Source organism: Equus przewalskii, chromosome 21, assembly GCF_037783145.1.
Source record: "Equus przewalskii isolate Varuska chromosome 21, EquPr2, whole genome shotgun sequence".
Lineage (NCBI taxonomy): Eukaryota > Metazoa > Chordata > Mammalia > Perissodactyla > Equidae > Equus > Equus przewalskii.
Window position 1 is genome coordinate 33,455,632 of NC_091851.1, and position 141,311 is coordinate 33,596,942.

At 48.6% G+C, this 141,311-nt stretch overlaps 4 protein-coding genes and 1 long non-coding RNA gene across 27 annotated transcripts in view; 3 read left to right on the forward strand and 2 right to left on the reverse strand.

Moving 5' to 3' along the window:
* The first annotated feature begins 11,428 nt into the window (after window positions 1-11,428).
* R3HDML (R3H domain containing like) lies at window positions 11,429-19,363 on the forward strand. Its single transcript, XM_008515708.2, has 5 exons — window positions 11,429-11,686; window positions 14,296-14,414; window positions 14,541-14,673; window positions 15,907-16,022; window positions 19,231-19,363. Exons 1-5 carry the CDS (start codon window positions 11,429-11,431, stop codon window positions 19,361-19,363), a joined length of 759 nt encoding a protein of 252 aa, XP_008513930.1.
* Window positions 19,364-27,175: 7,812 nt separating this feature from the next.
* Window positions 27,176-89,349, forward strand: HNF4A (hepatocyte nuclear factor 4 alpha). 7 transcript variants are annotated; one of them, XM_070589292.1, is made up of 10 exons: window positions 27,176-27,309; window positions 66,803-66,977; window positions 68,118-68,212; window positions 73,310-73,416; window positions 74,133-74,288; window positions 77,655-77,742; window positions 78,671-78,826; window positions 81,298-81,564; window positions 84,899-85,051; window positions 86,125-89,349. In XM_070589292.1, the coding sequence occupies exons 1-10, from the start codon at window positions 27,261-27,263 to the stop codon at window positions 86,265-86,267; spliced, it is 1,389 nt and encodes a 462-aa protein (XP_070445393.1). In that variant the 5' UTR covers window positions 27,176-27,260; the 3' UTR covers window positions 86,268-89,349. The 7 variants fall into 7 exon arrangements, with proteins under 7 accessions (XP_070445393.1, XP_008513918.1, XP_070445394.1 ...); XM_008515696.2 differs by having other exon boundaries at window positions 81,298-81,534; XM_070589293.1 differs by having other exon boundaries at window positions 81,298-81,534; window positions 84,899-85,021.
* On the reverse strand, window positions 35,412-58,723 carry LOC103548088 (uncharacterized). 2 transcript variants are annotated; one of them, XR_544171.2, is made up of 3 exons: window positions 58,497-58,710; window positions 48,600-48,810; window positions 35,412-39,568 (listed from the first exon to the last, which is right to left on the reverse strand). It is a non-coding gene; the product is annotated as an uncharacterized lncRNA (long non-coding RNA). The 2 variants fall into 2 exon arrangements; XR_011531120.1 differs by lacking the exon at window positions 35,412-39,568 and adding an exon at window positions 41,476-41,985 and having other exon boundaries at window positions 58,497-58,723.
* Window positions 89,350-99,180: 9,831 nt separating the features above from the next.
* Window positions 99,181-135,839, forward strand: TTPAL (alpha tocopherol transfer protein like). Of its 15 annotated transcripts, none has more exons than XR_011530824.1 (6): window positions 99,181-99,439; window positions 124,257-124,716; window positions 127,352-127,545; window positions 129,020-129,130; window positions 131,284-133,724; window positions 135,351-135,839. XR_011530824.1 is itself a non-coding variant. In XM_008515621.2 (5 exons), exons 2-5 carry the CDS (start codon window positions 124,272-124,274, stop codon window positions 131,560-131,562), a joined length of 1,029 nt encoding a protein of 342 aa, XP_008513843.1. In that variant the 5' UTR covers window positions 99,181-99,439; window positions 124,257-124,271; the 3' UTR covers window positions 131,563-135,839. The 15 variants fall into 15 exon arrangements, 8 of the variants coding, with proteins under 8 accessions (XP_008513843.1, XP_070444485.1, XP_008513835.1 ...); XR_011530828.1 differs by having other exon boundaries at window positions 127,352-127,443; XR_544160.2 differs by lacking the exon at window positions 99,181-99,439 and adding an exon at window positions 120,251-120,380.
* Window positions 135,840-138,383: 2,544 nt separating this feature from the next.
* The window catches only part of SERINC3 (serine incorporator 3), a 20,098-nt gene continuing 17,170 nt past the window's right edge, over window positions 138,384-141,311 (reverse strand). For both annotated transcript variants that reach the window (XM_008515655.2, XM_070588382.1), the window contains one exon: window positions 138,384-141,074. In XM_008515655.2, the coding sequence (XP_008513877.1) occupies window positions 140,936-141,074 (139 nt within the window). In that variant the 3' untranslated portion in view covers window positions 138,384-140,935. The remainder of the gene's footprint in view (window positions 141,075-141,311) is intronic.

Sequence of the window (141,311 nt, forward strand, 5' to 3'; positions counted from 1 at the left end):
TAAATAAAAACCAAAGTCTCCCACAGGCCGAGATGGGACAGTTTGAGCATAAATAAGAATAATAATTGCAATGGATGGATATGGGTTCATAACGGTACTTTAAAAAGTAATGGGCAGGGGCTGGCCCTGTGGCCGAGTGGTTAAGTTCGCACGCTCAGCTGCAGGCGGCCCAGTGTTTCATTGGTTCGAATCCTGGGCGCGGACATGGCACTGCTCATCAAACCACACTGAGGCAGCGTCCCACATGCCACAACTAGAAGGACCCACAACGAAGAATATACAACCATGTACTGGGGGGCTTTGGGGAGAAAACGGAAAAAAAAATAAAATCTTTACAAAAAAAAAAGGTAATGGGCACCATTGGAGGAATAAACTCATTATAAACAAAGGGAAAGAATCAAGCATTTTTCCTGCCTCTCCTATATGAACTGAACCACCAATAACCAAGGAGTAGATGAGTTTCTTGTTAAAGAAAAATCTCAACTAATAAATGAAGAAGGGAGGACAGAGTTAAAATATCATAAGTAATGTGGAAGTAAAAATGTTGGTTTGAAATATTGGTGAGTCACATTCATTAAAGAAAAGACTCACTTTGCAGATATTCATAAAAAGAAAATTTAATAAAGTAAGGGGCTGGCCCGATGGCGCAGCGGTTAACTGTGCATGTTTTGCTTCTGGCGGCCTGGGGTTCGCTGGTTCAGATCCTGGGTGCGGACATGGCACGCCATGCTATGGTAGGCATCCCACGGATAAAGTAGAGGAAAATGGGCACGGATGTTAGCTCAGCGCCAGTCTTCCTCAGCAAAAAGAGGAGGATTGGCAGCAGTTAGCTCAGGGCTAATCTTCCTAAAAAAATAAATAAATAAATAAAGTAAATATTCAGCAGGATTTCCAATTAAATCTCCAAAAATCCATCTGATAAGGTTTAAAATTTTAAAATCAGGTTATCACAATTTTGACCTTTGCTCAGAATTTTATATTTTAGGTTTCTTAGAGTCAGATTTTACAGAAGCACATGGCTTCATGTTAACTACAGAAATGGAAAACTGTAACCAAAAATATGTCTGCTACAAAAAAGTAACAATTCCTTATTGAATGCTAAATGTATTTTCATAAGCGACCCCATATATATGTGACTTTTGTTGCAGCAGTTTGGAAATTATAGAATTTATCTTGGTCTGAGACTCTCTTGGACAAGTAAGTTTGAGTTTTTTGAAAAATGTAGAAATCACTAAATTCGTGGAATGGTTGCACAGAAATCATCTGAGGTTAATGTTGTGCTTTGCCCGGGTTGGACGTGAATCTATGTCAACTAAAGATTAAAGAAAAGGAAACGTAAGTTGATGCTGCCTTCTCATAAAGAATTTCTCTTCTTTATAACCACATTACATTCTAATGCCACTGATTCATAAGGAGATTCAATTCTGCTGGGGTAGAATCCAGAAAAAATGTGACTATTTCCATTGGAAAAGAGATCTTTATTTTGATAATGATCTTGGTCTGTTTTAAAGTAAATTGGCCTTCAGAATCACTTGATTAAGTGGCAAAAAGTAGGTAGGAGGTCTTAATGGATTAGGAGAATCATCAAAGATTCCTTTTTAAATGTACTTTGTAATTTGTTTATTCATTTGTTTATTTTCTGTCTCCCCTTCTTGGATGTCAGCCCCAGAAGGTAGGGAGTGGGGCCTGTTTTGCTCACTAATGCCTCCTAAGTGTCTAGAACCGTGTCTGGCACCTACGAAACACTTAAAAAAAATTTTGTTGTTGTTAAGTTAAAGGATTGTTATTAATATGCTAATGTAAAGGAGATTATTTTTAAATTTAAATTACTTCTTTATAAATAGAAGAGAAACAACAGAAAATAATAATGATGAAATTATTCATTTTTCAAATGTTAAGAGGTTCCCGAGCTTATAAATCGCTGTGAAAGAGATTTTCCGGCCCCTAAAGTCTGAACGATGGAGGGGCGGAATAATAATGGGTTAAGTAGAGGACGCTTGGAGCCATGAGGAGAGGACCCCACAGGGCCAGGAAAGAGTTCTTGGAAGAGGCGACTTCTGTCTAAGCCGATGTCTGAAGGATGGGCCTGGGGTTGTCCAGAGGAACAGTGGGAATCGGTCATTCCAGGAGAAGCAACCAGCAGGTGCCCTTTTGTTGGCTGGTGTGAGTGAAATAATTCACTCTGGGTTGGGGGGCGGGTGTGCAGCCCAGTAATTCTCCCGGGGGCAGCCCTTTCGTCCACAGCTCCTGGCCAGAGAGTAGTATTCATCCCCAGCACCAAGGCGTTCCTCCAGAGTTCTCCTCTGCCATGCCTCCCCCACTCTTAACCTCCAGCCACCTCTCTCTCTGGCCGGAGGGGATGGCTAGCCACTCCCTGGGGTGAGCAGCTGAGCAAAGCCGGTGTCTACCCGAGGCCAGGCTGCCTGACTGCCTAACTGGGAGGGGGCTGTATCCACTGGCAGTGCCCACCCCCCGACACACACAACCCCAGGCTGCCCATCATCTGGGTGCGTTTGGGGACAGGGTCTGAAGGGCTGGCGCAGCAGGGCAGGAATGCAGCTTTGCTCCTCTGCAGGCCACAGGGCGAGCGGCAGGAGGGGCCGCTCGGGACCCTAAACCACCCCTAGCAGCTGGAGGACACTCCTACTCCCTCCTCCGGCCGCTGTCTCCTGCAGACCCCAGACCCTCCTGTCTCAGGCAGTCACAGGGCTGAGGCCTGGGAGGAGGGGGCTCTTGTTGCCTGAAAGAGTGTTGGGAAAATTGGAAGGAAGAAGGAAAAGCAAGGAACTGAGTTTCCCAGCATCAGAGTCAGGACAGCAGTTCCCTGCAGGATGGAGGAGGGCACTGGGGTCACAGGGTTTTGGTGGTGTAGGCAATGTACCAGGGGTAGCCACACAGATGTTTGCTTAAAAGTATTCATTAAACTAGGGGCCAGCCCAGTGGCGCAGCAGTTAAGTTCACACTTTCGCTTTGGCGGCCCGGGGTTCGCTGTTTCAGATCCTGGGTGCAGACCGCTTGACAAGCCATGCTGTGGCAGGCATCCCACATATAAAGTAGAGGAAGATAGGCGTGGATGTTAGCTCAGAGCCAGTCTTCCTCAGCAAAAAGAGGAGGATTGGTAGCAGATGTTAGCTCAGGGCTAAACTTCCTCAAAAAACCCAAAACAAACAAACAAACAAATTCATTAAACTATATTTCTATATTTTACAAATCTTGCACATTTGTTATATTTCACAATTTATGAAATGCTATATGTATTTATGTACATATATGGAACACCAAACTGGGAACAAAATGCCTGGTTCTAAGAAAACCACTGTTTCCTTGGGCCTTAGCTAAGTGCCAGGCACTGTGCAAGGTGCGTTACTGTACGTGACTCTCATTCTCACAACCCCACAGGTAGGTAGTTACTACTCCATTCTACAAATGGAATCACTGAGGCACAGAGAGGCCAAGAAACTCAGCCAACATCCAGCAGAGCTGGGATTCAAACCAGGCTTGGTATGCCCCACGGGGCAAAGCGCTTACCCAGGAGCCCACACTGCCTCCGGGGTCTGGGGAGGGCCACTCTGACCTCACCAGCCTGCCACCAGTAACACTCACATGGTCACAATGCTCTGCAGAGTTCACCAAGGCATGGTGGACAGGGTTTAGGGCCATGAGCATTTTGGTTCAGAACAGAGACAGACATGGGTTCAAGCCTAGACTCAGGATTTATGATCCGTGTGACCCAGGGCAAGTCACTTATCTCTCTCATTTCCTCACCTGAGAAAAGAGAACAGTGTGCCGGGATAAGCAAGTGAAACCTGATTTTGCTGGATGTCAGGCATGCAGTGGGTGCACAATAAGTGGTCATCTCTAAGATAAAGATGCTCATCTTTGGCTGCTCATCGTAGCTTGTGAGCTAGGCAGGGCAAAGGGTCACCGTCCCCATGGACCAGATGGGGAGTCTGGCTCAGTTCTCACTCCGCCCAGGGAGCCCAGTGGGCCCCAGTCCCCGCCGGGTGACGGCTGCGGGCCGACTCCCACCCAGCGCAGGAATGCGGGGGCGCTGACGCCAGGCCTTTTCCGCTCGGGCTGCGCGGGCCGGCGACACAGCAGATTCCCCGGCCACACCTGGCCGTGCAGCTGTCCGAGCTGGACCGGGTCGCGGATTCCCCAGTCCTCCGGCCCCGGCCCCTGAGGGCACCGCCTTGACCCCAGCGCGCCCCTCGGGGGTCTACGCGCTGGCCAGCCCCACCCTTTAGTTACCCCTCCTTGTTTTGGGAGGGGGCTGGTCCTCTCCCACACCCAGGAAGGGGAGGGGTTCCCTGGCTCAGCCGTGCGAACACCCTGCTCAGAATCCTTCGCGGGCAGAGGAAGACAGGGAGAGACCCCTCAGGGGCAACTCCTTGGTTTCAGAGTTCTGGGGGTCCGCGGAAATTCAGCCCCTAGGAGGTGGGACTGCGATGATGTGCCCCCTCTCCCTGGAGGGCTAAGCCCCATCTGCTCTCCCCACCTCCCTCCCAGCCCCCAGCCCCATGCTCCCATAGGGTGCCAGGATGGGGCACTGGGCAAAGCAGGAGAATCTGGGTCCTCTCCAGCCCTGTGGCTGGGTGATGTTCAGGGCCTCCAGCCTGCAAAAATGGCTTCTGCTCACCTCTGACCCCATCTCTCATCCTGCCTCTTACCCTCTCTGCACCCTCTGCCTCTTCCCCAGCCTGCCTTTTTTCAGTTCTTCAGATGAACCAAATTCCCTCCAGCCTCAGAGCTGTCGCCCATGCTGTTCCCTCTCCTTGTCCTGCTGTACCTCCCCCGCCCCCTCACCCCTATGTCCCAGCTTCACCCTCCACTCCTTTTTCTGTTTGCTGCTTAATCATCACATATTATGAACATTCTGACTAATGGAGTGTCTCGAAAGTTCTTGGGCCCTGGCTCTTCTCCATGACGTTTAGACTCAACTTGCCAACTTCCTCCAGAAAGCTTGCTGGAATTTTTACTGGGATCACGTTGAATCTATAGATTAATCTGGTGACAACTGACAACACACACAAGTTTCCTTTACGACACGTGCAAGTTTAACCAACAGCACCATGACGTGAGTCCCTGAGGATGCCGAGGCAAGTGACACGGCTCTGTCTCTCAAAGAGCTTATTTGCGCTCGGTCTTCCTTTATATTTTGTTTCCTTTCGTGAGAGAAGATCTTATTGGGCCCATTTTACAGAGGCTCAAAGAAACGCCTGACTTGCCCCAGGTCTTATAGTGAGGAAGTGGTGGGGCCAAGACCCTCACCCACATCTGACTCACAAATCTGCCCGTTGAATCAGTTTGGTCTGTGGGTTTGGTCTGTGTGTGTCTGCTTGTGTGTTTGCATGTAGGGTGTGTTTCCAGGCACCCGGAGTGGAAAAGCATCTATACTGAAGACGGATGTGCTGTGGGGTTGAGGGGTGGCGATGTGCCTGCTCTGTTGGACAGAGGCTTCTCTTTGTGCTGCTGTTGGGCCCTTTGGCTGTGTGTGCAGGGTTGGGGGTTTTAGTGGGTGTACTGGGGAGAGTACTTATGTGTACTGGGTAGGAAATATGTCTTGGGGAGATAAGAAGGGAGTATTTCTGTTGGTGTGTGTGTTTTTTCTTATGTAGGATTTTAATTCTATACTTGTTGACAGAACTCAAGCAAAGATTTTTTTTAAACCCTATATTAGTCTAAATTTTTTATTAAGGTTTAACAGTGTTAAATGCTGAAGTCTTAAGTGTACAACTAGATGAATTTTCACGTGTACCCCCACGTAATCACCACCCAGATCAACATATAAGGCAGATGCGCACCCTCAGCAGGAGCTCCCTGGTGCCTTCTCAGTCGGTACCCCCAAAGGAGCCCTGGTTCTGGCTTGCACCACCCTCGTTAGTTTTGCCTGTTCTTGAGCATCTTGTCAGTGGAATCACACAGTGTTTCTGTTTGGGGGGGTTAATAGCTGACGCTGAATAAACCTTGCTTTGCGGGCTAACACTTTCCATATCTCACTGAATGTCTCGTAGTAGCCAGATAAGGTAGCACCTATGGACATCGTTCCCGTTTTACAGATGAGGGAAGTGAGGCTCAGAGAAGACTTGTGACCTGCATCGGGTCCTCCCGAGCTGTCTGACTCCACGGCTCTGGTCCTTGCCTGCTGTTGGACCATCCTGCCTCCCCCTGGATGACCTGCCAGAGAGTGGACGCTGCTCTCTGGGGCCCGAGAGAGCGGGGGTCAGACTGGGGAGCCCACAGGTGCGTCTGGGTGGGCTTTGTTTTCGGAGGAGCTGGTTTCTCTGAATCTGTCCTGAATCTCCCCTTGCTGGATCAGGAACTACCATCGGCAGCTCAGACAGCCCAGCCACCGCTGTGCTGTGGAGACACACCAAGCCACAGGGGGCGAGGCCTGGCTCCCAGACTTATTTGCTGTGTGACTGTCGGCACGCTGGCTTCCTGTTTGAACCTTCGTGTCCTCAACTGTTCAAAGAAGATGAAGATCCTCATGTGTGGTTAAGGCGGTAACAGATGGAAGGTGTCACTGGATAAATCACTACCACTGTTATTTTTTTAATCCTTTTTATTATAAAATAAAGCACAAATACACAGTCACACAAAATAAATGTGGAACCCAATGAGGTGAACCCCTTGTAACCACCGGTCAGATTAAAAAATAGCAGCCCCTCAAATGTCCCACCCCAATCACAGCCTGACTTTAAAGTGTTTCTGGATGTTTCTTTATAGTTTTATCGCCCAAGTGCACATCCTTAAACAGCAGAGTTTAGTCTTGTCCGTAGAAAAAATCTTCCAAGTCTGTTGATTCTCCCTCCATCCCTTTCATTTTCTTACAGTTTGTCTTTTGGAAGAACCTGGAGCATTTGACGGGAAGAGTTTTCAAGAGTCTGGATCACCGCTGTTATTTTTCATATGTGCTCCCTTCCCTCCAGCTCCCTCTTTCCAGCTCCTTCCCTCTTTGTGCTTGGATTTGAAGTGACATAGATTGGGTCGCATAGTGACATAGGACTGTTTTTCCAGTTGCTGTGTGACCTTGGACAAGTCCCTTAACCTCTCTGAACCTGTTTCCTCAACTGGCAAATGAAAGGATGACCTAAAAGATCTCTGAGGGCCTTCCAGCTTTCTCCGTCTCATCTCTCAAGCACCAGGCTCCTGTCTCACAGTCTCTTCTTAAAAGCAACTTTACTGGGCGAAAAGAACACTGGGATGAGAATCAGAGAGACCTGCTGGAATCCAATTTGCACCGGGACTAGCTCTGTGAACTTGGGCAAGTTGCTTAACCTCTCTGAGTTTCTACTTCCTCGTCTGTAGAATGGGGATCCTGATACCTGACCCCTGGATCTGGAGCAAGGCTTAAATGAGATCTTGTCCATAAAGCATTTGGTGTCTGGCACTAAATGGATATGCTAAAGAAATGTTGCCTGTTATTATTATTCTTGTGAGCAATTATTACAGCTAACATTATTGACTGCTTGCCCTGTGCCAGACATTGTAAGTGTCTAACATGTACTAACTCATTTAGTCCTCACAACAATGCCGTGAGGTAGCCCCAGTTTATAGATGAGGAAGCTGAGGCACAGAAAGGTTAATTAACTTGCCCACTGTCACACAGCTAGTAAGCCGTGGAGGTGGCCCCGAACCTAGGCTGTCTGGATCCAGAGCTATAGCCACTGAGCTACACTGACTTGAATATTTCTACTCTCCAGAATAATTTCCCTTTTGCTCACCCAGAGAGAATTCTGGTAGGGATGAGAATAGAGCGACAGCTGAATCCAGAGGGATGAAATTCGGGGGTGAGAAAGTGTCCCTACCCTAAAGTGAGACCCCAGCCCCGGGCACTAATCTGGGCTACTGGGGATTATTTCCTGTCCTCCCAACATTTTTATCCACTTAGGAACCTGCCAAAGGGAACTGGGAACAGGGCTAGTCACGGAGGACAGCAGAGAAACTCCCACTCGGGGGTTGGCCTGGGGCATCGCTGTGTGCTTGTCACCAGTGCAATATCTGGGTTTCTGTGGATGTGTGAACGTGTGGGGTAGGAGGGGGTGATTTTGTCTGCGCGGCTGGACTTGGGGGCTGTGCCTTTCTCCGTGTCTATCTCTTTGTCTCTGTGGAGAGGCAGCATAACTAGCCTGCCCAGGTGCTCATCCCACCTCTGCCACCCACTGGCTGTGTGACCCTAGGCAAATGACTTACCTCTCTCTGCCTCATATATACAAAAATGGATATGATGATAATAATAGGGTTGTTTTGAAGATTAATGAGCTCGTCCGTGTAAAGTGCTTTGAGCAGTGCTGTGCTGAGAACAGATACTTACGTTTATACGTGTTAATATGGTTAGACGTGTGAAGAGTGGGTTTCTGGATATTCACGTAAGGGCACCAGAGGGTGTAAGTAGGAAGGATCTGAGGGGCTGGGGGAACGAGCTGTCTCTGTGATTTGTGGGAGGAAGAAATGCTTGTGTGAATGTAAGTGTGGTGTGTGCACCCAGGATGCGTGTGCATTCTGTATATGTGCGAGGATGTCCACTGCCAGAACCCCAGGTACCACACAAACAAGCTCCATGTCATAGGACAAGTCACTGAGGCTCCTTGTACCTCCAGGTCCCCGTCTGTGCAGTGGCTGGGGTTACTCCCTCAAAGGCGGCTGTGAGGACCAGTGAGTCATGGGTGCGATGCTCTGAACCACGCCAGTGCCGGGTTACATGGGAGAAGTTCGCGTCAAGCATCTGAGAGAGCAGGGCATAATTGTTGACACTCCTGGGTTCCTAAGTGCCACGGTTGTTTGTGTCTGCCTCCCCTGGGCTGCAGAGTTCCCCCAGGTGTGTCGTGGATCCCAGCCCAGCCGTAGGCAGAAGAGTCCTTAGTCCAGTTTCTCTAATGGGGCGTCCAAGGCCCAGAGAAGGATAGGGACTTGCCCCAGGACACCCAGCATACTGGAGGCAGAGATGGGGCTAGATTGGAGCCCCTCCCTATTGTCCCTCTGGTGTAATGGGAAAGCCCTGTAGAGGTTGGGGACGCCAGCCTCCATCCCTTGCTGCCCACCTCCCCCTCCCCCCCCCCCCAGCCCCAGCATCCCGCGGTCAGCCGCCTGGGCTGGGGAAAGCCGCTCCAGCGGGAAGGTGTGTGCTTTGGCAGCAGCACTGTCTGGGCCGCGGAGGCTGAGGCAGGGCGGCCGCCTGGGGCGGGAATTCCATGTGTCTGGGGAGGACCCCACTCCGGTAGCCCAGTTCCAGCCCCCAGCCCTGCATTGCCACTTGGGCCAGGGCTCAGCTTGGCGCCCTGAGACTGGCTGCTGCCTGGGGATGCTTGGAGGTCGCTGGAAGAGGAGGCTGGAGGGTTGCAAACGCTTCAACTTTGGGTTTTTTTTGTAACACCTTTCTTGTAAGTCTGCCTCCTCCCATGAGAAAAGTATTGCTTGTTATTTGCGGAGAATACAAGTAATCAGAGAGGAGGAAATTAAACTCTTTCTTAACCCAGAAGTTCAGCAACTCAGAGACCAACTGGGCTTTGACAGCACACACACACACACAAACATCTGCGTGTTCATGCATGCATCTATACACATACGTGAGGATTGACACACGAACCCTCATATGCACATACATGAACCCATCTGCTTACACACACAATACATATAAACACACACATACTCACTCAAGTACATGTATACAAATAAGCACACACGCACACACAAAGCATACACTGTTCTAAGCGGTCCACAGATGTGAGTTCATCTAATCCTTAAAACAATGCTGTAAGGTGGGTGCCATTATTACTCCCATTTTATAGATGAGGCACGAAATGATTGGGTGACTTGCTCAAGGGCACTCAGTGAGTGAAATAATGGGGATTTGAGCCCAGATTCACAGGTTTAATTACTAATTAGGCTACACGGCGTTGATTGTGGATATCCTCCCGGGCTTTTTTCCTGTGCATCTAGATTGGTTTGGTTACAAAAATGGCATCCTTTTTACATACTCACAGGGCCCTGGGCTCAGACCTGGGTGCGGATCCTGGCTCTATTGCAGACAGGCTGGCTGACTTTGGGCTTATTCCTGCACCTCTTTGGGGCTCGGTCTCTTCACCTATAAAATGGGGACCTATCACATCTGATTCTGAGGGTTGGCTGAGCTTGTGTGTGTGTAAAGCACTCAGCCTGGGCCTGGCACGTAGTAGGCCTCATTAAATGGGGCCATATTAACTGCCTGCTCTGAGGCTGGAGAGCTTTGTAGAGAAAACAGTCAGAAAATAATCTTCAGATGAAAGGTGGCTTTAATATGTTGGGGTCTGGAAGGCAGAGAGAAGCCTCTGGATCTGGGGTCTCCTGACAAGGGGGTGGTGTTTCATCCTGGAGTGCCTGCCATTGCTGCATCCCTACCCTGACCAGCAGCCCAGCCCAACCCTGCGCACTCCAGGTGGACGCAGGAACAGCAGAGGCGCGGTGAGAGGGGGGGAGAGGCGAGCCCACAGACAGGCAGGCGGAGCCTCCGGTCCATGCTGGGCCTGGCTGGAAGGGGAGGGGGCTGTGGGGCCGGGACGTCAGATGCCATCAGCTCCCAAGGGACCGTTAAAATCACCGCACTGCCAGGCAGGCCGGGGTGTCTGCAGAGGTCCCTGCCTCCTCAGCCACCTCCTGCCACCCGTCTGGGCTGCCCGTCCTGGGTACGCAACCCCCGGGAGCCTGCTGCCTGGTCCCCCGCACGCCTCTCTCTGCCTCTTCTCTTCAGCTCTATTTCTCTCTCCGTCTTCTCTGTTCTTTTTTTTTCTTTGTCTTTCTCTCTCTACCGCTGTTTCTGTCTCTCCCATGTGCTTCCTCTTTTTTCCCCCATCATTGTCTCTCAGTCTCTCTTACAGCTTCCTACTGTCTATGTCTTTCATTCCTTCTCTCTGTATCTCTTTTTTTCAGTCAGTTTTTTAGTCTCTCTCATTTTCTTTTTCTCAGTTTCTCGTTTTTCTTTCTCTCTGCCTCTTTTTCTCTGAATCTTTCACTCTCTGCCCTCTGGTTCTTTCCCCCGCTCGATGCCTTGGGGAAGGTCGGCCCTGCCCCGCTGAGAGGGTGGACGGAGCCCGCTTGGAGCAGGATCGGTAAAGAGGGTGTCCAGGCGGGAGAGGCCTGGTGTCTGTCTCCGGGGCTGGCGGGATGGAGTCCTGGCTTTGACCCGATAGCACCGTCTCACTCCAGGGTCTGGTCCGGCTTAGCCACTGTCTGGGCTGCCCAATCCACTCAGTCCACTGAGGTGGGGAGGATGGGGTGTCGGGCACCTGGACCAGAGCTGAGTCAGGAGGTCTGTGCCAAGTTCCCAGGGTTAGCATCCCCTGGGGCGGCAATGCTGGAAAACACTCAGGGTTTGGTGCCCACATGCCCACCCCCTCCAGGCAGCCAGCTCTGACTGCACGAGGTAGACACGTGACCTCTCCAGCCAGCTATGTCCCTGCTGCCCGGCACCGTTGGCCTGGCAGGCCTGCTCTTCTGGGCGGGCCAGACAGTGAATACCTTGGTGCCCGATGCTACCCTGGCACTGGCCCGGACCGAGGGCACAGCTGTGTGGCCCGTGAGCGGGCTGGGGGTGCCCCGCTACCGGCGGAAGCGCCACATCTCTGCCCGGGACATGAGTGCCTTACTGGATTATCACAACCACCTCCGGGCCAGCGTGCACCCACCTGCTGCCAACATGGAGTATATGGTGAGTGCCTGGTGCCTCTTCTGGCATATGCCAGTCAACTCAGTGTGACCTGGAAGGGCTGGACCACCGCCAGCCTGGCCCCACCAGCCAGTATCTGGGTGTCTGTCTGGGCCCTGTGGAAAGGGCAGGAATTTGTCTGCCCATTTTACAGATGAGGAAATGAAGGTGGTTGCGTAGGTCCTCCTGGGAGGCAGGGGCAGAGGACTGCTATTTATGGAGCATCTAGGCGGGTCTCCTCTTTCCTTCAAGGTAGGAATCGTCATCTCCACTTTCCAAATAAAGAAACTGAGATGCAGACAATGAATTTGCCCAAGGTCACCCCATTGAGATTCCAGCCCAGCTCTGCCTGCGGCTAAAGGCTGTGGTCCTAACCAACACAATATGCTGCCCAGCAGTTCTGGCTCCCCACTGGGGACCTGCAGGGGATGAGTGGCTGGAGCTCTCCGTGCCATTGTCTCTTTGCCCCGGGAGTTTGATGGACACATCGGGATGGACAGTCCTCAGCAAGCCTGTGGAGGTAGCGTTTGGAGCGGTGGGGACTGTACCTGGGGGTCTCAGACAGAGGAAAACAGGCAGCTGACTAGCGGAGGAAGCTGGGATGTCTTCCATCAAAGAAACAGGCCGGGGGTTCTCACCCCAGCCCCCCAGAAGCCAGACTGCCAGAGTGGAGGAGGGAAACTTTCTCTTCATCACAGCTCCTCCCTCAGACTATTGTCCCAAACCAGCCTGGAGAGATAGGCTCCCAGCCCACCCACAGATCCCTTTAGGGAAAGAGATTGCCGGCCGGTCCACCCCCTCCAGACAAGAGCGTGCTACTCAACAGTCTGAAAATCCTCTTGCAACAGGTCCATTTGCTTATGGACTAGCTCCTGCTCAGAGCCGGGCGCCACGCTAAGCCTCATGGACACAGCCGAGGACAGGAGGGCCGAGCTCTCCTCCCTCATGGAGCTTATGTTTCAGTGGGGATGACAGAAAACAAACATCAACAACAAAATATAGAGAATAGTGTCAGGTAGTGATAAGGTGTTGTGGGGGAGGGGCGCGGGGGGGAGGAACCGGAATGGAGGCAGTGGACGTGGGGAGGGCCTTTATTCGTCCATTGACTGACTCATTCATTTTTTAACACAGCACCTTGCACAGGGAAGGCCCTGTATTTCTCAAACAATGACACATTTATTAAGCACCAGTTGTGTGTGCAAGGCGCTCATCCCAACAGGTGTTTAATTATTGCATGTAGTATGGAACAGAGAGAGCTAGATGTCTCACCAGGGACCCCAGGGAGGGTCAGTGAGTGTGGGTCTCATGTTAGCATGGCCCTTCCCTCAGTTTTGCCCTCTGGAGCATGAAGGAAACATTCCTTGGATTCCCTAAAAGAGTGTGAGTCAGACGACCCTGGGGAGGTGTTCTGACCTCTCTTTGGGACCCCCGTTTCTTCTTCACTAGCTGGCTTCTGCCCTCGGGGCAGGAATCTGAGCAAACACGCCTTGCTCAAGAAGCCCTTTCTCTCTCATATCCCCAAGAAAGCTCTGGTTCCCTGTTTCACATTCTCACACCCACCAGGATTGTAGTGATTGTTTAAGGTCTCATTTCCCTGTTAGACCATGAGTCCTTGGTGCCTAGAAATGTTGTTCAGCATTTGCTGAATAAACAAATGAAATGAATGAGCAAATAGTATCTCAGAGGGTCCCAGGAAGTCAGAGGAGAAGGGAACTAGTATTTTTTTAAGTGATGATTTTCAGGCTATAAAACTTGGGGCATTCATACATTGGAAAATTATGAAGCCAGTAAGAAGGATGGGGAGGGTATTCTCTGTGTACTGATGTGGAATAATCACTAAGATAACCTGTCTTGTAAGTGAAAAGAGCGGAGGTACAGAATGGAATGTCTGGCATGCTGCCACTTGTCAAAAGAAATTATGTATCTTACGTATAATTATTTGATATTTGTATTTCTATACATCATATATAATTATATATAAAACTACATATGTATACTTGTACAAACTATATATATATGCTTGTCCAAGTATAGAGTATTTCTGGAAGAGGACACAGGAAACTCAGTGATGGCTGCCTCTGGGGGCAGGGTGGCTGGAAGGACAATAGAGGACAGAAATGAGAGGCTTTCCATTTTTCCTCTTTTGAACAGCTTATGTATTAAATTTGTGCATGTTTCACTATTCAAAAAAACCATTTTGAATTAAAATTTTTAATGTTAAAATAAACGCATTTAAAAAATACAACAAATAAAATAAGACGTCAGTCATCTTCCCATCTCCCCAGGACTCAGTCATTTCTAGAGACTGCTGAGAACGCCTGGACAAATACCCTGGGACTCCACTCAGAGCAGAGAGCCCCAGGCTTGAAGTCCAGTGAGGGGGAAAGAGCACCAGACTAGGAGTCAACAAGCTGGGTACCGATCTCGGCTCTGGTGTGGACTTGCTGTTGACCTTGGCCTCTCTGAGCCTCGGTCTTTTAATTTGCAGAAGAGATCTGTGGCAGGGCTCCAAGGAGATGGGGGAGTAATGGCACCATGTGTATGTGCATCTCTACACTGTTGAGACGGTGGTGGTTGTTCCCTGGGGAATTTCATGACCTTTCTTTCCCCAGGTCTGGGATGAACGCCTGGCCAGGTCTGCCGAGGCCTGGGCCACCCAGTGCATCTGGGCTCACGGGCCCTCACAGCTGATGAGATACGTGGGCCAGAACCTCTCCATCCATTCTGGCCGGTGAGCGACCCTCCATCCTCCCTTCACTCCGTCATTCAGTCATTCAACGAGGTCACTGAGCAAATTGGCAGCAGAGTGGCTTTCCCTTCTCCCGCCCAGCATCTTCTGTCTCCTCTGCCTCCCCAGGTACCGCTCGGTGGTAGACCTCGTGAAGTCTTGGTCTGCAGAGAAGCGCCATTACTTGTTTCCGGCCCCGAAAGACTGTACCCCGCGCTGCCCCTGGCGCTGCAGTGGGCCCGTCTGCTCCCACTACACCCAGGTACCCCTTTGTTGGGACTATGGACCGATGGGAGAACAAAGCCTGGTACCTTAGAATAAAAAGAATGTGGTGGAAGACTAATTAGAAATAAAACAAGAGGGGCCGGCCCGGTGGCACAGCGGTTAAGTTCACACGTTCCGCTTTGGCGGCCTGGGGTTCGCAGGTTCAGATCCCGGGTGCAGACATGGCACCGCTTGGCAAGCCATGCTGTGGTAGGCGTCCCACATATAAAGTGGAGGAAGATGGGCACGGATGTTAGCTCAGGGCCAGTCTTCCTCAGCAAAAAGAGGAGGATTGGCAGATGTTAGCTCAGGGCTAATCTTCCTCAAAAAAAGAAAGAAAGAAAGAAAGAAAACAAGAGGCTCCTGTGGACTTCCCTTTACGTAATAAGCATGTTCCCGGAAGGCCGTGTGCCTGTTGAATTGAACTGACCTGGGTCTTGTTTTGAGCGTCGCAGGTGGGCTGACCAGATTGTCTGACCCCAAAATGAAGATGTGCGGTCTGACAAGTTCAAGAGTGCTTTCGAATCCAATAGGTCCAAACGTTTTCTAGTATTTTCTGTTTTCTAAGGCTCCTACCATCTTAAAAAAATAAATGCCAAAATGAGGTTATAAAAAATGTAGTATATTTTGAGTGCTAATATTGAATATGCTAACACTTATACGCAAAAACACCATGCAATATAATGTTGCAAGAAATAGGCAGAAACTTCCAATTGTATGACAGATGTCTTCTTTCAGTCCTGTCGGTGTCTCTGTGATTCATTTGGAGGTAATGTCAAAATCTAAAGTTGAGACCCTCCAGGAAATGTGAGACCTAAACCAAATGTCCTTCCTGACATCCATGAGATATTATTACTTCCATTTTACCAAAGAAGAAACTAAGGCACAGAGTGGTTAAGTGACTTGGTCAAAGTCACACAGCCAGTGACATTGAGACTCTGATCCTAGGCTGTTTAACTCCAAAGTTTGTGTTTTCACTTCCAACACAATGATTTTCAAATGCTGATCACTAAGGAAAAAAAGAGAAAGAAATCTGATAGGATGGTATAGAAAATATTAGCATATATCACTCATGATAAGATGAAATATTAGTTAGCAATATAGACTGCCTCCTCCAGGAAGACCTCAGCTAATGCATCCACCCTGAACCAAGCCCAGGAGCCTCCCAGCCCCGAGGAACCTGGGCCCCACTGAGTTCTTCTCACAGCCTCCCCTGTCGGTCCTTTCTCAGATGGTGTGGGCCTCCTCCAATCGGCTGGGCTGTGCCCTCCACACGTGCGGCAGCATCAAGGTCTGGGGCCGCACTTGGCGCCACGCGGTGTACCTGGTCTGCAACTACGTCATTAAGTAAGTACGGGGCCGAGACAGAGGGGGTGCCGGGGCAGGAGGGTGGACCCTGAGGTGGAGTGGGCAGAATTCAAAGAAAAGGAGGATACACACGACACCCTACTTTCCTCCATTCTAAGTAACCTCAATACCATACAATTTGGTAGTTTTAGAGAGTTGGTTAATAATCCTTTTTCTGAAGTTTCTGATGTTTCAGAATTGATTAGGGAGATAGACAGAGGACCGAGGCAGGAGGATAGGCAGCCTCCCTGATGAAGTCAATAGTACAAAATGCAGCTTAGATCTGCCAGCCAGCAGGGCTTGCAAATATCCCACTGTTGAATCAGACCTGCACACCCACTGACAGGCAGCACTGGACGACCACAGGCCTCTTCCTACAGGTGCGGTGCCAGCCTCTCTAAGCGCAAAACGCACAGCAGCCAAGAGCACATGCTCCCCTCGGGCAGGCAGACCGCACAGGAAAGGCAGGAAGGATGGAGTGAGCCCGCTCAGCTCCTTCTCCCAGACTCTCCAATCAGCTGCGGGAAGAGAGGGCCCGAGGTCTGCATTCACGAGTCTCTTGGAAACACGGAGAAAGGGGAGTGACAGTTCCCAACCGTCGCACAGTATACAAACTTGCAGACACTACAGATTCTTATGCAAAAACAAGAACGAATTCTAAGTAAACATGATATTTAGAAAGTCAAATTTACATAATGATAACCACCTTTTACTCTCCCGTAGCCCTTGACCATTTACAAAATGCTTTCACCTTATTACCTCATTGAAGAGACGAAAGAGAGAGAGAGAAGGAAGGCAAAAGGGAGGGCCACTGGGAAAGTTATTTTCCCTTTTTACAGATTAAGAAATTGAGGATCAGAGACGCTAAGCGATTTACTAAAAGTCGCAAAGTCAACAAGTAGCAGAGCTGTTTGAAACACGTCTTTTGTTGCCAAGTCTCCTGTTCTGTCTCCCACGCCGTCCTAATGTTCCGGAAGTCATTGGAAGACGGAACACAAAACCTCAAGCTAAGACATGTATTTATTAGCTCTTGACCTCTATTAACAAAGTGTCGTGTTGCAGCCCAACTTTATCAGGCACGGAAAAATACAACAAACCAAATTCCATTACAAGCAACGTAAAGGGCTGTTCCAATTTGTTTGCTGATATATCAAATTTCTGCAGCATTGAGTATTAACAGTATAGTTGTTAAGATTTTTAGGCTCTAGCGTCAAGACTGTCAGGGGTTGAATTTGAGATTTAACTTAAGTTCTCCATGCCTGTTTCTTCATCTAGAAAATGGGAATAAAATAGTACCTACTCATGGAGTTGTTGACAGAACTAAGTGAGCTGAGCCAGGTAATGCCCCCAGGCTTGTAGCAATTTCAGGATACATATTGGTTCTTATTGTTACCAGACCTGGGTTTGATTCCCAGCCCTACCATGCGCACACTGAGGACTGTGGATAAGTCATTTTACCTCTATGGGCCTCAGTCTCCTCTTCTAAAATAAGGCGAACACTACCTGGCTCACGGAGGATCATGAGACATAGATGCCCATAGTACATGCTAAGTGAGTGATGGCCATGATTATAACTCGGTTATAAACTTTTTGAAGGTAGGAAATAGATCTTATTCATTTCTTATCCTTCTACTACAGTAATTTCAACACTTTATTTTTTCAGGCAGTAGAATTTTTTTCCAAGTGGTTAAATAAATAATAAAAGAACCAGTTTGATTCCATCACCCCGGGTGTCTCCACCACCCACTCTCCCTGCTCCCAAATTTCCACCTTTTGAAAGTTGTGGACTCACAGCGTCTGGCACAAATCCTGATGTCCCACAGATGCTCTGGAAGTGCTAATGAATGAATGAGTCCATATGAAACCAGAACTATGTACTTTTCTAAGCCCTTTGGCTGACTTCACTCACATTCATTCAACAACCATTTCTGGAGAAAAAATATTCCATTTCTGCCCACAAAGAGTGTTCATTTGAAGTGTGAGAAAATAAGCTTCTGGGACTTGCAAAGATAACTACTGCTACAGGCCAATCATGAGATTATTAGGCAGCCATGAGCAAGAAACAGCTGGAGGAGTAATTTTAGCCCTTGAGAAGAGAAAGAGAGACAAAGAGAAATCTGTGGGCTGGGATGGAGAAGAAAGCTGTGGGAAGATGTGTGTAAGCTGGATCCACGTGCTGCTAGGGCAGTCTGGAATGCCTGACCGAAAACACATAGATGTGATTCTATACGCCAGGGGTTGGCGAACTACGGCCCACGGCCAAAATCTGGCCTGCTGCCTATTTTTATAAATAAAGTTTTATTGAAATACGGCCATGTCATTTGTTTTCATATTACCTATGGCTGCTTTCGTGCAATAGAGACATTTGGCCCTCAAAGCCCAAAATATTTATTATCTGGCCCTTTACATAAAAAACTTACCAATCTCTGCGTAGGCAATGGGAAGCCACTAAAAATTCTTGAGCAGAATGTGATGAAGGTTTTCTTTTTTTTAAAACGGCTTTATTGAGATAGAATTCACACACCATACCATTCACCCATTTGAAGTGTACAATTCAGTGGGTTTTAGTGTATTACAGTATTTAATTTTTAAAAATTGCGGTAAAATGTATGTAACATAAGATTTGCCATTTTAACCATTTTTAAGTGTACAACTCAATGGCACTAATTACATTCACAGTGTTGTGCAAACATCATCACCATCTATTTCCAAAACTTTTTCATCTCCACAACACAACCTCTGTAACCATTCAGCAAGCATTCCCTGCCCCCCATCCCCACAAACAGCCTTGGTCCGTTGAGAGGATTAACTCAAGAGCAGGCAGGATGGATCTGGGATAAGGCCACTGAAGGAGTAAATGTACAGCAGCGGCCACGATATTGCTTCGTGGGCACATCCCCTCACATCTAGCTCTGTTTTGCACAGCACTCTTAAAAGTCACAGTGTTTTCTCACAGACCATTTCACGTATTTTTTTTACAGACACGATTTTTATTTATTTTACTCAGAGGATAAAATCAAGGCTCAGAAATAAAATGGCTTATTCTGTCACCAGCTGGCAGGTGGCAGAATCCAGGATGGGAACTTGGATCTTCCTGACGTGACGCCCAAGGTCACACAGCCAGTCGATGGTGGTGCTGAGATTTGGTTGTTCACGTGTCTCTCCTCTGTCCCCCGACCCTGTCTCCCTGCGCCCTTTTCTCTTCCAGGGGCAACTGGATTGGCGAGGCGCCGTACAAGATGGGGAGCCCGTGTTCTGCGTGTCCCCCCAATTACCAAGGCAGCTGCAACAGCAACATGTGCTTCTCTGGGCTCAAATCCAACAGGCTCCAGTGGTTCTGAATGTTCCCTGGGCTCGGCGGGCCTCGGGCTGGGTCTCACCCTCCAAAAGGTCCCTCCCCAGAGACTGGGTCAAGGAATAATTTGGCTCACTCCTCCAATCTGGATTTTCCCCCATCCTGATTCCAGTTCCTAAATGTCCAGCATGTGCCGGAGGAAAACGACCTCTTGCCTCCTTCTTTCCTCGGTTACATCTTTCTTTTCTCTGGCCTCTGGGGAAGAGCCTGCATCTTTACTCAGTTCTCAGAGAGCCAGGGCTGGACGGAGCGGTGGCTGCGGCAGTTTTGTGACTCCCAGGTCTAATGCCCACAAGTCTTTGTCCATCCCATGAAAAGGATTTATTAAACAGTCTTTTGGCCTGAAACCTCCCTTCATTCATTCAGTAAGAGCCAACCAGCTTCTGGGCCGCCTTTGAGGACCTGAGTTTCCTCCCTGAGTTGAGAACATTTCACGTCAAAACTTTTGAAAAGTAATTGAAATTAGCTTCTGTACACCCCCTCCAATTTGCATGGTACTAGAGCCACCACAGGGTCCAGGTCCCCTTTTACAGATAGGTACACTGAGGCTCAGTGAAGGGGTATGACTTACTGAGAGCTGCACAGCTTACCTGCCACGGCATCTCGGTTTGAGCTCAGGCTCTGACATCCCCTCCAGGCTGTTGAGCACCTCCCTGAGTGCTCAGGACCGAGAGTGGAAAACCAAAGTTGGCCTGAAGGAATTCTGTCTTTCTGGACCTGTTTCTCTTTCTTTCACTCTGTTTCTCTGCCTGGTCTCTCTCTTTCATCTACTTGTCTACTCTCTCTTTCTCGCTGCCTCTCTTTCTCTCTTTCTCCAGTAGAATCTCATTCTCATTCCCATAAGCCATTTCCCCTCTCCCCACCCCACCCCACCCCACCCAGATACCATAACACACAAAAGTCCTTTTGTCTCCGGAGATAGTAAAATCTCTCCCTCAGACCTTGCCCTCCAGCTGGGGCCCCCTCCCTCCCTGGCTGGAGAGAGCTCCATTCAGAGCCCCAGATGGAAAACAGGCTCCTTTCTCCAGGGTGTCTCCGTTGTCCTGGACAGAGTGAGTTTTCTTCCCTCTTGGTCGTTCCCGCCTAGGCATGACCTGTGCGTGTCAACGCTCCCCTCTCCACCTCTAATAAAGTCCTTTGAGATCTGACGTAGTGGCTCTTTCTGGCCCCTTCCTCTCTCAGCTCTAGGAGGGTCAAAAGAGGAGAGAAGGGAATTGAGGAGGGGGAGATTGAGTGAGGGGAAAGCCAGCTCCAGGGGACGACCAGGGTAGCGGCTACCAGCCCCTCAGCCCCTACTTCGTGCCGGGCCCACCGGCACATGTGCATGTGGGTGTATTATTACTCCATTTTACAGATGAGAAAAATGAGGCTTAGGGTGAGTGCCCCTTTCCAAATGGGCTGGAAATGAGTGAAATAAGAGAAACAAGGACACTGTTGTGAGTTCTTTGTTCTCAGATTATATCCTTCCTACTTTTTTAGGGGAGAGGGAGGAATTAAAATGTCCTTTCATTTATAAAATAATGTTGACAAGAAATATTAGATTTTTAAAGAACTATCCATGTTCTTGTATTGGGGAAAAAAAGGGCTTGCCAACCCTATGTCAATTCCCCAAAATGTTCTGGAAATTTAAGTGGCACATGACCCCTGGATTAAATGACATGCATAAGGTCTCATAGCTAGTGAGGAGCAGACACCGGATTGGAATTCAGCTTCATCCGACCCCAAAGCCTGTGTTATTTTGATGCCCCACACTGCCCTGCTGTGTCCAAGTATGAGGATGGTGAGAACAACAACCAGGGGCATTGGTGAACTGCTGAGCACACGCTTGATCTCATTGAATTATCAGAGCTGTCTTAAGTGTTAGGTAACTGTTCGTATCCCTATTTTACAGACGTAAAAACTGAGACTAAAGAAGCTCAGTTTGAATCTGCTCTATATGACTCAAAAGCCTGAGGTCTTAACCTGTTCACTCTCCTGCCTCTCGGCTAATAAGGGAGAAACTCAGGGACTAGACAAAGGTGGAGAGAATTAAGCAAAAGGTGCCGGTGTAGGGTGGGAATTCCAGATGAGCTCCAGGGCTCCGCGCTTCTGAAACTGCCTCCGAGAAGAGTTCGGGCCAAAGGAGAAATGAGCCAGGCAGACAGGCTCCCGCTGGCCCTGCCTGGACACTGAGACCTGGGCCTGAGGGGTCAGGTGGAGGGGGGTGCACGCAGTGTCCTGGCTGCTGTTCCAACTGAAGGGGAACTTTGGCTGCAAGAAATCTGCAACAGCTTTTAAACGTCTGTAGTGTTTTACACTTTCTCAAGATATTCAGACTCTGATCGTGTTTGGTCACTCATTTGCTCATACATTCGACAACCAAGAAGGCGAAGAGCACACACTCTGGAGCCAGACTGCCCGGGTACGAAGAATTTGACTCAGTGGCTGGGTGTGCTTGGGTAAGTTACTGAGCCCTCTCAGTCTCATCTGCGAAGGAGGACACTGACAGGATCTGCTTCAGGAGGTCGTTCAAAACGTTAAATGAATGAATATGTGGAAAGCACTTAGATCAGGTGCTACAAAACTGCCAGCTCTGAGCACTGCCATTAATACACAGATCAGGGTGGACAAACTATCGCCCACAAGCCAAATCTGGCCCACCACCTGTTTTTATAAATAAAGTTTTATTGGAACACAGCTACACTCATTTGTTCACGTATTGTCCCCAGCTGCTTTCATGCTTCCACAGCAGACATGAGTAGTTGCAAAAGACTATATGTCTCACAAACCCTAAAATATTTACTATCTGGCCTTTCACAGAAACAGTTTGCTAACCCCTGAGATCTATAGTGTTTCTGTATTCCTGGAGCTTATAATTCTAGTAGGACAGTCAGGCATTAAACAGAAGATGAATACAAATACTTTGTTATAATGGAAGTAAGCGCCACCTGGAGAAGAATGGGGAGTTACAAGAGCACAATCTAAACTAGAGTGGGTAGTCACCTGGGTCTTCCTGCAGAGGGATGTTTTTCGATGAAGAGAAGCTGGGCAGGCTCTGAGGCAGTGGTGACAATGTGGGTGGAAAGCTGGGGGAGAGAGCACATGGCACTATCAGGGACTAAGAGAAGACGTGCTGGGTGTGGGGAGAAGCGAGTGAGCTGACCCTGGGAAGGAAGGCAGGGGCCAACCACTCTTGGAGCTCAGCTCCAGGCCAATGGGGAGGCACAGCAAGCATCTGACAGTGGAGTGACATGTCAGCTTTGCATCTGAAAAGATAGTTCTGCCTGCATTCAAGGGGAATAGCTTTGACAGGGCCAGAGCAGACGCTGAGATCTGGGAAAAAGGCTATTTCAGTAATCCAGGTGAGAAATGAAGATGGCTTGAACCAAGATGGTGGCACTGGAAACAGAGAGGAGCAGATACACTTTTGAGATGTTTAGGATGCAGACTTCAACGGGACTTTGTAATGGCTGGGTGTGGGTGTGAAGGAAATGGAGTAGATGAGGGTGAATTTTATCAAGATGGGGGGACGGGGGAAGGGGTGTGGATGGAAACCAAGAACAGGACTGCAATTAGGGGCATATTATGTTTGAGATGTCTGTGAAACACATAAGTGGAGGTCTCTGGGAGGCAGTTGGATACATGAATCCGGACTCCAGAGGAGAAATCTAGGTTGGAGATACACAATTGGGAATCACGGGTATGTGGATGGCCATTGAAACAGTGGTAATGAATGAGATTATGGGACGAGAGATAATAGAGTGAAAAAAAAAAAACGTAAGTCTAGAACTAAGCCCCAAGTAACTCTGGTATTTAAGGACAGGTAAAGAAGCATGTAATGCCAAGAGACAGAAAAGAAAAGAACAATTAAAAAGGAAGAAAACTGGAAGACTAATAATATGGATGCTAAGGGAAGAGGTCATTTAAAGGAAGAGGGGACAACTGTCAAATGCTGCTGGGGATCTAGTAAAATGTCCATTGGGCGTTTAGGCATGGAGTCATTCTAACTCGCCAGTGAAGACTCAGTGGTGTGTGGGCATGGGGGACAGAAGGCAGACAGAAGGAGGTAGTGTGATAGGTACGAGATGGGAGAAATAGAGGCAGCTAGTGTAGACAGCAGCTTTAAAAGTTCAGCAGCAAGAGAGGAAGGAGGTAACGTAGTAGCTGAGATGGGGAGGGATGCTATTGAGGGAGTTTTTTTCTTTTTAGTAAAAGAGATATAGTGTACCTAAATATTGATAAAATTTTGCTTCTAGAGATTGGTCCTATAGATAGATATGCTCCCCACATGGGGATCAAGACGTGTACAAAGACATTCACTGTGGTGGCAAAGCCTGGAAACCACCCAACTGTCCAGCAATAGGACACTAGTAAAATCACTTACGGGATATTCACACAACGGCTATGGTGTAGCGACTCCAGAGAATGAGGTAGGGATTCTGGCATGGAGCTGCCCTTAGTCACTAAGGGGAAAAGAGCAAGGGCAGAAGAGCATGTTTAATATGTTCCCAAAAAAATACACATAAATGTTTCCATGTATTTATACGCATTTACATTTGTGTGTATGTATTAGTCAGCTTGGACTGCCATAATAAAATGCTGTAAATTGGGTAGCTTAAACAGAGGAAAATTATTTTTTCACAGTTCTGGAGGCTGGAAGTCTGAGATCAGGGTGCCAGCATAGTCAGACTCTGGTGGGGGCTCTCATCCTGGCTTGCAGACGCTGCCTTCTCACCACGTCCTCATACGGCAAAGAGTGTGTGTGAGCTTTCTCATGTCTCTTCTTATAAGGACACTAATTCTATCAGATCAGGAGCCCACCATTATGACCTCATTTAACCTCAAAGGCCCTATCTTCAAATATAATCACATCGGGGAGTGCAATTCAACTCCCCCATAGGGAGTTGAAGATAAGAATGTTCAGCCTTCAACATATGAATTTTGGGGGGATACAATTCACTTCGTAACAGTGAGTATGTTTGTGTATGTGTATAATTTCTGGAAATAAATGTAAGAATTTGTTTAAAAGTTCAATAGAGTGAGATATGGAAACTAAAGTAGAAGGAAGGCTTATATTTCATTATATACTGTTTGTACAATTGTCATTTTTAACACGTGGAATGCATTACATCTTTGTTTACAAAAGTAGTTTGTGACACAACTAGAAGGACCCACAACTAAAATATATGCAACTATGTACTGGAGGGATTAGCGGAGAAAATGTAGGGGAAAAAAAAGTAGTTTAAAGCAAAAGGAAAGATCACATCACACAAAGTTAAAAAAGACTGACAACAAGTAGTAATGAGGATGTGGGGGAAATAGGAGCTTTCTTACCCTGCTGGCAGGAATGCAAAATGGCGTGACCACGTTGGACAACAGTGTGGGAGATTCTTATGAATTAAACATATACGTACCATATCAACCAGCAATTCCTTTCCTAGAAATTTAACCAAGAGAAATGAAAACATATGGCTACACGAGGACTTAATCCATGAATATACATAACTACTTAATTCATAATAGTCCAAACTAGAGACAACCCAAATGTCCATCACTCGGTGAGCAGGGGAGCACATGGCAGTATATCCATTCAGTGGAATACTACTCAGCAAGAAAAAAGGACATGAACATGGATGAATGTCACAAACATCCTGAGCAAAAGGAACCAGGCACAGAAGAGTAAATGCTGTCTGATTCTGTTTATTTGACATTCTAGAAAAGACAAATCTAATCTAGAGTGACAGAAAGCAGACCAGGAGTGGCCTGGAGTGGGAGGTGCTGGGAGGAGTGACTGCAGAGGAACAAGGGGAACTTTTGGAGGGTAATGGAAATGTTCAGTATCTTGATTAGGGTTATAGTTACATGGGCGTACACATTTGTCAAAACTCATAAAACTGTACACTTTAAAAGGGTCCATTTTATTATATGTAAATTATACCTCAATAAAGTTGATTTTAAAAGTCTAAAGAGGGAGAGGTTGAATATACAGGAGAAATCACGCTTGGTCACGTGGGGCTCCTGAGCCGTGGGAAGAAGTAGAACGCAGACCCAGGTGGATCCGGACGAAAGGAGGGCGGCGAAGTGCAAATGCGGGTGAATTTGTGTGGGGAGTTGAAGCAGGTTCAGGTTTCAGGCTTCTGTTTTCTCTGTGAAGAAGTTAAAGTCCCATCCTGCTGAGGATGAGAATGGAAAAGCTTTGAGGGGAGAAAAGATTTGAAATGGATGTATGGAATACCAAAGCAAAGAGAAGCAGGGTCGAAGTTCTGGGCAGTGTGGAGGGATCCGTCAAAGCTGGTGATGGGGGATCCACGGTGGCCCCCGTCTCTCCCACTAAGTTACTTATTTTCCAGCAGTGATTGGCTGCTGGCATGTGGGCAGGGAGAAAGCAACATACTCAGGTTCATCCAGGCTTGGGTTTTTGTCAGGCGGTTAGAATGAAAGGAACTGAGAGAGAAGCAAGAGAGAAACTAAGATAATCGACTGTGGGCTTTAAACTGGGCAGAAGGAAAAGGAAGACAGGAAGCTTCAACAGGTAGGGAGAAAATAGAGGTAAGAGAGGACTGGAAACAACCCCATTGTCCATCAAGGGGACAGGAGGTCCCCTTGAGGTGGCTGAGCAAGCACAATGGGACAAGGGGACTATGGACAGAGAGGAATGTACCAATTAGCTATTTTAGAAGTGGAGCAAACTGTGAGGTAGGTGCTACTATAGGGAAATGAAATAATTTACCAAAAACCATACAGCAAGAAAATGGTGGAGCTCGGGTTTTCTGATTCTTCTGAGTCTCACGTTTTCCTGCTTCTCATTTGAGCTCTCTCTAACATGATGGAGACCTTGATCTCAGAATCCCAAATCAGGCCATGAGAGCCAACACTGGGACAAAAGAAGTGGGACTGCTCCCCAAAAAGCCAGGTGGTGGGCGTCTAGTATGCAAGACGCTTAAAACTCAGGAGGGCTCTGCATTCAGAGACCAGGATGCAGATTTCAGCAGTAGCTTGCATTCTGAATGGAGACGAGGACCAATGGGCCAGTGGAGGGAGCAGGCAGAGTGCCTTGGGCCCATTCGCCTGGACTCAGAACTGGTGTTTCTCCATCCGTCACAGCACTCACTAGTTTGTAATCATATCTTCGAATGATTATCTGATTAATTCCATCTCCTCCATTAGTCCACAAGTTCCGTGGGTGCAGGGATGATGTCTACTTTGCTCAATTCTATATCACTGGAGTCTAGCACAGGGCATGGTATACAGTAGGCACTCAATAAATATATGTTAGATGAAGGGGAGATTGTGGTTGGTAATTCCAACTCCTCTGTGTACCAGCTGTGACTCTCCATGGAAGCAACTTCCCCCTGTGCGTCAATTTCCTCAGCTCAAGATTGAATTTAAGCATGACAATGCCTGTATGCAACTTCCAGCATCCAGTAGGCACTAAATAAATACAGTCCTCCACCCTCCTCCTTTTCTCCTCTACCACTCCCTGCTGCCTCATGCCACACCCATTCTTTGGAGCCATAAAACCCAACCCTGATTGGACTCTCACCTTCTCATCCCCTCCTGGCCAGTCCCCTCCCTCAAACGGAGAGGGGGGCTGGTGTCCCCGACATCTGGCTCCAGGTGCCCCCAACCCCAGAATGCAGGACTGGGGCCCAAGTGGACCTCGGGTCTGGCCAGGTCGCCATTGCCATGGCAACAGTGACAGTCCCCAGCCGCAGGTTCCCTAAGTGACTGGTTACTCTTTAACATATCCACCCACCTTAGGTGATTAGAAGAATCAATAAGATAACCGGGCGGTGGCAGCTGGCTGCACTCACTGCCTTCCTGGTGGACTGGCTCCCACTGCCACTGTGTGTGGGGCCCCGGCTCCTCCATGCCCCCGGGTCTCCGGCTGGGTGGGCTCAGCCATGGTCAGTATGAATGCACCCCTCAGCGCTCCAGTGGAGAGTCCTTATGGTGAGTGAGGCTAGCCGTCAAGGCTGGGGGAGGACTGACAGGGTGGGAGCACAAAAGTTTGGGAGACCCTTGGACACCCTCGCATGTGATCCAAGGGGACCAAAGACCCTCCAAGGGCTCCTCTAGAAGGGCAGGAAGCCCAGGCAAGGCATGGGATTTGCTTCATTAAGCTCCCAAATGGAGGCCTGGCGGATTTGGTATGGAAAGTGCTGGGAGGGGCTGTGGCAGTCCCAGGGTAGGGGCTGGGCTTATTTTGCCTGCCTGCAGAGCCCACTTTCCTGGAAATGCATCCCAGGGGTCTTTTCAAAATTCCACCAAAGGTGGAGCTGGAAGCATCATCCCCACTTTGCCTCAGGGGGCGGGGGTCGAACTGAAGCCCACAGAGAGCCTTGCTGGGCCTAGGTCTTTGAAATGGCTCATGGTCTATGTGCGATGGGACTCAGGGGAGAGCTGGCCGGCCCCTCTGTTGAGGGCTGTTAGCTCGGATAATGCAGCAGGGGGAAGCCATGTAAAGCAGCGCACCGTGTGGGGCGCTGGAAAATGAGAACGCTCTTGTGCTAGAAGTGTGAAACTTAGATGCAAAGCTAGAGAAGAGGGTGTCACTGACGGCGAAGGGCTCCGGCTCTGCCGCTCGGGGGACTCCAAAACGGGAAGGAACCCAAATGTCCCATAGTACAGGATGGGTAAACAAAGCACGATGAATCTTTAGGATGGAATGCTATCCTGCTGATGAAGGAAGAAAATGCAGATCTGTGCGCAGATAAAGACTTCTAAGTTACATCAAGTGAGAAAAGGAAGCAGAAGAACGGTGTGCAGCATCTTACATTCTGATAACAAAACGGATATATGCATGTGTATGTACACACGCTTGTGTTTGCATAGAACATAAGTGGAAGGCCTCAGATGTTTTATCCGTAAAATGAACTAGGGAAGTCTGCTGGGAGGCTCTGGGAAAGATGCACTTTCTGATCAAAGAAACAAGGGCTTCGAGGAAATTCCCTTCTCCTGGAGTTCTCTAACAGGGATAACGAGCCTCCTAAGGTTGCAATCACAGAGGCAAGTTGCTGGGTAAGGAACATCGTACCTAGCGAGACTCAGGAGAGGCGATGGAGGGCCAGGTTGTGGTTGGGATCACACGAATTAATACACAAGTGCTTAGAACAGTGCCTGACACAGAGGAAACACGAAATACATCCCAGCTGCTGTCTCACGTTTCTGAGCCTTAGTGGGACAGTCTTTATGAGCTGATCTTGGTGGGGTGATACTGGGTGAACTCACCCATCCCTGGACTTGCAACGCATTCCTGGCAGCCTGGATTCTGCTTTGTAGTTTTCATCATTACTCTGATCAAATAGTTGATGTGCATCGTGGTGTCTGTCTCCCCCACTAGACTATAAACTCTGTGAGGCCAGGGATTTCAAGGGTTTGTTCAGCCTGGCGTGCCTCACCCAGGGACTGGCACAGAATAAATGCTCAGTAAGCATTTGTTGGATGAGTGGTTTGAGGGAGGTTTTAAGAAACAGCCAGGGGCCGGCCCAGTGGCGCAGCGGTTAAGTTTGCACGTTCCGCTTCTCAGCGGCCCAGGTTCGCCGGTTCGGATCCCGGGTGCAGACATGGCACCGCTTGGCATGCCATGCTGTGGTAGGCGTCCCACGTATAAAGTAGAGGAAGATGGGCACGATGTTAGCTCAGGGACAGGCTTCCTCGGCAAAAAGAAGAGGACTGGCAGTAGTTAGCTCAGGGCTAATCTTCCTCAAAAAAAAAAAAAAACAAAAAAAGAAAGAAACAGCCATATGACAATGGTCAACAATGTCCGCCAGATCCATGCTCTTCCCTTCCTCTCTGCCATGCTCATTGGGTTGGCTTTTGGTTTTTGATATGCCCCATTACAGACAGCAGAAGGCATCATGTCTGCATGTAAGTGTCTGAAGCTGGAAGCGGTTTTCCTCAAAGCACTTGTTTCTTTTATCGAAAAGCAAAATTTTCCTGGAAACCTCCTAGCAGTCTTCCTCAGTTCAAGGAAAGCTGGGAAGTCAAGTAGCTAGAGGAAAGAAATGGAAAAGCCAGCCTAGACCAACCAGGTTCTTTTCCTGGGTCTGGCACAACGCTGCTCCAAACAAAATTGGGGTTCTCTTATGAGTTTCTCAACTTCGGCACTAATGATATATCGGCTTGGATAATTCTTAGTTGTAGGGGGCCTGTCCTGTGCATTGTAGGATGTTTAGCAGCTTTCCTGGCTTTGACTGACTAGGTGCACAACTCTCCATCAGTTGTGCCAACCAAGAATGTCTCCAGATTTTTCCAAATGTGCCCTGAGCACTACTGTTTTTTAAAGAAGCAGGAACAGCTGCTGGATAACGTCTGCTACAATTGAATATACTGTGACTCTTGTGTTGTAGTATTTGCTTTGGGTGCGGGGATCTAGCTCAGCACCAAATTTGGGGCTGCCCTTAGCAACTGTGAGGATAAGATGCTATGGTGTGCATGTCCATGTGCTAACCTGACTCCTGGCTTTATTTTCTTACCCTTGTTTTCCTTTCAACAAGCTTCTCTGGATTATTTATTTTGGTTCTTTGGGAGTCTGTTATTTTTATAAGCATCACAAATCTCTTTGAGGGCAAGGTCTGTATTTGTCTGACTCTTCTTGTTATACTCCAGGCTACCACAGGACCTGGCCCCATGTAGACTTTGATGGAAGTTTATTTAATGAATGAGTAAATGGGAAGATGGATGGATGAATGAATGAATGGATATCTCGGTGGGTGGATAGGTAGATAGTTTGATGAATGGATGTGATGGGTTTGTGGGTAGATGGATGAATGGATAGGAATGGAATGGAATCAATGGAAAGAGAGATGGATTGATGGGACAAATGGATGAAGGAGTAACTGAGAAGATGGGTAGGTGAGTGGATGGGTGGATGGATTAATGAATAGATGTGATGGGTGGATGGGTGGGTATGGTGGGTGGATGGATAAGTAGATGTATGGAATGGATAGAGAGATATGTGGATGGATGTCATAAGTGGATGAATAAGTAACTGGATAGATGAGTGGATGGATGGATGGATGGATGAATGAGGTGATGAGTGGGTGGGTAGATGAAAAGATGGATGGATGGATGGATGGATGGATGGATGAGATGGGTTGGGCTGGGCTAGGATAGCAGTACCTGCAGGTGCTCAGGACAAGTAAGGAGGCAAGGAATGATTGGTCACTGGTCAACAACCCTCCATCAGAGCAGGTATCTGTTGCTAAGTGCCAGATGAGCCTAATTTTCTCTGGGTACATAGGCCTAGTTCCTCCGACCAGTGGCATCAGCCTCAGGCCAGAGCAGAGACTGTTGTCAGAAGCAGTTTGGTTAAGTGGCTCTCCCACTTAAAGCTGTGTGATGGTGGGCACTTGGCTTCAGCTTTCTAATCCTCAATTTCTTCATGTATCAAATAAACCTTGGCTGATGTGAGGATTCCATGAGCTAATGAAGGAGAAAAGGTATCATAAAGTGCTTTGTCTCCCTGAAGGGTTGATGGACCTAAAGTTGCGTCGGAGCCCAGATGCTGGCCAGCTATGGGACCATGTCGGATATCAGGCATGACTGTTCCTACCCTTCATTCCCAAAACATAGTCTCCCCCACCCTTTTCCCCTTTCTCCTCCATCCACATCATCTTCCCATCCCACCTCAATTCTATTTCAGCCCCTATGGTTCAATGGTTCACAAACCTGGCTGCGTATGGGAAACTTTCTTAAACTGACATATTTTGGGGCCCCACCCCAGACCAGGTGAATCAGAATCTCCTGAGCTGTGTTCCAAGCTTCAATTTTTCGTTAAGTTCCTTATGTGATTTTGGGGATCCACGTCAGCTGAAGCACAGAACCATTGCCTTATCTTGTCCCATTTTATAAAGGGAGGATATGGATACCCGGCATGCATCCTGCCTCCACCTGGAAGTCTCCTGCATTCATTAATTCCTTGTTGGCTTGTTCATTACTTCAACAAACGACTACAGGGGGCTTATGGTACACAAGGCATTCTACTAGGCACTGGGGGAATGTGGGAGAATAAAACTTGGCTTCAGATCTTGGAGAGCGCCCAATCTGCTGGGGAAGATGGACAAACCAGCAATAATCAAAGACAGAGAGCCACAATATGAGCAGATAGGGCACTATGGGAACACAAAGGACTTGGGAGGAGGGAAGGGGGTCAGGGACCTCTTGACCCTGGAGGAGTGGACTGATATCCAAGCTGAAACCTGAGAGTTTAGCAGGAGTCAGCCGGGAGAGGTGAGGGAGGGGAAACAGCATATGCAAAGGCCCAGAGCCTAGCCATAAACTGCACTGATTTTACTTAACGTTCGATTGCAGTTAACTCCATCCTTTATTGAAAGTTATCTTGGGACTTTTCTCATTGTTATATGAATGATTTATTTTGTTCCTAAAAAGATTATGCGGTGCTGAAGTGGAAGAACTGTGCCTTCCATATTTCCTGACTCACACACCTCTAGCATAAGGGTGGGCCTGGGAAGAGGAACGAAATTTGTTTCCATATAAGCTGCTTCTATGTAATGGGTAGGATGCTGGCTACTTTATGTTTTCCCCCTTTTAATCCTTACAATAACCCATCAAGCTGGGAAGTACTATCACCAGTTTATAAACGGGGAAATTGAGATTCAGAGTTGTTGAGTAAGTTTCCCTGCAGCACACAGCAAATGAATGATGAAAATTTAGTCTGTCTGACCAATCTTCACTTTTTTTAGCTACACTTGTTACCCCTTATTACAGCATCTGAGGGGCTGTATAATTTTGTGGTTAGCAGATTAGACTCTGGAGTCAGACTGCCTGGGCTCAAATTGCTACCTACTAGCTGTGTAAATTATTTAATTTTCTGTGCCTCAGTTTCTTTATCTGCCAAATAGGGTGATAATAATAGCGTCTACCTCGTAGGGTTGTGAGAATTAAATGAGGTCAGTATCTGTAAAGTGCTACCTATCTGGCACATAGAAAGTGCTATGTAAGTTGTAACTATTGCTGTTCTAGTATATCTAAATTTCAGCTGTTGTCGTTATTATCGTACCTGTAGAGTGTGCGCCTACTATGTGAAAGGGACTGCATGCTTACTAAGGGCTAGGCATGTTTTAGCTGTTGTGGAACAAACAGAAATGAACGAGGGATAGGTAACCGGTTGTTCCAGGATGCAACTGTCTGGCTGGAGAGTCAGGACAAAGCTTAGTCCGAAGCCTCTGACCCCTGGGGTCTGTTCTCTGGGGCGTGGTTCGAGAGTCTGGGCCTGCGTGGAGCAAATGGGAGCCATGGAACTGGAAGGAACAGACCTGCCCTGGCCACAGACCTGGAAAATGGCTCTGGCCCTGGGTGGCCATTGTGACTCATTCAAGTGCTTCTCCAGCTGGCTCTCCGCCTCCTCTTCTGAGAAACGGAGGCATGACCCTGGCTCAGTGGGCATCACATGATATTCACTGGCGCCCTAGGAGTCAGGAAAGAGGCCAGGGGTTCACTTTGAGGCCAATGGGGGGAGTTCGGATAGACCAGGCTCTTAGCCTCCCCCACCCCACAACTTCTGGTTCAACCGGAGAAGCTGCATTTTGACTTTTTATTTTATTTTTATTATTATTTTTTCTTCTTCTCCCCAAAGCCCCCCAGTACATAGTTGTATATTCTAGTTGTCGGTCCTTTTGGGTCTGCTATGTGGGACGCCGCCTCAGCATGGCTTGATGCCATGTCCATGCCCAGGATCCCAACCGGTGAAACCCTGGGCCACTGAAGCGAAGCATGTGAACTTAACCACTCGGCCACAGGGCTGGCCCCTCCATTTTGACTTTTAAATGAAACATTTAATGAAAGGACTCCACTGTTCAAAAAATGTTTGGAGAACCAGAGGACCAGACCAGCATGTTTCAAACTGCAATCTTGACCCATTGATGGGTCACACAATTTATTGGGTTGTATAAGTCAGGGCAATGCTGGCTGATGCAACAAACGAGCCCAAACTGTAGCTTAGAAGTTTATTTACCTCTGTCACATAGTCATCCAGGGGCCCCAGATGTGGCCCTGGCCCAGGGTGACATTTATCATTTCCACTCATATTCCATTGGTGAGAACTAGTCATATGGCCCTGGCCAAAAGCAAAGGAGTCTGGGATATGTGGTCCCTAGTGAAGCAGCTATTTTCCAGAAATAATTCTAAACTATGGAAGGCAGAGCATGAATTTGTTGCTACACAGTTGACCACCTCTGCCATGGGTCATGTACACACGCACACACACACACACACACACACAGAGTCAAATACATATAGCAAATATGAATACACGATCTTTTACATCAAATATTTCAATAAAAAGTGCACAGATAGATACACAGATAGCAACAAAGTGAACGTGACAGAAAGTTACCAACTGGTGAATGTAGATGAAAGGTGTGTCGCTGCTCACGGTACTGTTCGTTCAACTTTAGTAAGTTTGAAATTTTTCAAAGCAAAATGCAATTCTTAAAATTTGCTAGACTTATGAATAGAATAAAATAAGATATAAATAGAATAAAATTTAATTTAAGCTTAAGGGTTTGGAATTGTAACTTTCGTATAGGGGTTAGCAAGCTTTTCCTGTGAAAAGCCAGATAGTAAATATTTTAGGCTTTGCAGGCCAGATGCGATCTGTGGCAACCGCTCAGCTCTGCTCTTGTAGCACAAAAGCAGCCACAGACAATGAATACATGAAGGAGTGTGGCTGTGTTTCGATAAAACTTTATTTACAAAAATAGGCAGTGGGCCAGATTTGGCCCAGAGTTGTAGTTTTCTGCTTTAATATATTGCATGTTATTTTTTAAAAGCCTTTGAAGCACATAATTTTGGTTTTAAGCAGATATATTATTTCTAGAGTACAATTCAATAGTCTTCATTAGAAATTATGGATTGGCAGCGTCCAAGCTGTTGGGACCCCAAATTTGTTAATGTACCGCATCCCACAGCCTCACGATGCTGGCCAAGCAGCACATTTGCTGTTCACATAATCAACTGGTTTCCTTCATTTTCATTTCTTGCCTTTTCTTTGAATAAACGTGTTCTATTTTCTAAAATATTTTTGTTGAATCTAGTGTTCATATAGAAAAGAACATGAATTACAAATCACAATTAGTGAAATTTCACAGATGACATTGTGAATCTAGTGTTCATATAGAAAAGAACATGAATTACAAATCACAATTAGTGAAATTTCACAGATGACCATTTTTTTTTAATGAAGTGAAATAGAACAGAAAACACCCTAGTGTGTCTCATGGAGTAAGAGTAAATGTGTGTGTGAAATTTTCGTTTCATTTCTATGTTTATGGATGTCGGGGTGGGGGCGGGTTGTGATCATAGCAAAAATTTATAGAGCACTTTCCAGGGCTTTGCACATATTAACGCCTTCTCTTCACAGTGACCCTTCTCGGAGGTGCTGTTATTGTCATTCCCATTGTACAGATGAGGAAACGGAGGCACAGAGAGGATGAGGCACTCGGCGAAAGTGACATGGGCACTCAGAGGGGACGCTGAGTTTCCAGCCCAGGCACCTGGGCTCCCGAGTCTTTGTTTTGACTGCCACCCTTTATTGCCGCTGTATATAAAGTATGTGACATAAAATGTTTTCCTTACTGAGGGTCGTGCTCAAAAGGGTTTAAAAGCCACTGGGTAGAATGTTCCCAAAGGTCCTTTCCTCTTCTTCTTCTTCTTCCCAAAGCCCCCCGGTACATAGTTATGTATTCTAGCTGTGAGTGCCTCTGGTTGTGCTGTGTGGGATGCCACCTCAGCGTGGCCTAATGAGCGGTGCCATGTCCGCGCCCAAGATTCGAACCGGTGAAACCCTGGGCCGTCAAAGTGGAGCGCGCGAACTTAACCACTCGGCCATGGGGCCGGCTCCACCAAAGGTTCTTTATAGACTTAAAAATAGCATACTTTTCCTCAGGTGTACCCACAGCATAGAGGAGCTGATTTTAGGTAGTACATGGACAAACACTTTTAAATCTTATTGAATTCATTTTACTGCGTGTTAGAAAAATTTATAACTAGCATATTAAAGCAGTAATATAAAATATCCTTTAATAAATTAATGTATTCTTCAAAGGAAAGAAAAATATCAAGTAAATAACAACAGAAAATAAAGGTACGGGTAATAGGCAGATACAGGAAAAATTGTAAAGAGGAATGCAAATGTCCGGCGCTTTGGGCCAGATGCTTACATTGGCATCAGAAGGCCCGGATCAGGGTCCTGGCTCATTCATTTCCTAGCTCTGGTTTATTTGATCACTTACATAGGACTTACCACGGGCTAGATGCTGTTCTCGGCACTTTATAAAGATTACTTCTTTTAATCCTCACCATTGCCCATTGCAGTAGGTGCTGTCATCATATTCACTTCTCAGAAGAGGTAACAAAGGCCCAGAGAGGTTAAATAACTTACCCCAAACCACACAGCCTAGGAGAGGCAGAGCTAGGATTTGAACCCAAGCATTATGTTAGTAAGGGCAACACCAGTTGATGCAACAAACTAACCTAAAATGTAAGATAGGAGAGTTAATCTCCTTCACACAGGGACCCCAGCTCCTTCCACCTTGGCTGGAAGATGGGTTTTTTTTAACCACTGCACCCCACTGTGAGAGGTAGAATTTTCTTTGTCATACTGGGCTCCACGTCCTCCTCCGAAAATGGGGTTAATAATGCCAGTTCTGCTTGCCTCTCAGGATCTCTCTGCAGATCAAGGGGGTGGGTGCAAGGGTCTTCTGCAAACTGCCAACGGTTACACTGGATGCAAAGTGTTAGTGTGATTGTTATGTTGACCAACACTTACCGTATAGCGTGATTGTGAAGAGTAACTGAAATAACGCACGGAAAGGCCTTGGTTCCTATACAGCCCGTGTCAGCTGTGAATAATAGTAATAACAGTAATGTGCTTAGACAAATGGAAACAACAAGTATTGAGTTATCTCCGAATTGGGAAATAGTTATACAGGATCGTTCCTATTAGCAAGTTAACACATTCCATCTAAAACGGAGAAATCAAGAAGTAGCAGTATAACCATGATATTTAGAAATCCAGAGGAAAACCCCAGGGAGGGGAACAACCCAACTAAAACAGTTGTAAGTAGTTGCCTCTCATTGGTGGGAATCAGGTTCAGAAAAGCATGGGCAGGCGACTACTGCTATTTATCATCAGCTTCGTAAAAGTATTTGATTTTTGCTATTGCATATCCATACAGCTTTGACAAAACTTTTGAAAGAATTTTAAATTAAAATGGAAAAGGGAATAATTAAACACTATTTCAAACACCCTCAAATGTACTTAAGAACAAATTCCTGGGACAGAAAGCCAGAGAGGGAAAAAGCAGAGTTAAAGTTACAGGAGAAGTTCAGGATGCAATCACGTTTAAAATCTGTGCTGGACATCTTCTGACCACTGTGTGTCATACAGAAAAGAAAACCCCAGCTCTTTTCCCTAAAAGGCCCCATGGGATCCAACTCCTGTCTGCCCCTCTGTTGGGTCTCCTGTCTTTCTCCCTTTTGCTTGCTCCACTTCGGCCACACTGGCCTTTTTACTATTTTTCAATCAGGCCAAGCACATTCCTACCTCAGGGCCTTTGTACTTGCTGTTCCCTCTGCCAGGAACCTCGTTTTCCTAGCTCTTCCTATAACTGATTTCTTCTCATAGTTGGGGTCTTAACTCGAATGTTCCCCACTCGGAGCAGCCTTCCTTGACCACCCAAATCTAAGACTTCTCTGCCTCCACCCATCATTATGGGTCCTGTGATCCTCTGCAGCCCTGGAATTGTGCCTGCCTTGATCTGTTTATCATCCGTCTCCTCCACGCCAATGTAAGCTCCATTAGAGCAGGGAACCTGGCCACGGTGTTGCCTGCTAGAGCCTCAGCATGTAGGACGGCGCTTGGCACACAGTAGGCGCTCCATAAATATTTGTGGAATGAGCAAATACAGAGGGGGACGGCTGAGTCAGTACGCTGAGCAGCTGGATGGGCCGCTGGTTGGGGAGGAAGCTGCAGCCTCTGCTTGGGCCCTGCCCTGGGTAAACAGGCCTCCCCCTGCCCAGACGGCCGCTGTTTGACAACTGTCTGCCGTGGGACCGGCCAAGCCTGGGCCGCCGCATTGCCGAGGCCCAGGATCCTCTGGGACAAGCGGCAGAGGCAGCCACACCTCAGGGGGAGCTTGGGAAGGAACAGGTCAAAAAGTTATCCAAACAGGCGTGAGGAAGGGCGGAGCAGGTAGAGAGACGCAGAGAGAGCCCAGAGGAGCCGGAGGGGCCCTGGCACACCCAGCGGGCCGCTTCCCAGGCAGGCCCGGGCCTCCAGGACCTGCTTCTGGTCCCAGTTCTGGTCCTGACTTGTAGAGGGAACTCAGGCACTTGCCGCCTCTGGTCTGGGCCTCAGTTTCCTCTCCTGAGGGGCCATAAGCAGATCAGTGGTTTTCAAATTAAAAAAAAAAAACAACGGGAGCGGCGTTCTTTCTTCAAACAAAATCTTGCCTGGAAGCCAGTTCACAGGAACGATACAATGGAAGCGCTCCGCGGAAAGCAAGCATGGAGGTGAGGGACGCTGCCCACCCAGGCCCCGCCCTTTGGAGGAGGCCCCGGGCGAACACAACCAGCTTCCTTGGTCTCTGAGGTTCTTCAGGGAGGGGGTAGCCAGAGGGAGCATCTAGAGTCTTATAATCAAACACAGACCCAGGTTCAAGCCCCATGGTGGGATCTTAGGCAATTTACTCCACCTCTCTGAGCCCTGGTTTCCCTCTCCAAAACCGGCATCATAAATAGTACTTCCTTCTTGGTGCCATATGTTCAGCACAGAACCTGGAACCTAGTAAATTCTCAATAAGAATAGTGAAAAAACAAATGGTTATTAGCAGAAGTAGCAGAAATGACCTGAAGATCCAGTTGTCTTTGCTGTGAGTTGAGAAAATATTTAACCACTCTGAACCTCAGTTTCCTCCTCTGTAAAACATGGTCAAGGGTTTAAAGGAGATCACAGTTTGCAATCCAGACCACTCAATTTTGTTTTTTAATAAAATTGGAATTAATTACTAACTTTTAAATATCCAGATTTCCAGCTTCCTTTCAAAAAAATGGGAAGCTGTAGCAACACTGATTCTCTATACCCGTGAGGCAAAAACTCCACTGGAGCTAATTTAGACTGTATGTGCTTTCTCTAATTTGCCACAGTCCCCACCATTCCTTAATGTCCTACACTGAAGTTATACTAATGAACATAAACCATTATGTTTGCTGCTTTGTCTTTCTTACAGGAAAGTGTGAAATTTGCTCCATATACTTATCTTGGTATTGTGGGCCCTTGAGTTTGGGACCCCTGATGGCTAAGACCAAGGGGAAGCTCATTATTTGTGAGAGCAATCTCCTCATTCATAGATTTACTATTGTTTAATGGGACTATCAGAACAGCTAAAATCACCTGTGTGGCTCACGTTATACTTCTGTTGGGCAGTGCTGCTGTAGCCCCTTGGTTTCGACAGCAGTGACCAAGCTCACGGCTACGTAGGCAAACTCCTGCCTCCCTTTCCCATTCTGAACAGACAACAGTTCTTGCCAAACCTCTCCGGCTTATGTCCCTCGCTGGGTCTTTGCGCGACCCCACTATTATCTCTGGTGTCCCCACCCTTGCTGCCTGTGTGTCTGTCGGGAGGACCCAGGCTCCAGAGCTCCAGGCCTGTCTTCTGGAACTCTCCACTTGGGAAATCTCACCTCCCAGCCCCCATCTGGCAGCCATTGTGTTTTCTTTATCAGATAGTCACATAAAACAATAGTCAAGTTGAAACTTTATTACATAGCCATTCTTCTGTCTCCAGCCCCTCAGAATTGACCCCAAATCCGGTGATTTGGGGGGTGGAGTTGAGGTGGAGAGAGGCTTATTTTTTCCCCTTTCTCCAAGCAAGTCATGGTTTTTCTAGAGATAACGTAGACTGACTCTCGAGGAGGGACATGGGTCCTTGTATGGTGAAGGGGCTCACTTTGTTTTCAGAAGAGATAACGGCTACAGCTTCTCTGGGGAGATGAGAGAATACTGAAGGACTTAGGGAGCCAGGAGGAAAAGGAATCTTGACAGTGATGGAGACCCGGTTCAAATGGTGGGGCCTTTATGGCAGTGGCTGAGAACTTGTTTCGCAGAGCCAGGAAGATGTGGGTTAGAGCCACGCAAGTTCTGTGTTGTCGGACATGACTTTACCTCTCTGACCCTCAGTCTCTTCATCTGTAAAACAAAGATAAGACTAGAACTATACTAGCACAGTGCTTTGCACATAAGTGCTCCATAAATGCTAGCTATCACCATACCTGTGGGAAAAGGGCCCCCAGCGGCATGTGGAGTAAATTTAATTCTTTTTTATGTTGCTTCTGTGCATTTTGCTAATTCTTCTACCATGAACCTGCTTTAGTCTAATAAAAAGTTAATTGAGGGGCTGGCCCCGTGGCCGAGTGGTTAAGTTCGCGTGCTCCGCTGCAGGCGGCCCAGTGTTTCGTTGGTTCGAATCCTGGGCGCGGACATGGCACTGCTCGTCAGACCACGCTGAGGCAGCGTCCCACATGCCACAACTAGAAGGACCCACAACGAAGAATACACAACTATGCACCGGGGGGCTTTGGGGAGAAAAAGGAAAAAATAAAATCTTTAAAAAAAAAAAAAAGTTAATTGAGAGAGGAGATAAAAAATGAAGTGGAAATGTCATCCTTACACTGGGCTCCAACATGGGGTTTTAGAGCTGGAAAAAGGTAAGAGATCTTAGAGTCTCACCTTCACGCACCCATTTAATATCTTAATAAGCCAAGGACCCCAGAGGAACGATGATTTGGCCATCAGAGCCAGAACTAGAAAGGTGACCTTGAGAATCGGAAGGCACCTTGGGGGTCCTTCGGTCAGCCTCTCCCAAGGCAAGGCCACCCGGGACATGATTCTATTGTTAGATGTTTGAAAAATGCTGGATTAAAGAAAGCTCTGCAAATTCCGTTATCAGAGAACTTCTCAGAGCCCTTAACACATGACAGTGCCTTGGGCACTCCGAGAGAGGCTGCCCTCAGCCCACATCAGCTCGTCACAGAATGAAAACATTAGCACTGATTAAATGTCTCCCTGTCCTCAAAGAAATGCTACAGCTTAGATACAGTCCTAGAGTTAAAGAAAAAAAAAGTTTTATAGATATTTTAAAATTACATTACTGAATTGTCACTTGCTGGAATATAGAAACACAGTAAATTTTTTTCATAATCTTTCTCCTTTTTTTTTTCTGTGAGGAAGATTGGCCTTGAGATAACATCTGTTGCCAATCTTCCTCTTTTTGCTTGAGGAAGATTGTCGCTGGGCTAACATCTGTGCCAGTTTTCCTCTATTTTATGTGGGATGCTACCACAGCATGGCTTCACGAGCGTTGCTAGGTCCACACCTGGGATCCAAACCTGTGAACCTTGGGCCAGCCCCTCTCCTTTTTTTTAAAAGTAGGAAAGGGGCCGTCCCTGTGGCTGAGTGGTTAAGTTGGCACGTTCTGCTGCGGTGGCCCAGGGTTTCACTGGTTCAGATTCTGGGCACAGACACGGCACCGCTCATTGGGCCACGCTGAGGCAGCATCCCATGTGCCACAACTAGAAGGACCTGCAACTAAGATATACATCTATGTACCGGGGGGATTTGGGGAGATAAAGCAGAAAAAAAATAAAAATAAAAGTAGGAAATACTACAAACATGCAGAAAAGTACAGAGAATAATACCGTGAACATTGATGTACCCACTGCGCACTTTTGCCAAATCCTACCACGTGACCCTATTTTCATCGGGTTCACTCTTTGTTTTAATGAGAAACGAAACATTACGCTTAGAGTTGAAGCCCCTCTGGACCCTTCCCTGATCCCACCGCCCTGCCACCCTTCTCGGAGGTGACCACTGTCAACATTTGCTGTTTATCGTCACCAGACATGTTTTGATACTTTTACTATATGTGGCTAGGTAAACAATATATAATATTATTTTGCATATCTGGAAAATTTATTCAAATGGTATGTCGCCCGTATCCTTCAGCACCTTCCTTTTATTCGCTCCTGTAACAGCTTGAGGCATCTTCCCAAGCTGGTTGCCGCAGCACCAGCTGAGTCATTGAAAATGCTGTGTCGGAATATCTCAAGTACATTTATTCTGGTTTTTGACAACGGACTTGTTGCCAGATTTTCACTATTTTAAACAATGCTACAAAGAACATTCTTACCCCCGTGAATGAGGGTTTCTCTGGGATGGCACATAGACGTGGAATTTCTGGAGTCTCGGGCAATGGGCATCTTCACTTGGATGATATCCCGGTAAGTGGCTCACTCCTGCCCACCAGCCACCACTGCCATCGGTGGTGTCTAGTTCTGGGTGCTCCACAGCCTCACCAGTGCTGGATTCAGAAATATGGTGAGGGGCCGGCCCGGTGGCACAGCACTTAAGTGTGCACGTTCCACTTCTCGGTGGCCCAGGGTTCGCCGGTTCAGATCCTGAGTGCGGACATGGCACAGCTTGGCACACCATGCTGTGTGGTAGGCATCCCACTTATAAAGTAGAGGAAGATCGGTGTAGATGTTAGCTCAGGGCCAGTCTTCCTCAGCAAAAAGAGGAGGATTGGCAGCAATTAGCTCAGGGCTAATCTTCCTCAAAAAAAAAAAAAAAAGGAAATATGGTGAATGCCAAGTGAGAATTCGCATTTCCTCTCCTATTGGGTTTGTTCATATCCTTTGCCCATTTTTCTACTGCATTTTTTAATCAGTTATTTGATACAGAATTATTTATTCTTGATACAAATCCTTTTTTCAGTTATATTAGTGGAAAATATCTTTGATCAGCCTGTAGTTTCTCTTTTCACTCTCTTTGGAGTGTTCTTTGTTGTAGAGAAGTTTACAAGTGTGATACAGTTAAATTTCGGTTAAATGATAAATAAGGTCATTAAATTTAATGATCTTTTCTTTTATGGCTTGTGCTTTTCGTATCTTGGCTATAAAATCTTTCAGTGCCCTGATCATAAAGATATTACACTAAATATTTTCTATAAGTTTTAAAGTTTTATTTTTCATCTTTAGGTCTTTATTCCATAGGAATTGATTTGTGTGTGTGGCGTGAAATAGAGATGCCTTTGTACTTTTCTTCATATGGATAACAGGTTGACCCAGCACCATTTCTTGAATAGGGCATCCTTTCTTGACTGATATGCAAGGCCATCACTTTTGCCTCCCATTTTCAAATATAAGTAGATCTGTTTCTAGGCTGTCTATACGATTCCACTTATCTCTCTCTAGTAGTCACATTTAAAAAATTAAAAACAAAAAACTAAAACAGGTGCATGAATCTACAATTATACCCAAATAAAAAACTTAATTTTAAAAAAGTCCAAGGGCTGGCCCAGTGTGCAGCAGTTAAGTTTGCACATTCTACTTTGGCAGCCTGGGGTCTGCCAGTTTGGATCCCAGGTGTGGACCTACGCACCACTTGGCACACCATGCTGTGGCGGGCATCCCACATATAAAGTAGAGGAAGATGGGCACGGATGTTAGCTCAGGGCCAGTCTTCCTCAGCAAAAAAAGAGGAGGATTGGCAGCAGATGTTAGCTCAGGGCTAATCTTCCCCCCAAAAAAGAAAAAAGTCCAAAAAAGAAACAGTTAAAATTATTTAATAATATATATTATTTAACCCAATACATCTAAAATATTATCATTTCAACATCTAATGAATAAAAATAATTCATAAGATAGTTTTCTCTTTTTTTGTATTAGGTTTTCAAAATTTGATGCGCATTTTATGCTTACAGCACCTCAGTTTGAATTAGCCTCATTTCAAATGCTCAATGGCCTCATGTGGCTAGTGGCCACCATATTGGACAGTGCAGCTATAGCTTTACACACTATAGACCACGTCTTCCTGACAGTTGTTCTTTAGAATCATCTTGTCTATTCTCTTTGCTCACTCATCTAAATTTTAGGATGAGGTCAGACAGGACAGAACAGAGGTTGGAGACCAAAGGCATATCTGTCTCCTCCACTGGAATTCAATACAGACACCTACCATATTTTGAGTGCTCGAAATTTGCAAGTATTGTGCTAAGTGGTTTTGTCTTGTTGAACTCTTAATTGAAATTTCATTGAATTTATTGATTATCTTGGGAAGAACTGACCTCTCTACCTAATGAATCTTTCAGTGATGAACACGATACATTTATATAGGTCTTTCTTTTATATAGTTCTGCTTTTATGTTTTTCAATAAAGTTTAGTAATTTTAATACATAAAAGTCTTTTGTTAGATTAATTTCTTGATAGGTTATTATTTTTATTGCTACCCTATTTTTTAATTGAATCTTCTCATTTGTTGATGTTAGTGTATACAAAACAAATGCTTTCCATATCTTGAAAATTTAACCACCAACCTTGCTAAATTCTCTTATTAGATTTGTTTTTAATTTCTTGTCTTATTGCATTGCTGGGGCCTCCAGTAAAATATCAAAGAGAAGCAGTAATAATGGGTATATCAGATAGGGTTTAGATTGTCTATGAGGAACTGAGACACCAAATAGCAATAGCTAAAATGAGATAGAAGATTATTCCTCAGTTATATAAAAATCCAGAGGCAGGCAATCTAAGAGTAGTATGGCCAGCTCTTCTCCTTAGCAGTCCTGAGGACCCAGGCTCCTCCAAGCCACTACTCTTCCATTCTCATGGTGGCTTCATCCTCATGGCACAAGACGGCTGCCAGAGCTCTAGCCATACATCCCTATTACAGGCAGAAGGATGGAGCAAGGGACAAAGAAGAAAAGGGAATAAAAGTCGTGTTCCAGCTATCTTTTAAGAAAAGTTCCTAGAAGTTGCCACAACTACATTTCTGAGTACATTTCATTGGCCAAAACATATTCATATGGTCTCACCTAGCTTCAAGGAAGGCTTGAGATAAGTCTTTTCGGGGGACATCCACGTGCCCAAATGAAAACTGGAGCTTCTATTACAGAGGAAGACAGGAAGGCTAGAGGACATGTGAGAACTCTCAGCCTCTGCCACTTTGGGCAACATTGTTTTACTAACTTTAAAGGAACACTTTGACCTTTTCAAGCATAACATCTGCTGTAGGGTTTTGGTAGGTAATATTATTAAGTTTTAAAAAGTTTCTTCTAAGTAAGCTAGAATTTTTGTTTATTTTTTAATCACAATTAATGTTGAATTGTCCTAATTGCTTTTTGAACATCTACTGAGATAATTACATTTTTTTCTCCTTTAGTCTTTGATTTTCTAATGTTAAATCATTCTTGCATTCCTGGAATAAACACAACTTGATCATGATGCCGCATATTTATTTCATACATTCCTGAAAATTTTTTAAATTGTAGTACGATATACATAACATAAAATTTACCATTTTAGCCACTTTTAAGGGTACAGTTCAGAGGCATTAAGTACATTCATTGTTATATAACCATCACCACCATCCGTCTCTTGAATTTTTTCGTCTCCCCATACTGAATCTCTGTACCCATTAGAATATAACTCTCCACTCCCCCTCCCCCAGCCCCTGGCCACCACCATTTGACTTTCTGTCTCTGTGAATTTTTGTTTTTTTGAGGAAGATTAGCCCTGAGCTAACATCTGCTGCCAATCCTCCTCTTTTTGCTGAGGAAGACTGGCCCTGAGCTCACATCCATGCCCATCCTCCTCTACTTTATATGTGGGACACCTATCACAGCATGGCTTTTGCCAAGCAGTGCCATGTCCGCACCCGGGGTCCGCACCCGGGATCCGAACCGGTGAACCCCGGCCGCCGAAGCAGCAGGTGCACACTTAACTGCTGCGCCACCAGGCCAGCCCCTGTCTCTGTGAATTTGAGTGCTCTAGCTACCTCATATAAGTGGAATCATACAATATTTGTCCTTTTGTGACTGGCCTACTTCACTTAGCATAACGTCCTCAAGGTTCACCCATGTAGTAGCATGTATCTGAATTCCCTTCTTTTTTAAGGCTGAATGATATTCCATTGTGTGTACAGACCACGTTTTGTTTTTCTGTTCATCTGTCAGTTGACACTTGGGTTGCCTCTTCCTTTTGGCTATCGAGAATAATGTTGCTATGAAAAGGATGTAAAAATCTCTCTTCCAGATCCCGCTTTGAGTTCTTTTAGGTCTATACCCCAAAGTAGGATTGCTGGGTCATATGGTAATTCTCTTTGTTTTTTTAAGATTGGCACCTGAGCTAGCATCTGTTGCCAATCTTCTTTTTTTTTCTTCTTCTTCTTCTCCCCAAAGCCCCCCAGTACATAGCTGTATATTCTAGTTGTGAGTGCCTCTGGCTGTGCTATGTGGGACCCCGCCTCAGCATGGCCTGAGGAGCGGTGCCATGTCCGCGCCCAGGATCCGAACCAGTGAAACCCTGGACCGCTGAAGAGGAGCCCGTGAACTTAACCCCTCGGCCACAAGCCCCTCATATGGTAATTCCAGTTTTAATTTTTTAAGGAACTGCCATGCTGTTTTCCATAGTGGCTGCATTATTTTATGGCCCACCACAGTGCAAAGGGGTTCTGATTTCTCCATATCCTCCCCAACACTTGTTATTATCTGTTTGTTTGTTTTTTTAAAATAATATCCATCCTAATGGGTGTGAAGTGGTATCTCACTGTGGTTTTGATTGGCGTTTCCCTAATGATTAGTGATGTCGAGCATCTTTTCATGCCCTTCTTGGTCATTTGTATACTTTCTTTGAAGAAATCTCTATTTAAAGTCCATTTTAAAATCAGGTTGCTTATTTTTGTTGTTGTTGAGTTGTAGGAGTTCCTTTTATATTCCAGATATTAACCCCTTACCAGATAGACGATTTGCAAATATTTTCTCCCATTCCGTGGGTGCCTTTTTCACTCTGTTGACAGTGTGCTTTGGCACACAAAAGTTTTTAATTTCAACATAGTCCAGTTTATCTTTTTTCTTCTTTTGTTGCCTGTGCTTCTGGTGTCATATGCAAGAAATCATCACAAAGTCCAAGTCATGAATATTTTCCTCTTTGTTTTCTTCTAAGAGTTTTATAGCTTTAGCTCTTCTGTTTAGGTCTTCAGTCCATTTTGTGCTAATTTTTGTATATGGAGTAAACTCTGTCCCACTTCTTTCTTTCGCATGTGGATATCCCATTTTCCCAACTTGAGTTTGTTTCTGATCATATTTTACTTAAGACTTTTGCACCTGGGAGATGCTACTTTGATTCAGCCTCTGATCCACTGCTGGAATCCTCTCGCCATCCTCCCCGACTCTTAGCTTGAGCCTGACGCTTCCAGTGACAGGATGCTCACTACTTAAAGAAGCTTTTTTCCCGGTAGAACCACTGCATCCGACAGAAAAATCGTCCTCATTTTGAGCACAAACCTTCCTCCGTGTGGCATCCATCTGTTGGTCCTGGTGTGTCCTCCGGGGCTATAAGAATGGGTGACCGCTCTTTTCCAAAGGAAAGTACTTTGAATTCAGTAAGTAACAAAACTGCGTGCCTCATTTATAAGGTTTATCACATTTACCCCACAAAGCAATCTATGAAGAGGTCCTACGATTGATTCTTATTTTGCAGATAAAACAAAGAAGGCTTGAAGAACTTATAATTTTCACATAGTCAAACAGTTATGTAAATGACACCTTTGATATTTCAAAGGCAGTGGTCTTGACTGCTCTGCTCTGCTACTCTTTCTCTCTTCCCCAGCTGCCCACCCAGCACTCTTTCGGATCTTCAACTCCAAAGGGCATGGTGTTCTCATCCTGTCCCATCCCAGGAAGATTTTAAGTGTTCCTATTAAAATTGAAATCAAACACAAATGTCCATGAATGGTCCTTTAAGGCTGGAATACAGAGGGCTCCTTAGCTCCTTCGACCTGAGCACTACGTCCTCGCTATGGCTCAGGAGACTGGGTTAGAGGTTTGGCAGCTGCCACCAAGTAAAACTTCTAGAATTTGGTCATGTGTCCTGCTGCTAAGGCAGCTCTCCCCGTCCGCACTGTCCAGGTGACTTATTTTTAACATTTCTGCAAATCCACTTGGATCTTGATCCTGCTATAATTTTATAGCTAACACATGTCAGTTCTTTTTTTTCTTCTCTTTTCTTTTTGTGAGGAAGATTGGCCCGGAACTAACATCTGCTGCCGGATTTCCTCTTTTTGCTTGAGGAAGATTGTTGCTGAGCTAACATCTGTGCCAATCTTTCTCTATTTCATGTGGGACGCCTGCCACAGCAAGGCTTGACGAGTGGTGCTAGGTCTGTGCCCAGGATCCGAACCTGTGAACTCCAGGCCACCGAAGCGGAGTGTGCAAACTTAACCACTACACCACTGGGCTGACCCCACCTGTCAGTTCTAAGCCCTTTATATATATTAACACAAATAATCGCCACAACATCCCAATGACATACACATCATTACCATTCCTATCTTGCCAATGAGAAAATGGTCAAAGAGCAGTTAAGTAACCCACCCAAGGTCACACAGCTAGCCCATAGCAGAACCAGAATTCAACCCCAGAAAGTCAGGCTCCAGAATTTGTGCTCTCAGCCTCTATTCTGTGCCGCCTTCAAACATCTGACAATCTCAGCCAGCTTTTTGGGGTCCAAAAGGTTGACACACACTTAGGGATCTCCTTTTTTAACAAAGAGCGAGGAGACCAAGGGCCAAGAGCCTTTGAAAGGCAGCACTATTAAGTTGGGATATAAAATAACGGTTTATTTCGTTCTGTTTATTTTCCCATTGTTTTCTACTTGTGATACTGATGTTTCATTTGGTAGGAATAACATTTCCTTCTAAAACAAATTTAAGTAAAAATAAGTGAGTTGATGTAAGAAAAAAGACTAGCATAGATGTTTTTCAGATATGACAAAAATAGGGGCCAGCCCGGTGGCACAGCGGTTAAGTGTGCATGTTCCGCTTCGGCGGCCTGGGGTTCTCCAGTTCGGATCCTGGGTACAGACATGGCACCACTTGTCAAGCCATGCTGTAGTAGGCGTCCCACATATAAAGTAGAGGAAGATGGGCACAGAGGTTAGCTCAGGGCCAGTCTTCCTCAGCAAAAAGAGGAGGATTGGTGGCAGATGTTAGCTCAGGGCTAATCTTCCTCAAAAAAATAAAAAAGATATGGCAAAAATAATGGTCACAGGGACATCAGGGAAGCCTTGGAAAGACCACATTCAGTCAAGTGAGGTGACGCTATGCTGCGACGGCAAAGCAAGCCCCAAGTCCCAGCACCTAACACAGCAACGCTGATCGCTCACTTACAGAACGAGTCCGTCGTGGGGCGGCAGGGTGCTCGCCTCATCCAGGTGACCCCTCAGCTACACTTGCTTCCGCAACAGCCCCAGCGCCGGGTGGTGAAGCTTCCGCCCAGCTGTGACGCAGAAGGTTTCTGCTCACATTTCATTGGCCAAGACAAGTCACATGGTCACATCTAACTTCAAAGGAGGCAAGAAAGTGGGATCCGGCCACGTGCCTGAAAGGAGAGAAGTGGAATAGCAGAACGGTCCACAGCTGGACCAGGAGCAAAGGGGCCTGAAGATGGGTCTGGAAAGGTAGACGGAGTCAAGACTCATTGGATTCGTCTGACCGTCTTTGACCACTATGACCAGAGAAGGGACTCTGGTCTCCAGAGGAGAAGGCAGTCTGACGTCACCATCCTGTTAAGCCGCTGTGTTTCCCAGGCAGCACCTCGGGGTTCCAGTGGTTGAGGTGTGTGTTTGTGTGTGTGTGTGGGGGGGGTGCTGTTATTTCATGAGTGGCTTCAGCTGAACTCTGCAGTCAGCTCTGGTTTATTCCCTGAAGGGAGAGGCAGCCATTTGGCCTTTGGCTGAGCTGGGAGTTGCTTCTGTCACTGCTTTGAAAAGCTGTCCGGGGAGGGGTACTTGAAAAGGAGAAGAATTCGAGGAGAGGGTCCCGGCAGGTCTGGTTATCAGGGAGGCTTCCTGGAGGAGTTTTCAAAGCGGGGTTGAGGGCTCTGTGCATCAGGAGCGCCTGGAAGCTCATTACACACGTGACATCAGGGCCTACTGTTGACCCTGGAGCCTGGAGGTGGGACCTGAGGCATCTGAATTTTTAGTAATGGCCGCAGATGCTTACTATGGACACTGAAAATCGAGAAACACTGAATTATAGGGAGAAAATTTCCGATGAGTCTAAAGGCCTAACACAGTGGTTCTCAGTGGGCCGATTTGAACCCCAAGGGACACTTGGCAATGTCTGGAGATGATCTTGGTTGTCATACCTTGCGGGGAGAGGCGGGTGCTACTGGCATCTAGTGGGTGGAGGCCAGAGATGCTGCTAAACGTCCTGCAATGCACAGAATGCCCCAGAACAGAGAACTACCCAGCCCAAAATGTCCACAGTGCCGAGTCGAGAAACCCTTGTTAACAATGAGAGTCTGAAGCCTGCCAAATGTAGCAGCATGTATGATTTTTAATCTGCTCTTTTTATTTTATTTTCCAAATTTTCTACTATAAGCATAAAATCATTTTCATCGAAAGCATAGTATGTACCAAGCACTTCATGTCCATTATATCAGTTTCTCCTCAAAAATCTTTTCAGGGCCGGCCCCAGTGGCCTAGTGGTTAAGTTCAGCGTACTCCACTTTGGCGGCCTGGGTTCAGTTCCCAGGTGTGGACCCATACAGCTCTGTTAGCAGCCGTGCTGTGCTGGCAGCCCATATACTGAAAAACGGAGGAAGACAGGCATGGATATTAGCCTAGGATGAATCCTCCTCAGGAAAAAAAAAATTTCAGTCATTCATCCAACAAATATCTTTTAAGCACCTATTATGAGTTTAATTTTAAACTGGTCAAGATGTCAGGTGTACCCTGGGGAATACAACAGATAAAGATCATCTCCTTAATGGGGGTGGAGGAGATAGATAATATACAAGTAATTCAACATATCTGTAATTTCAAGTTGTGATCAGCAGTAAGAAGAAAAAACAGGTACAGGGACAGAGAATAAAGGAGTGAGGGATGGGGAAAACCTGTATAAATTTGGTAGGAGAGGGGCCGGCCCCATGGCCAAGTGGTTAAGTTTGCACATTCCGCTTCTGTGGCCCAGGGTTTCGCCGGTTCGGATCCTGGGCAAGGAGTCGGCACCACTAATTAGGCCATGTTGAGGTAGCATCCCACATGCCACAACTAGAAGGACCCACAACTAAAATTATACAACTATGTACTGGGGGGATTGGGGGAGAAAAAGAAGATTGGCAACAGTTGTTAGCTTACGTGCCAATCTTTAAAAAAAAAATGTATATATATATATATATATATATATATATATATATATATATATAGGTAGGAGAGTCCTCCCAGACAAGGGGACAATCAAGCTGAGATCTGAAAGATCTTTTTTTGCTAGCCATACCAAGATGCAAGGAACTGCTTTCCAGGCAAAGATAAAAGAATGTGCAAAGGCCCTGAGACAAGAAAGAAAAACTAAGAAAAAGTCCAGAGTGGCTGCAGCCCCTGGGGCGGGGGTGAATGAAATGAAATGAGGATGGAGATGTAGGGATACAGAAACGAGGTCACGCAGGCCTCACGGTCCATGGGAGTTTTGAATTTTGAGTTTTATTATAATGCATAGAAAGCTGTAAAGGTTTAAGTAAGGGAGGGACTTGACCCAATCTATTTGTGCAAGATTCTCTCTGGCCCTGGGTGAAGAGTGGGTGGTCCGGGAGCCAGTGCAGCAGAAGAGAAGTGAAAAGACTTCCATAGACTTCGAGAGGTGATGGTGGTGCGGACAAGGTTGGCTGTGGGGGAGATGAAAAGATGATGAAAATTTGAGATGCTGTTGGAGGTGGCGAGAACTGGACTTTCTGATGAGTTGGGAGCGATGGGAGGAAGGACACAAAGATAGTGACTCCCAGGATTTGGGCTAGAATAACTGAGACGGGGGTGGGGTGATGGAATATGACGACATAGGTATTATCGGTATTATTATCACTCTCTTTTAAAGACTGAGGGATGGGAAGCGAATGCTCCTACTTCACAAGGCTAGTAAGTGGACTGTAATTCAGGTGTGTCTAACTCCAAAGGTCATACTTCCCCACACATTAACTTTTATAATGAGGGGAGGATATTTAATGATATTACTCTCATTAAACATTAAGATAACATAAATGGCCCCGAACGCAAACGTGGGCCTCCACATGGAGCCAGCACAAAACCTGGGACCCTCTTCAGAGGGACCTGCACGCTGGGCTCGGGCGTCGGAATATAAATTTCTTAGACGGTGGAATGGGAGCGAGGTACCCGCCTCTGGGAACCTGTTTGAAAATCCTGCGTTCTGATTGGTGCAGCGGCCACGTACTGGCATGTGATTGGAGGGAAGTGAGCCCGCCGGTAACTCAGCCCAGCGAGTTGCGGCTGGTGACGGCGCGGGGCGGTCCTCTCGGGCCTGGAGAGGCGTGGTCCGTCCGGGCCTGTGATTGGTGAGATCGTAATACGACCTCCGCCGTGATTGGTGGAGCCCGTGCGGTCATTTAGAAGTTTCCGAGCGCCAGTTCCCGCCTTGGCCACTAGGAGGAGCCCGGGACGCGCAAAGCGAGGCGCTCTGGGGCGTCTGGACCGCTTCCTCCAGGACGCCCTCGGACTCTGCGCGCAGCGCTGGTTGTGCCCTGCGCCCTAGGGCAGCCGCGGGGACGGGGGTTGGGGTGAGAGAGGGACGGTGTCAGGGCTCCAAGCTCCGGCCCTGGTGGCCACGCTTCTCTGCACAGCCCCTTTGGCCCCTTCCTCTGGCTCCCAGCCCCGCGGAAAACATTGGCTGACCGAGGGGTGGGGCTGCGGGTTCGCGAAGGTTTGTGACGGCCCAGATCCAAATTGCAAAATTGTGGAATCTCTCAAGCGAGACTCAGCAGCCCCCTCCCCCAGCGGCGCCCTCTGCCCGCCTTGGAGCCCTTCTCTCCAGTTTTACAGCCTCCACCGCGCCCTTTAAGATCCTCAAAGGACTTTTACAAATTCACATCTCACTGGAGCTTAGAACTGTTCCATGCAGGTGAAGGCCACCAGCTCGGAGTTCACCCTATCCAAGGACGCCCCCTACCATCCCCAGGCGCTACCACATCGTGCTGTTTCACTGTCTTCACTGCACTTAACCACTATTTGAAATTTGTTTCTATTTTATTCATGAATGTCTGTCTCCACTGTGCCTCCCCACCAAAATATAAGCTCTGAGGAAGGGAATAGGTGGCCAGATCCAATACAGAGCGCCCAGTTACATTTGAATTTGAGATAACAAGTGTTTTTTTAAGTATAATTGTGTCCCATGAGTTATTTGGTACATATACTAAAAAAAAAAAAAATTCATCGTTTATCCAAAATTGAAATGTAATTGGACATCCTGTATTTTGATTTGCTAAAACTGCAACTGTGTAGAGGGAAGATCTTGCCTATTGTCTTCCTTCCTCCATCTCCAGCACCCACAACCGTGCATGTGGAAGGTGTGAATAAATGTTGAATGATGGGTTGGGTGAGTTCATTCCGTGCCAGTCAGGTCCTGGGAATAGAAGGGTCAACAGGACACAGTCCAGTGGAGGAGGCAGCCCGATAGCCGGTCACCACCGTTGGACTAAACCGTGATGATGTAAAGTGCTGTGAGGTGGGGGAGCCCCGACCCTGCCTGAGCCTCAGGGCCACCTGGCGGAAGATGACAAAGATGGGACTTGAAGGATGAGGAGGCGGAGGGGGAGGTGGGACAGCTGCTCTGGGCAGAAGCCTGTGCAAGGCGAGAGACAAGGGAGAGGCTGTGGTCCTCTGAAAGCTGCGGTGGCTGGAGGACCGTGTGGCCGGGCCGTCAGAAAGAGGCGAGAAGGAGACTCACATGCACTGAGCACCAGCACCCCCAGTCAGACAGCAGTGACGCCAGGGTGGTGTTATCGTGCCCGTTGTAGAGATCAGGAAACGGAGGCTCAGAGAAGTGAAACCTCGGGCCCGGGTTTACGGTCTGAGTGGGAAAAGCTGAGCTTCACACTCAGGTCTGGCAGACTCTGATGCCTGCACGCTCCTAGGAGAGCTCCTGGTTAAGGGTTATCACCCCAGTGCGAGGATGAAGATACCGAGGCTCAGAAAGGAGGCGGCTCTCCCTGCGGATGTGGCTCTGTCCAGTTTAACAGAACACTGAGGCAGTGCAAGGGTATGGTTTGTCACAAGCCCTCAGGGGAGACGACGGGAGGCCAGAGCAGGACCCAGGAGTCCAGGCTACTGTGTCCCCCATTTCTGTTTGGGTTGGGGCTCTAGGACCCCCTTGCTGAGCCCTGTGGCTAATTCTTTGCATGGGTCCTGCTCGAGTTCGCTGTTTCCATGGAGACCGCCTCCCACCATCCCTGAAATCTCATTGTGACCAGTATTAAGAGATTAACTCTGCCGGCAGCCCTTGCCGGGTCTTGGGTGCCAGTGTGGCAGCAGGAGCTCCCTCAAGGATGAAGAGCTTGCCCACTGTGCGGGACCCCATAGCACCAGGAGGAGGATGTCAGACTGGGGCCAGGGCTTCCCCCAGGACCCCCCAGGTATGGTCCTGACTCCGCATCTACCACGAGAGGAGGACGGGGTGGTGGAAGAGAGACACAGGACCAAGGGGAGGAGTCCAGATTTTGGAGCAGTGTAGAGACTTTGTCCCCCCAGCCCCCGACCCAGGAAGGCCCAGGGCCCTGGCAGGCAGATGCCATTCTGACCAAGGCAGGATCCAGACCTCAACAAGGTCAGGGGAGCCCACAGAGTCTTTCAGGGGTGCTCCGAGTAAACCTAAAGATCCGCTACCTAATCTCCTTCATTTTACAGTTGGGGAAACTGAGGCACAGAGAGGGAAAGTGACTTGCCCAAAGTCAGTGAGTCAGTGAACTGAAGCAGGTTGAGAGTCCAGAGGGAGGCCTGAGGTGGCCTGAGCAGGACACATTTGGTTAAACTGTCATTGCCACGTTGGCCTTGAATTCCACATCCTCCTCCCTGACCTCCAGGAGTGAGGTCCCCTCCATCTTCCCTCCTGGGCCTGTCCTGCCCACCCTGCTTCCCCTGCTCCCCACCCCCCCACCACCCCGCCCTCCCCTGCCGCCCGCACAGCCTGAGGCTGGCAGAGAGTTCCTGGCAGGCTCCACTCTGCTGGAGGGCATGGCCACCAGGCCCTAACTGTTCCATCCAAGGGACGTCCTCTTACTGGGTCACTATCTGGATGACTTTGGACAGTTTTTATTCCACGCTTCAGCCCCTCTGTGACTTCGGGGCCTGGACGCAGTGGGCACCCTGACAACCCCTCCACCCCACTCCTGCCAGGCTTGCCCTGCAGAGCATTAGGCCGGGCTCCAAAGCTCACTGGGCCAGGCTTCCTGGAAGGCCACCCTGGGGCAGGGGACAAACACGGGCTGTGGAGCCAGGTCGAGAGAGTTCAAACGCCATTGACTCAGCACTCAGAGCCTCAGTTTCCTCACCTTTGAAGGGGCCGCATCCCCTCCTTCCTCGAAGCTCTCAACTCAGTGTAATAATCTGCAGGCCATGCTATTCAACGAACAGAGCAAGGCGTGCAGCAGTGGGCGGGGAGGGGCTGGTCAGACAGCATCCTCTGTGCTGCTGGGCACGGAGAGAAACCTTGGCAAGCATACGAGAAAGTCAGAGAAGTGCTTCCCTGTGGTGGAGGAGACCGGGTGGCACAAGCCTGCTGACAGCGCGCCTTTTCTATAGTTTTGATTTTTGAACCATGGGAATGCAGTACCAATCCAAAAATAAATTTAAAATTTTTAGCAAATTAGATAAAAAATCTAATAATAATAATCATTGCACATACCTCTATAATACGACAGGTATATAGCCAAGATTGAGAGCCACGTACTAGAACTTGACTCAGGAACAGAGAAACCCTGGCTCTGCGACTGAATCCTTGACCCGGAAACGCCCTTTATTTTAGGCCAAGCTCATTTTGCCAATAGCAAAAGAATAGTCATGGGTACCAAGAACCAGGGGCTGCCAGCATGCTGGCCACAGTGCCGAGCACTTTCAGAATACCGTCTCCTTGAATCGGCATTCTGACCTCACGCAGAAGCCATCACTGTTCCCATTCTACAGATGGGGAAACCGAGCCTTGCTCAAGTTGTGACTAGGAAGTTGTTGAACTTGGGTGCACATCTAGGCCTTTCCCGCTCCGCATTTCAAGCCCTCCTCCAGTGGGTCTCAGTCTTAGCTGCACATCAGGGTCACCTGGGAACTTTGAAAAATACGGATGCCCAGCCAGCACCCGCCCAGCCCTCTGCCCAGATTTAGTCATGGGTCTGTGATAGGGCCTGGGCACCTGTATTTTTTAAAGGTCCCAGGTGATTCTAATTCACTGTCTGGGTTGGACCTCTGCTTCAGCCTAGACAACTTTTTAGATGGGAAACCAAGGCTGGGGGAGGGGTGGGGAATGACCTTGCCCAAGGTCACACAGTGGCTGGAAGCAGAGCTAGGGCAGGTCTCACCTGGAGCTTTTGTGAAAATGAGTAAAAAGCGCCCCGCTCTGGGCAGGCAAATCTCCATAGGTGCTTGGCTGGGTAAGTGGAACAGAGATGGATTTCCGCCTCCACCTGCCCTCTTGGCCAGAGAACCTTTGTGCAGTGAGCCACCTGTACAATTGTATGCAGTGACCCTGGCCTGAGTCTCAGGACTCCCAGACACTTCACCTCAGTGATGTCCAGGCAAGTCCCTGGGGCCCTTCAGAACAAGGGTGGTTCCCGGGATGTGGGTTCACCCCTCACCCCAAGACCAGGGTCTGGGCCAGGCAGAGACTCTCCATCCTCCCTCAGGCCCCACAGGGGCTGAGCAGGCTCCATCTATCTCCCAAGGTCACTTCTGCAGATAAGGTCGGGAACATAACCGGGAGGGGGGAACATAAACAGGAGGACAACAGCCTCAGCCCAGAAGTCACAAGCCAGCTGACAGGAGGCAGTGCACAGGGAGGCCCCGCCCACGCAGGCCCAAGTCCTCCTGGCTTCCTTCCTGCTCATTCTCCAGACCATCCTCTCTACCCTACCTCTTGAGCCTTGTGGTCAGCATCTCCCACAATGCTCTGCTCTCCAGCCAGAGAGGCTTCCATGCCCTTCCTCCATCACCCACTGTGTTCTCCACTTCTGGACATTCCCTCTGTCCAGGATGCCACCTGCCACCTCCTCCAGGAGTCCATCCCTGGTCATTCTGGCTCAGAGGCATGTCTTCCTTCTTGAGCCTTCTCCAGCCCTCACAGACCACACACAAAGCCCACATGTGCCTTGGGATGGAGCATATTTTGTCAGCAGACTGGCCAGCTTGCATCGAGCACTGACTGTGTCTCGGCCCTGGAAGGGCAGGGAAGCCTCAGGGTTAGAGTACAGGCTCTGGAGCCAAGCTGCTCAGGTTTGAATCCCAGCTCTTGTTTCTTGTAGGCTGTGTGAGCTTGGGCATATGACTCAACCTCTGTGTGCCTCGGGTCTATAAAATGGTGATGACAACATTGCCTGCCTCACAGAGTGGCTGTGAGGATCAATGAGTTGACACACGTAAGGCCCCAAAACTGCCTTATAAACATTGGTCATGGTCATCCTGCCATGTCCCTCACTCCATTTCATCCTCATGACAACCCTCTGAGTTAGGTATTGTTATTCCCAATTTACAGGTGAGGAAACTGAGGCTCCAAGAGGCGAGAGAGTCAGGGTTGGGCACTGCATCTTCCTCTACGGCCTGATGCCTCCAGAGAGAGGATGCAGCTGACACGGGTTACAACGGGAGCCTCTGGTTTGCAGCTCGTGGCTGCTCCTCAGAGGGCCCACAGGACACAGGCCAGGTGAATTCCTATGACTTGGGCCTTCCAGTGGCTCTCAGGCACCTCTCTGCCCCCAGCAGCCCTGGGAGGGAGGGTGGACGGTAGAGGAGGGCGTTCTGGTGCTGTCCTGTTCACTAATGTCCCGAACACGTCGCGGAGTCCCAGAGAGAGCCCCTGTCCTCCCCAGCCTCCCTGGAGACCCAGGACACCTTGGTGACCTCCTGTCCCTGGAGGAGTCACACCCCACCCCCCAATCTCCCCATCTGTACAGTGAGTGAGGGGAGGAAGCTGGACCAGTTCGCCTCATCAGCTGCTGGCCCCGCCTTTCAAAGGAAACATTGAAGAAGAGCACATCTGAGAGGCAGACACGGGGTGACAGGGTCCGGGTGTGCGCTCACTTGGCTCCTGGAATCCTCAGGACCCGGTTTGAGAGGCCCTCCCGGCTCTGACACTGCAGGATTCTAGAATCCCAAACTCAAAGCTGCCGCTTCGCATCCCTGTTTGGAGAGCTCTGCCCCCAGCTGCCTTTATCTCTCTTTGGTCACAGAGCAAATTTGCTCAGGACCCGGAGCAGGGGAACAAGCCGACTGTTGACTCTTGAGCAAAACCTGCGCGCTTTGGAGAGCAGAGGAGGAGGCCTGGACGTGCGTGGGGAGGCCAGCGGCCTCTTGCATAACCCGGCGGCCTCCTGCGCACCCGGGCCTTTTCGGGGTTAGGGGTGAGGCAAACCGCAAACTCATGCCCGGTTAATTTTTTAAGGCAAAATCAACAGGCTCAGCAATGATTAGCAGGCAGGTAAGTTCGTCTTAATCATGCCGAGGAGAGAGAGGAAGGAGGTTTCTGGGAGCCCAAGGATGAGGCTCAGTTATCAGTTAACCACATGAATGTTCTTTCCTTCCAAACCCACTGGCCTTCAGCCCCGAGCTCCCTCATCTTCCTCTCGGAAGTGCTTCCGTGGCAACCAGGGGCCGTCAGTCATTGAAACAAACACTGCACCATCCGGGGTCTGTAGAAGGCACTGCCAGCATCCTCGAGGGCTGCGTTGGAGCAGAGGGGTCCTCACAGAGCTGCGGTCTTCTTGTTCAAAGAAAGCTTCCCTAGCTACTGCTGCATGGCCTTCAGCATGTCCCTTCCACCCTCTGGGGCTCAGTGAGGGGCCCCGGGTCTATGCCGCAGGTTCAACCTGCAGCCAGCTGCCACTCCCCTGGGGCCCGCAGTGTCTGCATCCACCAAATGGCTGGGTTGGCTGAGACACCCTTTCCAGTCTTGAAGTTCTGCGAGGTCGTGATTGAATTAAGCCAACATGGCCAGTGCCCAGGGTAAGGAGGGTGGTATGAGCAGCATTTTAGGAGTTCAAGGGGGAGAAAAGATGCCCAGGACACAGAGGAGGCCTACCTGGTGTCTTCCGTCGGTACCAGCAAGCGTCAGATCCCAGCTCCAGGAGGAGGGCTGCCCTCTCGGGAGGCAGGGGGCCCTGTGGGGTGGGATGGGGCTGCAGCGATGGCCTGGCAGACCCCACTTGGCCCAGGACCCTTCCCCCTGGAACTTGAAAGCTGCCAAGGGAAGCAGCCGACCCCGCCAGCCCCAGGCCTGCTGGCTGTCTGGACTGGAGTTTGGTCAGTGGTTGGGGACCTATATTGTGGGAAAGTTAGGACTTTGTCCACAAACTGGAATTTGAAATTTCAAAGGGGCGAAACTGAAGGGCCCTACCCCAGAGTGGAGATGGCTCTTGGCTTCTTTCCCCCACGACTTTTGTTCTTTGTCTTGATAAGTCCCGGGTTCCTGCACCGCTCCCCGGTGGGGGGCGGGGGGAGAGATACCGGCTGCTGAGCACCCAGGGAAGTGGAGAGGCCGGGCAGCCAGGGGAGCCGGTGTCTGGAGGATGCCTCTGAACTTGCATGTGGCCAGGGCCAGGCTCTGGTGCGTCTCAGAGCCCTGAGATCTCCGGCAGGAACGTGCTGGTGAACCGCCAGCCCGGTGCTCCAGAATTCTGAGGTTTTGTCTGGGATTCTGGAAGGGAGGCAGCGTCTAGGGGGTGAAGGCCTCAAGCTCGGGAGTCAGACTCGGGTTAGGTTACAGCCCCTACTTTAGGATCTGTACTGCCTTAGGCAAGTCGCTTCACCTCTCTGAGCCTCAGTTTTGTCATCTGAAAAGTGGGGCAGATGAACTGAGAAGAGTGGAAGGTTCTTAGCACTGGGCCTCGCACAGACTCTCTCGAGAAACATTAGCCATTATTCTAGTTTAAAAGAAAAACGATGTGGTCCAGGGGGCAGCTCCCTTCGCCACTGTCCACACCAGAGGCTTGAGTGCCCTGCCCACAGCTGGATCCTTGGCAGCCCCTCTCCAACCCCTGGCTGCCCAGGACAGTGCTGTCAAGACACGCTCCTCTTCCCTTCTCAAGGCCGCCTCCATCTACAACACGGAGGAGCCAGACCTCTAGGTGAGGTTGTCTGTCATCCCCTGGGAGCTGTCACATGTTAAGCTGGGGTCTGACAGCCCAAGGGGGTGGGGAAAAGAGAGAGAAAGGCCGCTGAGTTGATGGCACAGAGGCCAGGGTTTGTTCATGGCTGGGCAGGCCGTCCCTAGGAGCTCTCCTGTGCGCAGGCCCTGATTCCAATGGACAATGTGGCCAGTGGGTCAAGGAGTCAACCACCAATGACAATAATCATTGCTGTTGCATGGTATGCCTACACTCTGTCATTTAATGCCCTCACTGTCCCTGTCAGGAAGGTATCAACCCATTTATCTGATGCCAAAACTGAGGCTGAGAGAGGTTGAAACCTGAGGTCACAGAGTCTGGGAAGTTGAGAGTGCCTGGAGTTTGATGCAGGTCTTTCTGATCTCAAGGTCTATGGTTTATTGTCTCGGGGAGGGAGGGGGATACTGAGAACCTTACAGTATTATCTCATTTAATCTTCACAACAAAGTACAGGTTAGACCCGTTTTGCAGAAGGAGAAAGCAAGGCTCTGAAATAATACCTTGCCTGAGACCACAGGGCTGGTAGACCTTACAAGTGATGGGTCATTTATAGGAGGGCGTGTATCTAGAACATACTATCTGGGGTCGGCTATAGGGGGATAATAGATGGTGTATGTAACAGGTTATGCAAGTTATAATTCATGGGGGATAGATTTACTTATGGGGTAGGTTGTGATGGGTGGGACACGGATGGGGTATGGGCTTCTGGAACGTGCCTCATAGGTGGTGGGTCATGCATGTTGTGTCTTTGGCAAAGCATGTATGTCATGGTTGGGGTATTTAGTAGCTCATTGTGTGCAGACTGTCCACCTGGTAGCTCTTGTATGTAACGGGTCGTGTATGTGGCACGGCATGGCTGACCACAGTTGATCTCAGACCTTATTTGATTCTATCTAAGACATCCTCTACAGAGGCTGAAAAATTGTCATTTTCATTACTCATGAAATGTTGATATGCCAAAGATCACCCTCCACTTTTGGAAATGGGGAAGTGTGCCTCTGAGAATCCATGAGACCCCGTGTGTGTAGGCCAGGCTGTTGCTGGACCGTGAGAGGAGTAGCTGTGCGTGGCCTGTCACAGATGCCAGGCAGGTGGCAGGACCTGGAATCAGTCCTTCGAGGCCCTTCGCAGAGCTGCCCCGCCTTCTCCTCTGCGTTTCTCCCTTAGTCGGGCCTCTGCCTGGCTCCGCACAGCCCCCAAGGCCCCTGGAGCCGCATCACACGTCCCTGGGGTGGGCCACAGGAGGAACCCGCCAGTCGTTGGAGTCTGCTCCTTCAGGTCCTTAGCAAATCCCAGGGTGTGGGCTGTGGGGGGGCTCTCCCTTCCTCCCTCCCTTGGGGTGTTGTCGTGACCAACAAACAGCTGGGCCAGGATCTTCCCCCCATTTGACAGATGGGGAGAGTGCGGCCCTGAGGGAGCTGCGATTTAAACAGTATCCAGGTAGTGACAGAGCTGGCTCCTATACCCAGGTCTCCTGGCGCCAAATCCGGCCCCTCTTCTCCTCCAGAACAATCGCTCCCCCTACCCCGGCCCCAGTTATCTGAGCTCCGGGAGGAAGATGGAGCGGGCAGAACAGAGCTCTGCAGGCAGAGAAAGGGCTTCAAATAACTGGAAGAATACACACCCTTCAAACACATCTCCTCTCCCGCTGACTGCCCACTCATTAATTCACCCACCCACTTACTCACTCACTCATTAATTCCCTGTTTCACTAATTCACCCGCTCACGACTCACTATCTCACTGATTCTCCCACTCATGCTCCCCGGTCTTATCAAATCCTTCCATCCAGCCCTTGCAGCCGGCAGAGGAGCACAGGCTCCCAGGCCTCCCAGGCCTCGGGTCCTCTGCCTCTGCCTTCAATTTCTACCTTCTACATTGCGACCTTAGCTCCCCAGCTAGACTGGGGGCTCTTAAAATTGTCTGCCTAGAGGACACTGAGGGCTGCAGGGTGCGAGAAGAAAAGGGTGAGCCGTGAGCTGAAGGCAGGCAGGACCGGCGGCATAATTTTCAGGGCCCAGTCCAAAATGAAAATGCAGGGCCTGTTGTGCAGAAATCATTACGAATTTATGCAAGTGCAAAGCCTTAAACCAAGCAAGGGGCCCTGCGTTTGGGGCTCTGTGCGCCTGCTCAGGGGGCACACCCATGGACCCCTCTGAAGCGAGCAGGTGGGTAGAGAGAAACAGGGATTCAGAAAGGGACCCAAGGGGGCTCAGGGAGGAGAAGGGTGGCACTGCCAGGCCCTGCTTGATGTTTTACTCGTGCCATCCCTTTTAATACTCAAGCCGCCCTTTGAGGTTGATTGTGCATTCTACAGAGGAGGAAACTGAGGCTCAGAGAGGAGAATCATTTACCCAAAGTCACGATTAGTAGGTGGTAGGCGCCTGGACATAAATCCACGTCTGTAGGGCTGCAGCCTTGTCTCCGCCCATCCTATGAGGGAGGGAGGGAAGCAGGCTGATGTGATGGGAAATGGGAGATGGAGTCTGTCTGGGCCTGAGCAGCTGGGCACTGTAGGGGCCGGTGGGGGCCATGATGGGGCCTTGGGGAGGAGGGGAGGGGAAGTGGAGGTGAGTCTGGCCCTCCCAGGGGAGGTGGGAAACTGGAAGGGAACTCGCAGAATGAGGATGCAGAAGATTGCTGTCTGGGGCCTGGGATTCAGGCTTTTAGTTCAGGAGCCATGAGGCAGCTTTATCTCTGCAAGAGCATTGAGGCTAGAAGTCAATGATTTGGGAAGTTACTGAATCAGGGCATCTTGGAGGTGGGCCATCAGCGTCTGCATGTCCCAGTTAGAATGCCTGACTTGGGGTTGCCATGACTTGGAGGGTGGCTGAGTCAGGGGTCCAATGAGCGCTGGCGAGTTGGCGTGCCTGCCTTACAGAATCCATACCAAACATAGGGGAGTCAGGGCCCCAACAGTTGTAATAGCACCCCGGGTGTCCGCCAGAAACCAACAAACAGCCAAATCCCGGTGGCCCCGCCCAGCCTATCCTGCAGTGGGGGAGCCGATTAACCATTAACCCCCACCCCTCCCCGGCAGAGCCTCCACCCCTTCGCAGAGGCTAGGCCAAGACTCCCGGCACATCCTCCCAGAGGACGGTTTGAAACGCAGGAAGGCAGAGAGGGCACCTGGGAGGAGGCAGTGGGAGGGCGGAGGGCGGGGGCCGGGGCTCGGCCCAGAGCCTTTGGGGTGGGCATCCTGGGCAGGGCAAGTGGCTGAGGTGTGGAGGGGGAGGATGCGCCTCTCCAAAACCCTCGTCGACATGGACATGGCTGACTACAGTGCTGCGCTGGACCCAGCCTACACCACCCTGGAGTTTGAGAATGTGCAGGTGTTGACGATGGGCAATGGTAGGTGGGGGCAGGTGTGCCAGTTGGGGACAGGTATGCCCAGGGTCTAGGAGTGGGACTTTGGCACTCAATTTTGGGTTGGGAGTAGAATGATAGAAAATGGCAGGTTGGGCCTATAGGTGAGCACAGTGTCGCCAGGTGAAGCAGATGTGCCCAGGTACAGCGCCCAGAGGTATTCTGGGGGAGGGGAGGCCTGCAAGGGCAAATCTGCAGCAAAAGTAGGTCCCAGGTATTCCTGCCAGGTCCTTGCGGTCCCTCAAAGCTGTTCCTGCTAAGCGTGTCACTGGGAGCGGGAACATGATGGTGAGCTCCCTCTTGTCATCCAGCTCCAGTAACTGGGCCCCACATGGCCAATGGGGCCCCTTCTTGAACCCCTTGGGCCTGGGTCCAGAGAGATGGAAATGTGTGTTCTGTCCCTGGAGACGGTGGGTGGAGGGGCAGCTGTGTTTCAGGGTGTCTTTGGGACTCTTCTGGGATGAACGCCCCACTTGGAGAAAGTGGAGCTCTCAGGGAAGTTTTGCTAAATGGGACGCCAATCAGCAGCGTGTGTGTTGTGTGTGTGTGTCGGTGTGTGATGGCGACCTAGAGTGCGTGCGTGAGTTTCCGTGTAAGCGTGCAGATGGGTGGTGCGCTGTGTTGCAAACAAGGGCCCCCTGGGACTATTTGCATGTTTGTGTTCATTTGTGTGTGCCAGTTCTGTGTCTGCTTCCGTTTGCATTTGTTCACTGAGTGGGTGTGTGTTTGCTGGTGTCTCTGGGGTGTGTGTGTTTGTCTTGCTCGTGCATGTAAGCAGCAGGGAGTGTGTGTGCCTGTGGATGCGGATTTGTCGGTGCGCCCTGGGCATTCTCTCTCGTGCCCTGTTTGTACCCGTGTGCACAACCCTGCGCTGGGGGTCAGGGCTCTCTGGGGTGCATGATTCTGCAGACACAATGTGCAGGTTCTTTGACGATGCCATTCGCTGAATGAGATTCCCGTCAGCGGAACGTCTGCTGTCTCTGAGCAGATTTGTCACTTGTGTGTATCTCCCGCAGGTTTATACATCTGCTCCCACATCACCCAGAGCACCTCTGAAGGGGGGTGTCTCCTCCACAGGGAGGTGGGGGAGGGAGGAGACCTGGAAGCCAGGAAGCTTCTAGAGAGGAAGGGCCCTAACTGGTCGCAGGCCAGCCTCAGAGGAGAGGTGGGTGGCAGCTGGCCGAGGTCAGCCTGCCACCTGCCTTCCTTCCATGGCCCTGCAGCATCAATCAAGGGCTGCGAAGCTTGTGTTCAGTTGGGCTCAGCCAGAAAGAGGTGAGTGCCCTGCCCGTGGTCAGTGGGCGCTGCTCGTGGGCAGTCTCACCAGCTGCCCACCTGCCGCTGCCGTCCACTCACTGGGTGACTTTGGGCACATCACCTCCCCTTTCCTGGCCTCTGTGTCTTCTACAAAATGGGCTTACTCACCCAAGGCCTGCTGGCCAGCCGGCTTTTAGGAGTGTCTGGGGGGTCACGTGAGAGAACGAAGAAGAAAACACACAGGAAATGGTAAACAAGGAGCTGCTGCCCTAGGCGGAGTGTCGTGTGACCCCACAGGGACACTGTGTGCTGTCACATTTCTGGCCACCGCCCAGCCCCAGACTGCTCCATCACCCCTTCGGAGCCCGCACCTCCAGCTTCGAGGAATCACATGCACCAAGGCAGAGGCCACAACTAGGTGTCCCAAAGACAGGACAGCCTCCAGCTCTGGAGCCAGAAAGATCTGGGCTCAATTCTGGCTTAGATGCTTCCTACCCGTGGGAACTCGGCAAGCCATTTTCCTCTCTGAGCTTCTGCTTCCTCCTCTGTAAAATGGGCATAAATAATAGCACCTGCCTCCCGGGGCCGACCAGAGGATTAAGGTAACAGTGCCTGAGTGCTCAGCACTGGTACCTGGTCCTGGCCCTCCGTGGGTCATCTCAAGAACTCCGAGCATCTGTGAGAAAGGTCTGCATCCCCGCTGGAGTTTGAAGTGGTCTGAGAGTTGGGGTTATGTTTTGCGTACATCCTGGGCTGGTGGCTTGAAGGCCCCCAAGGAGAGCTCCCCACCCATCCTCTGTCCCCAATTCAGAAGCAGCAGCAGTGTCCTTGTTTATCAGAGGCCCCAGCAGACACCCCAACAAGGGCAGCACTGGCCAGAGTCATCCAGCACACCTGGGCGGTAAAGCTAGCTCCTCTACCTAACAGCAGTGTGATGATCCTAGGCAAGTCCCTTGTCCTCTCTGAGCCTCGGTGTTCTCACCCGGAGAGTGGGGCCAATCAGCTGACACCAGGAGTGAGATGATACACTTGGCAGCACCCAGCCCATGCTGCCCAGGGAGCCCCTTCCCCCCACCTCCACTTGAATGGCCCGGAGTTGTGGGGTCAGCTCTCCCCAGGGGTCGAGGGAGGCGAGGCTGAGGGAGAAAGGGCACCAATGCAGCTTAACAATTATCCTCGTCTCCAGGAATAATTCACCAAGTGGAGGGGGCCATGCTCCTGCGCGCCCTGGGGAGTCTAGGAGATGTTCAGCCAGGTGATGGCAGAAATGAGATGCGGAGGTGTCCACATGTGCGTGGAGACTGGAAGTCACCTGCTCCAAGAGCTTTCTTCTGCAGAAAAGTTTTTATTTCACAAACGCTGATATAGTGCTTATTCTGTGCCAGGCACCTCACACATATTGACTCACTGAATCCTCATAACAGTCCTAGGGAATCATTATGCTCCCCGTTTGACAAGTGAGGGAATGAAGGAGTGGAGACGTAAACTAACCCAGCCAGTGTCACGTGGCGAAGAAGTGGACAAGCCGGGCTTTACCCCTGACAGAAAGGCTACAGAGCGTGTGCTCTTAAGTACAGCGCTAGCCCCTCTCCAGTTCTTAGCTGGATGTTCCCTAAGAATTCAAGGTCAGGTTCAGGGTGTCCGTGAAAAAACGTGTGTGTGGCTGACTTTGTGCAGTGTGCATAGGCATGCATTTTTCTGGGGAGATGGTCCAAAGTGGTTATCATCTTCTCCATGAGGTCGTGCAAGATTTGCATCCAAAAATGGGTTCAGCTGCTGAGATTAAAAACAAAAAAATTAGAAAGAACCCGACCAGTTGAACTCCCCAGTTTCACAGTTAGAGAAACCGAGGCCCAGGGAAAATTGAAGCTAGGAAAAGGAACTTGCCCAAAGTCACAGGCGAGTGACTAGCACCCAGGACTCCCCAGCTCCCGGTTCCAGATCTTTGCCACCTGCCTCTTGTCTCCCTCCTCAGGTATATATACATGCGGTAGCTTTTGCCTCTGGGACAGGAAGTGTTTGAGAAGTGCCCTTACCATGACCCTCCTAGGAGGGCAAATGGCCACTGTCCTTGGTGCAGTCTTCTCATTCCCTGGGAGAGTTTGCAGAGCCCCTGGGTACCAAGCTGAGACCCATTTAGCCCTGGTCACTCAGTGAGAAATGGGAGACGGGACCTGGTTCTGGGCAGACACTGGGGGAGTATTCCTCCCTTCCATGCCCCCTCTGCCCAGTCAATCAGGGTCTATAAGGGTTGGATGAATTCTAGGAGGTGATCAGGTTTTCATCACTTCCCAGAGAAAGCTGGGGCTAGCAGTCTCCACCACAGGGAGAAGCAGACCTCCACCAGTGACTCTGTGAAGTCAGTATCACAACCATCCCTAAGATATAGATGCAGAATGGAGGTTCCAACATGCCAAGGGACCTGCCCAAGGTCACTGAGGGAGTGGGAATGGCACCCAGGTCTGGCTGAGGCTGAAGCCCTGGGGAGATCCCCAAAACACTCATATTGGTTCCTGAATCTAAACCACCAGGAGAGGGGGGCTTCTGGGAGGTGACTTCCCGCCCCTCCCGAGTCCTCACTCTTTTTCCTTCTGGTGCAGACACATCACCATCAGAAGGTACCAACCTCAGTGCACCCAACAGCCTGGGTGTCAGCGCCCTGTGTGCCATCTGTGGGGACCGGGCCACAGGCAAACACTATGGCGCCTCGAGCTGTGATGGCTGCAAGGGTTTCTTCCGGAGGAGCGTGAGAAAGAACCACATGTACTCCTGCAGGTGAGGAGCCCCTGCTGGGGGCCTTGATTTCTCCAGCTGGGAAATGGGCCCACTTAAGCTAATGTTCCCCAGGATCTGTCTTCTCCCTGACTGGGTCCCAGAGGCATCTGCCCTTCAAGGCCTTCAAGCCTCCTCTGGTTTCTTAGGCCATGTGGATTCAGATGGGAGCAGTTATTCTAGGAACCTCATTGACTGATCATAAAACTATTGGCTGCTCTTTATTGAGCACTTACTATATGCCAGGCACCATACGAAGTCTTCACGTATATTTCACTGTCCTTACAAGCCCACCATTATTTTTCCCCTTAAGCAAATGAGGATCCATGAGGCATAGGACCAAGCCTCCTCTGAAGCCTCAGAGGATGGAGTCCATACCCCAACCTGGTGCTTTTTCTGGGGCAAATAGAAGATTGGCTCCAGGCCCTTCACCTATTCTAAGAGCTTCCCGCGGCCTTGGGATCCCTCCTTCGAGAGCATCTCCCTTTCTGAGTAACAACAATAATAAAAAAGCAGCAGTTGTCAGTTATGAGGACTTGCTGTGCGCAGACACTGTGCCCAGCCCCATCGTGTGTCAGCTCGTTTTCACCTGTCAACCCCCCTTGAGGTGGTTACTATTATTCCTGTTTTATAGATGAGGAAGCTGTGGCTTGGAGAGGGCTAGGAATTTGCCCAAGGTCACGCAGCTTGAATCAATGGCAGAGCCCAAGCTGACACTCAGGGCTCCACCCATAACCACTGAGGAGCACTACCTCTACTTATATCCACCTCTAGAGAGTGGCTTATGTGGACCAAGTACTGACTCCAGGCCATAACCCAATGCCGACTGTGGGCTCTGAGCTTTTATAGGACCTGGTGGAAACAGCAGGGCCCTGGGACTCAAGGGGCAAGGATTCCCAATTCAGCTCTCCCACCAGGCTGAGTAATCCAGGGGTGCATGTCGCCTCTCGGAGCCTGTTTATCAGGACTGAGTTGGACTCTTGGAGAGTCCGTGGCGCCTTTCTCATGGTTAGCATGAAAACTCCTGGGATGAAGCATTAGAGCAAGGAAGCTGGTGACCAGCCAGATGGCAGGGGTTCTAGTCTGGTCCTGGGACAGGGAGGGCTGTCCCTTCTCCATCTAACCATCCCAAGCCCTCCCCAGATTTAGTCGGCAGTGCGTGGTGGACAAAGACAAAAGGAACCAGTGCCGCTACTGCAGGCTCAAGAAGTGCTTCCGGGCTGGCATGAAGAAGGAAGGTGAGCCTCCGCCCCCACCCTCACCGTCCCGTGGCCCCACCTGCACCCACGGCTCCCCAACAGGCAGTCATTTACAACTGTGGCCACGACTTTATGACTCGGTGACTGGCTAATGGCTGAGAGGAGGGAGGGCCTGGAAATCTGACCATAGGGAGGGGCTGGGCTTGGTCTTGAGAAAGATTCAAAGAGATAAGCTCCCACTCTCAGCTACTCGGGTTCCCAGCAACCACCACCCCCACCTGCCTTTGCCACTACGAGGCAGCCAAGGCGGGGTTTTTTTTCTTAGCATATATTTCAAACCTTAGAAAGAGTGTGGAAAATGACATTACAAATGTCCATGTACCCGCCCCCCAAGGCTCAGCAAACGTGGTTGGAGGGGGGCAGTCCTATTCCTGAGCTTCCTGTCCTGGGGCAAGTGCCCACTTCCTCAGTCTTTATTCTCCAGTATGAGGTGATCCAAAGTGTTCATGTCCTAGGGAATGGGAACAAGGCATCAGCCTCATCCTGAGGGGAGCAGAAGGGGAACACTGGAGCACAGCACACACTGAGGTCTGGCGCGGCCTCCTGCTGCCAGCAGATAACAGTCATTGCACTGGGCTTTTCCACCACTGATAGCTCCTTTCATCCCCATGACAACCCTATGTGGCTGGCAGTACGGTTATTATTCCTCTTTTCATGGATGGGGGAACTGAGGCCCAGAATGGTTCAGCAACCTGCCTAAGGCCGCACAGCTGGTCAATGCAAGATCTGAGGTTTGAACCCAGAGCTTTGCATTCGAGTTCAGTGCTGTGTAGATGATACCTCAACGCTGCCTACATTACACCCTGCAAAGCTTAGGAACACTTAAAATTTTCCCAGTCCAAGCTCAGGAAGCAAAAATCCTTCAACTGCTACTTGAGTAACTTGAGTTCATTCTCAGATCTCTTCATCTCCCTCTCCCCTAAACTCAGCCTGCCCAGCTCTGGGCAGGTCTCGCCCCTAGACCTTCACTTCTCGCCCGCAGCTGTGGCACACCAGCCAAACCCTTGGTCTGCTACTGTACAAACACACACACACACTCCCTACTCCACCCCACAGCAGGAACCTGGGACCCAGCCCCCTAGCCACCGGAGGAGGAACTCGCCTTGGGCAGCCTCTGCTCCCCTGTCTCTGCCTCTGAGCCCCCATTTTCTCTGCCCCCTCCCTAGGGAATGTCTTCTGTGTCTGGTCCCTACGGGGCCTGGGTTTGAGTTCATGAGGCCTGATGGGAGACCTGGGCCCGCTGATCCGGATGAAGCACGGAGTGCTCTCCAAGGCCCTCTCCTGCTCTCGGCACAATTCCAGCATCCAGACCTCAGTGGTTCTCAAAGTGGGGAGGGGCTTTCTCAAAGGGCAAGTGTCCCCACCTCTCACCCAGTTTTCAGTGGGCTGGGGCCTCTCTTACCCCTTCTCACCTCCAAGTTGGGAGAAATGTTAGGAATGGCAGTGTGACACTTGCATGAACATGGGAGGCAAGACAAAGATTGAGACCTGCGGTCCGAGGCCCTGACAGTAGATGGTTCTAATAGTCAGTCACTCTGTTACCCCAACAGCCTGTGACTTTAGGTTCAAGACAATGAATCTCTCACGTTAAAATTGCAGGCCTTGTGACAGGTGGGTGGGAGAAGGGTTGGCAGCACCCCCCTGAGCAGATGGCTGCCTTCCTGGGCTGTATGCGGCCTGATCCTGCACCTGGTCAGTCTTTGTAATGTTTCTCGTTAAACACCGAGAGTCATTTTCACGTGTGTCACTTCAGGGAAGTTTCTGCCACTTCTGGACTCCAGTGTTCCCATCCATAAAATGAGGGGGTTGATAATGACCCCTTCCAGTGCTGCGAGTCTAGCTATGTACTCTCTGGTCTCCCTGCACGAGTACACGCTGCCCAGCAGGACACGTGTGTTCGCCCCCTGGTCCTTCCCCTGAGCTGCCAAGGAGGCAGCAGGCCCGCATCCCAGCTCCTGGGAGGGGAGAGAGAGTCCCAGGCCCTTCTGCCTCAGCTCAGCTTTGAAAATAGCCATTGCTTCTTGGCTCGGGGAAGGTGGCATTATGCCAGGAGGATGGGAGAACTGGCTGAGGGCGGGCGAGTGCGGGCTGGTAAATGTTGGTGCTTATGTACATGCCTGGGTTAACCGGGAGTTCATGACACGTGCAGTCACCTGGTTGCTTTGAGAGTAGGCCAGGGGAGCAATTGCCACTGTGGTCAAGGCTTGGGAAGCAAGGGTCTGGCTAGTTCTCCCTGAGTCTTGCAGTCCCAGCACCCTCCTCAGCCTGGCGGGAAGTTCCCAAAGCCAAGAGAGATGCTCATGGAAGCTTCAGTGATCAGGAGAGTTGGAAGGAGTTTTTCATTTCTCGTCCTCAATGGCCTTAGGAGGATTTGGGAATTGAAACCCAAAAGTTGCCCCTGAGGACAGGAAGTCATGGGCTACAAACGTAGGATTTGCAGACCAGCCGGGTGTATACAAGGTCATCAAATCCACCCCTTCCTACTTTACAGATGGGGAAATTGAGGCCAGAGAGGGAACACGATTGGGTCAAGGGTGGAATCAGGACTAGACTCAGACTCCCCAGAGCTGAGCAGACCCCAGGCTCCCTGGATTGAACCCGGGACTGATAAGCTTAGGAGGCATCCTCTCTGGTCTAGATTCCTGAAACTTCCTCTTGACCACAGGCAAGGGCTCCAGATCTCACAGGCCTCTAAGTCTTGGCCGCAGGATATTCTATAGTGTCCACAAGTGGGTTCCCTGAAGGGACAAAGACTCTGGAGAGAAAGCTGGGGGTCAGCGGCCCAAAAGTAGGTCGCAAATTCCTTCCTATAACAGGAGACCAGGAAGAGAGCCAGACCCAGGACCAATGTCCGGCTCCTGCCATCAGAAACCCAGCCCAGGAAGCAGGGCCGGGGTGCAGGAGGTGTGGGGTGGTGGGGGGCCAGGGGCCGCCCACCTGATGGGCCCTTCCTCAGAATCTGGCCCAGCCCCCTGCAGGCCCCCATCCTGGGTTCTCTGGGAAGACAGGCTCATCCTCCTCTCCGCCTCTGCCTGGGTCGGTTAATGTTCAATAGAAGTTACATTAGGTCCCCGACCCTGCTAATACTGAGCAAACATTTGGAAAACATCATTCCGTGACTGAGCTCGCGCCGCGCTGATAAGGCCGTCCTAACCTTGAGGAGCCCAATCCGCGGCTGCTGACAGCAGCCCTTTCATTCGGCCCGCCTCTGCCGGCGCCGGCAGGGTGCGGGGAGGGTGCGGGCCCGCGGGCGGGCGGGGCTGGGAGCTGGCCCGTCCAGGGGGGTGGGACTCAGGAGAGGAGACAGCTTGCCTGGGACTTCTTTATATGCCACCAACTCCGGGGCTCTGTTTCGACGATTTGACTTTCATTCTCTGATTTCAACAATGCGTGAAATCAAGAGAAAGTTGAACGGCTGGGATGTCAATGTCCCATGGAGACATAGAGCTTCCACCTCCTAAGAAGCGGTGCTCTGTCCAGCACCTTCTTTCATTCACTCGATAAGGATTTATTGAGCACCGACTGTGTGCTGGGCTCTGTTCTACCAGAGGAACAAAGTTCTGGCTCTGGATCTTTCCTTCTCCTAGAGAGACAGAGAGTTAAGGAAGGAACAAAGAATTCTACAGTAAGTGCCAAGAAGAAAAATAAAGCAGGATAAAAGGCAGCGCTTAGGGAGGAAATGCCACACCAGACAGGGTGGTCAGAGAGGGCGTCTCTGAGAAGGTGGAGATGGGAGTGAGGTGGAGGAGAAGCTAAGCCGTTTGAGAGAGACAATTCCAGGCAGTGGAGCAGTGGCAGCCAAGCCCCTGAGGGAGAGCGGCCGGGTGCGTCCACGGAACGCTGGTTTGGGGCACTGGAGGGGTCTGACCTGAGGTCAGTTTCAGCCAATCCCTTTGTCCTCTGAGAGGCGCACAGACTGTACGGACAAGGCCAGAAGGACAGAGACCAGTGAGGAGGGCCCGGACCACTCCAGGGGAGAGACAGCAGGGCCCAGACCAGAGTGGGAGCCATGGATCGACTTTGTAAGGATTCCTGACCATTTGGGGTGCGAGAAAGGGAAGGATAGCAGATTCCTGTCCCTGAGATGCAAGAGGCTCCCAAGGAGCAGGTTTGGGAGGGAAAAGCTTAGAGATGGGGAAACTGAGGCCCAGAGAGAGGATGTGATTCCTACCAGCAACCACCGACAGGGAGCAGCAAGTTCCAGAGAGGAGCCCACCTCTCCTGCCACCTCGTCCTCCCTCCTTCCAGCATCAACAAAGCCTCATTCCACAGTGAGACCTCTTGGATTTTAAGGGACGAGGCTGGGGCAGCAGAAAGTCCGTCTCACATCTTAGGCCAGGACTCACCCAGATGGCGACACACAGCGGGGTGTGGGGCCCTGGTGGACAGAGGCCCCGGGTCTCTGAGTTCCTGGGACAGAGCCCGGCAGTGGGGCAAGAGGGAGACAGAGCTTTCCCTTGTTGTCCTGAGAAGGTTAGTCTGGAACATGCAGCTCCTGCTGATGGACGAGACCACCAGGGCGGGTGGGGGCCTCCAGATCTCCTTGTCCAGGCCTCTTCTTCAGAGTGCGGGAAGCCCTGGGCCATCTCCACGTCACCCAGAGCAATGCATTTTACTTACTTTACACACTTTCTTCTGGAAGAATAGGGACCCTTTTCTAAAACAGAGCTTGAAAATCTGTCATCTGGACAGATCCCCTCTTCAGTATGAGTATTGACCCACCCTAAGCCCTCTGCCAAGTCATCACCACTTTGCATGCCTCCAGTGACAGGTGGATCACTCCTGCAGCCACCCCATTGTGTTGGGGGCAGTTCTGTTGCTTGGAAAGTTGTTCCACAAGCTGGGTTGGAATCCATCTTTCCTCATTCCCACATGCTGATCTGGGCTCTGCCCCCGGCCACCCCCCCTCCTACTCCCACCTCCAAGTGTGTTTTTTGCTCCAGGACAGGCCTGCCGTCTCTCTTTCTGGGTTGAACGCTCTCCCCTGGCCCCTTACCCACTCCTCATCATTGTAGGACAGCCCTCCCCCGGCGTCATCCCTGCCCTCTCTCCTCACCTCTCTCTGCCTCCTCACAGCCGTCCAAAATGAGCGGGACCGGATCAGCACTCGCAGGTCGAGCTATGAGGACAGCAGCCTTCCCTCCATCAATGCGCTCCTACAGGCCGAGGTCCTGTCCCAGCAGGTACCAGGGTGACCCCACCCACCTGGGGCAAGAGGACCCTCACGCCGAAGAGGAGTCTCACCTCCACCCCTGTCTTCCCCAGCCAGGCCCTGGAGCAGCAGCTGGACGGACCCTTCTCTATCACAGAAGGGAAACTGAGTCCAGTGTCATGCAACCAGTTTAGTAGCAAAGACAGAACTTGAATCCAGGTCTGGCACTCTGGGGCACTTTCTAGTTTATCCCGCTGCCTGCATTCTGCAGGCCAAGCAGAGTCTTGGCTCTCACTGAGGGCCTGAGATCAGCTTAGCCCCGAGGAAACAGCGTAGTGGACAGAGTAGCAAATGGGCCTCAGCCAACCCCTTGCTGTGTGACCCTGGGCAAGTCACAACACCTCTCTGGGCTGTGCTTTCTTCACCTGTCAGATGAGGATGATGATTTTTGCCCTGCTTCTCCTCGAGGGCCAAGGAGTTCCTTGGGGTTCTAAGGCGTTGATGGAGGAGGAGGTGGGGAGCAGGTGAAGGCCCAGAGGGAATGAGCCCTCTTCCCTCACATCTGCCTTCTTCAGCATCCTCCCTTCTGTCTGTTTCCGCTGAGCTTCCTCCAGAGCTGAGAAGGGACTCACAGCCCATCCCCCCTTCTCCAGACAGGGAAGCTCTCTGGGGAGGGGGCTCTGTGCGGGAGACAGAGAGTGTAGGCAGGGCCCAGCCATCCCCAGCATTTTCTTTCCTCTCCCCCAGATCACCTCCCCGGTCTCAGGGATCAACGGAGACATTCGGGCCAAGAAGATCGCCAGCATCGCAGACGTGTGCGAGTCCATGAAGGAGCAGCTGCTGGTGCTCGTCGAGTGGGCCAAGTACATCCCGGCTTTCTGTGAGCTCCCCCTGGACGACCAGGTGAGGGCGGACCTGGGCTGTGGGCAGTGCGGGCCCTGGGCAGGTGGGTCCCGCTGGCCCACCTGGGGTGTAGCCTTGGACTGGTTTGATTTTGTTTAACAAAACACACATACTGCTCCTGTGTGCCTGCAGCTGTTTAAATCACTGTACAAATATTAACTCCTTTAATCCCTCCAACAACCCTATCAGGTAGATATATTATTATTCCCATCTTATAGGCGAGGAAACTGGGGCACAGAGAGGTTAAGTAACTTGCTCAAGGTCACACAGCTAGTATCCAGAACAACTGGGATTAGAACCAGGCAGGCATGCTCCAAAGTCCAGGCTCCCGGCCTCTGTACCACAGCACCAGACGGCTCTCCCGGGGGTATGTTGACAGGGGCCCAGGGCCAGGGATCAGGAGCTCTGGGCTTGAGCCCTGGCTCTAAGACTGGTTCTCTGTGTGATCTTGGACAAATTCCTTCCTCTCGCTGAGCCTCAGTTTTCTCATTTGTAATGTGGGAATTATAATATCAGCTTCAGGAAGTTGTTGGGAGAACTGAGGACATTACCATTTGAAAAGCATAAATCGAGTCATGGAGTGGCTCCACAGAGCCAGGCCACTGCTGCCTTCCTGAATGTCAGTTTCTTCCTTGTGTCCCAGCAAGATGGTTTAACCTAGCATTTTTTTTCCCTAAAGTACCTTCTTTGGAGTACCCAAGTTGTCCCAGGGGGAGAAAAGGGGCTGGGCAGAGGGGTCTGATGACAGGCAAGTGTCTACATACTGCAAATGGCAGCTCCTGCCCAGGGCGCGGGTATTTTTGCTGTCTGGGAAAGGAGAGCTGGACTGGCCACCTTCTCAGCTCTGAGGGAGCCTCGGGGCCACCAACGGACAATGCCCCTGACATCAGCTCCTGGTGCGTTTGCTTCTCTGCTTTGCACATTTGTGCAGAAGACTGGTAATGCACGTCAGCGTGTTAAAATTTCTGAGAAGTCCCGCAGGCAAGGCAGCTTCGAACTCTGTGGACCCCGGGCTCCTCAGACTCCTCTGATGCCTAGACTCTCTGGGAGCACCAATCAGTATGCCACGGTGGGACACGCTGTGAAGACACTGGATCGGCTGGCCCTCACCCTCACACCCGGGACTGGATGGGACGCCCTCTCACATGGCTGCCTCCCCGCTTTGGGAGGGATGACGGGGCAGGGACCTTGGCTGAGCTGCACCCGCTTTCTCCCCTGCCCCTCATGTTCTGGCCCTGGTCCCCTCTCCTGGAGAGTCTGCATTAATGTTTAATCTCTTCTGTTCCTTCTCAGGGGCTCAGCAGGGCAGCAAGATACCCCCAAGCTGAGCAATTGTTAACCTCGATTTCCCACCTGAACCTCCCTGGCTGGGGCTCAGAGCATTCTCAGAGAGCAGTGATGGGTGGCCAATAACACGGGACAATCATTAACACCCCCCACCTGCCCACCCCCAGAACAGCCGCCATGTCAGGGGGCTGGACCTGGGGCCAGGAGGGTTGCCAGCTCCCCATTCATGGTGTAGAAGGAGCCCCTCTTGCCTGAGACACAGGGGGCACACCTGGGAGAAGTGGGAGCGTGGGCCTCCAGAGGACCCCCCAAATCTGCCGACATTGCCCAAGCAACCACCCTCCAAGATTGTTTGCTTCTTGATTTGTTTTGGACATCAATCCATTGAAACCTGGAAGGCTGGGTAGCATTGGCTAAGGGGACTGAGGCCTAGAGAGGGAAAGCCATTTGTCCAAGGTCACAGGGCAAGGCAGCCACAGAGTTGGGATTTGATTCCAGGTCTTCTGCCTCTTGGTTTGAGAGCCACTGGGGTAAGTGACGAAAGCCCTGCACAGTGCCTGGCATACAGGAAGTGCTCAGTGACAGGCGTCCTTGGGCCTCTCCTGTCCTGGTCGTGCAAAGTCGACCCTTACTTCCAAGGCTGTTGGCCATCTCTGCTCTTTCCTGGTCATCCTCACAAAGTTTAACCACGGGGGAATAGACCAATACTTATTGAGGGCTTACTATGTACCAGGTGTCTTCCATGCCTTAGAACAAGTTCGCTTCCTTGGAGAGGCCTCCTCTGACCTCCCATCTAATAACAGTCGCTCTGGCCCCATCGCTCTTTGTCACATAACCCTCACCTTCCTTTCTTCCTCTCTCCCTCCCTCCCTCCCTCTCTTCCCTCCTTCCTTCCTCCCTCTCTCCCTCACTCCCCTTGCCTCTTTCTCTCTCACTCTCTCTCTTTCTTTCCCTTCCTCCCTCCCTTCTTTCCTTTTCTTTCACTGTTGTGTCCCCACTGTCTAAAAAATATCTGTCACTTAGTAGGCACTTAACATTTGATGGCTGAAAGAATGAACAATCAAAAGAATTAATGAACAAAAGCATTTTACTTCCTAGTTTAGCCTGCTAAAAACTCTCCAAACTCCCTAACCTGACCTTGCAGATAAGATCCTTGAGGCCACCAGCCTGCTGCTGTTTTTACTGGCCCGTCCTTTGGTCCTCATGCAAGCACTAAAGCAGACGGTTCTGAAAGGGCAGGTGATGTCCTCCTGTGAGCTGCCTGGGTCCCTGCCTCGGGCTTCAGTCTTCAAAGGCTGCTTTGTCCTCTCTGGAGGGAAGGGGTCTGTCAAGCTCATCCCTGCCAAGAACCAGTGCTCATACCTTTGCCTTGGGAACCAACATCCAAGTCCAAATTCTTGTCGCTCACTCTCAGAATCCTAGAATCTTGCGATGTTAAGTGGGCAGATGCCCTGGGGATCTTCCGGAGCAGTGATTTTGCAAACACAACCGCACATCAGAATCAACTTGGGGGCTTGTTAAATACGGATCCTTGGCCCACCCCATACGTACAGAATCAGAATCTCTCGTCATAGGGCCTAAGAATCTGCATTTTTATAAAATGCCCTTCCTAATCTTCTATAGCTGTTCCATGGGTAGGAATTCAGGACCCACAGTTTCAGAACTTTTTGGGTCATAGATCCTCTTGATAGTCTGATGAGAGCCTTTGAGCCTTTGCTGAAAAAAACACAGCCAGAATATTGTTAGTTTCTCCAGGCACACACACGAGGTCCAGAGGGGAGCGACAACTTGCCCAAGGACACAGCAGTTCAAGCACAGAGTCAGCCTTTGGTTTCCTGGCTCTGAGCATGTGTTTCCCATCTTCCAGGTTCCTACCGAATCTTTTCCAGGTCCCTGGTTTTATCCGTACGGGAGGGAGGCAGCAGTTTTCTGGTGCCCATTTTGTAGTCCGGGCAGGTAAAGGCAAGGGAAGCATGAAGCTGCCTTGCCTGGGTCCGTGGGTTGGCTGGGAGCAGCCTTTCTGGGGTGCAGATGCCTTCCCAGGGGTGCAGACTCCAGACACCATCCCTTCTCTTTCAGGTGGCCCTGCTCAGAGCCCACGCCGGTGAGCACCTGCTGCTCGGAGCCACCAAGCGATCCATGGTGTTCAAGGACGTTCTGCTTCTAGGTGAGGAGGCCACCTGCCCAGCCAGGGCTCTGTGGAGAACATGCACAGTGCGGAACGCACCCAGGCACAGGGGCTTCCCATGGTGGCAGGCAGGGGCGGGGGAGACGGATGAACAATGGCATTGTCCTTGGAGTTCTCAGCTGGAAACTCCACTCAGGTGCAAGGAAATATGGATACAAGGAATTAAAGCTCCCAGCATGAAAGTGAGAGCACATTCAGGGTTATGCCTGGGATTGCCGGTGTAGTCCGTGCTTTCTGTAGTAGGAGCAAGAGGCGGCCAGGAATGGCGCGCCTCCCCAGCCTGTCTCACCCATGCCCTCACGCACTTTTATTTAAATATTTATTCATCTTATTAATTTATTTTTTAATTTTATTTAAATATTTGTGTAAATACTTATATAGATCACTCTATGGGCCAGATGTTAGTCTGAGTACTTTGCAAACATGAACTCCTTTAACGCAACAACCCTGAGGTAAGCGCTATTATCTCCATTTTACAGGCAAAATAACTGAGGCACAGAAAGTAACTTATCCAAATATATCTGGCTAGTTAGTGGTAAAACCGGAATTCAACATGGTCCGTCTAGTTTCAGAATCTTGGCCCTTCACCTTGATGCTTCGGTGCCTCCCCCATGGCCCTTGAGTGTCATCAGTCTTGTGGGTCGTGTTGGAGAATGGAGCTTGGGTGATGCGAAAGGGTCCTAGAAAGCCAGGCTCCAGGCCCAGTCCAATAACTCTGAACAACTCATTCCTCTAATCTGGCCCTCAGTTTCCTTGTCTGTAAAATGGGCATGACAATCTCCATGGGGCCCTCCTCCCATGGGCACCAGCTGCACTGCAACTGCAAAGGGCAGGGTCTGTCCAAAGCTAGGGGAGAGGGTACATCCAAGGTGGCTCCCCCATCCCCTCTCCTTCCCAACCCACGCAGGAAATGACTACATCGTCCCTCGACACTGCCCGGAGCTGGCAGAGATGAGCCGGGTGTCCATGCGTATCCTCGACGAGCTGGTGCTACCCTTCCAGGAGCTGCAGATCGATGACAATGAGTACGCCTGCCTCAAAGCCATCATCTTCTTTGACCCAGGTACAGTCCACACCTCCCACCCACCCCACTACTCCAGACCCTATGTCACATGTCTCCTACTGCGTTACGTCCCCTGAGTTCACAACCTCATCTCTTTAGGACAACAACCTGGAGAGGTCATTTTTATTAGCTCGCTTTAACAGATAAGGAAAATCAAGGCTCAAAGGGTTGATGTGACTGGACAGGACACACTGACTCCGGAGGCTTGGCCTTTTTCTTCCCTTCCTTTTTCTTCTTTCCCTTCCTCCCTCCTTCCTTCCCTCTCCTTCCCTCCTAGCTTCCTTCTTTTCTTTCCTTTCATCTTTTCTTTTTTTCCTTATGTTATCAAAATAATACCTGCCCTTACTTAAAATGCAGACAGTCCTCCCCACCCCAAGGCTCCTGCTAAGACCTCATCCCCAGGGGAACCATTCCTGGTTCCTTTACCTGTTTCTTCTGGCAGTTACCTCTACAGCTCTAAATAAAATGCTAAGCCTTCTCTTTCTTGATTGATCCATCCTGGATCATATTTCCCCTCCTTTGCTAGTTGAGGATTTCACTCTTCTCTATCACCATCCCATCTTTTCTCCCCCATCCTCTTCATATATTTTTACTGCTGCTTTGGTGTCTCTATGGACTGCCTTTATAACGCTGAGTTATGCGCTTGTGCCTTTATTTCTTGTCCTATCCACTGTAGACAGTATCTCCTAACCCTTCGTTAGCAGGATGAAGACACTGCATCCCCATCTTTCCCTTCGGCTCTCAACTCTCCTCTCTCCTTTCCATCTACTGACTCTACCTGCATGTTACACAACATCTTTGTGCAAAGCTGATTGCATTTCACAATATCAAGATGCCTGGGTTCTAAAGGCTTGCTTGCTTCCTTCCCCCCCTTACATGTTAGCGAGGACCTACTGTGTGCCAGGCAGTGTCCTTAGTGCCAGGCCCCACCTGCATGGAGATCACCTGTAGTAATAATAGTAATGAAGAGGGAGATGACCGCCATTTATGGAGCTGAGCGCTCCACTAAGGCACCATTCTGAACATTTTATGGGGATTATCTCACTTATTATTTGCAACGTGGTACCTGTGAGACAGGAATTGTTATCATCCCCATGTTGCAGATAAGAAAACTGAGGCATAGGGATATTGATTAACTGGGCCAAGGTCACACAACCAGGAAATGGCAGAGCTTGGGTTTGAACTTCAGGCAATCCAGCTCTCAAGCCCACTTCTTAGCTACCGCACACTATTTCTCATTTCCTGAAGGCTAAGACTTGCAGTTCTGGTTTCCACAAGAGCCTGGCCCGGCCCGTATCCCCTGTGGTCCTCCGCACAGGGCTGCACAGATAGTAGCTGCTAGGTAAAATGGGCGGGACTAGTGATGCTGAGGCAAGGTCAGCAACCTGGCCTGGAGGGCGGGTGACCTAGTACAGCACCTGTCATGTCAGTGGTGCTCAGTAAATGTTTGTTGACTGAATAAAAAAAATGCACAAATGTGGCTCAGTAGAGAGAACCCTGGAATGGAAGTGTGGGTGAAATTCTCTTTCTGCCACTTACTTTATCCATAAAAGAGGAAGTTAATGCATAACCTCCGTAAAGGCTGAGATTAAGTGCAGGGTGACCGCTTACGTCCCCTTCTAGGTTAAGGATCTAGAATTTATCCATTGATTTTTTTTTTCATTCATTCATCCTTCCATCCATCTACCCACCCCTTCATCTAGTTACCTATTCAACAAATATTAATTAGGCGTGGTGCTAGCTGGTGGATTTAAAACACCAAGAGAGACATACGCCTGCCCGCACATGGTCACAGTCTAGCGGAAGAGACAGTTACCTCCTGTGGGATCAGTAGTGATGAAAGAGCCACAGAAATTTGGGGACATGATGGACACTCATAATACAGACTTGGGAGGGCGGAATGGAGAAGGCTTCCTGGAAGAGGTGAAGCCTAAGCTGAGACCCCAAGATGACACAGGCAAGGGAGCAGGCAAGCGGGGAGACGCTATTCTAGGGCAGCAGAAGCAGCGTGTGCCGAGGTCTGCAGAGTGAGACCTCAACCATGAGTCAGGAGCCCCAAGTCCACATCATGGATCTGCTAACGACTGGATGTGTGACCTGGGCCAACTCCTTTCCCTACTCTGTGCCTCAGTTTCCCCATGTGTATTGAGGAGGTTACTAGGTGCCCTCTGGAGTATGTTCCTAAAGTCCTGCCTTCCGTCCCCTACTCCCCGCTCCCAGTTCCGCATTGTAGGAAATGTGACAGAAACACTTTACTTCCTGATACCAGAAAGCTACAATTTGCGTTAGTGTACTCTGGTTCTTGAGGACCCTGAATCCTTGTCCCGACACTGCTGAGGATGCCTTGTGTGACCTTGAACCACTAGGCCCCCTATCAGGGCCCCATGAGTCAGGGGAGATCCGGGTCCTGACTCCCCAGATGCTCCAGCTGGGCCCCGCTGCCCTCCTTTGGCCGCCCCTTCCTGTTGCAGATGCCAAGGGGCTGAGCGACCCGGGCAAGATCAAGCGGCTGCGTTCCCAGGTGCAGGTGAGCCTGGAGGACTACATCAACGACCGCCAGTACGACTCGCGCGGCCGCTTCGGCGAGCTCCTGCTGCTGCTGCCCACCCTGCAGAGCATCACCTGGCAGATGATTGAGCAGATCCAGTTCATCAAGCTCTTCGGCATGGCCAAGATCGACAACCTGCTGCAGGAGATGCTGCTGGGAGGTCCGTGCCGGGTCCAGGAGGGACTGAGAGGTGGGCGGGGGCTGGGGGGGGGGGCCCTCTTCAAGAGGCAAGCCTCACACAGACCTAGGCTCACCTCTCAGCTCCATCACTTCCTCACTCTATGGCTTTGGGCAAATCCCGTAATCTAGCCAAGTCTCAGTTTCCTCATCAGGAAAATGGCAACAGTGGTCCATTGATTCAAGAGCATAGCATGTGCCAGTCACTATCAAAAGTGCTGGAGATTCAGCAGAGAACAAGATCTCTGCCCTCCTGGAGGTTGTCTGTGAGTGTGTGTGCATGTGTGTGTACATGCGTGTGTGTATTAAGGCTCATGGGATCAGACAGTAATCAAGTATAAAAGAAAGAGAGTTTCTACAGATTTTGAAATTACCAGGTAATAGATAGAGTGTATTGGTTGGCCAAGGGAGACATCTCTGCAGTGGTGACTTTTGTGCTAAGACCTGATGGATGAAAGGAAATAGAACATTTAAAAGTCAAGAGAAAAACACTCTAGGCAGAAGTAACTAATGCAAAAGCCCTGAGAGAGGAGAGGTTTGTGTGTTTGAGAAAGAAGGATAAGGTTGTGACATGGGGGTCATTGTATGAGATGAAGATGGAGAGACCATTTTGGGCAGAAACCAAATCGTAAGCATTTGGTCTTGGAGGCCATGGTCAGAAATTTGGATTTTATTCTCATTTCAACTATTGTGAGAAGAGTGAAAGTCAAACTAATGTTTTAAACAAACTACTCTGATTGTTGGGTAGAAAGTGAATTTCAGGCAAGCAAAGTGGAGGCGGGAGACCCCTGAGAATGTTGTTGTCTCCAATTAGGGGGAGGATGATAGAAGCATGGACCAGGGCATGACTGGAAATTTAGCAGCAGAGAAAACCTTGATCCTCTATTTGAAGGAGGAACCCACAGGATTTGCCGATTGATCATATGTGGGGAGTGAGAGGGAGGGACTGAGTCAAAGATGAAATTTTTGCTTTAAGTAACGAGAGTGATGGTGAAGTATAGTCACGTGACACAGAACATTTTGGTCAACGACGGACCACATATACGATGTGGTCCCATAGGATTGGTACCATGTAGCCTAGGTGTGTGGTAGGCTATACCACCTAGGTTTGTGTAAATACACTCTATGATGTTCACAAATGACAAAATCACCTAACGTCACATTTCTCAGAACGTATCCCTGTCATTAAACGACACATGACTGTAATTTACTGAGATGGGAAAGACTGAGAAAAAACAGTTTGAGGCTGGGTGTGGCGATGGTGGTGAGGGATGAACCACGAGATCTCAATGAAGTTGAGATGACTGTCAGATATCCAAGCTGAGTTATTAATGAGACAGTTGCATGTTTGAGTCTGTTGCTGAAACACAAGCGCAAAGCTCAGGATGAAATGGAGCTCCATGGTCCTCTAGTGATTAGGTACCACGGAAGGAGATGGAGAAAGACTAGCCAGGGAAAAAGGAGAAAAGCCGGAGAAATGCCAAAATTCAAGAGAAGGGTGTGTTTTAAGGACAGCGTTTAGTGGTATTAAATTCTAAAGGACAATGAGGGAGGCGTCCATCGGCTTGGCAACATGGAGGCGCTTGGTGACTGTGTTGAGAGCAGTGTCAGAGGCCATGGGAAAAGAAACCGGATTTGGGGGGGGGGGGTGTTACAGATTGAGTGAGTGGGAAAGTGAAGAAGCAGAGGGGGGGAGAGTAGACGACCCTTTGAAAATGTTTTACTACAAAGGGGAGCTATGAGGGAGTGAAGGATGATTGCAAGGGCATGATTATAATGACGGGCGATGGAATCTTGGCTGGACTAAAAGAGAAATAAATATGGGGTGGGGGCCAGTGAATTGGAAGCCTCGAGAGGGTTGAAGAAGTTTTGCAGGGAAGGTACTAGATGAAGTGAGCTGGAAAAATAGGAGAGAGGATCTAAGTGAGGAAGCTTGGACTCGAGATTTTGGAGGTGATGCAGTTCCTGGTGATGTCATGGCCAAGGGCAAGGTTTCTCCATCTCAGCACTTGATAGTTAGGACTGGATAATTCTTTGTTGTGGGGGCTTTTGTGTGCGCTCTTTACCCATATCCCTGGCCTCTAACCACGGGATGCCAGTAGCACTTCTCCAGTGGTGACAACCAAAAGTGTCTTCAGATGTTGTCGAATGTCCCCCAGAAGGGCCCAAATCATCCCCAGTTGAGAACCACTGTCACATGGTAACTCATTTCATTCTCACTTCGACCCTATGAATATGGAGTTATTATGAATCCGGTGTCATTGAGGTCAGGACCAGGAAGGAGCTTGTGCTCTGTTACCAGATAAACTTGGGTAAAATAATTAGTCTCTCTGGGCCCCGTAATCTCATCTGTAGACTGGGATAATAATGGTACCCACCCTATAGAAGTGTTGTGAAGGTTAAATCATGTCAAACATGAAAAGTGCTATAAAACAGTACCTGACACACAATAGGTACTCAATAATTGATAGCTATTATGGAAACAGGTGTACTTTAGAGGCTTCTGGCAAGCCCTAAGATTCCATCATCTTCATATTAGTGACCATGGCCTATTATGAAACCACATCCTATATGGTACTATCACTCTCTGACACATTTTTTGAAGCAGTGACTGTGCTCCAGACACATTGCTAGCCCCTCAAAGAGAGAAGAAAAATATGCCTGTAAGTGTGATGCTCACAGACACAAGTGGTTATTCCCAAAAGATGGGGTACAGATAAATTACGACGGGAATTACCAGGAAGAAGAAGTTTACTTCTTACTGGAGTGGGGAGAATCAGGAGAGGCTTCCCGATGGAGGAAATAGCTGAGCCAGAATTTGGACTTGTGGACCTGGGAAGGGTAGAGAAGCCATCTCCAGTGGAAGCAACACATGAGCAGAAGTATAGAGAGAGGGAAGTACAGGAAAAGTAGATGATATAAGTAGGTCTATTTGGCTGAAGCTGCCATGTCGGGGACGAGACTGAAAGGTGAGTTGCATCCAAATGGTTGAAGGATTTGTGTGCCAAGGAGCTTTGAGAGCCATTGGTTAAATCCATTATATTAACATGCATTCAATACACTACTCATTATAATATTTAAATGATCTCAGAGCTTCCTTATATGTACCTTGTTTCTTTCAAATCACTTTTGTTCTCTTAGTTTGTTGGGTCCTCTCAATACCCTCATGAAGCCTATGGATAGGAATGGTAAGCCCAGTTTACTAACCTAGGAATAGGTACCCAATGGGTACTGTCAATATTGCGTGGGCAGTTTGATTGGGCACACCTGAGGAAGATGGTCCCTTAAGACCCCGTGGTCCTTATTCCAAACTCTCCATCCTGATTGAGTCCCCTCTCTACCTGCAGGGTCCTCCAGTGATGCACCTCATGCCCATCACCCCCTGCACCCTCACCTGATGCAGGAACACATGGGCACCAATGTCATTGTTGCCAACACAATGCCCTCTCACCTCAGCAACGGACAGATGTGTGAGTGGCCCCGACCTAGGGGGCAGGCAGGTGGGCAACGTGGGCTCTACGGAGGAAGGGGTGAGGTTGGGGCCTAAGAGGGGAGTGAAGAGAAGGTTGGGTCTGGAAGATGGGAACTGGGATACCACAGTTCTCTGTGCTCCAGGGTAGGGAATGAGGGGTGAGACTGTCCATTTGTTCAGGCTGTTTATTCAATGAGGTGATTGACAGCCTCCTCTGAATGAGGCTATCCTTGGGATGAGGCAGTCCTCTGGATGAGGTCACCTACTGGGTGAGGATGTCCATTGGGGTGAGAATTCCATTAGGTGATGTTGTCCATTGGGTAAAATTGGTTGTTGCAGTAAGCTGCCCACTGGGTAAGACTATCCATTAGACGATTGGGTGAGACTATTCATTGGGTGGGGATGTCCATGGGCTAGACTGTCCTCTGAGGTGAAATCTCACAAGAATGTTTGTCATTGGGCGAAGTTCTTCAAAGGGTAAGATTATGATTGGGATGAGACGGTCCACCGAAATAAGATTGCATTTCATTCAGATTATTCTTTGGGAAAGGTGGCCGTTGAATAAAGTTGGCTAAGTGGGTCATGGTCAAAATTACCTTCCAAACCTGTGATGGAAATGGGACCAATGAGTTTCCATTACTTGTCTTCTTAAATATGGAAGAAATGGTATTTTTTGAGCCAGTTAGCTAGACTCTTGGGTCTCATCAACTGCTGCTCTTTCTCTCCAAGAAAGGGTATTCCTGACACATGTCCCGTTATCACTGGGGAGAGTCAGACTTGGACTCTGGTTTGGGAGAAGCCGCCCAATCTCCACGTCAAATTGTGGAGGAGGGGTAGTTGATAGGACCTGAGCACAAGGCTCTAACCACAGAACCTGGCCCAGCCGCAGCCTTCCAGACCTCACGGAACTTAGACTTTAGGATTGAGGACTCAGAAGGTTTGAGCTGTAAGAGACCTTAGACATCATCTAGTTTAATTCTCTCATTTTATAGAAGAGGAAACTAAGTCTCAGAGAGGGGAAGAACTTCCCCAGGGCTCTTTGTTTACTCCCCAAAGGGCTGGAATTCTGAGCAACTCCTGTGTGTCTCTCTGTCCCTCCAGCCACCCCTGAGACTCCACAGCCCTCACCGCCAGGTGGCTCAGGGTCTGAGCCCTACAAGCTCCTGCCAGGAGCCATCACCACAATTGTGAAGCCCCCCTCCGCCATTCCCCAGCCGACCATCACCAAGCAGGAAGTCATCTAGCAAGCTGCTGGGGGTCGGGGATTCTGCTGGCCCCCCAGCCCCCTCAGAGAGCCCCGGTGGTCACTTGTCCCAATGAAGGAAGCTGTGACAACAGGGCAGTCCCAGAGCAGGAACGGAAATAGCAAAGAACCCAAGAACTTGGGCTGCGGGTCGCATCCCATTGCCGCCCTGCATCCCCTGCTCTGGATGACGGGGCTTTGACTTGGAGAGACCCCCGGTGGAAAAATCCTCTGCTGCCTTGGACAACCTTTCTCTTGCCGAAGCCACTGCCTTCCCCTTCCTCCATATCTACCCCCAACTTCTTCACCCCCAAAGGACAGCTGCCTGGAGACGACGTGGGACCTTGCTTAAACATAGCTCCCTTCCCCTCAGATCAGTACTTCTTCTCTCCTAGTGCTGTCACAGTGTCCAGATGCAGAGCCCTTTAAGGCTGGGTCAGATCTTGGCACCTCACCCCTCCCTGTTCTGCTGCCCCGACCTCCGGTGCTCCTCTCCTCCCACCCCTGTCACCTTGCTCAGCCGTCCTAGTTTCTCCACAGCCGCCTCCCAGAGGCTAAGGAAGACTTGGAAACGATTCCCCCAGTCATCCTAGGGACATTTTTGAAGTACTGACTGTTGAGAAGGAAGACACACAGCTCTTCCCTTCTTCGGGGACTGGGGTGGAACCCTTCAGGGACCCTTGGTGGGACCTTAGGTTGGAGTTCACGCAGCTGCAGGGCTTCAACAATGCAAGAACAATCCAAGGTGGACAGCAGGGGCTTGGAGGGAGCTGCCATGGTCAGAGAAAGCATCCGGAAAGGGGCAGACTATGCGCCAGGCCTTTAGGGATGGGTTGGATTCCAACTGGTGGAGCAGGTGAGACAGGACATGCCAAGGAGGGCAAACAGCCTGGGCAAGGTGTAGAGGTCAGAATAAGGGTGTAGGAGCGAGGTGATGAAAGACAGGGTTTTCTGGAGCAGAGTGGGCACGCTGGGCAGCATGGGAGCCTTGAATGCCAAGCTGAGGCATTGAGATTTGGGCTCCAAGGCTGTGAGAAGCGGAGGAGGGATTTGCAGTGAGCCAAGCCTCAGAAGCTGAAGCCAGCATTGCGACAGAGGTTGGAAGGTTGGGGGAGAGCAGGGAGATCAGATGGGGGCCAGTGATGCAATCCAGGTGAGAGTGATGAGGCTTAGACATGGAGAAGATGGGTGGAAGAATCCTCAGGTCGGAGTGACATCAAGGAAGAATTATCCCCCGGGGCCTGTCTCAAGCTCTTCCTTATTCCCGGCACTGTCTTAAGGCACTTGACATGCGTCATCTCCTTTCATCCTCCCTATTACCCTGGGGTTGTTACAGAAGATGAAATTGAGACCTAAGAGGTTAAGTGATTTTTCTGGAGGTCACACAGGTAGTAAGTGACCAAGTCAGGACTTGATCCCAGGTCTGCCTGGATCAGAACAAGAGCTCTTAACCACGGTGGCTGAACATCTTCTCTGAAAGGACCCCTCTGTCCTCACTGCGATCAAGCTGAGGGACTTCTAGCCCCCTTCACCAACCTCAGAAGCCAAAGCCTCATTCTTCTCAGGAGCCCTGCCCACACCTAGGACAAAGATTGGCCTGGGGATGCGCTGAAGTCCAGTTAGGGTCCAGAATCCTGTGTGCTGATAAACAAGGAGAATTCCTAGTCCTTGGACCCCCTTTCTCTCTTTACTCCCCAAGTCTGTGGGAAGGGGCATCAGGGGTCTGGTTCATGGGAGACACACCAGTGTGGCCTGGCATTCTGGGGTGGGACAGTTTGGGGGGGAGGGCAGGAGAGAGGTAAGAAGGCCTAAGTTTGAGACCTGCTCTGGGGAGAACACTCAAAGTACATTCTGGAACCATTAAACCCCAGGATGGAACAGCCAGCATCTCATCCAAGCAGAATCTTGGTGGCTTTGGGGAAATTCTGGAAAATGCCACTTGCCAGTGTGAATTAAAGGGATGTGTCCTGAGACTAGAGCTGTGCTACATAGGAGGGTGAACAGTTAGACCGGTTACCCCTCCTATGCAGGGCTGACCCTGCTGAGTGGATGGGGGCAGCACCCCAGTGCCCCCAGATTCCATCATTGGTGAGTGTTCTTTTTCACCAAAGAGGCATGAAGGGTATTTGGGCAGTATGGCTAAGAGAAATCTCTAAATCTCCAGTGCTGTCAGGATGGGCCTTCCCACCGCACCAAGCCAAGTCCAGTCCCAGGAGAGACTGTCCCCTGTTCAGAGCTCTCAAGCCTTCCTCAGCCACACCTCATTCCAGTTCCCCAGAAATCCCAGCCTGGGGGCTCAAACTGGTCTGGAGCAAGGTAGGCAAGCTGGAATTGGTCCTCATGGTCCTTCCCAATCTTTGCTACTCCGTGCCCCAGTGTCGTTCAGGCCTCTGTCATGGGAGCAGTGTTGAGATAAGAATTTCCCATGGGGTGGAGTAGGGTAACAGTGTCTTTAACAATAGCAATCTTCTGGGTCAGGGGGTCAGTCCTCTGCCCAAATCAACCCTTCATGGAGGACATCCATTCCACTTTAATCATTTTGTTGCAATGCAGGAAACAAAATGAAGAGAAGTTGACTTTTCTGATTCTAAACTGAGAACACCACATTGGAAAATCTTGTTTTGTTTTGTTTTGCTACCTGAGTTGAGATCCTAAAACATAAAATCTGATGGACTTGAAAAGCACAAGCCCTAAAATTCCTCCACTGAGACAACCCCCTCTCTAGGCGGCTCTCAGAAGCTTCCAGAATCTACGTGGCTTTTCTGGGAGTGGACGGAGGAGAAGGAGGGTTGGAAATGGATGCTCCTAGATTTCTTGTGATGACCAACCCAATTACTTCTGCCAAATTGCTCTGTGATTTGCCCTGATTGGGATGAATTGTGAAATTCACGTCAAGCAATTCTGGAAGTGGTCTGCATCCCGTCAGCCTCTACCTGTAGGTGTGAATGTCATTAGGTCCCCTGCTGACCCCTGAGCTCCCGTCACTGCTGCCCAATGGGGCAAAGAAGCAAAAAACATTTCTTACTCTTATGTGTTTTAACAAAAGTTTATAAAGCAAAATAAATGGCGCCTATGTTTTCTAAGTCCTTGGATGAGTGTCTTTTCTTCCTTTCGAGTAATAGAAATAAGAATGAGAATAGTCAGCTGGGCCTTTACAGTGTGCAAAATGCTTTCGTATCCGTTATTGTGTGTTAGTCTTCACATCAAGAGGTAAGCAGCTTAGACATTATTATTACCCCCACACACACACTTTCTAGATGAAACTGAGGCTCAGAGGAGGTGGTTTTTCCTTGAGAGGCTGAGGTGAGAATCTAACTGTGATCTCCTGATTCTAAATACTCAGTATGGGGCCAGCCCAGTGGCAAAGCAGTTAAGTTCGCACGTTCTGCTTCCGCGGCCTGGGGTTCGCCAGTTCAGATGCCGGGTGTGGACCTCTGCACTGCTTGTCAGGCCATGCTGTGTCAGGCGTCCCACATATAAAGTAGAGGAAGATGGGCATGGATGTTAGCTCAAGGCCAGTCTTCCTCAGCAAAAAGAGGAGGATTTGTGGCAGATGTTAGCTCAGGGCTAATCTTCCTCAAAAAAATAAAATAAATAAATACTCAGTACGTAGTGAGAGTGAAAGTCAATCCTCCCTCTTGAAGGCAGGAGGATAAGAGGCGGTGGTGGGAAGATCTGGAAAACTGGCAAGAGGGTCTAAAGGTCTGTCATCTACCATCAGGGTCCAAGAGCCCTGTTCTAGGTCCCTTCCAGGGACCTGGGTCAACCTGCCAGCAAGGGGGGATAAGTAGGCATAGGGAAATTTCATAAAAGCAAGTGTTGTTTAAAGAAAGAATAAAAGCAAGGGATGCATTTGGGAATTTCCAGCCTGGTCTGCAGCTACCTTGGTCCTTTCCCCTGATAAACTAGGTGGGTGGCCTCGTGCCTTGGCTGCCACAGACCACAGCCTCACGTTCACTCAGGGGTGTGCTGGAGCTGGTCTGTGAGAGCCGATTGTTACCCTCCCTTCCCAACTCTCTGTTGGACAGTGTCACATTGATAGTGGCAGCGGGAGCATTTACACCACAAGAACTGGCAAACGCTGCAAATCAAGGCTTTTTCCCTGGAGAGCCAGTTGTTAAGCATTCACCAGCACACCACAGCACTCAGCGATGGGTGGTTCGGGGCAGACTGACGGCTGGACTGTGGGACGCCTAGGTGTGGTGACAGTCAAGGATGGGGGTGGAGCAGGGTGACCTCTTTAGCTTCCCAAAGGGAAGAGACAACAGTTCTGGTCTGGGAGTCACAGATCTTGGTGATCAATGTAACCTTGGTCAGATCACTCCATCGCTCCGAGCACCATCTGTAAAACGGGAATGATACCTCCCTGCAGGGGCTTTGTCAGGATTCAACTGAATGAGCTAATAGTAACCGTAAGAGCTGCCGTGTATGCAAGGTGTCCCCAGTGCCCACCTCTGGGGGCTTGGAGTACGAACTCTTCAGCCAGGCCCTTTCTAGGGAGAGGAAACCATTAAGTTCTCCAGCCTAAGAGCACCCATTAGCTGCCTGCCTGGTCCCTGAGGCCACTCCCACCTTCCCCTGTCCCTTTCCTCCACTCACAAGCACCAGGAAATGTTTCCATAACGTTGCAACAGAAGCCTGTCCATGCCGCTGGCAGCACGGACATGGCGGGCGGGGGCCAGAGCAGGCTATTGCAGTCCTAGAGTGTGCTTAATAAATCCATATCAAAACCATAAACCCTGGGCTGCCATAAATTCCTCTGCCCTTGGCTCCTCCACCTCATCAGCCCTTTGCCCCAGTTAATCTCAAATCTCAGCGTGGGCGGCCAGAGCTTCAAGTTTGATTTCCATTTCAGTTGCAAAACAACATCAGTTTGGGTGACAAACAGCAAATCCCATTATCCCCATTTTAGAGGTGATGAAACCGAGGTTCAGAGAGGTGAAGGAACTTGTCCAAGGCACACAGCTCATGAGCAGTTGAACCAGGACTTGAACCCACACTTCTTCTACTAACCCATGTGGCCTCATTGAGCGTTGGGAGTTCAGTCCCCCTACAAAGGTTGCTTCCCCAGCAGTGATACTGGAAGCTTCTTACCGCATTATCCCAAATGGAGCCCCATTGCTCAAAGAACGGGAATGAGAACTGGAAGGGACTCTGGGTGACAGGCTGCTTGAGGATCCAAAGGAAGTTCCATCAGTGTGAAGGACCTGTCATCCCAAATTGGTGGGATTGCCCTACTTCCTCTTTTGTAGGATCCAGATCGCCTTTGATCTACATTTCTCCAATTGATGCGTCATTTGTAAATTCTAAGACGTGATCTAAGAGACCTGAATCAGAGGATCCCAGGCAGCTGTTTGATGATGGTGGAGCTAAAACCCAAATCCTGTTGCCAAGGACAACATTTATGGACCTCTTCCTCTTTACCAAACATGGCTGGACCTAATTTAATCCCCACAACAACCCCCTGAATCACGTATTCTTGTTGTTCTGTTTTACAAATGAGGAAGGGACTTGCCAAAGATCCATAGCTGGTGTGACAGCCAAGATTCAAACGCCTATGTCTGACTCCAGGGGCCACCATGGTGGAATCGAGGAGGACACTGAGGACTCAGCCACTGCGTGGTGGGCACAGAAGTAGTGTGAGCCATGGAAAGTTACTCGTTTGACAAATGTCCATGGGCAAAGCCCTGAGCCAAGCATCCTGGGGGTGATAAAGACCCAGTCCCACAGTGCCTCCCTCTTGGAGCTTATAATTTTTAATTGTAGAGGGAAAAATAACAAGCAGTTGAACATTAAGAGCCAAAGGAATGAGAGTGACAGCTGGTGAGATGGTAGAGTGAGGGAGGAAGAGAGCCTTCGGTCTGGGAAAGGCAGTGGTGTGCACTCACCTCAGAAGGATTCAGAGAACAGCAAAGAAGAGACAGAAGTGCATTCGAGGCTGAGGAGAGAGAAGGAGCACAAGTTGGCAGGCAGCAGGAGGCACAGCCCGTGGATGGGAGGGAGGACGGACACCAGTTTCCCAGCCTGCAGTCATGCACACGCCACCTTGATCCTCTCCATACCCAAGGACCACTGTATCTTCCCTCACTGAATATTTTTCTTTAAATCAATTTGTAATCATTCTCTTTACACGGACCACTAACATAAATGAGAAACCAGTACCATTTGTTGTAAATATGAGGCAATTGCAAAATTAAAGTGAAAAGAAAGCAATGTTCTTAAGGTGGAGCTGGATAGGATTGTCCAGGAAAAACTCTGCTCTGTCTTTTTGAAATGGGGTATTGACAAGTGTTTAGAGAGATGTTAAAGGCATCTGCTATCTAGTGGAGATTTTCTCCTTCGAGTTTTCAGAAGTAAGTAAGACCTGTAAAGAGACAGACTTTAGGGGTAGTGTCACTTAATGCCATCCTTTTGTATCTCTAAAATCATTCAGCCAGCCACTGAAGGTCCTTATCCCACATCTGGAAGCACAGTATGGTGGTTGGTTGGGGCCAAGTGGTGGGGGCCTCAAAACACTGAGCCACTGGAATTTCTTCTGGGGAAACAGGAACCAACAGGAGATTTGAGATCGGGGGAAGGCTATGGCCGGATCTGTATGTTTAAAGGCTCATTCTGGTAGCTTCGTGGAGGACAGATTGAAAGGGGTGTGACTTTAAGTAGGGAGACCCGTGAAGATGCTCAAGTGCTGGACCAGGTGAGAGGTGGTGAGCTCTACACTGAGATGGTGGCAGCAAAGGTGTAGCGGAGGGAACCAATCCGAAAGACTTACATGCATTCGTTCACTCGCTCAGCAACTACTGGGAGGGTGCCCACCGTGTGCTGTGCACCTTTCAAGGCGTGAGGGGACACGTTAGCAAAACAAAGTCCCTGACTTCAGGAAGTTTATCTTCTGGAGAGAGCAGGCGGACAATGTTTGAGTAAAGAAGTAAAGGTAATTTCAAATAGTCAAGTGCTGTCAAGCTGTCAAACAGTCAAGTGTTTTACAAATAATACAAGTTACCGTGAAAGTGTGAGTGAAATAAAAATAAGAAAAGGGGGTAATTTGAGAGGACTGGGGATGGGATAACATCAGATTGGGGGGTCAAGGAGGGCCTCCCTGAGGATGTGGATTTAGGCTGAGATCTGGAGGATGAGGGAGGCCAGCCACACTGAGCTCTGGGGGAAGCACCCAGGTGGAGGGACCGGCGAGTGTAAAAGCCCAGAGCGGGGACAAGCTGAGCATAAGGGAGGACGAGCAAAAAGGTCAGTGTGGCTGGAGCAGAGTGGATGGAGATGACCTCTGAGAGGTGGGCAGGGGCAGGACCAGATGGGGCCCTCTAGGCCGTGAGAAAGGTCTTGCATTTTATTTTAGGTGCAGTGGAAAGCTCTTAGAAGTTTCTGAACAGGGAGGTGATGCGATCTGACTCACGTCCCTAAAAGGTCACTCTCTGCTGCATAGAGACCAGATGACATGGAAGAAGAGTGGAAACCGAGAAGCCCAGAGGCAGTCTGTGCAGTCCCCAGGGGAGGGATAATGGCAGCTTGGACTAGAGTCGGGTAGGGGGCAGAATTCTCAGGTGGCCCCAAGACTCCTGCCCTCTGGTCTATACACACCTTCTCCCAATTATTCACACACTATCTGCTGGTGCTGCTGGGAAGGGATTTTGCAGATGTAATGAAGGCCCCAAACCAGCTGACTTTGTGATGGGGAGAGTGTCGTGGTGGGCCTGACATAATCAGTGAGCCCTGAAAGGGGGCTGGGCTCTTTGGCAAATGAAATTCGAAGGATGAGAGGGATTCAGTGTGAGGGAGATTCTCCGTGGCTGGCTTTGAAGATGGAGGGGGTCACATGGCAAGGAATGCAGGTGGTCTCTAGAAGCTGAGGGCAACCCCCAGCTGACAGCCAGCTAGGAAACTGTGACCTCAGTCCTACAATCAAAAGGAACTGAATTCAGGCAACAATGTGAACAAGCTTGGAAGTGGATCCTTCCTCAGACCCTTCAGGTAGGAACACAGCCCGGCCGACACCTTGATTTCAGCTATAAGACTCCAGGCAGAGAACGCCATCACACCATGCCTGGACTTCCACCAGAAACTGCGATAACAATTGGGTGTTGTTTTAAACCACTATGTTTGGGGCAATTTGTTATGCAGCCCTGGAAACGAAGACAGGTTGGGGCGGGGAGAGGCGGTCAGATTGGCATGTTTTGGATGTCGTACCACCAAGAACTTGCTAACGGATTGAATATGGGGAGGAAAGAAGAGAAGCAACCGTGGGGCTGGAGGTGCTGATTATTGACATGTGGAAGCCTGGAGGAGCTGTAGATTCGGGTTAGAAAGCAGAGTTCCCTTGGGAAAGGTTTGTTAGAGATGCCAATTAAACATCCAAGGACTCATTGGATATACAAGCTTAGAGCTCAGGGAAAAGTTGAGCTGGAGAGAAGAAGTCCAAGTCATAGCATAGATGTGAGTTAAAAGCCAAATGAGAACACTGCTCAACAAGAAAAAGGAGCGAGCTACTGATACAAGCCACCTGGGTCTCGAATGCACCATTCTGAGGGCAGGAGGTCAGACCCAAAGGCCACATACGATGTGATTCCATCTATATGATATCCTGGAAAAGGCAAACTCTAGGGGCAGAAACTGTGGCTGCCGGAGGCTGGGGCTGGGAAGTGGGGTTTGAACACAAAGGGGCAGAGGGGAAGGGGCTCGGGGGGTGTGGAAATGTTGTGTGTCTTGACTGCGGTGTGACTACCTGGCTGTATACATTTGCCAAAACTTGCAGAACTATACACTTACTAGGGTGAGTTTTACTGGATGGAAATTATATCTTAATAAAAAAATATGAAAGAAAAAAAAAAAAAACCAAGTAGTTGCAGGAGCTCATTGAAAGAGGGAGGGTGGCCAGCAGAAAGATGCTGGTGGGGACCTCACCGCAGACCTCTCCACCATCCAGGCCGGAAAGAGAAAGAGGAGCTAAGAACAGGTAAGACGGACGTCGACGTGAGGGAGAGGGATTCGAGCAGCGTGGGTTGCAGTCCTACAGTGGGCTAAGTGCGCTGGCACACTCGCTGTCTTGCGTAGCCGCTCAGTGAAGCTGTGAAGCAGGTCAAGCGAACTGTCCTTGTTTTACAGATGAGAAGAAGCGAGTTGTCCTGGGTCCACACGGACCATGATAGCGGCAAACTGAGAAGATCCGTACTGGTGTGCCCTGCCCCCTAGTCCCTGTTTGTCGAATGAATGAATGAACAAATGAATTTCCCTGTGCTCCAGGTGCTGAGGTTGCACCAGCAGATTCGAGCCGAGGATATGAGAACGTGGTATTTTAGAGAAGTTGGGGCCATAAAACTTGTTCTATTTTCCAACTTGTGCAACGCCCAGCCCCTCCCCCTGCGGCTCTGAAATTGCTCCCCGGCCTTGGGAAGGGCTCCCCAGGCTTATCTCGGGGGAGAGAGAAACTGTAAAAGCCTTTATAGCTTTGAGATCATGTCTGGCAGGGGCAGCGATTGTTGCCATAAACCCGAGCGGGCCCTGCGAGGGCGATGTCCCAGGCCAGGAGAGTCAGGGGACAGGTGAGCAATGCCAAGGGGTGGCCCCTGCTGAGTTGGGCACTTTGGGGCCTCTAGTCAGGGCCCCAGGTCACAGATTTATATCATTCCATCTTCGCGTAAACCGCAGGAGACAGCAGTTATTGCGACATTTTAAAAATTCAGTGACGTACCTTTTTCCACACTGTGGTATGTCTGAATTTAGGATGTGTCTTTAAATCAACGACATCCTACGGCGCTGCTGGTCAGATCAGGTGTCGGTCATGACCTGGTTGGTTCTCGCCATCATTTCCGTGGCCTGACTGGACTTCTGCACCCCTGTCTATTTCATCACAAACGGCTTAAGGATCATTTGAAGGAGGGACATGAATCCTGGTTGTTTCCCAAAAACCCTCTGTTGACACCTCCTGATAAAAGCAAGAAGGCGCCAGAGTCAGACCTGCAGAAGAGGAGGAAGCGGTGGGAGGAAAATCCCAGAGACCGTAGTGGAGCGTTCTCCCAGGAAATGCTGTGTGATCAAAGCGTTTGACGGTATGGAGGACAACAGTGTGTGAACAAACATGGACAAGGAAGGTTCTGAGTGGGACAGTGGTCTTAAGTGAGCTGGGTGCTGACCGTGGAGAAGTTTTAGGAGTTCCTTAACTAGTTTATTTCATTTATAGTTTCCTTTATACTTATGCACAAGAGTGGTGTATGATTTTAAAAAGTGTCAGAGCTCTTTAATAGCTATAAAATAAAAACTCAAAGTGCTAAGAAAGCATTATGTCATGATTGAATTATCAATGTGTTCTCTCTCTTAGTGGTACACAAAATGCTAGTGCCTCTTACAGCTGAAGCCTCTTAGTTAGATTCTACCCAATTCATAGATGAGAAAACCGAGGACACAGAGGGCATGGGGCAAATAAGTGGCAGAGTCGGGCTTCTCTCTGACAAAGATCTTATGCTCTTTCTAATACCCAAGGCTGACTTGGACATGGATGCTGACATTCCCGTCTACCTCAAAGGTCTAGCCCCGAGCCAAACAACTCTAGTCTGCCATCCCAGGGAGTTCCGGGAGGCAGCAAGCTGCCCTGTTGTTTGAAATTCAAGCAGGAGAGGGTTGGCAGGACACCTTCTGCCCAATGAACCAATCACCCCTATTTCCCGTCACCCAAGTCAGCAACCCCAGCCTGGCCAAGCTACCCCAAGCTGGGCTGTCACATGTCCTTCGATCTCTCCCTAGGACCGGGGTATATGTGCCCAGCACAACCCCACCTTTAATCATCTTGCCTTGGACCAAGCAGACTGGACTCTCACCTCCCTTTACAGATGAGGAAACTGGCCCAGAGAGGTTGCCTGACTCTCTCAAGGTCACAGATGAGTCGGTGTCAGGGAAGAGTTTGGAATCCAGGGCTCCAAATCCAGTGCTCTCCCCAACTTCACAGATTCCCTAGATCTAGAAGAGGGAAGCTTCTTGCCTAGAGGAAGGGAGAGCAAGGGACTCAAAGTGGGTCAAACGAAAGGGCTTTCTGGCAAGAGGGATCGCCGAGTTCTGAACACGTAGTCGAGAGATGATGCTGAAGATCTTGCCTGGGTCTTCTCAAGACCAACAAGTTCTGGGACAGCTGTGCTTAGAGGGATAGCTGAGGCACTGTCCTGCTCAGAGGACAGGACCAGACTACACCAGCATGTCTCCCATCCCCATCAGATCCTACCTCTCCCTCTTAAAACACTCCAGTGGCTTCCCATCACCCTAGAACAAACTCAAACCCATCACCAGGGCCCCAAGGCGGCCCTGATCACTTCTCCGAGGTCATCTCCTACCATTTTGCCCCTTTGGTCACTCCATCCCAGCCCCCTTGGCCTCCTCCCTGTTCCTCAACACACCAGTGCTGTTCTCATTTCTCAAATTTTACCCTTATGGTCCCTTTTTCTGGAACATTCTTTCCCCAACTTTTTTGGTGGCTGCTTCTGTCTAACCATTCAGGTCTCTGCCAAAATGTTGCCTCTCAGAGAGGCCTTCCCTAACCAACTTAGCTAAGTATAGGATGCTTTGCAGGCTCTATGGTCTCTGTTGCAACCATTTAAATCTGCTGTTATAGCGTGAAAGCAGCCGCAAACAATATGTGAGTGAATGGGCATGACTGAGTTCCAATAAAACTTTATTTACAAAAGCAGGCAGCAGGCCAGATTTGGCCAATGACCATAGTTTGCTGACCGCTGCTCTAATTTATTGTCTTGTTTGATTGTCTTCACTGCACTTATCACTATCTGAAATTATCTATTTATTTGTATATCAATGAACTGTCTTCCTCTAGCCCTCAGGCTGTTCACTCTAAGAGCCGGGACCTTGTCAGTCTTGTTCAATGCTGCTGCAGTAGCCACCTTCCCAGAGGGCCCCCAACGAGCCCCACTTCCTGGTATTCAGATCATTATGTAGCCCTCTCCCAACTGAATAGGGTGTCCTGTATAATCACTAGAATGCTGTGGAAATGAAGAAGTGTGACTTTCAAGGCTAAGTCGTAAAAGGCATTGTGGCTTCCATCTTGCCCAAATCTTGGATCGCTTGCTCTGAGGAAGCCAGCAGCCATGTTGTAAGGATGCTCAAGCAGCCTTGGGGGGTGAGGTCCACATGCAGAGGCGCTGAGGTCTCCTGTCAACTGCCGGCCATGTGAACGAGCCATCTGGGAAGTGCATCTTCCAGCCCCGGTCAAGCCTTCAGGTGATCATGGCCTTGGCTGACGCTGTAACTACAACCTCATGAGAGACCCTAAGCCGACCATCCAGCCAAGCCATTCCTTAAGTCCTACCACACACAAACCATGAGATAATAAACGTTTGCTGTTTTCAATCGAGATCATTTGTTATGCAGCCATAGATAAAATACGGTTGTCCAGCACAGTGTCTGGTACATAGTATGTGCTCAACAAACATTGGTTAATAAATAAGTTAGATGCTCAATAAATATTATAGAAGGACACATGATAAAAATAAATATTTCAGAGACATTAATGTAATATTATATAAATACATGTAAAACCAGAAATTAAGTAAGAGAAAGGGCACAATTGAGACTTTTTCTAATCTACTAACGGTCCTTGGACAAGATGTCTGTACAAGAATTCTTCCAACCTTGAGATCCCAAGCTTCTGGGAGTCTCAGTTTCTGTTTCTAATACTCTGTAAATCTATAATTCTATGATTCTGAGATTTTAGGCTTCTGTTTCACCAAGTCCTTCTGTGAGCAGAAATGGCTTCCCAGAGGAGACAGGAAGAGAGAGAGAATATCCGAACCAGAAAAAGGGGTGCTGGTGTACACCATGTTCCAAGTGGAGAGAACAGCAAGTGCAAAGGTCCAGGGGTTAGAGAGAAGGAGAGAGAGTGCATGGCATATCTGATGAACTAAAAAGAGGTCCGTATGAGTTGGTGTAGAGTTGGGGAGGGGGTGCTGGAGAGAATCAGAATGGCAAGAGACTGGCTAGTGACAGAGGACCTAGTAAACCATGTCAAGGAGTTTGAACTTTATCCTAAGGGCAAAGGGGAGCCCGTGGAGGGTTTTTAGGGGAAGAGTAACACAGTCTGCTTAGAGTTTGGAAAGACGCCTCTGGCTGCTGCATGCAGGTTTGGAAGGAGGAGAGATCAGAGAGGAGGCTGAAACCAGACCCCAGGTGAGAGAAGAGGCCTGAATGGATGGGAGACGGGCCCAAGAGAGAGGTTTCATCCACGGCCTGGTGAACAGACAGGGGTGTGGATTATACTGGTCACCTGTGGGTCTGCGACTTCTGGGCTTTGTGATTCTGAGATTCTCTGATTCTCTGCTTAACACGCCATAATTCTTTGACACGAACGCCCGTGGTTGTCGGTGTATGTTTATAATCCCCGATCTCATGCTGCCTTGCACCCCTCCTTCCCGAGCCTCAGTTTTCCTTGTTTGCAAAGTGGGAATCACCAACTCCTTTCCCGCCAAGCCGCCGGAGGGGTGAGAGCTGGTGCATGGTCAGCACTGCACACAGCGGGTTGCCCATGGGTGGTGAGCGCGTTTCCCCTAAGTGCTCGACACACGGGAATTGTCAGGAAAGAACTGGCTCTTGAGAGAACAAGAGAGATCAGGATGGAAGAGCCTTGCTTTCGTCTGCTCCTGGCAACCTGGGTTACTCCGGCTTCTGGGCTTCCGGCTGGGCATCTGGTGCCCAGATTTGATTGTTTGCTCCTAGGCACCGTCAGGTTTACCAGTTGGCTGTGGGGCTCCTTATATCTGTGGCCTGCTGGCCTTCACAGCTCCTCCTTCTGCTCTTAAACTCCTCAAATGCTGCGGACGCCAGCTGTGGTAGCCAGGCAGATCTGGTCTCCCCTGGGCCAAGTGCCACCCAGTTAGTGGGACCCAACCTGCTCCCAATCCAGCCCACCCTCGAGGCCATACTATAGCACTCCTTCCTAGGCAACTGTTCTGTGGGCTCAGACAAGAGCAGGTTTTTGGAGACAGAAACCTCACTCGTCTCCCCAAAACGGCAACATGCGGTCTCCAGAACCACACCCAAGGCTTATGTGCGCTCCCGTGTTGCAATTTCTTTCTTGCCAGTGGTTCAGCTTTAATTCAGTTTAATCCCCAAAACGTCAGTTGAACAACGCAGCTGTGGGCAAGCTCCACAGAGCTGGAAGGACCCTTGAAGACTCACTCCTTGCTTGGAGGAGGAAATGAGGAGGTGAGAGCGGCGTGCCTACAACTACACCATGTTTAGGGAAGGGCCGGGATTAGAGGCCAAGGCCAGAGCTCTCAGTCCATTTCTTTGCGCAAGTAGGGGTTCCACAAACATCAGTGAAATTAAGTCAAATTAGGAGTTTGAGTGACACACATCACATACATTTACCAGTTAGCATTTGCATTGACTCTTTCTAGAAGGTGATAAGAGACAGGAGAGAAAAGTGGCCTCTGAGGAGGTGACCTGGGCAGCTGGGGTCAGCGGTGGGAGGAAGAGCTACTTTTCATTATGCCCTTTTGTACCTTTTGAATGTTTTATTTTCACCAAGTGGACATGGACCAGAGTCAATCAATCAAACAAACAATCATAATGAAATAAACAGTTAGGCGATCCAGGCTCTTTTGTAACTCCATGCCTCTGTACGTGCTGTTCTCTCTGGCTGAAATACCCTTTCCCGTTTTCTCCACTTGGAAAACTCCCACGCAAGTTACAAGACTGACCTCAAATGTCCAGGGTCCGGGTTCCGTTGCTGCCTCCCTGTGATGGTTATTCCCCGCTCGTGCACCACCTCCACATGCCCTTGCATACCCTGCTCTATGCACCCATGCCTCCTGACTTCCATTGGATTCCATCAAAGGGAGGAGTCAGCGGGAGATTAAAAGGCAGGATGAGGGATAAGTGGGGTGTTTATGCCACCCGCCCTGTCCCTGTTTTGCCTTAATGTTGGCAGGGCCGTGTTTTTGCACGGCCTCACCTCCTGTCCTGGCCTCACTTCCACAGCTTCAGCTGGCTCCAGGAGCAGGAACGCTGCTGTCCCTCTTGCCCCCTCAGGCCTTGGGGTGATAACAGCTCCCCGCTGTGCCTTGTCCCTGGTGCCTCACTCTTCCTTGGCATTTCCCGTCGCCTGCTCACGCCTCTGTAGACATTCCCTCCATTACATTTGCTTCGGTTAAGCCAGTGGTTCTCACCCTGGGTGAGTGTCCCCTCCGGTGACATTTGGCAATGTCTGGAGACATTTTTGTTGTCATGACTGGCGTGGGGGTGCTACTGGCATCTAGCAGGTGGAGGCCAGGGATGCCACTAAACATCCTAGAATGCACAGGACAGCCCCACCACAGAGAGTAATTCGGCCCCAAATGTCAATGGTGCTGAGATGAGAAACCCTGGCTTAACCCTTTGAGATGCCAGCTGCTCCCTGCCTGCACCCTGACAGTTCACGGCTGACAGCTCTGAAAGCCTGCTGCCCTCCCTGCACTGTGGTGTGATCCTCTCGTTTACACGCCTGCTGTTGGCCTCTTCTTAATGGCACAGAGAGGAAAAGACCCAGTCTTTCATTTGGGTCTTGATGATGGCCACCCACCGTGCAATGGGGGAGAGACCCTGATGAACTGGGGCCCCCACCAGAGTTGAGTCCTTGAAGGCAGGATCTGTGTGTCATTCACCACGTAGCCCCAGCAGTAGGAGCTCAGCAGATATTTGCTGATTGAGCCAAAAAAAGTCCTTCGACAATGTCTTAAGACAGACTGCGGAAGACAAGGGACTAGACTCAGCGGCGAAATAAGACCCAGGGAGCCTGGGGGATGTTGCCTGGAACAGGAGTTCGAAGGAAACCACAGTCGGGCAAATATAGAATGAATGAATATGGGGATATGGGTAGGATGGAAGGCAAGAAGGAGGTGTCATCTCTCAAACGGGTATCACAGTAGAGCCACCGCCTAAGATGATTGTGAGAATCATTAACGGAAAGCATTTAGTGTGCTACCTAGGACCTGGTTAGCACCAAAGGAGCAGTATCCATCAGCTCTGGAGGGAGTGATGGGGGAGAAGCATCAAGGTGGGGGCCGGGGAAGAACTCTGCTGCCAACAGGGGGCTGCTTTGCACTCCTGGGCCTCAGTTGCCCAATCTGTAAAATGGGTAAGATGTAGGCAAGATTGGTGCTTTGCAGAAACTATATCATAGGGGATATTCTAGGGATTCCACAACATGGGATTCAAATATTATTTTTAATAAAATTTAATAAAAGTAAAAGTCCAGTCTGTCAAGTTACGGTGAGAAATAACTGTCAGGCAGGCCGAGGGTGCCCAATTCATCCTATTTTGCCCAGGATTTTTCTAGTTTTAGCAGTGAAAGTCCTGTATCCTGAAAACTCCTTCAGTCTTGGGCAAACTGGGATGGTTGGTCACCCCAGCAGGTCAGATGGTCAGCGTGCCCACAATAATTTTAAAAATCATAAATAGCTAACATACGTTGAATATTGTGCCAGAAGCTTTTCTAACGACTTTATGAGTATTAGCTCATTTAATCTTCATAAGAATCCAGTAAGGTAAATAATATTAGCCTCCCCCTTGTACAGTGGCACAGAGAGTTTCCATAATTACCTGAGGTCACACAGTTGCTGAGTGGCAGAGGCAGAATTTGACTCCAGGCCATCTGGGTCCAAAGCACCCACATTTAACCATGACCTCTACTGCACATTTGAATAGATTTTAAAACATCTTTTGAAGTGGTAGCAGTAATAATAATAGCGAAAATACATTTTAAGACATTTTTTGAAATAGTAATAATGATAAATTTTTTGAGCACTCAAACATGAATTCCAAAGTTTAACCCAGTGGAGACAACTTATATTCTATCTTGGGCTGCCAGATCTATCCGTTGTTGTGTAGACCTCAGAATAAAATATTTGGGGCCACTTCTGATGAATTAAAGCTGGAGTGGAAGACTCACGTATTTACAGGGCCAGGTGGGCAATATTAGTGAGTGAGGTGGCCTAGTTGTAGTACAACAGGGGGTGGTGGAGACTGTGGCAAAAAGGGAATGGAATATATGTACTGAGGAGGGGCAGCCAGGACTCATCTCCAGGCACTTGGGATTGGGGGCCCTGCCATGGCAGATCCTCTAAGAGAAGCCAGACATCCATCTTTAACAGCAACTAATTCAGTGAAAACAAAACAAAAACACCAGGTGCGTAAAATAAAACTTATCTGTGATCCAAACCCAGTCCCTGCCCCCATCCACCCACCCCCACCAGTGAGATGTTAAAAAAAAAAGCCATCAGTATCTGAAATTGTGATATATTCACGCAGTGGAACACTGTGCAGCAAGGAGAATGAATGCACTCAAGCTATTACAAATATGAATGACTCTCACAAATGAATACACCCTGTGCGTTCCATTTCTATAATTTTCAACAATAGACAAGACTAGTCTAGGATGTTAGGAGGCAGGATTGTGGTTACTCTTGAGAGGGGTAGGTAGTGAGTGACTAGGAGAAGGCACAGGGAGGGCTGTGGGGGGCTGGCGGGTTCTCTCTCTTCATCTGGATGACAGTGACACGGTGGTGTTGTTTTTGTGATGATTCCTGAGCTGTCCACTTAGGCTTTGTGCATCTTCAAAATTTATGTTATTCTAAATTATATAAACCTATTGAAACATACACACAGACGGTTCTCATTTGGAAATATTTCTCTGGTTGAAGCAGGATTGCATTTGGATGCAAATGAAACTAGAGGCTGTCGTTGGACGTGGAGCCTGGCTTCCCTGCAGGAAGCCACCGATGGCTCTTTCTTGGATAAATGAAAAGAATGCGATTGTCAGGTGTGCCCCAGGGCGACACTGAGGGGTTTAACAAAGCAGCCGGCTCTTCTCCATGAGCTTTGTACAATATTATCTATGTTGAGAATTGCATCTGTATTGCTCACCTTTTACCCAAGTTCTTAGGTATTTGAAGTTATAAAATAACTTTCTATATATTTTTTATATCAGGCTTTCATGGGAAAAGGGTTTCTGAGCTGAGAAAATACGAGAACCTTCGGGTTGAGGTTCTAACATGCTGCCGATCAGAAGCAGGCTCCGCATGGCGGGATGATTTGGGGGTGATTCGCAGGCGCAGACGGTGGAGGGGAGCGCCCACGCCGGGGGAGGCGGGAGCACGGAGGAGGCTGCTGGGCCGTTTCTCAAGGGGCGTGTCTCCACTTACAAAGGGCCTTTTCATCTTTTAGTCACCTCTTCAGCAAACACGTCCCAAGTGCCCACTCCGCGCCAGGTTACAAGGGCGCAAGGTGAATCCAATAACCACCAAGACGGAACTAACAGCGGGAAGATGTCATGAGAGCGTGTGGACCCGCGCTGGTCTCCACCCGCCTCCCACTCAACCCACATTGACCGCTTCCCCCGGCCCCTCACTCCCGCATTCTGGCCCTGGTTTTCACCATCCCCAACGCAACAGCTGCCATCTCGCTGGTCTCCCTGTCCCACCTGGACCCCTAAATCCATTCTCCACAGTGTTTATATAAAACACAGATCAGAATACGCTCATCTCTACCCCACGCCCAACTCGAAAGCGGTACCCAAGCCACAGAGAGTAACATCCAAACTCCTTCCCACGGCCCACAGGCCCCATATCAGAGGCTCTGATCGCCTCTGCCCTCCTGGTTCTCTCGGGCTCGGGCCTCAGGGCCTTTGCTCTGGCTGTTCCCTCTGCCTGGACTCCTCTTCTCCCACACCTTTAAACCGCTGCTGCTGCTTGTGGTTCAGATTGACTAGAACTGTCACTCATCCACAAGAAACTGACAAACAGCGGCCTCTTTGGAAGGAGAATACAAAGCTGGTGACCGGGGTAGGGGGCGATGGCAGGGAGAAGCACTTTCAACTGGGCGACATTGCTCGAATTTTGCACCACGTGCATATTCAAATAAATGATTAATTCAAACGGAAGTGTCTCCTCGGAGAGGCCTTTCTAGAAAGCAGCCTTCCCCATTTGCTTCCTCTTCCGGGGCTGCAGTTTTCCCCTATGAAGGGCTTGACACAGTCTGTAATTGCCTTGGGGTTTTTTGCTTTGCTTTTCACGTCTTTTTGGTTCATTGTCTATCTCCCCTTCGTGAGCACAGGGACTTGGCTAGTCTCATCCACCACCTAGCACAGTCCTGGCACATAGTAGGGGCTCAATAAACATTTGTTGAACAAGTGAAGAAAAGAAGGGAGGGAGGGAACGAAGGCCTTCTGGGATGATTATGGAGATTAACCAGGCAAAGCCGGAGGCAAAAGGTTGCCCTTGGTTCCAAGTAGAGGGAACAGTCGGTGACTTGAGGACCTCAAGAAGGCCAAGCTGATGGGACTGGAGATGAGCGAGCCAGAGTGTGGGGCAGGCAAGACAATGTCCATTTCACAGATAAGGAATCTGAGGCTCAGAGAGGGCAAGAGACTTGCCCAAGTCGTCTAGCAGGCCCAGGTCTGAGTTGGGGATCCAGGTTCTAACTCAAAGTTAAATAGAACCTCTCAGTTACTGAGCACCTGTGGGTACTAACTTAGGAGGTGGGTCCTAGTATTACTTCCTCATTTGACTGATGAAGAAACTGAGGCACAGAGAGGCCGAGTGACTTGCCCTAGGTCACCCAGCTCCAAAGTAGCCGAGCCTAACACTCCTGATGATTCCCAATTTCCACTCCCAATTCTCCCAAAGCCTCTGGCCTCACACGGAGCACCAGCATGGACCCCCAAGGGGCTGTGCGTTCAAACCCGGAGACTCTCTGGAGCTTTGGACAAAGCCAGGAAATTCTCCAAAACCCTCCATGGGCTGGGTTCCCCCAACTCCAAACCGAAAGAGAGCAAAACTAGCCCTGCTTGCAAGGCTGCTGTGAGAAAAAAGTGATAAAAAATAATTACAGGACTGGTAAGTGATAAAAATAATTGTAGGGCTCCTGGCAAACAGCCTGAGCTGTAGAGATGCTGTCTGATGATAGCAGGAATTTATGGCCCTGCGGGCCCAGCCTTTTCGAGGCTGGGTGATAGGAGCAGGAGTCACGAGTGGGGTCACGGGCAGAAAACTCCCAGCAGCCCCATTCCTGGGGTGAGGCCTGAACCCTTCTCCTACCAGCCCGGGCATTGATTTCCGGGACTCTCCGATGGCCATACCCACCCCCGACTCGCAGCCCACGGGCACCACTAATCATCCATCTGGTAGGGTCTTGTGTCTCTTGCCACTTAGCTTTCTAATAACCTGAAACTATTAGCACTTTACAGTGACTTATTCATCCATTAATTCTCGGGGCCCCAGGGGAAGGCAAGGAGCGGATTTTGGTGGCTGAGGTGGGGCAAGACCCAGAGGGCACAGTGATTCATTCCTCCTCTAGCCGGTGGACATTTACTGAGGGCCTATTCTGTGCCAGGGGCCTTGCTGGGAGAAAGGTGGTGCCTGGACACTGTGACTCACCCAGAGTCACAGAGCGCCCTGGGGTGGGGGGATGACAGGGCAGGACCCTGGGTCCCCAACTCCACGGACCATGGTCTCACGACCACAAAAGAGACTGGGAGTGGCTTGTCCCTATGAGTGTTCACAGCCAATTCTTAAAGGCATCAAAATCCCACCTTAGAACCCTAGTGTATTGTTGTTTTTACAAAACAAAACCTACGTATCACAAAAGCTCAAATAATGCAGAGAAGTACAAAGAAGAAAGTTCCAAACATCGGAATTTTACCACCCAGAGAAAAACCACCCTTCACAGAGGAGCTGAACTAAGAGGTCAAGAGCACAGCCTTTGAGGCCAAAGTGCCCATGTCCACGTGACAGCTCGCACACAAGCTAGCTGTGCGACATTGATAGTGTTAACGCTCCTCTGCCTCAGTTTCTCCACTTGCAAAATTGTCTACTGGCGGCACCTGCCACACAGGGCTATTAGGAGCGTCAATGAGTTACTATTTACAGACACTTAGGACTATGATCATTCAGTGTGTCTTTCTCAGACATGCTTTGTACATACGTGCACTCCTGCTTGTGGTTTAGAACCTGATTTTTAAATAAACTCAGCAAGATATTCCAGGCATCTTTCCATGGCTATAAGCTTGTTTCAGTAAGGTTTTGATTTAAAGGCTGAGCATATTCAGGAGCCCCCTCCCCACTCTGGATCCACACTAGTGCCGCTTTGGAGGCTCTTTATTTTCTCCTGGCTCTGCACCCAGAGCTTTCCGCAGATCCCCAAGGCAATCCTGTGAGCCTCCATCCATCCCACAGGGGTAGAAACTAGGGCTCACAGACTGCGAATATCTTGCCCAAGGTCACAAAGACAGGACTTGAACTTCAAAATCTGGACTCCAGAGCTTCACCCTCAAGCTGTAGCCACCCTGCCATCAGGACTGAAAAACAGCACTGAGACATCCAAGGGGGTTTTGGCGTCAAGTGCACCTGACTGTGCATTCCTGTTCCCCCAGTACTAGCCGTGTCAGCGTGGGCCAATTCCTTAACCTTCCTGAGCATCAGTTTTCTCATCTGTAAAATGGAGCCGCTGATACCCATCACACAACGTTGCTGCAGAGACGGCTGCTTTCTGGCTGACGGCTGTTGTTTCTGGAGCAGGAATGCCTGTGCGGCTCCACGCTGAGAGCTCTTTTGACAACATCTCCAACATCTCTTTTAGTTAATGAGAAGCACATAAAGAGCCTGGCAGACCAACAGCGGTGTTCGCTGCCTAGACTTTATATTTCACGAAGGCAGGGGCTTTGCGCATCGTGTGACTTCAAGACCTAAACAGTGCCTGGCACAGAGGAGATGCTCAAAAACATTTGTTGAATGAATGAATGACTCTAATTTAGCCAATATCAATGACAAACGCGCTCTGTTACTTACTAGGTATGTGACTTTGAGCTAGTTTTTTCACTCCTCTGAACTTTAATTTTCTCCTAGGTCTAATGGGTACAGTGATACTGGCAACATTTACTGAGTGCTAACTCTGTGCTGGGGCCCTGTGCTAAGTGTTTTATGTGTGATATCCCCTTTAAACTTTACAACACCCTCTGAGGTACTATTATTAGCCCATATTAAAGTTAAACTAGCTGAGGCACAGGAAAATTAATTCACCTGGCTAAGCCTTCACAAGTATTAAGAGGTGGAGCCAGGATTCAAACCCTCAGGCCTCTGACTCCAGAGTGCACCGCTTAACATTAGTCTTTAGTGCCTACCTAAGAGTAACCCACCCTTCTCCATCAACAGTAGACGGAGTAAATATTTTGCGGTACATTTGTGGGGTGGAATACCACACAGCAATGAAAAAGAGTAAGTTACTCATAGTCACAACAACATAGGGGAGCCAGGCACAAAAGATTACTAGAGTAGCAAGAGAAAATATAGGATGCCCAGGTAAATTTGAACTTCAGATAAACAATGAAATTTTTTTAGTGCAAATATGTCCCCTGGGAAATTCAAATTTAACTGGCATCCTGGATTTTTATGTGCTAAACCTGGCAACCCTAAATATTACGTATGTATGATTCCATTTATATGAAGTTCAAAAACAAGCAAAACAAATAAATAATAGAAGTCAGGATAGTGGTTGTCTTGGGCAGGGGCGGGGTGAGTGGAAAGGGTGTTAAAAAGTTATATATCCTGCTCCAGGTGGGAGTTACCAGTGTGTGTATGCTTGTAACAACTCACCAAGCTGCACACTTATTATTGGTACATTTTACAAGATTTGTGAATTGTGACTCCATTATAAAAAATGTTTTAAAATTCTAAAGAGCAATACACACTGTCTATAAAATCTTTAGTAATAGTATCTAAAATAAAGTTTGTGACTCTCTTAGCACATTTTAGGAGCTCATAGTAAGAACCCATCGTTTTACTTATAGTAAAAACCCTATGAGGGGGCCGGCCCGTGGTCGAATGGTTAAGTTCACACGCTCCGCTTTGGCGGCCCGGGGTTTCACCAGTTCAGATCCTGGGCGCGGACATGGCACCACTCATGAGGCCATGCTGAGGCAGTGTCCCACATGCCACAACTAGAAGGACCCACAACTAAAATATACAACTAGTTACCAGGGGGCCTTGGGGAGAAAAAGGAAAAATAAAATCTTTAAAAAAAAAAAGACCCTATGAATAGAAGCATAGCATTAGCTGATGTAGTGCCAGAAGGTAAGAGGATGGCGCAAAAAGACCGGGCAGGGCTCCGCTCTGCTGGCCACAGGGTCGCTAGCAGTAGGACTCAACGGCACAAACAGCAAACAAGTAAAAACTCAATAAATGGAAGCCATTGTTAAATGTAACAGCAGCATTCATGTCATCATCGTTATCATCACCGCCTTCTGAGACGCTCTCTACTGCAGGCTGATTGGAGTGCCCTCAAGTGCCTGCATTTTGTCACAGCACTTCAGTTACTGCAAAGAATATGGTTTATCCAGGCCTGGAGTCTCCATTCCAAAGGGCAAGCCTTTGCTTTTGCTCCAAGACCGCATAAGAAAGTACCAGAATCCACATGAGACTAATGGGTCCCAAGTCCAACTCCAGCCCTGCCCGTGACAGCCCCCTGAGCTGCGTCAGAAGGAAGGCAGAGGGAATGCGCAGGTCTGCCTCTCTCTGTTTCACTGTCGAATCGCAATTGCAAACATTATCTCGTTTCGCAGGAACTCACATGGTATATTTGAAAGTAGTACTCGATGGGCTACAAATGCTTTCACACTAAGAACAACCACACCAGCTTTCAGTGAGCGCTTGCTGTGTGCTGGCACTGTGCTAAGAGATGGACGTCTGTTTTTTCCTTTAATCCTTAAAATGACCTGTGAGGCATTCTGAGCCTGCTTTTTTCCCCTCACAAGTACGCTTTGGGCATCTTTCCATGTCAATAAATATAGCCGTGGCGGTAAGTACTTGATTCAAAGGCTGAGAAACTTAAACAGTCAGCAGCCGCTGCCCAGGTGAAGATCAGTAATAGTTAACATTTATTGAATGTTTATTACACACCAGGCCCTACACTAATTGTTTAATATGAACTATCTCTTATTTGATCCTTGAGGCAATCTCCAAGTAGCTTCTACTATTATTCAGATGATTCCAAGGTCAGGCAGCTGGTGTAAATGGCAGAGCTGAGATTCAAACTCAGGTTGGTCTGATTCTGACACTGGGCTCTCAGTCAGCATATCTGAAGGACAATATGGGGAGGGAAGGTCCCCAAGTAGAGAAAGGAGCCACTGACAAATCCTAAAGGCAGGCAGAAGGGTGGTGTGGGCCAAGGCCACGGGGGAGGCAATTTCTGAAAAGCCACAGTCTGCCACGGAGGGGACAAGAAGGCTTCCGGGAGGTGGCACCATTTGGACTGACTGTGTCTCCAGCCAAAGAAAGGAGAGCTTTTAATAACTTACCATCTCCTGAAGGGTTTCACATCAGGCACACGTGGGTCCAAATCCTAATCGTGCCACTCTCTAGTTTCTTTTTTAAAAACAGCATGATTGAGGTATAATTAATGTACAATAAACGACACCTATTTAAACTGCGTAATTTGATGAGTTTTGGCATACGTACATATCCCATGAACCCGTCACCACAATCGTGATGATGCACGTTTCCATCACCCCAGGTTTCCTCGTGCCCCTTTATAAGCCATCTTATCGCACCCCCCATTCCCAGGCAACCACGGTCTCTGTAGATTACTTTCTTTCACTATAGAGTACTTTCAACTTTCTGGAATTTTATAGAAATAGAATCATACAATTTGTACTCTTGTCTGACATTTCATTGAGCATAATTATTTTGAGATTCATCCATGTTGTTGCATACATCAATAGTTTGTTCCTTTTTATTGCTAAATCGTATACACGTGTGTGTGTAGGTATATACAGTTTCCCCCATTCCCCTATGCATGGACATTTTCCCGCCAGTTTTTGGCTATTATAAATAAAGCTGCTAAGAACATTCACGTACTGTCTTTGAATGGACAAATGCTTTCATCACTCTTGGGTAAATACCCAGCAGTGTGATTGCCGGATCATATAAGTATATGTTTAACTTTTTAAGAAACTGCTGCAAACTATTTTCCAAAGTAGTTGTACCACCTTGCATTCCCACCAGCAGTCGCTAGGGAGAGTCCTTTTAATTTTAGCCATTCTAGATGAACCACTGTTTTTAACCTGTGGACCCCACTGATGGTTCCTTAGCCTTTCTGAGCCTCAGTTTCCTCATGTGTAAAGTGGAGATAGTCATACCAACTCTGAAAGGTAGTGAAGACATGGTGAACCAGCGCATAGGCAACATATAGTATAGAGACTAGCACATAGTAGGTGTTTCATAAAAGGTGGCTCTTTTATTACAATTGAACCCCAGCCATCCCGTGATCTGGAGACTTACCCCAGGACACAGCATCTTCAACTAGAGGGCCCTAGTAACTCCTTCCTCAGTCCTTAGGAATCTGACATCCAACTTTAGCTTCTCGCTGCCGCCATCCAGCTCTGCCCCTCCATTAGGCTTTGTGGGACAGGGCCCAAGCTGAGCCCTTGTAGGTGTTTTCTGCCCAGGCTGGTCCCTGGGAAACACTCAAGCAGCCTTTGTCCTGAGGCACCGGGGAGTATGGGCTGACCTCAGCACACCCTCTCTCTGGCTCCCTCACTAGTGTAGTGGGGCAGCCCAGCTCTCCCAGTTTCTAGATGTCCCTGCCCACATCAGACCATTGGACCCCCATATAGGGGTCACATGTTAAGCTCTCCAATTAGTCCCCCCAGAGGAGCCCTCCGTACCTCATTCCACCCTTCTAAGAAGATGGCCACCAAAAGATTCCTTGCCCCCTCTTCCCTCATAAGAGCACTGTGGGTGAATGTGGGGAGAATAATCCATAGGGGGTTCTGAGTGGTCGTGGACAAATTTTAGCAGCTGTGGGCTTTGGACTGTGCTCTTGAAAGATGATTGCTGGCTGTCACAGCAGAGCTTTCGAGTAGCATTGTACAAGTCATGTCCACCCTCTGAGGCTCAGTTTTCTCACATCTTCATGGAGGGGACACAACCCAACAGGGTTGTTGGGAGGGCTGAGTGACACGATGAATCTACAGACCGTTGCCGGATCTGCCTCTCCGGGATTCCACGATCCTGGACCTGCAGCTCCATCTTCATGTGACTGTTTCCCGGTGAGTTTCCTCTCTGGGCCTCAGCGTTCTCACCTGTCAAATGGTACTCTGCCTGATAACATCTCCAACAGGCTGGTCGGGTGAATACATATAAAGTGCTGGCGTTTGGTAAGAACTCGGTCCTGCTGGGTGTTAATAATACAGTGGAGGGTAGGCTGAGTGGGCTCTTAGGCTGGTAGTGGTGGGGTAGGGGGTATGGAGTCTCTACCCCTCCTTGTCCCCTACCATTCTAGGCCTTGTTTTGGAAATGCTCCAGCCAGACTGGGATCTAGGGAACGGAGAGGACGCTCTGTACCTCCAAGCAGCCGTGCTGAATCAGGTTAGAAAATCAATGTGTGACCAGAAAACACAGCTGGGCTCTCACCTCTTCTGGGAAATCCGCACAGCCAGACCCGCGCATGTCTTTATCTCCCGCTTAGAGAGGTAGCCAGCTCTCTTCTGAGTCCTGATTCCGAGGCTTGTGAGCAAAAGGCTGGCACACACAGTGACAGAAGGTTCTGGCTCCTTGAAGCACACCAGGCTCATGGGTCACAAGCTTCACACGACCCCCGGGTAGTGGTCAGGTTTGTCCGGCACTTGCCAAGCTGCTGACTTCTCCCAGCCCTAGTCTGGACGCTTCTCAAGCCAAGTCAGGCTCTGGACGGCTGGTTGGGCAACTCATGACCTCAGACTGGGTCAGATCCATCAGGTGAGCATCTGTTTAAGAGTATGGAACATTTTGTCCTTTAGAATCCCAAGGGCCAAAGACTATGAACCTTCCCCATGCACAATTCAAACTCCTGACACTGCCTTTTACTTTGGGCAAGTTCCCTTACCTCTCTGAGTTCCAGTTTTCCCATCTTGTTTTCATGTACTAGTTGTAATAATTTTATACGAAGATTTTCTCTTTTTTTTTAAAGACTATTTTTCCTTTTTCTTCCAAAGTCCCCCAATACATAATAGTTGTGTATTTTTAGTCGTGGGTCCTTCTAGTTGTGGCATGTGGGATGCCGCCTCAGCGTGGCCTGATGAGCAGTGCCATGTCCAGGATTCGAACCCTGGGCGGCTGAAGTGGAGCGAGCAAACTTAACCAGTTGGCCACGGGGCTGGCCCCAGAGATTTTTTCTTAATCTGTTATTTGGTTACCAAGTGGTACAATTCATATAGGAAAGGTGAGCTAAATACTGGATTCTTTCCTTTTATTTACCTAGTTTTCAAGAATATAATTTGTTTCCATGCCATCTTTAGAAGGTGATTAATTAGTGTTTTCGATGATGAATTCAGTGATTAAAACATATTTGATGAGTTTCAATCAATTGCAATTACTATCTTTGTGGCAGCTGAAATTGTATCACCTTCAGGTTGGTTTCCAAGTCCCTTTGATAGCTTTCTACTTATCTGGTATGACAAGATGTTACAGGCTCATCTTGTATACTTCCTGCTACAAATCTGGAAACAGCAATTTCTCCAAGAGGTCCCTTTATTTTTTTGAACAGAAAATGGCGTTTCAGGACTACAATCTGAGTGCTAGGTAAACTCACTGGTGCTATATTGGTCATTGTTTCTAGGCCTTTTTAGTGAATAGAAGTAGGAATTTTATATATAGATAGAGATTTTATCATATATATATATAAATAATATATATTAGACATTTTTGTTTTCAAGAACGCAGGAGATGATAAAATTGAAAGATTCTACAATTAGTGATTTCCTTTAGCCCACTTTACACAGACAACAGTCTCAGAATAACAGCAGGAAAGCTACTACAACCAATTAGAAGACTGAAAATGGATACAAAAATTTTTGCATACACTGTGTCCGTTCTCCACCAGGATGGGGGCTGCACTATAGCTACATTGTTAGAACATAGATGAATTTTATTACCTTTCAACCATCACTTAGTCTTAGTTCTACAAGTAAACATATATTGAATGCTTCCCACCAGTTCTTATGTCAGCATCTCTCTAGTCACGTTGTTGGTCTGATTCTCGTTCTCCAGTAGACTCCTCAGGAGGAACTTACGGAAAAAAATACTCCCCAAGTGCTCACAAGTTGATAATAGCTATTTAGAGAAGGTCAGTTTTGCTGAAGATAAAATCCTTGGCTCGTCCTTTCTTTCTTCGAGCATCTTAAAGGATGCCATTTTCTTCTGGCACTCGCATAAAGCATTGCTGTTGAAGAGTCTGATGACAACCTCATTTTCTTTCTTTTTGCCTGGATACCCAAGATGCCTAAAGATTTTTTTTCTTTCTCTTTATAAACCAGTAATTTTATCAAATGATGTCTTGATATTGGTTATTCTGGGTCAATGATGTATTCCTGTGCTTTGTTTTATTTTTTTCCTTCAGTGACTCCTATTATTGACGTGTTGGATTTTCATTGCCCATCTTCTTATTGATCAATTTCTCTGAAATTCTTTTAGGTCTGTTTAATTTTCATTTTTAAAAATTGCTCCCTTTTCACTTTCTATTTATCTCAAAACACTATTTGTTGATTTTATTTTTTCATTTGCTCTTATATTCCATTTAGTTTACTTTTCATTAAAAATTTTTTTCTTTTATCTCTAGTTCTATCAAGAGTTCTGACACCTCATTTCTGAATTTTTATAATTCTAATTTATGTTCTTTTTTGTCTTATATAATCTTGTTGGCGTCTTTTAACTTGTTCTCATCTTTTTTTTAAAAGAAAAGTCTTCCTGGAATGCTTTCACTGTCTGTAGGGATATTATTCTGCTCCTTATTCTCTCTCTCTCTCTCCCTCCCTCTGTCATAGTCATTTTATTTTCCCAGGATTTAACTTTGATACTTTTCCATTGCTCATTTTTATGTGAGATTAATTTTTTCTGAACATTTAGAAGGAAGCTCGCTTAAGATAGTTTTTTTATCTTCACAGAGCTCTCCCTTCTGTTGTTTCTGCATATTGTTAAAAATATATATATGTGGCTTGCTTTCTGAGGATTTCTGGCTCTGTTCCCCACCCCTACTTTTATCCTGCCCTTCTCTTTCCTTTATTTCTGCTTTCCCTATCCTGCCCAATTTTGATTCCTTTCTCAGTAATTTCTCCTCATTATGAGGCTTGTCCTGGAAAGAAGACTTGGTGGTCAAGAATTCACAGGGATTGAACTCTGTTAGCCGATGGACCCTATGGCAGACCCCTTGCGCTCACCGGCTACTGGCATTAACAAAACCCTCCCCAGTTTCAGCTACAGTTCTCAGATGGCCCCGCCATGGTTTCCCATGAATACAGGTTGCAATTTTGGGATTCTCCAGTTGTGTGGTTTCCCAGACACCTGTTACTTCCCTTTTATTTCTCCTACGCAGAGGCCCCAGTGGCACACAGGCCTTGTAGCTATTGCTGATTTGTCCTCACCCACTTGTTTTTTTTTAATTTGTGAAGATACCTATCACCTAGTTTTGTTGTAAATGTCTTTCTGGAATTTTGTTTCTGTTTTTATGTGGGGTTGTGGGAGGAATCACACCTCTGCAGGGTGTCACTGCTTCATCTTACCAGAATTCCCCAAGGGCTATCATTTTTATAAACGAGGAAACTGAGCCCCAGGGAGGTGATTTGCCTAAGATCACACAGCTAGTGACAGAGGATAAATGTCTGTGAGAGCACCTGCTGTCCTGCCTGGCACAGAGAAGATGCCTAATGTACACAACTCCGTCCCTGTCTCCTCTCCATCTTCCTCTCTGCTTCCACCTGTCAGTGTCTTTTCAGGATTCTGTTACTGACAATTAAATGAGATTATCCAGGCAAAGAGCTCATCACACTCCCAACGAAAAGCATTCAATAAACGGTAGCTGTGCATATAGAATTTATGGCTGAAGAAACCAAGGGTTACAGATGTAAGCAATTGCTCCAAGTTAACTCTCTGGTTAGTGACACAGAGAGGACTTGGCCTCAGGTCTGTCTGACCAGATGCCGACTTTCTTTCTCCTATACCAATGGTTCTCAACTGGGGGCAATTTTGTCCTGCGGGGGTTATTTGGCAATGTCTGGAGACATTTTTGGTTTTCACCACTGTGAGCGTAGGGTGCTACTGTCATCCAGTGGGTAGAAGCCAGGGATGCCATTAAACACCCTACAATGTACAGGACAGCCTAATCCCCCCCCCCCAACAAAAACCTGCCTAGCCCCAAATGTCTATAGTGCCAAGGCTGAGAGACTCCGCCCTCCACCACGGTGCTATCCTAAACAAGCCTTACCTTAGAATCGCACTAAGGCTGCTCCAGGAGATTGTCTAACTCAGAATCACACACCTTGAAAACAGAGATAGCTCAGGCATTTCCGGCCTCCTCCACACATACCCAATGCCCAGATTTCTTTTTTCAGAGACGAGATGAAGCTAGGAAGGCAAGATATTTGTATCCCTCCAACCAAGACATGGGGCAAGCTACCCTTCCTCTGGTGACCTTTCTGCCCCCAAGTGGGGTGGTCATAACCAATCAACAGACATCTCATGATACAACGTACCAGAACTCTGTGCATGCCATCCCACTGTATCTTCCTAAGGACCCCCTAAACAGGAGGCACCATCCCCCATTTTACACATGAAGAAATGGGTCTTTCAAGGGGTAGTTCAGAGTCTGTTACTTCCGAGTGTGCAAGGCAGGGATGTAGAAGATAGAAACTCAAATCCCGGCTCAACCACAGAGCCATCAAGTGACCGCAGGCAAGTTCTTCTTCTCTGAGCCTGTTTCCCAACCTGGAAGAACAAAAGGGCAGGATCACATGACCTCTAAGGCAAAGCAAAATTTGGAGCTGTGGTGTCATACAGACTTGGGTTCAAATCTCACCCTTTCACTGACTATCTTGAGTCCCCAGGCAAGTGACTTTTCCTCTCTGGGTTCAGTTTCCTCATCTGCAGAGGAGACAATCCTAGCTTTCTGTTCACAGCATTTTAGTAAGTCATAACTGAAATCATACAAGCGAACTGTTTAGCACAGTGCCTGGCGTATATGATTCCTCAAGTAATTGGACCTCTTTTTGTTGTCATTGTTGTTTATCTGAGACTCTTCCAATCCTGAGCTAACTTGGTTCTAGATAACACCAGGAGGAACCAAAAATAATGGCCCTCAATTGAGGGATGGAACAGGGACTTCTGGGGCATCTCTGAATCTCCTCCCAGCCCTTCCCTGCCCTTAGACCAGGCTCTGGACCTATGTTCCTCTCCTCCTGCTGGCAGAATGTGGGATTGCAACCCGGACTCTAGGTACCACCAGTGGATCCTGGGTCTGGGCTGAGGGGTTTATTCCAACGCCTAGGACAGCATGGTTTGGACACGGTCATCCCTCACCCTTTGCCACAAGAGCTACCATTTCTAAAACACTTACCGTTTGCCTGGCATGGGGCAAGGTGTTTCCTCTTATGAGCTCATTTAATCAGCTTTTTGCCCATGAGGAACTAGAGGCTTTTGGAAGTTTGAGTGACCTGGCCAAGGTCACATAGCTGGAATTAGCGTTGCCAGACTGCGGTAGGCTGAATAACAGCACCCCAAAGACATCCTCGTCCTGATCTCTGGAACCTGCGAATATCTTACCTTGTATTTTTTTTTTTTTAAGATTTTATTTTTCCTTTTTCTCCCCAACCCCCCCAGTACATAGTTGTATATTTTTAGTTGTGGGTCCTTCTAGTTGTAGCATGTGGGACGCCACCTCAGCATGGCCTGATGAGCGGTGCCATGTCCACGCCCAGGATCCGAACCAGTGAAACCCTGGGCTGCCAAAGCGGAGAGCGTGAACTTAACCACTCGGCCACGGGGCCGGCCTCCTTACCTTGTATAGTGAAAGGAACTTTGCAGGTGTGATTAAATTAAGGATCTTGAGGGGGCTGGCCCCGTGGCCGAGTGGTTAAGTTCACGCACTCCGCTGCAGGCAGCCCAGTGTTTCGTTGGTTCGAATCCTGGGTGCGGACATGGCACTGCTCATCAAACCACGCTGAGGCAGCGTCCCACATGCCACAACTAGAAGGACTCACAACGAAGAATATACAACTATGTACCGGGGGGCTTTGGGGAGAAAAGGAAAAAATAAAATCTTTAAAAAATTAATTAATTAATTAATTAAGGATCTTGAGATAGGAGACTATCCTAGATTGTCTGAGTGGGTCTAATGTAATGACAAGAGTCCTTGTAGGAGGGAGGCAGGACACACTGTATCTCTAGTCAACACTAATGTATTGTACACTTAAAAGTTTGTGAAGAGGGGCTGGCCCTGTGGCCAAGTGGTTGAGTTCGCATGCTCCGCTTCAGTGGCCCGGGGTTTCGCAGGTTCGGATACTGGGCATGGACATGGCACCGCTCATCAGGCCATGCTGAGGCAGCATCCCACATGCCACAACTAGAAGGACCCACAACTAAGAATATACAGCTATGTACCAGGGGGCTTTGGGGAGAAAAAGGAAAAAATAAAATCTTTTAAAAAAAATTAAAAAAAAATTTGTGAAGAGAGTAGAGCTCATGTTAAGTGTTCTTAGCACAAGAAAATAAAAAGGTTTTCTGAAAACGGAGTCAGGAGGATCAGAGTTAGTGGCAGATGTGACAACAGAAGAGGTTGAAATGATTTGAGGAAGGGGCCACGAATCATGGAAGTCAGGTGGCCTCCAGAAGCTGAAAAGGCAAAGAGATGGATTTTCCCCTGAAGTCCCAGAGAGAATTCATCCCTGCCAACACCCTGATTTTAGACTTCTGACCTGCAGAATTGTAAGAGGATAAATGTGTGTTTTTTCAAGCCACTAGGTTTGTAGTAATTTGTTATAACAGCCACAGGAAACTAATACACAGATTTAGCAAAAATAAAAATAAAAAAACAGGATGCCCAGTCAAACTTGAATTTCTGATAGACAATTTTTTTAGTATAAGTATTTCTCAAACGTTGCATGAGACATACTTAAAAACAAATTGTTGTTTATCTGAAATTCAAATGTAATTGAGTGTTCTGTATTTTATCTGGCAGCTCTAGAAATGGTAGAGCTGAGAGCAGAAGCCAAAACTCATGACTCCCTGGCACCCCCCTCCCCTCCTCCACTCCCCCTGCACAATCTAGCATCTGGCACAAACTGCCATGTTCCCGTGGCCTTCCTGGGTCAGTCCCCACCTCCCTCTTGTCACTGGGGTAAGGAAAGGAAGAGATTGTTTAAGGTCATCTCTTGGATATTCCTTTGGGCTCTGAGTCCTCCTGGACTACAGAATTTCTCTCTAGAAATGGTTTAGCTTCTTAATTTTGCCAGAAAAAGGGACCTAGGGGATTTGTCTCAAAGTTGTAGTTGCACAAAATGTGGGGGGGGGGGGGGGGTTGGGGGTTTTAATAGACTAGGGGTGGGGGCTAGTAAAGCCTTTTTCAAGCTACCACTTTCTGAAGGGGGACTTCAAGAACCCCAAAGCAGGAAACAATTATTGAATCAGGAGTTTAGGGCAAGAATCGTTACATATTAGGAAACTGAAGCCCAAGGGTGAAATGGGGACTTGCCCAAGGCCACTCAGCTAACGACAGACACAGATGTGCTCGGGAGCGGAATCTCCCCCTTTGAAGCAGCCAGTCCTGACGGCAGCTATGGCGGGAAGAATCCTGGAATGCTAATCCCGAGGTCTAGGTCCGAAACCCTTTACTTTATCGATTGACAGTTTCCCTTTCATGAAATAGGAGAATTCCATAAATACAAGGATTTAATGAAATAACGGATAAAAAACACCAGGTACATGGCAGTATGTTCTCGGAAAGCGGCAGCTTCTTCTTTCCTTCTCTGGGCCTCAGTTTCCCCTTCCATACTATCTAATCCTGCTCGCGCCCCCTGTTCCACCCCGCCCCTCCCAGGCTCAGATCCCAGAGCGCAGAGGCCCGGCCGCCAGGGGGGGACAGAGGGCTGGCACTGCGGCGAGACGTCGCACATGCGCACTCACGGGCGGCGACCCGCCTTCCCACGCCCTGTGCACGTCACTTCCGGCGCGAGGGGCCGGGCCGGCCGGGCAGGGAGTGCGGGTCGCTTCTGCGCGCGCTGCCGGACGAGGCTCCCGCCGCCCATTGACCCGCGCTCCGCCCCGTAGCCGGGCCGGTGAGTGCCCGCGATCCCCTCCGTGTGCCTCGGGGGCCGGGGAGAGGGGCCCCTGAGAGGGAGGGATAACCGGAAGTGGGAGACCCGAGGAGAAAGAGAGACCCCAGGAAATGGGGACACCTGGGGAAGGGGTGACAACCAGAAATGAGGGGCCTCGGAAGGCTGTCGACGGGACGTGGGGTCTCTGGGGCTCCAGGAGCCGTGGCTTCCTGACCTCTCCTTCTTGGGGTGGGGTGGGGAAGAAGGTGATGCTCTCCAACTGATGGGTTCCAGGTGAGGAAGATGCCCGGCTTCTCCCTAACAAATGGTGTTTGCACCCATCCCTCTACCGCCGCATCAGTTCGTTCACCAGACTGTCACTGAGTCCTGCACTGTGCTTGACACTGCCGAGGCCCTAGAGATTAAACAGGAAGCTGCAGGTGGGGTGTAGAGCCCACTCTGGGGCTAGACGCATCCCCGCTCGGCCTCACCAGGTGTGTACCTTTGGGCGCACATCATCCGCTAAGATTTACTGAGCACATCACGTGGCAGGCACTGGGGATAGCAGTGAAGGTGGCAGGCGAGTTGTCTGTCCTCGTGGGGTTTACATTCTAGTGGGCAGTTTCCTCCTTTGTAAAATAAGTACAGTAATGGTGCTCTCACCAAATATCGTGAAGGTTAAAGGAGAGGTATAAAGTGCTTATCACGATTCTTGATACTTGGTAAAATGCTGGAGCACATATCTCTTTTCATCCTTCCACTGTGAGTTAAACTTCGTAAGGCAAAGAATTACATTGTTCACTGTTGTTTTCTTGGTGCTTGTGAGCACAGAGCCTGACATGTATGGTAGCTGATCAGTAATTTGATAAACGAATGGGTGGTGAAACTGCCTTTAAGGAGTTTCATGACACTGGATGGCAATTTCTGAGAGAAAAATAGGAACCCAGTGCTGTGGAAAACTGGAAGGAATCACGCTGGGGGAGTCAGAGAAGGCTTCACAGAGGAGGTGACATTGAATCTAGGCCTGGAAGGTGATGAGTTGTCTGGTTGGGAATAAACAAAGAGAGGAAGTTCCAGGCAGAGGTGTCAGAAATGCACGAGGTGTTTCGAAAGTGGTGGGTCATTTATTTGTTTTGGCTGGCATTTAATGTGCATTGAGATGGAAGGTGGGAGAGAGGCTAGGCCTGTAGCCCATGGACACTACAGTCTGCCTTCCAGATAAGCACTGGATTGGGATTAGAGGCATGTGTTGGTGACTCCCATGGAAACACCCTAGGGTGGGTCCCATGAGCCATGATTGTTGTTCTATTCCTCACTCAGGATACCTCTGCCAAGCAAATTAAACTCATTCAACAAATATTTATGGAGTGCAGACTATGTGTCTGATACCCTGTTAGGTGCTGAATTTAAGGTGATGAACAAGGCAGATGTAGTCTACAAATTACCTTACCGACAGTTACAAGAGTAGGAGGGGCTATGCCAAGGAGCTCCTGTTGGGGAGGCTCCTAACCTGGCCTGAACTCAGAGGAGGCTTCCTGCTTCAAGCACCATCATCTCTTGCTTAGATTACTTGCAAGAGCCTCTAAATGGTCTTGTCACTTCTGTCCTTATCCTCCTACAGTCCACTCACAAAACAGCCGAGTGATCCTTTTAAGATACAAATCAGATTGTGTCACTGTAAACCCTCCAGAGCTCCCACCAACCTCAGTAAAAGTCAAAGTTCTTACTGGCCTGCCAATCCCTGTACCAGTGCGGCCCCAGCACCTCTCTAAATTCATCTGCTCATACTCTCTGCCGTGCTCATTTGCCTCTAGCCACACTCACCTCTTTGCTGTTCCTTGAAAAAGCCAGGAATGTTCCTGCTTGAGGCTTTGCACTTGCTCTTCTCCCAGATGTCTGCATGACATGCTGCCTCATCTTCATCTTTGCTCAAATGTCACTCAAGTGAGGCCTTCCCTGCCCACCCTACTTAAAATTGCACCTCCCATCCCCAGATACATCCAGCCCCCTTCCCTGCTCTGTTTCTCTCCCCGGCACTTACCCTCTTCTAGTAGACTGTATAGTTTATTTTGCTTATAGTCTCCTCCACTAGAATCTAAGCTCAATAAAGGCAAGATTTTTCATTTGTTCACTGTTCTATCCCCAGTGCCTGGAAGAGAGCTTGGTCTGTACTAAGTGCTCAATATTTGTTGAGTGGATGAAGTAGCATCTAATTGGACTTGAGGGTGAATCAGTCAGATGAAGAACCGGAGGAAGAGCATGCTAGTGGGAGGAAACAGGATGTGCACAAGACAAGAAAACACATCTTTGGGAGGAAGTGAAAGAAGCTGGGTGGGGCTGGAGGTTAGAATGCAAGGAATGAAGTGGGCAGACCTAAGATTGAGAGGCAATGACCTGGTCTCTCTGGCTGGGGGGAGACTGGCAATGTGCAAAGACCCCAAGATGGTCCCTGCCTTCCTGGCTGAGCTCAGAGTGGGGGATCATCGACAGCCCATGGACGGGAGCTTGGGCTTTGGAACTGGGCTGCCCTGCTGCTACCTTATTCCTGGGATATCTAAGGCAATTGCTTTGTTTTTGTTTTTCCTTCAGTAAGTGTGTTGGTTCACTTCTTCTAAGAAGCAGACACTAGGATGCGATTAGCCGTGCAAGACATTTATTGGAGGCAATGCCTGTGAAGCATAAAAGGAAGGGGAGCTGGAGAAGTCAGGGAGAATCTTCAGGCAGCCGTGCGAGTCTGGCCCCTGTGAAGGAGGTTTGGGCAGGAAGTCTCAGACTGGAGTGCATTTCCATGAAAGGTTCAGCCAGGCCAGGCTGGTAGGGCATCCTCTAGGCGAAGTTGCCTGTTAGAGGAGGCGTGGGTCTCCCTCAGTCACTGGCTGGGGGCAGTCTGGAAAATATAGCATCCACTGGATGATGGATCCAGAGGGACAGCAGCTGAGGCCATCCGCCAGTTATGCTCCACCCCAACAGAAGATCTGATCAGCTCAGTTTCGTGGCCATGATAAGTCACATGTGTATGGTAAAAAATTAAAACAGCAGTGAAAAGTCTCTCTCCCACCTTAAATGTCCAATTGCCCAGTTCAGTTCCCTGGGAACACTGGTAACAGTTTCTTTTTATCTCCTTCCAGAAATTTTAGGTGCATTCATAAGTGTATATGTGTATATATTTAAAAAACATAAATGTGATTATTTTATGCACACTGTTCTGCAGTTTACTTTTTCCTTAATATGTCAATTCATAAAGATCTGCCTAAATTCCTTTTCATAACTGAATGGTATCCCATTCATATGGTAATACTATTTAATCAGTCTTCAACTGGTATGCAATTAAAGTGTTTCCAGTCTTTTGCCATTATAATCAATATTTGTAATCATCATCTTTGTGTATGCGTTTTGCGTACACTTACAGGTATAGGTCCTAGAAGTGGAATGCTGAGCCAAAGGGTATGTGGTTTTAAATTTGGTAGATACTGACAAGCTGCCTTCTAAAGAGGCTGTGCCAATTTATTCTCCCACCCGCAGCAAGCATATCAGAGTAATTGTTTTGTATTTTTGGCAATCTGAATTTCAAAGTTGTTTTAATTCACATTTCTTTAATTATGAGTTAAGTTGAGCACCTGTTCATACATCTGTAAGCAAGGCCGTGGTGTCTGCTGAGGAGTGTGTCTCTCCTGCCCTAGCTGCCTGGGTGCCTCCATGGAGATTCTAACTTCATTCGGCCTGGGGTTGCACCTGGGTGCCTGGTTCAGCTCCAGTTCATTCTCCTGCTTGAGAACCACTGCTCTGAAGTTACTTGGCTTGACAAAAACATTCGTCTGCCTACATCATGATGTCCTGGGGTTTGAAATGAGCATCGCTGGGCTTTATTAACTCCACTTGGGGCTTCTGTTTTGGCAGGAATCCTGGTAGCTAATGTCAGAAGAAAGTGACTCTCTGAGAACCAGCCCTTCTGCGGCCTCTCTTTCTGAAAATGAGCTGCCGGCACCGCCCGAGCCTCCTGGCTATGTGTGCACTCTGTCAGAAGAACTGGTCACCAAAGCCAGGGAAGAGCTGCAGGAGAAGCCGGAATGGAGACTTCGAGATGTCCAGGCCCTCCGTGACATGGTGCGGAAGGAGTACCCGAACCTGAGCACCTCTCTCGACGACGCCTTCCTGCTGCGCTTCCTCCGAGCCCGCAAATTTGATTATGACCGGGCCCTGCAGCTCCTCATTAACTACCACAGCTGCAGGAGAAGCTGGCCCGAAGTCTTCAATAACCTGAAGCCGTCGGCCTTAAAAGATGTCCTTGCTTCTGGATTCCTCACCGTGCTGCCCCACACCGACCCCCGGGGCTGCCATATCCTCTGCATCCGCCCAGGTATTGCCCTAGGCTGTTCCAGGGGGTGTGTGTACAGTTTGGGACATGTCTGTCCAGCATCCTCTCTCCCTTTCCTATTCCCTTTTGTCCCCTCTCTGTCTTACTCAAGGCTCTTTTGATGGCAGATGACAAAAACCTGCTCAACCAGGCTTAAGAAAAAAGATAGGATATAGTCTAAGGAGACAGGAGCATCTCACAGAACCAGAGAGCTCTCATAGGCCCTGGAACCGAGAACCAGAATCTGGTTCATTCCCCCATCAGGAACTAAGACAAAGACAGCCTTTCTCCCTGTCTCTGCTTCTGTGTCTCAGTCTGTGCATCTCTCTGGGCCACACGTTTCTGCTGCCCTTTGCATATCTCCTTCACACTTCTCTCTATAGACTGGCTTTTGCTGCCTCTGTGTACATGGCTAGCTCTGGCACCCCTCAGCTCCTAGGTTTACCTGGCCACCCAACTAAGTTCCTTCAATGCAAATTCCAGATTTCTAGGGTTGAGAATCTGGCAGGCTGAGAAAGCTGCCCTGGTCATAGGATACAGGTGGGGCTGCCAGGACCCCTGCCCTCCACGACTTCCCTCCTTTGTGAGTAGGTCAGGTACAGACATCAGTGAAATGGTGTGGGCTGGGCAGATGCCTGGAAAGATGTCTGTGTACCATGTGCCTCCTCCAACTTTTCTCTCCTTTCTTCTACTTTGTTAAGCCATTGAAAGGACTCACAGATTCACCTTTTGATCTGAGCACTTCATGAGGGTAATCAGGACACCTTATGTTTCTTTGGCACAGTAGTTTTCAATTGGGGACAGCTCCCCACCCACAAAAAGTATTTGGAAATGTGTAGGGACATTTCTTGGTTGACACAATGACTAGGGGATGCTAGAACTCAAGCTTTCTGATTCTTCTTCCTCTTCTCTTCCGTGACACTAGATGCATTATAATCTCAGGACGCTTCTCCACTCCACCCCTGGCCTCAATGTTGTCCATCAGACAGAGCTGAGACAAAATTTGAAAGTAAGATTTCAGTGTTCTTCCCAGCCGAGCCAGGAAAATGAGAACGTGCCGATAGCCCTCCTTCGCGCGTGCGTACAGACTCCTCCTGGAGGGAAGCCTGACGGGGCAGGGAGGACGGCGTGCACCTTCCTCTGCCTTTGAGCCCCACATCGCCCTTGCCTTTAGCCACTTACCAAACCCTCTCTGGGGCCTAAACCGTGCTCTTGATCCTTTACTGTGTACCAGGCACGGTGTTAACTGCATTACCTGCTGTTTTGGGCACTTTCCAATATTAGAGGTGTTTATTTTAAAATCAGCAATGCCGTGGAGATTTCAGGGCACCAGGAGACCTAGAAACCATTTGACGAGTGTTTCTGCTGCTCCTCTGCACTCAACACATAAGACTATTACAAAACAGATATTACCACGCTGGTTTCAACCCTTTGCTTGTGAGATGAATTTTTTCCCCTTGTCTCTGGAGCAGATCTAGAGCCCTCCCCACCGTCTCAACCTTTTAGGAGGGGGCATACACAGAAGGTTTTGTTTCCACTGGGTGTGGGCTTTGCCTTCTTCTAAGTGCTTTTGAGACATATGTGATTGAAAGGATGACATCCAGTTATGTAGAAGCAGGTTTAATTGGCAGCAAGATTAGACAGCAAGCTGGCACAATTTTTGGACAAGGATTTTTTTCATAGGAATTTTGCACATTACATATCCCATTGGTGGAAATTATGTGGAGTTTTATCTTTCTAAGAAAGGGACAGACAGATCTTGGTGGGATTTTCTTGAGAATAGTGGTTAATGGTCAAAAGTGGTCATTTTCATGTTTTTCCCAAAGAGAGGGAAGACTCCTTAAATATATGGGGAGTATTAAAGGAGCATCCAGCCTGGAAAGGGGAGTTTGCTCAACCTACAGCATTGGGAAGCCGTCTCCATCTCTGCTGTCCTCAGCATGGCTTTTCTCAGGCCAGCTCCTGCCTCATGGCGCCCCTGAGTCTCAGGCTCCCAGCCTCACCACTACAAGAGGGAAGAGATCTTCTCCTTTCAAAGGGCTAGGGTCCCAGGATTGAGTCCCCTTGGCTCTGCTTGACCTGGCTTGGATCACACACTGTGCCCAGGAGGATGTAATACCCAGATTGGCCAAGCCCACCTCTGGAGCCAGGAGCTAAGTCAATTTTACCCAAACTACATGGCTAGTGTGGGAAGAGGTGGTTCCCTAGGGAAAATCAGGGTGGTGTTATGAAATAAAGGGGCATATCTGATGGCAGAGGCACAGATGTCCATTAAGGGAAGTATTATTATGCCATTCTACTTATGAGGAGATGTAGGCTCAGAGTGAGGAAGTAACTTGCCTAAGGTCACACAGCTGTTACCATTCAAACCCCAGGTTGTCTGACTCCATAGCACATACTTTTAACCTCAACACTCGGTTGCATTTCCATTTCAGAATGTGATGCTCTGTTTGGAGTTAAGAAACATTAGCTGCTGCTTAAAGGGGCCCCTTTACTAACCTAAGTAGAGTCATGCTAGTAGAATATCTTTCTCTTCCATTTTTAAACGACAGTTTTAACAAAGAGATAAATCTTAGCCTGTCTGATTACTTGTTTGTATTCATTTCTGTAATATACTGTTCATTTCTTATGACCTTAGACAGATGGATACCGAGCAACTATCCAATTACGGAAAACATCCGAGCCATATATTTGACCTTAGAAAAACTCATTCAGTCTGAAGAAACCCAGGTGAATGGAATTGTAATTCTTGCAGACTACAAAGGAGTGAGCTTATCAAAAGCATCTCATTTTGGCCCTTTTATAGCCAAAAAGGTGATTGGCATCCTTCAGGTATGGCCCGTATTTGTCACACGCCTGTTCTGTGCTTGTTTTGGCTTTCCCTGGGGCCCTGTCCTTTTGCTTCAGATTCTGCATGATACACAAACCCCACTTCCCACTGCTACAATCAGAAGAGTACAGAAGCGTCATGGGGAAAAAGGTAAAAGTCCTCTTTACCCCTCATTCTCATCAGGGTCCAGTAGTTTTTGAGGTGCCTTCAGTCTGGACAAGACCAGCTTTAGGGCGGGAGTCCAAACACCAGAGAAATGCTTTCTGCATTTTTGTGTGTGTGTCCAGGAGACAGAGGAGAAACTCTCCTAACAGATGACACTGAGCAATTGTGCTTCTGCCCGAGGCGATCGAGCCTCCTGCCCTTTGTGGGACCTGGCGGCATGGAGCACTGTTGGCCAGATGCTTTCATACCTCACGTCCTGTGCTTTAGCCGGAAAGTTCCTTACCTACCTTCACAGTGTTTAACGGTTTGCAGAGCTCTTTTACAGTCATTGTAACCCATTTGGTCCTTCAAGGAATCCTCTGAGACACACAAGGCAAGAATTATTTTTCCTTTTTGACAGATGGGGAAGCTGAGGCCCAGAGGATATAGCCCGGCCCAAGCTCACAGCTCAAACAGGTTGACTCCTCCTTCATTCTGACCCAGCCACAGGGGTGCTGTCTCTTGTCACCTGTGGGGCACCAGAGATAACAACAGTTCTCCTCATTGAATTCCACAGTGTGTTTGGGCCCCTACTGTGCACAGGCTGATTATTTAAACATCAATGTCACATTAGGTCATTATCGGAAATTTGAATTCTGGCTTTGAGCCAATACTCTGGCTTTCCTCAGCTTCCACTCTTCTTTTGGTGCCCCTGCTAAATACTGTGCAGATTCAAGTGTCAGGATAACGAGTTTGGATCAGTGTTTTTCTAGTCCTGTAAGATGACCTGGGGGACAAAAAAAAGTTCCAAGGTTAAATAAGTTTGGGCAGTGTGGGATAAGAAGTCTTTCTTGTGAATTTCGCAATAAACATTTGCTTATTGAAAGCTCTGAACAGTCCTGCAGTTAAGGAAACCTGTTTGACTATGTTAGTCTCCTCTTTCTCAAACTTAGTTATCTACCATAGAACCCTTTTTTGCATCACACCTAGTAACACCCAGGGAAATACACTTTGGGCAACACTGATCCAGAAGGTTTCCTATTTGCTCGATCCATCCATACAGACTCAGACCGTTTTTGCTACAAGAAGAGCAGCTCTCCATTTGTTTGCCTAACTCTGTTCTAACCCAGCTCTGGGTCCCAAGAGGCTCTTCCCCTGAGGCCTGTCTTCCTGTTTCGCCCCGACGTGGGCTGTCATTGAGGAGGCCGTGAGAATCAGACCACACTGATGTTGGGGCCTAAAATGAAGAAGATTTAAGTGGGGAGGCAGGCTGTGGAAACACAGTTTGCAGATACTCCACATCTTCTAACGTTCCCTTCCCTTTCCCCACAGGATGGTTTCCCCATTCGGATAAAAGCAGTCCATGTAGTGAATGAACCTCGAATATTTAAAGGCATTTTTGCCATCATCAAACCATTTTTGAAGGAGAAAATTGCAAATAGAGTAAGTGATGATCCTATTGACTTAAGATACTTTTTTTTTTTGCTCCTTTATTCGTGACAAGTATCTATAAATTTATTGTGACATCAGTAAACTAATCTTAGTTTATTATTTTTGCCCTGGGACTACTAATTTGGAAAGAATGGGATTACAGAAAAAATAAATGAACAATCCTTTCTGTGAGAGGAAGATGAAATTAATAAGAATATAATATATGACAGTAGAGAGAGCAGAGGCAGGATTGTTATCACAAGAGCTCCCTTGCTCTGTCATCATTTAGACTTTTTCATATCCTGGCCTGGGCATTGGGAGCCAACACTGCATTTTATGTTCAAGAGGACGTGGAGGAGGGTAGTCATTGGGCAGATAGTTCAGAAGAGTTCTGGCGATTTCTTACCACAGCTCCCTGGGATTTAAAAATGCTATTTAAGCCTTTGCACTTACATAATTTCTTGTCTCTCTGTATAAAGTTTGTGGAATAATTCAAGTTTATGAAATATGTGAGTTTTTTAGCTTAACTTGTATTTAAGAAAGGATAGATGACACTTTAAAAGATGGTCTTCCTTGGGGCCAGCCCTGTGGCTGAGTGGTTAGGTTCGCGCGCTCCGCTGCAGGTGGCCCAGTGTTTCGTTGGTTCGAATCCTGGGCGCGGACATGCCACTGCTCATCAGACCACGCTGAGGCGGCCTCCCACATGCCACAACTAGAAGGACCCACAACGAAATATACAACTATGTACCGGGGAGCTTTGGGGAGAAAAAGGAGAAAAATAAAATCTTTAAAAAAAAAAAAAAAAAAAAAGATGGTCTTCCTTTCTGACCCAGAAGAGCCAGTTCTCTTTTAACCTTTCCCAGTACCAAAATGAAATGGGGTGGGTGGTATTTTTCTCCTGCTTTCCTGGCCCTAGGAACATTGTGGTCATTCGATGACTCAAGACTCAGTCTTGAATTTTGTGCTCTCTTTCAGAGAGGAAACAGAGAATCTCAAGGTTGCAAGGGAGGGAACTTAAAATCCAGATCCAGATTCCCAGACCCTTTGCCTGGAGATTTTAGCTCAGCAGTTCAGGAGTAGAGCCCAGGAATCTGTGCTTTTAAAATCTCCTTAAGTGATCCTGATGCGCAGTTAGGTTTGAGAATCACTAATTTAGTGGCCTCCCTGCCTGGGTTTGAACCCATGTTGGTTCCTGGAGATCCTGTTAGGAGCCTGCTTTCATCAAAGCAGCCTTTGGACCAGGTCCTTTATATCTGTGGAATGACCTTATTTGTGGCGCATAATCTTGTTCATTTGGTCCTTCCTACATTCGTTCATTCATTTAAAAATATTTATACTATGTGCACCTATGTTGTAGATGAACAAAATAGACCAAAGTCTCTGCCCCAGAAGCTGACATTCTAGAGAAAGGCACAGACAATGGATTATGTATGTTTTCTGGTATTAGAATGTGCTAAGTGCTATGGAGAGAAAGAAAGCAGAGAAAGCGGATGGTGAGTGCAGGGAGGGGAAAGCTTGCCATATTCAGTAGGGTGGTTAGAGGTGGCATCACTGACAAGTCGGCATTGGAGCAAAGACTTGAAAGAGCGGAGTAGTGAGCCTGACAGATCTCTGGGGGACCAGCAACAGCACAACCGTGAGGTGGGAGCATGCCCGGCATGCTGGAGGAGCAGCAGGGTGAAGTGGGAGGAGGGGGAGGCAGAGAAGGAACAGGGGCAGACTGTGACAGGCTCTGTGGGCCACTGTTGGACTTTGGCTCTTAGTCTGTGTGAGCTAGGAGCACTGGAAGGTTGTACATAGAGGAGTGATGTGACCTGACTGACATGAAAAGAGCTTAGATTGTGGTGGGACAAGGGTGTGAGCAGGGACACCAGGTAGGAGGCCAGTGTGGGAATCTAGGTGAGATGTGAGGGTGGCATGGTACCATTAGGGGGCAGCGCAGTGGTTGGATTCTGGATATATTTTGAAGGACCAGCCAACGGGCCACAGGGTATAAGAAGAGAATCAAGGATCCCTAAGCTTTTTGAGGAACTAGAAGGGCCAAGTTGCCATCAACTGTTCCTTTATTCATTCAACACATAGTTATTTGAGCACCTAGCACAAAGGAGGTTACGAATTACTGATTAACCTAAGGACATGTGTGTTTTCATCTCATTCCCCTTTAGTTTTTCCTCCATGGGTCTGACCTGAATTCTCTCCACACAAACCTTCCAAGAAGCATTCTCCCCAAAGAGTACGGGGGCACGGCCGGAGAGCTGGACATCACTGCCTGGAACGCGGTGCTGCTGGCCTCTGAGGAGGACTTTGTGAGAGAGTTCTGCCCACCTGACCCCGCCTGCGACAACATCCTGGGCCAGGCCCTGCTGCCCGAGGGGGTGACCTCAGATGCGCAGTGTGATGACTCCATGAGGGCTGTGAAATCACAGCTGTACTCCTGCTATTAGCCAGGTCCCTGTGGGTCTCACCATCTTTAGATCCTTTCCTTTTTTCCCTGGAGGGGCACAAGGAGAATCTAAGGTGCCATGGATTCGATCCTGCTCCCTGTAATTAAACTGCAGCATGGAGGAAAAGCCTGGAGAGCTCTGAGGGTGAGCCGTGGGGTAAGCCCTTGGTTACTTGAATTACTCTGTGTAAGACATGGAAAATGTCCCCTCGTGATTCCCAAACATTTGGAATCCCAGTTTACAACCATTAATCTGGAAGCTGTATCTGGTTCTTACACATCTCAAAGCCAGAAGAATCAGGACTAAAGTCACTTTGATCCTACGTCCCAGGAGAAAACCACCTGATTGGCCAGGCGGCACACTCCCCTGAAACAGTTTGGCCAAGCCTGCAAGGTGGCCACACGTGAGACTCGGGGAGTCTGGCGTCTTTCACATGAACCCTAAGTACAGACCCCTGTTGCTCATCCGGAAACTTCAAGTTGGAGGTACGGGTCCCAGTTGCCATCACTGGGTTTGAAAAGCACCTTAACTGAATCATACAAGCATCAAGACATAAGCAGCACTTCTAGATCCAATTCGGGAACCGGAGACTTCAAGCACCTCTGGGATTCGTTGGTTGAATCTTGCAATAGAAACAAGTTTTCCCAAACCCATAAGCCTTAGCCTTGGTTCTCAATAGAATCATACGGGGCCCTAGAAGTATGTGATTTTACTCGTCCTAAAATACTAGAAGCCAAGCCTATGTTGCTAAAAGAATTCTGGCTTAAGAATTAAGAGAGCTGGGCTCCAGCCTCAGATACGTGACTGTGGCCAAGGCATGGGCTTCTGCAGGCCTCAGCTTTCTCATCTGTAAAAAGAGGCTGGATGAAATGATGCCCAGGGCCCTTCTGGCTGCTGAGGTTCTGAGATTTGGTTTAGTTATTGAATGTTAGACGTCGGTTTTCTGCAAGATGACTCTCTAGATGCAAGTGGTTGGATCCTGTTTTTTGTGGGCCTTTCCAAGAGGGATGTGTCTCCATTTGGCCCTGCCTTTAAAGAAACCAGTATGCATATTCTTGGGACCCAGCGATACCAACTTCCTTTTCATAGTGAGGGTTAAATTTGAAAAGGATGGCTTTTGTGAGGGCAGGTGAGATGACCAGGATCTTGTATGAATTCCTTCCATCCCTGAGACTCTGGCAGTATTTTGTAACCCTGGCAATGGGGAATGGTCAAAGTACTTGGGATTCTTAAATTTTGGTCTCTGGAAATGAAGGCAAGGGCAGGTTATTGCTGAGTCACTTCTGGAGCCCCTGCCCTCCGAAACCCACCTGAGTTTTTCTCTCTGTGTGGGTGAACAAACTAGTCTGTCCAGACTGAATGTTAGTTCTGCATTTCAGCACTTTAGACCCTTCCTATTGAGAATTTAGCCTTAGCCCAAGCATCAAATTAGGTGGTTCATCTGGTGGCTTGACCTATTGCCTCTCATATTCATTCCATGCAAATTATGGTGTTAAAAAGTGACAAGTACTGTGTTGTGTATATACCTTCTCCGTGCACTTGTCAGACCACCAGGCAAGGTGGACAGCTCAGTTAGGAAGAGAACTGTGCTCTGAAATTCAAGGGCCAGCCTGTTGTTAATAAGCTGTTCATCTTTATAGCACTTTTTAAAATATTTGGAGAAGCTGGTGGTGGGAGTTACCTCATTAGTGCCAATTCTGAGGAAAGCCCTTTTCACCAGAGATGCTAACCCTGGATCCTCTAGGAACCTGGCTGAACTGGAAGTGCCAAAACGCACAGCATACCCCTGGCTGCCTCTAGTTTCATCTGACAATGACAGTATGACCAGCATTGCTGAACAGATCTAAGCAGAATGGCTAAAGTAGAGAGTTCAGAACCAACTGCCTACATGGGAGAACTGGTTAGAGGCTTTCTTGGGTTCCAAAGAGGAAAGAAAGATTAAAAATCAAAAAAAGGCTAAACAAATAAATCACTCAGCCCCACCAAGTTTCCAAGGTTTAAATTCTGCATTGCATTCCTGGCCAATTGCCTTTGTCTATGGACAACATAGAGATGGCGAAGCTCAGAGAAATATCTCAAAGACCAGGAAGGATGTTGCTCAGGCCTTTCCAGTTGGACCAAGCAGCCGTTTCATTCAGCTTCTGGAAGGATCCAGAGCCAAGGTTTGTTTGCCTCCCAGAGCTGCTGTGCTTTGTTTTGACTCCAAAGAGAGATCAAATAGTTTGGACCCTAGGAAGTTTGAACCAAGCTGTGAAAGCAGGACCTCCCCTGGGTGAGAATCAAGGCAAGTCTCTGCGTGGCTGCACCAGGCGACTGTATAAAGTTGCCCCAGCCGGGTGGGGGGTGGCCAAGGGAGCACAGTGAGCGGTCCTCAGTAGCGGGCACAGTGACAGAGCACACCAGTGAACATCAGAACTGGGACTGTTTTCCTGCAGAGAAAAGCTCTGGCCCATTTCACAAACACCTCAAATTTAACTTTTCCCTAAATTCAGGCTAGTATCGTGTAGGGAAGCGAAGGGAATAGTAAATTAGGAGACCTGAGTTCCAGCTTTACCTTGCTGTGTGGCCTTGGATGAGGCACTGAACACCCTTGAGTCGTCATATGATAAAGAGGACCTAAACGCTGAGCTCTGAACCCTCTGTTCCTGGCATCAATTGGCTTCACTGCCACAGGGACACTGTCCCACATCTCTTAAAGTCCCCCCTCCCCCTGAGTTATTTTTTTTTTTTAAAGCTTGGCACCTGAGCTAACATCTGTTGCCAATCTTTTTTTCCCCCTTCTTCTTCTTCTCCCAAAGCCCCCCAGTACATAGTTGTATATTCTAGTTGTAGGTCCCTCTGGTTGTGCTCTGTGGGACACCACCTCAGCATGGCCTGATGAGCGGTGCCACGTCCACGCCCTGGATCTAAACCGCTGAAACCCTGGGCCGCTGAAGTGGAGCACGCGAACTTAACCGCTCGGCCACAGGGCCGGCCCCTGGGTTATTATTTAGGAAATTTAGGTCTGAATGAATTAACACCTAAAGCTTCCAAATGAATCCGTAAGCTTAGGTAATATGGAGGTTTTCTTCCTCCTCTTCTCCTACATAGAATTCTAGAAAATTGTGCCTCTTCCTGGAATCCTGTTCTACTTTCCCAGGGAAAGGCTGCAAGAAATCTACAGAAACAGTCAGAAGTGCAACCCTGGCTTCCGGTCTTGAGCTCCTTCTTTGCCCTTGGCGAAGGTGGCTTTAGCTCCCTCATACTCCATCCTGCTTTCACGAGGAGCCACCTGTCCTTAGAGGTTTACAAAAACTTCAGCTCACAAGATACTCCAGTTTTGCCAGAAAGAGTTAGGGCAATCAGGCATTTCCCTGAATTCCTGAGAGAGTGCGCCTTTCAGAATTATCCTAGATGGGCAGTTTCTTGAAATCCCATTTGATTCTCAGATCAGTCGTGGGATTACTTTTTCATTTGGTTAGGCAAAAGCTGTTGTACTGTTGTGGCATTAGAATAATACCTCATTTTGAAGTTTTCAGCTTTTAAGGTTTTCCTTTGAAACTTTCACTTAGGAAGTGAAATGAGAGCTAATGGTACAGGTGTGGCTGTCCCATGGCATGAGAGGTGTGGAGGTACCAAACAGAAACATATTGACAGTTTAGGAAAGATGTGAGCTCTGGTAATGCCTCTCAGTTTTGGGATCTGTTAATTTTGTAAATCTAAAGTGAATTCCTTTCTGCTCTCCTGACTCAGAAATGGTTTGCTTGAAATGCCAGTAACAGGCATCAGAGTCAAATATTCCCCCACAGAACTTACTCCATGGGAAGACCCAGTGGATCCGTGGATGAGAAGCCAGTGACGAATTTACTGTTTGCCAGCTTGCTGCTCTTCCTTTCATCCCGCTGGGTGGCAAGTTTAGCCGGGCACAGCTGCCCCGGAGGAATCTTGTGGATATGCCTCCGTCTCTTGGCCTATCAGTGGGGACCTGTTACAGGTGAAATACTTGGAACCTCTCTGGGGCCACGAGCCTCTGCCACCACTCTGATGGGGGGGAGGTGGGCTAATCTTCTGTCCAGACTTTGGGGTACCATTTCAGCCACTGGTCACATTCCTCGCTTCAAACTGAAATTCAGTTTGGCTTTGACTATAGGGACACGTGATGGTGATTCATCTACTTCAGTGTTTGTTTCGACCAAAAGTTTATTTTTCTAGTGCATTTTCTAAGTCAAAGTGGTGAAAACATGTAATTTTAGTATGCATGACTGAGTCTTAAACAATAAAAATCCCTGTAAGGTTGAGTGTGTTGAGTTCTTCTGTGACAATGAGTTTGAGGTCTTATCATTCCAGGTCGGATGGCCTGGGCAGTGCCTCCCTCCAGGTGAGCCCTCCAGGGAGGGGCACTGGGGCAGCACAGTGCATTCTGCAGATGGTGGGCTGGCTGCCTCTGAAGATCACGTGCAATGAGAAGACACCAGGGTGGAGAAAGAAGAACGGCGCCAGATGCACACGGTGGTAGAGATGATATGCATGTCCTTCCTGGACCTAACAGTTCCTGAGTGCTCATGTGAGCCGGGCGTTGATTAAGTGCTTCACATACAGAATCTCATTTAATCTGCAAGCACACTTAAAGAAGTAGTGGTATTGCCTTTGTGGGGAAAGTGAGGCAGAGAAAAGTTAAGCAGCTTGCCCAATGACACACAGCTTCAAGTAGTAGAGCTGGGATTCAAAGCCAGGCAGTCTGACTGGAGCCCACGATTTCCTCCTGATGGTTGGAGCGAGGCTGTGCTCTTATTGCTATTAGCCCATAGACAGAGCATAGAGGGAAAGAAGGGAGGAATTTTTTATAGAGTGAGACAGCGTCAGTCTAAAAATTGGCTTGTTTTCTAGCTTCTCAGAAAATATAAAGTAGAGGTTCTTAACCTCTGAATCTGAACCCAAGTTTGAATGGAACATTTTTCAAGAAGTACATGTAAGTCAACTCAGACTCCCTGAGGGGTTACTAGGGTGTGGCTTGATCAACTCTGCTCCCAGGCACACTTAGCTTTTTCTCTACTTGCCCTGTTCCTTTCTACAGAGGAGCATGTACTCTGCCCCAGAGGAGACAAAAGCTGGGTCCCCATGGTGGGTCTGGTGTGTGGCAATGGGTCAGTTGAAGAAATACTCTCATGTAGGATGTCCACACTTACTGCTGGCTTTTGATGATGCAACAGGTAAGTACTTACATTTGCAACATACCAGCTCTTCAGGTCAGACTCTCCCTGAGGAGGCTGTGGAACTTAGGCTCGGTCTGTTTCTCACATTTGGAAAGATAGAGCTGATAGCTCCAATCCTTTCTACCGTAGAGGTGTTATGAGGATCAACTGAGGCGCTTTATATACCATGGGAATTATTTTCCAGGTTATGAGTCAGCACTTTCTGGTTTCTTTTCCAAAATACCTCTTAGTTTGCTCCAATGCCCACTGCTCACATAGTACTGGTTTGGCAGGCCTATAAACAGTGGCAGCAAATGTTTCATGTTACTGCATTTAGAGCTGGTGAGTAATAAATTCCTTTAGTAACAAAATCCTCTTTCTGAAGAAAAAAATTTTCAACCAAATGCTCACCCTCTTACCTGATAAGGTAGCAGCCATTAGGGATACAGTGACCTGGTAAGATACTAGTTACTGTCTTCAGGGAGTTCCTAACTCCTTCCGTTAGTGATAAGTGGTTTAGAAAGCCAGCTGACTCCCCTACTTGGCTCCAAGCAGTTTCTAGTTTATATTGTCTCCTGTATCCTTAAGTGCCGAGACGATGGGGTCTAATTGAAAAAAGAACTGTTAAGCCCTGGGTTTGTTTCTCTGCTTCGCCTCTTACTGAGTAACTGTGGGCAAGTCACTTTCTCCAAACCTGAGTTTGACCCGTAAAAGGGGGCGAATAATCACTACCTTACAGGGGTGTAGACAAGGTCTGTTCACTGGGACATGTAGCTATTTCTGTGATAGCTAAGTCTTCACCTGGGGATCTGAGCATCGTCTGGCTTGAGTCACCCAGCAGTAATTAGGACACCACTGAGTGGGCTGCCTGATTTAGGCTCCTAGGTAACAGGATGGATGGACCATTACAAAAGGAGTAAGGAGATGAACAGCAGCTCCCAGTCATAAGCATAAGCCTGGTATGTGCCACCTATCTGCAGAGATCAAATGCATGACTCATGTAACTGAATACTCACTTTAGCTTGAATGTATAAAAAGAAAATACAATTAAGCAAGGACTTGTAATGGACAAAAAAGCTGTCCTGGCCTGAGTTCTGGTTTGGTCCAGAACATCTAAAGTGCCAATAACCAGGTCCTATTCTCTGGCAGTATTATTTGAATGTCAAGAGAAAGTTTTATTTCTCAACCAACTAAGTACCTTGGAAGACCAAGCTAGAAAGTAAACACCCAGCATGGGCCACCAAGCTTTCTCCCAGCTGTAACTAAGTAAATGTGGTGGCCACTGCTGTTGCCTTTGATGGATTCCTAGAGCATACTGCTGACCTCAAAGCCAGGGCTCTCCATGTGCAATCCTGGGGGACAGAGAAGCCTGCTCCTGGTGACGAAACACCAGATGACTCATCTGGAATGAGACAGCACCATGAGGTCTGATGATTCAGAACACTGCCCTGCTTTCAAGTACAATCCTGGGCTTACTCAAAATGCTGACATTATTTATGCGTGTGTGTCATTCAGCACTCCTGTGTATAATTCACTTAAATCTTCCAGCAACAGGCCAACTTAACTTATTCTTAGGGTGCAAGAAAGCACAGCAGGAACACTGCCCCCTAACTTTTAAAGAACAGAAACGATCTCAAATTAATATCAAAGTTATCATGAGAAAAAATAAAAACTTTATTGGACTTTGTTACACTTATTTTACAGTTTAGTATTGCTTTTATTTAGAATTACATAAGCTTGGGGATGGCGCATTGTAATGTTTTTGAAATGCAGAACCTTTAAAGGTCTTAATCTGGCTGGCCCCACTATTAAGGAAAATGCAGTGTTTACTTTACTCTGGCAAAGGAAAGGGCTAAATCGCCCCTATTAGCCCCCCAAATCCCTTGCAACTTTATCTCTGTACCCTGACATAAACCGCTGGTTTAAAAGATGGTGGTTCCAACAATTCATATCAAGCCCTGCTTCCCTACCCTCCACCTCTGCCTAAGCTGAGCTTGTCGCCTCTATGTTCCATCTGTTAAATTCTGTAAGAACACTTCAAATCTAGCCTCCATCAGATTGTGGCTGAACATCTCTGACTTTGGAATACTGTCTACTCTCATTTTAGCTCCTACTGAGATTAGCAGCTACAACCAGAATGCTTAAAATGGACTAAAAGCACTTTGCAAAGTAACTTAACTCTCTAAACAATCTTATACATGTATGAGGTACTATCTTTTGTTGAAACGAAGAAAACACTGAGGCTCAGACAGGTAATCATTTACCCAAGGACATAAAGTATATATAGTATGTACTCAATAAATATTAGCTGACCAGGTTGGCTGATAGAAAATGACTCTTAAACTTTCTTAAGGGACCATTTCCATCCTTCTTCTAACACAAAGTGTTCCTCTTTCTCTCACCTAATAAATGGAACCACCATCCTCCCAGGTGATTAAACCAGCCTCACTCAGGAATCTCTCTCTCCCCCATAACTAAACAATTGCCAATTTGAATTACCAAGTACCTCTCAGCTGTCAATTTCCCCCCATCCTCTCTTTCACTTCTTTGTTTCAAATCTTATATGGACTGCCCCGGTCTCATCTCTCTAAATCCATTCTCTATATATCAGCCACAGTGACTGAAGATACTATTTGTTCATGTCACTAAATATGTTCCCTGCTGCCCTTAACATAAGGTCCAAATCCTTTAGTGTGGTTCACAAAGCCCTTCATAACCTAGTCCCTGCCCACTTTTCCCCATTCCAGCTTTACTGAACAAGTTATTTTTGTAAGCTCCCTGCCTTTAATTTACAGTTTTGTCTACCCTTCAGCAGTACCATCCCACTTCCCCATTTCTCTCTTAGCTAACTCCTAACATTTCACTTTTCCCAGGAAGCCTACCAAGACACCCCCTTCCCCACCCCCAGGCAACTCTCCTTGGAGTTCTCTGCAATTCCTACATCATAGCGCAAATTATACCAACCGTACCATCTGTCAGCTCATTTTCACCCTCCTTAAGTCCAACATGGCAGAGCCAGTGCCTGTCATGTTCAAAGTTGTGTCCCAGAACTTCACGGGGGCTGGTATAGAGAACAGACACTCAGGAAATCTTTGTTGAAAGAATAAACTGACCTAGTCTACCTCCCTGCGTGCTACCTCTTGTCAAGAAGTTTCCTGACAGTGCCTGCCTTGTGTCTCATCTACCCAAGTGTCTTATCCAGAGAAGATACTGAGTACAGTATGTGAATGCTTTCAAGACTTTTCTCACCAGTCAGACCTTAAGTTTTAGAAGGAACAGGCGCATTCTGCTAGATGCTTGATAAACCTCACTGCCCATGTAAGTCCAAAAAATACAGAATGGGTGCTAACTCATAAAAGCTGTTAAAGAAAGGGCCTTGAAAGCTTAAGTCTTTCTATTTTAATCAAATACCTTTATAGTGCAAATATAATAAATTCACATGCATTTTACTTTTACATACTCATAACAAGATAATGACATAGACTAAAGGTGCACTGTTTTCCCAAGTGAATCTTCTTTTTAACCAAACCTACAAAGCATTTATGGAAATTAACATTTTTGGCAAAGCCACAGACTTGAATTAAGCAGCATCAATGCTGTACTGTAAAAAAAGTAAATGAAAAAACTCAAGATGTAGAAGCAGTAGCTATATCAGCAACCCCTCTTCTGGGGAAAATCTCGCACACATACTCCTTCCCCCACGTACTATGATGCCACACCTCGTAAGAGGTTAAGGACTCAATAGTGCTTGTATCACACAAATAAGACTTTCACAGAGGAAAACTGTCATAGAAATGCATCATCGTTATTATTATTTTTGCTTTTTTAAGGACACTGCAATAGAAATATATTAACAATTGCCTCAAATATCCAACATCTTTCTACCTTACATTTTAAATCAGAGTTTAGGAAGCTACAGGTCTTAATAAAGAACTCTCTTCACAGCACAGCTGCAGTTCACTTTAAAATGCAAAAACATTTCCTTGTGCTATATCCTTACAAATAAACATAATATATATATATATAAATGAAAAGTTCAGATCCTGCATTACGCATTATTCAATCTTGCCCTCTGCTATAAATCCAAATACAGTAAAATATGCAAAGCATTCACTTAATATTTTAGTTGAAGCAAAAGGGATATGGACTTGGAGCAAAGGAGACCTTTATGGATTTCAGTGGTGTCCTTGGCACTCAGAGGTTTAGCTGAAGTCTCGATTGGTGAGGACAAGTGGAGCCACAAGAGTCCAGACATAAAGGAGGAGACAGACCCAGCTGGAGCTGATCTTGACCCACACAGCTGGCCACTTGCTGGTCATGCTCTGGAACTTGGCATCAGGGCTAAGAAAACAGGAGAGTCAGATAAAGGAGCTTGATACCAGCATCTAGCAGCTCCCTAGCCATAGTCAAGAAATTCCCCAGTGAAACTTGGCTGACACTACTCTGTAGTAAGGTTCTAGAAGGGACCTGAGGAAACTGCTCTTTTTAGTTTTTATGAGCAGAGGACTCTGCCTCTCAAATGGCTTTTATCGTCTTGCCAGCATGAAGAACCCTGTCTACTCTATTCCTTGGGCAAAG

Coding starts and splice junctions, on each gene's coding strand:
- R3HDML (XM_008515708.2), top strand. CDS start 11,429: ATGTCCCTGCTGCCCGGCACCGTTGGCCTGGCAGGCCTGCTCTTCTGG. Junction 14,415..14,540: donor CTCTCCATCCATTCTGGCCG/GTGAGCGACCCT, acceptor CTGCCTCCCCAG/GTACCGCTCGGTGGTAGACC. Junction 14,674..15,906: donor TCTGCTCCCACTACACCCAG/GTACCCCTTTGT, acceptor GTCCTTTCTCAG/ATGGTGTGGGCCTCCTCCAA.
- HNF4A (XM_070589290.1), top strand. CDS start 62,816: ATGCGCCTCTCCAAAACCCTCGTCGACATGGACATGGCTGACTACAGT. Junction 62,931..66,802: donor GGTGTTGACGATGGGCAATG/GTAGGTGGGGGC, acceptor CTTCTGGTGCAG/ACACATCACCATCAGAAGGT. Junction 73,417..74,132: donor CCGAGGTCCTGTCCCAGCAG/GTACCAGGGTGA, acceptor CCTCTCCCCCAG/ATCACCTCCCCGGTCTCAGG.
- TTPAL (XM_008515621.2), top strand. CDS start 124,272: ATGTCAGAAGAAAGTGACTCTCTGAGAACCAGCCCTTCTGCGGCCTCT. Junction 127,546..129,019: donor AGGTGATTGGCATCCTTCAG/GTATGGCCCGTA, acceptor CTTTCCCCACAG/GATGGTTTCCCCATTCGGAT. Junction 129,131..131,283: donor AGGAGAAAATTGCAAATAGA/GTAAGTGATGAT, acceptor ATTCCCCTTTAG/TTTTTCCTCCATGGGTCTGA.